Below are 142,214 nucleotides of genomic sequence, written 5' to 3' on the forward strand. Positions count from 1 at the left end.
TTCACGGAAGGACCCTAAAGGCAGGCCGTGCTCGCTACCACCCGGAGCGAGCAGCCAGGCGCACGGTGCAGACCTGTAACGGCGCACAACGGCCGGCAGAGGGCGCGCGCCCACCCCGAACGACCGCGGCCTGCGGGAGCCTCGCCAGGCACCTGCGGGTTGGGGGGGCGCCCCACATCCAGGGCCAAGCAGAGGTTACCGCCTGTCCTGGACCCCAGGCGGCGCGCCGCACACGAACAGTGAGTAAAGAGTCCCGACACTCGCATTTCCAACATCGCCAGTCAGTCTGAGGGAGTATCTGAATCTGACTTCAGTCCCAGGCTCATGCCACGCGGAAGGCCTGGGCCTCGGATTCTTCCTCTTCCGCGTCACCAGTTTTGGAGCAGTAGCCCGGTGATTCGCGCAGCCGGTCTGCACGCTCACCCAGAACTGAAGGTCATGCTTGCTCCACGTTTTGAAATAGGGCTTGGCGGCAGGCCATTCCTGGAGCACCTTTTCTGGGCAGCAACGGTGCTCAGGGCCTTGTAGGCACGTGGTTACAGACGCCATGGCCTGCGCACCGGAAAAGAAAATCTCCCCACTTTCCTCGGTCCGTGGAGAGGACGCCAGGTAGAGGCTCAGCAGTGCCCGGTGGGAGCCTGGGACACAGGGATCCGTCCCAGCCCTCTGGGGCTGTGTTGACAAGAGGGTTCTGGGACATTCAGTTTCATAAAGGCTTTGCAGAGAGTGGGGGAATGTATCCAACTTGACTTACCAACCACATCCTGAAACCCTCAGAGAACTGAAATGACTGAGGATCACAGGGTAAACTCTTCATACTGTATGTGTGCACACGTGTGTACTGCTGGGTACTGTGTCTAGAGCTCAGGCCTGCCACTCTTGGGGCAGCTTTCTTGCTCAAAAGTGGTGCTCCACCCCTTGGGCCACAGATCTGGCTCTAGTGTTTTGCTGACTACATGTGGAGAAGAGTCTCCTGGATTTGTCTGCCCAAGCTGGCTGAAAACTTCCATTCTCAGCTCTCAGCCTACGGAGTAGCTAGGATTCCAGGTATGAGCCTCTTGGGCCATCCCATATTTTGATACGTTTCTCACTGTGCAATACCGAGGAGTCCTTTGGATCTCCAGTTTTACTTATCTTTATTAACACATTGATTGCACCAAGGTGTTTCATTGTGGTGTTTACATCATGGTACAATGAACATTGATCAGATGCAGCTCCTCTACCTTACTCTGTCTTCATCTCTCAGTCTCCATCTGTGTTTTAGAGTTTTCAAGGATTCTTGGTGGCCTAGGATTTCATGTTTCCCAGAGAGTGAGCATGATGTGTGCAGAACATGGGGAAGAAGCGCTTTCCACAACTCCGGGGCATGTGCCAGGACTGTGCCAGGGGAGCATGCAGGGGAAAGTGAGCTCCCCCCCTGCAGGGCACAAGCCCAGCGGGGCACTGAAGTGCTTTGTGAGGAGCGCCCACTGCGGAATCTGGGGACTGATGTAAATAATGATGGGAACAGATTGAAAGAAAGCCCATGCCATGGGTCCCATTTGAATCCTTCCTTCCTGTCTATCTTTCTAGACATGAATCTACCATCTACCTACCTATATACCTACCTTTTCTCCTATCATCTTCTATTGATAGATATCAATATGTACATCTATCATCTGTTCATTCCATAGTCTCCCTCTATCCAGTATGTCAGCCAATAGACCTATAATTGATATATTTCCTCCCTCTCTTTCTTTCTCTTTCTTCTTTCTCTCCTTCCTTTCATCCACTGTCCAGTCTGCCTTGTCTGTCTTCCTCCGTGGGAACACAGAATAGAACAATTTGCTTCTTCTTCTGAGTAGTAGGGAGAACGAGGAGCTGAGAAGTCAGCAGTGGCCAGGCTTCTGAGGGGGCCCCTCTGTCCCCGCTACCTCAAGCCTAGACACAGTGGTCGGTGTGGAGACACAGGGGCTCCGTGTTCAGTGTGTGCTGATCAGGGTCACCGCGGGACCGGTGGGCCTCCTTTAGCTGCCGCATTTGATCCTGGCTCTTCTCTCCACCAGGTCATGTTGCATTGTGGACCAGGCTGGACTGGAGGACGTCTGTATTCAGAGATGAGAAACTGCTGAGACTCCTTGGCAGAGTGCCGGATGCTGGATGGGCAGTGCCTCCCTGTTCTTCCATGAGAAGTTCTGCATGTGGTCTGAGAGCCCAGAGTGCAGGAAGGGACCTGCCTTCCCTCCCCACCCCCACCCCCGCCCCCACCCCATGTGGCTGTGCTGAGCCACAGAAGACGCGGGGGGGGGGGGGGGGGGGGGGTCTTGTCCATGCCGAAGGCCAGCTGTGGGTGGAGGACAAGAGCCTATGCCCCTTGTGAAGAAGGGCAGGAGGAGGGAGGGGGATTTCCTGCCCCAGAAGGAAATCTGGGCTGGCACCCCTCCCGTCGGCTGGGTGGTGTTGATGCCCGAAGAGAAGGTGCACAGGCCTGTCATCCGGGAGAATCTCTGCAGTCCACGGTGCCGTGGGCTGCACCAAGAGGCGGCAGCTGAGGGAAGCCTGTGGGCTCAGGCGCGCTGCTGAACGGGAAGAATCTGGTACAGGGCTGCTTCACGGCTGCATCGGGAAGCCTCGTCCTCATGGCCTGTGCGGAATGGCCCAGAAAGGAGCTGCCAGCGGCTGCTCCAGAGGCTCAGGCAGCGGAGCCTTGCTGCCATATGCAAGGGTCTACCACAGACAGGACACAGGCCTAGCAGGGAGCGGGTGCCCACACCCCGCAGCTCAGCCAAGGATGCACATGGCCACCACCTTGTGCCTGTCCACTGCGCCTTGTGGGCAGAGCAGCTGAATGTCCGGACTCCTGCCGAGCCCTGTGGTCAGGATGCTGGGCTGGTCAGGGTGAGGCGTGACAAAGGTGTGAATCTGAGCTGCTGGCTCAGAGTTGGGCCTCCATGGGGGGTGTGGGAAGGGCCAGTCAGCACAGTCAGTGCCATGCTGAGGTGACTGTCTGGGCCCGGGGGTGGCCTTTGCTGGTCTTCTCCCTCATGTGCAGGGTGACAGGACCACCCACGAGGCCCACCTGCAGCCATGTGACCTGTATGACGAACATCTGTGTGTGGAGTTCACGCGTGGAGGCCTGGGAGGTGGCACTGGAGCTCAGCAGGTGACCCAGCCCCGTCTGGGGTTGGGAAGCGTGGAAGTGTGGGCACCTTGCAGGCCCCGTGGATCGCCAGGTCTGCTCCAGCGAGCCAGCTGGGCTTGAAGAGGGGCTGAGCCTTCACGGCTGGTCCCATCCATGCACAAGTCACAGAGCCCGGCTGTTCTGTGGGGACCCAGGGAACAGGCAGGGGAACCGAGGGACTGACTTCCAGGTTGTATCAATGCCCAGAAGTTCTGCCCAGGACTCCTGGGAGTTAGCTGGCCAATGTCCGCCCCAAAGGAAGTGTTTTGTCCTCCACTGGAGGCAGGGCCTCTGGCTAGGCTTCCCCTGCAGGTCCAGGAAGTGGGGAGCTGCAGCCCTCTCCATCCTGGGGTGGAATGCGCAGCATTTCCCCCCTTCACTACCCCAAGCCCATCAGGCCAGAGGGAGTCTCCTCACCCTAGGCTGCCACAGAGCAGGGTCAGAGGCCACGGTGTCCTGGATGAGCAGAGGCTTGGTCTGTGCCTCTGGTTAGAGTGTTCTGTGTGCCCCAGGGTGGGAAGTTCCTGAGTATTCTCTAGTCCTCCTGGCATTGCTCTATGAAGCTTAAGGAGATGTTTTAGCAACTGGATGCCTGAGCCGATGGCTGCATGCAGCATGGCAGTGGCTGGCACAAGGGACCGGCTGGAGCAGGCCTCGGCCTCGGCTAAGATGCTTCATGCTGGTCTTGCAGAGTGTGCTGGCCACAGCTGGTCATGGCTCTGAAGGTCAGAGCAGCAGAGAAGCTTGTGCTGCTGACCTGAAGGGCCGCCTGGCAGCTGGGCTGGTAAGGATCGGCTGGAGATGGGGCTGGTGTGGGCGCAGGCCTCTGCCTGGGCACCGGGGGCGAGGAATCCTGGGGACTGGTGGAAGGCCTGTGTCCACAGGAGCAAGGCCAGTGGCTACTGGGTGCCCTCACACATGCTGGGCAACGGGCAGCCTGGCACTCTGGTTCTCAGCCCTGAGCCTGCCAGCTGTGCAGCCCCAGAGCTCGCTCTTCGCTGTGCTCCGGCCTGGAGCAGCTTTCTACATGAGGTTTCTGCTGACTGTGGGTATGGTCATGGACACCCTTCCCGCTGAGCAGGGCCTGGCAGCTGGCCCAGCGCCTGGCTCAAGGTTGCTGGTGATGGTGGGTGGCCTAGCTGTCCTGGCATTTGTGACCCTCGTGAGCGTCCGTGGTGCTGGTGACACAAGCGAGGGGCCATGGGTAGAAGCTGCCTGAGTCAGCAGAATGTGAGTTCATCTTTCTGTTGACAGCTGGGAGAATGGTGGGACCCACAGTATCGGGGTTCAGGGCTCCATCCCACATAGGGGGGTAGTCCTTGGTTCCTGGGCTGGCTCCTCCCCCACAGGTGGCAGGATCTGTAGCAAGGTCAGGCCCGCCTTGCTCTTCAGAGTGTCAATATCCCTCTTGTCCATAGCAATGGCTCTGTGGGGGAGGCCTCGGGCTTTGCCCCCTGCATCCTGGGCTTCTCCTGTCCCTTGTTCCTGACCAAGCCGCTGAGCGCAAGGCCATGTTGGATTGGCTGGCAAGCTCCTCTGCTCCTAGCCCTGGTGTGGTGGGTGGGCAGCCCTGCCCTACAGAGCGGTCCCCATTGCTGCCTCCCATTGAAGCTCTTGCTGAGTCTCTTGGGGGTCTCTGCAGCTGGCTGGTACCCTTCTCCTCCTCAGTCTTGCCCACCCTGAGGGTCTTCTAGTTTCTGAGCAGAAGGGAGGAAGCCATCCACTGGCCTAGTCTTGCTTACCCCAGTGCCATGGGGAATGGGTGTGATGAGGAATTATTTATGAGGAGAGGGCGTGGTGTGTTCTGGGACAGGTTCTTCTAGTCCGTGCCTCGGGGCTGGTGCCCTTAGAGCGCGTGGACTGCGCACACGAAGCACAGACATTGATTGCTCACAGTTCTGGAGCTTGGAAGGTCCAAGTGGAAGGACGCACGGAGACCCAGTGGAGACCCGGGTGAGGCCTGTGCATGCCGGCCTCCTCTCTCCTGCTCAGTTCTAAGGCGGAAAGGGTGAGGGGCGCCCAGCACAGCTCCTTGCTGTCATGTCAGGTAGTGTTTCTTCTCCTGATGAGGGCTGCCCTGACAAACCATTTCCCAAGACACCCCGCTGCAGCTCATGTGGAAATGGCCTTCCGACACAGGAATTTTGAAGGAATACCACGAGGTCAGAGCGGGCCCCAGGGCCTGGTGTGGTGTGGCAGGGACAGAGGTGCACGCACTGTGGTGTGGGGCATGCTGGAGGTGGGGTGGGGTGGGTGGGAAGGGGAGGCCAGAGGCCCCTGTGAGGTCCGCCTTCCTAGGACACTGGGACTCGCCTGCCAGCAGCCTCGCCCCTGCAGGCCAGACCTTCACCTGGCCCAGAACTCAGCCGAGTTTAATTTGGGTAAACTCTGTAAACGTGGCTGCCGTCTCCTGTGGAGGAGGCTGTGTGGCAGACACCTCCCCACAGGGCTGCAGGAGCTCAGCGTTCCCGTGGGTGTGGAGGTCTCGGGGGGCCTGGGAATGGGGAACCGCCTCCGGTTTTGTGTGGAGGCAGCAGGCTGCGATCCTGATTCCTGCCATGGCCTCTTTCTCTGGTGGAAGGTCCCGCTGTCCTGGATCTGCGTGGGGGGTGGCGGGAAGAGGGGCTCTGAGGGGCTGTGTCCTGCTCTCAGGACAGCTCTCCGGCCTGGCCCAGGCCCACGTATGCTGGGCGTGTGAGCAGCAGCAGAGCAGAGTCTCCCAGTCTGCAGAGGGACTGAGGACCTGAGCAGGGTCCCCGTTTGTTCTTGCTTTGTGCCACTCAGTCTCTGTGGTGAGCCTCCTCTTCACTGGAGTTCTATCATGGCTTCTTTTGGCCAGAGCAGAGGGGAGAAGCTGGCTGTCGCCGGCTTCCTGGCTGGGCCTGGGTTCTCTTCCCTACTCTTGTTGGTTTTCCTCATGGCTGGCAAATTGGACGCCGAGGACTTCTACCATGACAGGGAGCAGATCCCAGGCCTGTCACCCCCTCCAAACCAGGGACTGGAATCATGGTCCGGCCAAGCCCACGGCCACACTCCTCACCCCGTCCTCGCAGGTCTGTCCCTTTCCTTGGGGGCTAGGACCTGGGGACTTGTGATGGGACTTCCAGTCCCCAGGCCCTGCCATGTGTTAATCACTATGGGTCTCCAGCATCTGGAAGGGACACAGCTCACCTGTGGCCCCTGTGTGGTCACTCGGGGGCCACTCTGCTCAGCTGAGTTCCCCCTCCTCCACCAGGTCACCGTGATCGCCGTGTCCCTCCTCTCTTCACCTTCTGGTTGTGTTGTAAGTCCAGCCTCGCATGGCTTCCCTGTCATCCTGACACAAATACTAGAAGAACGCCACTCACCTCACAAGAGGACCAACCACGTCCCAGGGGCTCTTCTACTTTTCCAGTACTATTTCAGAATATCAAAGAATGTTTTGTTGTACCACAGTAACCTAGCACTGGGCAGAAAGTGGGGACGTCCTGGGCTTCCCCCGAGACCCGGGGGCCTCCTCCCCCACCGAGTTCCGCAGAGATGCAGATGTGCAGGCACCAGCGGTGCTCCTTTCTGGGGGTCCTTAGGCTGGGGCCTCTCCTGTCCTTCACTCTTAGGACCTTCCTTTGTCCTGTCCTTCATACTGTTTGATGCTCACAAGCACCTCTCTTGGGGACAGCACCTCTACTGATGATTCCGGGTTTCCAGAGGAGGCCTTAGGACCCAAAGGTGGGCCTGACCCAGGCTCCACTGCAAGTAGAGGGCAGGGCCTGGGGTCCAGCAGGAGATCCAGTGAGCACTTAGGACGCGAGCTCTGCCTTGGCCTGAGACAATCTCAGGGCAGTGTGGCCCACAGGCCAGCCGCGCAGAGCAAGGATGAGCGCTGGTGACCCGCAGAGCCTGGGTGGCTGACGTGCAGGCTCAGTGGGGCCCTGGTACTTGTGTTCTCCCTCTGGAACCTGGACCCATGAGGAAGGAGGATGCTCAGTGTGGAGCAGAACCTCAGCAGTAGGCTGCTTAGTGGCAGAGTCAGGCTTGAGCCCAGGAGAGAAATGGACCATCCTCTTGCCCATTGCACAGTGGAGAATTACAGTTTGAAGGTCTGTTAGTGCAGAAATGTGCTCCAGACTTCATCTCTAGAATAAGCAGCAAAAAGCAGGGCTTGGGCATGGTTCAACTAGTAAAGTGCCAGCTCTGTAGGCTGGAAGCTCTGATTTCAAAAGTATCAAAGCAGGGAGGACAGGAAGAAGTAGACTCCAAGTAGTGTCCCTCGCTTGTAGTCTCCTGGCTCCAGTGGGTCCAGATCTGCAATGTGTGTGTCTGAGCTTGAACCTGCAGCAAAGAGAAGCCCTCTGACCCCTTCCCCTGGTCTTTGTCCCTGCATGCACGTGACCCTGTGCCTCCTGGCCTTGTTTGCCATTTATATTGTTCTATATGTAATTAATGCATGTGTCCAATGTGAAACATGTTCCATGCTCATGTCTAGTCTGAAAAACTTTCAATAAATATTTTCTCTTTATTTCAGTCATTGGGCCTGAACTGTTGGCCTGGGCCACTGTCCCTCAGGTCTTCTGCTCAAGGCTAGTGCTCTACCCCTTGAGCCATAGCGCTACTTCTGGGTTTTTCTGCTTATGTGGAGCTAAGGAATCGAGCCCAGGGCTTCATGCATGCAAGGCAATCACTCTACCTCCAATCCTCCTTCCCAGGCATCTTTGTGTTACTTACAAAGGAAAACCTGTTTGTTCCACTTTGTGCTTAAATGAGAACTAAAATGTGGATGAGACATATTTTATCCAAATGAGTGTGTCCTGAGTTCAAGCCCCAAGACTAATACGTTAACACATTAAATAAAAAGTACACTTAATATGTGGGCCATATTTAACTGTCTAATGCCCATAGAAAGTAAAAAGAAAAAGGCTAAACTTTTTGATAATGACAGTGCTCAACATACCTATCTTGTGACCTTGTTCCAATTTAGATGAGTATTTTTCTATATATGGCATCCCCTGAGATGTTCACCTTGAGATGTCCTTCAGTGCTCTTCAAGGCTTGGCTTTGTGCTTCCCTTATATGCTTGGATTCCTATATCCTTCATTGTGTATCTTCTTTCCTAGTTTCCCATTTTAAGGAAGCTCATCCTGAAGAGAACTTCTTGGGTAAGAGAGCATGCTATTTTAGATTTTGTAGTTGTAAAAGAATTTGTTATATTTGGCTTTAAAATTTGCCTGAATCTGGACATCTACTCAGAACATTACAAGTAATGTATTGGTAAAGACACTTGCACAATCCATGTTCATTTCTGCATAACAATAGGCAAGTTATAGAAACAGCCCAGGTGCCAACAACAGATGAATGGATCCAAAAATGTGGTTCCAATGCATGATAGAATTTTACTCATTGAGTGGAAAGAAGCATATGTCATTTGCAGGGAAATGGATGGACCTAGGACAAGTCATGTTAAATCAGGTAAGCCAAGCTTAGAGAGACCAATGGCACATTGCTTTCCCTTTTATTGTGAAAGCTAGCTCTAAAATACTACTTGTCATGATAACTTATATGGGGCTCTATGAACTTACAAACTAAAGGAGAGGGTAAGTAGGAGAGGAATCCAAAGGCATAATTCCTTACATCTAAAGTACGATTTATTAAATTCCAGTTAGTGGAAACATGTTTTTGGACAGGGGGATAAAAAGCGGCACAGCAATGGAAGGAAGAGTGAGAAAATGGGGGGCTGGGAAGGTGGCTCAGTGGTAGAGCGCTTGCCTTGCATGCATGAGGCCCTGTGTTCGATTCCTCAGTACCACATAAGCAAAAAGAAAAAAGCCAGAAGTGGCGCTGTGGTTCAAGTAGTAGAGCGCTAGCCTTGAGCTGAAGAGCTGAGGGACAGTGCCCAGGCCCAGAGTTCAGGCCCCACGACCGGACCCCCCAAAAAAGAGTGAGAAAATGTGTCATTGTACTCAATATATACTACATAAAAAAATGAACTATGTAACTTGTAGGTGGGACCAGAGGGGAAAATAGGGGAAAGAAGGGGTGAAGTTATTCAAGAAGTGTTGTACTCATTACCTGACTTACGGAATTGTAACCCCTTTGTATAACTCAATAACAAAAAAAAATTGGCTAGCTATAAGTACTCAACTGAATGGCATTTCCCCTTAGATTTTGGAAGGCATTTTTTTCTTTTTCCTTTTTTTTCTGTGTTTATAGTGTTACTATTGAAAATTCCAAAATCCTGATTCCAAATCCCTTTTGTGGGATTTTTATTCTGGAAGACTGAAGAATTTTACTTTCTCTCCTACATTCTGAAATTCTAATACATTTTATTATTGTCTTGATTTCCTCATTCTCTTCATTGTGCTCTTCTCTGGGTAGTTCCATTTTAGTATGAAATTTATGAACTTTTGTGCTAGACAATTCTCTAGAATCGTTTTGATTATTTATCTCTGTCTGGAACTCAGATTCTAAGAATTCTTTTCTTTCCTCCCTTCCTTCTTCCCCCTCCCTCTTATCCATGTTCTCTGTCTTGCTTCTCATTTCCCTTCACTACTCTCAGAGATCCGCCCAGGCCATTTCCTGAGCACCTTGTGGACTTGCTTTCTTGTGGGTATCTAAGTGAAATGAATCCCAAGATAGGGATTTTTCTTTGTCGCTGTTTTAATGTACTATGTGATTTTGTTTCTTTTGCATGTTATTCCCCCATGGTATAACCCCTGTTGTCACTATATCTGATTCCCGTGCCCTGAATCTTGTATACACATTTTACTAATTTGGAAAGGGAAAGGGAAATAACAGAATGCTGAAATGAGGATACAGGTTGACGCATTGTAACAATGAGATGCACAAGACACTATGTTGAAAACGAACTTTGCAACTTGGGAGGAGGAAAGAGGAGATAGGGAGGCGGGGAGGGAAGGGATAGTAGGGAAAAAACAAAGGAGGGCGTACCAGGCACCGGTGGCTCACGCCTGTAATCCTAGCTACCCAGAAGGCTGAGATCGGAGGATCGTGGTTCAAAGCCAACATGAGGCAGGAAAGTCCATGAGACTCTTATCTCCAATAAACTACTAGGAAACTGGATGTGGCACTGTGGCTGAAGTGGTAGAGTGCTCGCTTTGAGCTAAAGAGCTGAGGGCAGCACCCAAGCCTAGAATTCAAGCCCCATGACTGACAAAAAAAAAAAAAAGGAGGGGGTAACAGTGCTCAATAGGAAATGTATTCATTACCTTACTCATGTAAATGCAACTCCTTTGTACAGTATATTTACAATAAAAAATAAAAAAAGATGGATTGCCCATTTATCTTGTAGCTTTCGTGCCCCAGAGTTGTTTCTCAGGGACTTTCTGATAGCCAGCAGGTGAACTTCCACCCATTTCTCCTTTCCTCCTTTTTCTGAATTGCCACTTATAGACTCACAGGCTTGTACATGATCACACATGATTCCAACACTTAACTATATCCTATATCCTAAGCACACAAACAGCTCACATAAACCCAGAATCAGTACCTACTGTGACAAGAATAGAATCATGAGTCCACTACACACTTGCATATACTTGTGTCACACACATCCTTACTTGCATGTCTGCCGTCATTGTGCACGCATAAATACACACACCACTTTGTTAAACTAGCTCTCTCTCTCTCTCTCTCTCTCTCTGCCAATCTCCAAAGGGGCAATTCAGGATTCAGGCATCTTTAGGAGAAGTACAAACTCTCTGTATACATTCTCTGTATGCACACACAAAAAAGTCTCCAAGAACTCTCAACTTCCAGGAGGTTCTCTGACCTACCATCCCTGGGACCTAAACAGAGCAAGGTGTTTGTTGAGTGAATGAATAAAACATTAACTAGTTATAATCTGATTCTTCATGTTTGCCTTAGAACCACCATTATGGTGTGATATCTGTGAGTTAACTTCAATGATTTGCTCCTATCTTTTGTTCAACAGAACAAGTATTCCTAAATACTAATGCCTTCTTAAAGCTTACCTGTTGAGTGTCTCAACCAAAAAGCAAAAGGTAGAAAAGGCACCAACTGTCCAACCTCTCTCCTCACCCAAGTCCTGATGAGGAGTGTAGTTGATGGGTAGGCTACATCTTAAGTAGTATGTTGCTCAAAACAGACAAGATATAGATGAGTTCTTTGGGCCACTGTATAGTGACAGGAGTCCCTCTTCCCTATTCAGAGAGAACTGCAGGTAGGGCAGTGTATCAAAAGTATTTTCCTCATGGTTGCACAGCATGCTAAACACCATATCATTCTTAGACTGTGGCCAGACCTAAGGCTCTTTCCAGTGCCTGCCCAACTCGATACTGCAAAACAACCTCTGCTATTGGAGCAGAACCAGTTTCTCCCCACCTGGCTTCTCCAAGGCGAGTGCATTAGAGCCAGGTGGTTTGTTTCTCATTGGCTTTCTTCTTCCTCAGATGGAGGGAAGAGGGTCCATTTCTGACAGAGGATAGGTTATCTACCTACAGTTGCCTTAGCTAGTACTGGAACTATATGAAATTGTCATCTCTGCAGGTTAAAAATGTCCTTTGTCAGTCGTTTCAACAGGCTCAAAGCTCTACTACACTTTCAGAGATAAGGTAGATAAGAATATTTTCCCAGCTTGATCCTTCCTCCAGTAACAATAGATCGGTTGGATTGGAACCAAAATATACCTAAGAAATCAACAAAAGGATTTGATTAGTGAAGATTATTATCAGCATAATATATTAGTAAAATGATCCCATTGGACCTTTGATGGGGAGTTGGTAGGCGGGGAAATTAGTTTAGTTCTTATTAACAGGAGAAAAGGCTGCTGTGGAGGAAAAATTCCACTCATCTGACCTTCGGTCATTTCTGTGTTGGACCTTTCCCTAAGAAAATAATGTCCAGTCAGGATCAGGATCAGAGTCTCTCAGATTATTCTGCCCAGGCTGGCTTCAAACCACAATCCTCAGATCTCAGCATCCTGAGTAGCTAGGATTACAGGCACCAGCCACCAGTGCCCAAGCTGCGATGGTATTTTTAAAAAAGCATTTGTGGATTGGTATTGGTGGCTCATACCAATAATCCTAGCTACTCAAGAGGCTGAGATCTGGGGATCATGATCCAAAGCCAGCCTGGGCAGGAAAGTTTGAGAGATGCTGAACTCCAATTAACCAGCAAAAAGCCAGAAGTGGAGCTGTAGCTCAAGTGGTAGAGCACCAACTTTAAATGAGAAAACTAAGGGACAATGCCTGAGCTCTGAGTTCAAGCCCCAATATCAGTACACACCCACACGTACCCCCTCACCCCCACATAGAGATTTGTGAGCTGCTATCATTAGCTGACTAGGATATGAGCACTTTTGCCCAACTGAGCCTCAGACCGCAATCCTCCTACTTACACCTCCCAAGTACCTAGAATGAAAGACACCAAGCTCCACAGCCAGCCTGTTTGTGGAGATGGTATCTCACCTTTTTTCCTAGACTAGCCTTGAATCTCAATGTTCCTGATCTCTGCCTTCCTAATAATTAGGAGAGATTACAGTTTTAAATAAGGTGGTTAGGCTGGCATCACTAAAAGAGTAGTGATATTTGGGAAAGAAAAGATATAGGTAGTAAAATATACATGTAAAAACTCTTTAGGTCTTGTGGAAGAATCCAGGAGGTTACCTGGCTGGAAGGCATGCAGAAATCTTGCCATAAGTTTCCAACTCCACTTGCCAGATGATTATCAGTGCAGATCATCAGCATTTGAAAGGTGCAGGTATGGGCAGTCATTCCAGCTCTTACTGTACAGATAGGGAAACCAGTGCCCAGAAAAGGGGCAATGGCATCCTTGGGATACACAGCTTCATCTGCACTTAAAGATTAGATGAGCTGGGCACCATTGGTTCATGCCTACTTAGGAGGCTACTCATAGCTACTCAGGAGGCTGAGATCTGAGGATCATGGTTCAAAGCCAGCCTGGGCAGAAAAGTCTGTGAGACTTTTTTTTTTTTTTTTTGGTCCGGTCATGGGGCCAGAACTCTGGGCCTGGGTGCTGTCCCTCAGCTCTTCAGCTCAAGGCTAGCGCTCTACCACTTGAGCCACACGCCACTTCTGGCTTTTTTCTTTTTTCTTATGTGGTGCTGAGGAATTGAACCCAGGGCCTCAGGCATGCATGGCAAGCGCTCTACCATTGAGCCACCTTCCCAGGACCCTGTGAGACTTTTATCTCCAATTAACCACCAGACAACTGGAAGTGGTGCTGTGGCTCAAGTGGTAGAGCACTCACCTTGAGCTGAAGAGTGCAGGGATAGCTCCCAAGCCCAGAGTTCAAGCCCCATGACCGACCAAAAAAAAAAAAGTAGATGATCTTTCCCTAAGACCTCAACTTCCTCCTTGGAAGGAGAAATGTCAGGTCGGCTTTTCCCTCTCCTGATAGACTGTACAAGCTTCATGTCCAGATTGCGCCCTTCCCCCATGATCTCTGCCACATTTTAGGTAGCACAGTCTGATTGGAGATTTTTTCCAGGCAGGCTCCAGGTGTATGCTAAGAAGATAGCAACAGACTGTTGTTCCTGGACAGGAAGGAGTTCCACAGGCCATCAAAACAGAATCACAAAAGAATCTTTCCACTTGGCTTGGATGACTCATATGGTCTTGTGAGCTAAGATTCTGTGCCTTCCACTCAGTTCCTCTTCCTTGAGGGCCCAAGGAGGGGAAATATCTGGTGGCTCAAAAGAAACTTGGGACTTAAGGGGTCAAGCATTGTAACCCATGAGGAAGTTAGAGCTGTGAAAGGTCATGAGATTGTGACAAAGCCAAGCACAACAGTCAAATGAACGCAGTCCTTCCGTGGGCGAGGAGATTGGGGTATTCAGGAGCCCATTTTTGCAAAGGTCAGACCTTTTGACTCCTGATTCTCAGGTGAGCCCCATAGAGTTGAAGAATGCCTAGATCTCTCCCCAGTTCTTGGGTTCTAAAAGCTTCAAAGATTCCCCATGGCTTAGCACAGCCCCAGCAGTGGTGGGCCTTATCTGGCCTCCTCCAAGTGCCCACCCCTCTTGCACCCACCCATGTGTTTTGCCCCCAATCAGGAGTCAGCCTGGTCCTTGGCTATTCCCACACCCTCTTCTGTTTTCATCTTGAGGCTCACAGAAGCTGTGACTTTGAGCAAGTGGCTTGGCCTTTTGCAGATAGCTTTCTCTCTAGGGCAGAACTGCTAATGATGACAGTAGTCACCATTTATTAAGCAAGCTCCCAGTGCCAGGTTTTAGGCTGAGAATTTAACGTATTTTCATTTTAGTCAACAGCTCCATAATATAGTTCTATTATTTTTATCTTACTAGAATACTGTACAACGTTTGTTTTGTTTTGTTGAGATACCATAGCTCATACTCATGGGCTCAGGATTGAACTGAGGTCAGATTCTAAACTGCTAATCCAAGCCCAGGTCTCTTGAAGGAGCTCCTTTACAGAGGTTGATTGATAAAGGATTTTCAACATATCTGAGAATTAAAATATAGTTTAAAAGTCTCTTACCACCCGACCTGGGGGAGGGGAGAAAACTCCAAGTCAGGCAATCCACAAAAATGGAAATACCAATAAGGGAAAAAGCTAACCACCCTAGTAAAATGAAACAAGTCGAAAGTACTGCCTTGTGAGGAGGTAATGCGAAGTCACCCTCTGTAACCAAGAGAACCATCAGGGAAGAGGGAACCTGGCACCCCGAGCTTGGATTCCCAGCCTGCAGACCTGCGAGAAATAAATTTCTGTTGTTTGTAAGCTCTCTGTCAAAGATAGTACCATGTATTGCCTCTAGGGAAAACCCAGAATTTTTGCAATAAAGGAAATGTAATCAACAGCCGGTAAACGCTTTTTTGCTCGTTAGATTGGAAATGATCGCTTAGAAACCAAATAGCTACACAAAGGTCCAGAGTGTCATTGACAGCATGCCCTCTCTAAATTTGTTTCCCCTCTCTGCATTTTTAATTCATCACAGGCGAAGCCTCACACAGACTATAACAAGGAACAATAAAAACATTTTATGGTAATTGCCAAACGATTTTATGACAAGCAGTTACAGGACCAGAACACCTGGGGCTCGGACAGCTTAGCGTCGCGGTGGGCGGGTGGATCCCGGTGGGTCCTGCGCAGTGGGGTTAGGGGAGTCCAGTGGTGGGCGTGGCCGCAGGCGGGGACGCGCAGAGGGACTACAACTCCCAGGTACCCTCGCGCTGCTTTCCTGGGACCACATGACTGGCGCGGTCCGGGGCGCCGTCGCTGCGGCTGCTAGCGAAGTTGGATCCGAGACCCGGGCCGTGCACCCTTCAAGAGCGCTCACCATGGCGGTGAGTCCCAGGCGCCTCGCAGAATGGACGCGGGTGGGGGAATCCCTCGGAGCAGCAGCCTCCGCACCCCGAGATCCTCCCAGCCCCGAGTCCCGGGCTGGTGAGGGGGTGTGTTGGTGGCATCGTCGCCGCTGGATCGGGGCTGGGGGACGCGGCAGGTGCGGCTGTCAGGGGCTCCCGGAGGTTCTGTCTGTCGGTCCCCGCTGCTGGGAGTCCTTCCAGCCGGACGCACGCGCGAAGGCGGGCTGGGGCGCGGCCCGGGCGGATCGGCGAGTCGCGGGGGGTCCCAGCTCCGGGCGGTGGCCGGAGTCGGGGTGAGTGGGGTGCGGTGGGGTGGGAGCAGACGCGGTGGCTGGGGTTCTAGGGAGGCTTTCCTCAGCCGAGCCCGGCGCCGTCCGCGCACCCCACCACCCCCAGCCTGCCTGGGACAAGTGCCTGTTCCGATCGGAGCTCAGCAAGAGCTTTTTCTTTTCTTTTATCCTGGTTAGGGCTCACCTGGGCTGGAGAGGAGGACAGCTTCTAACAGACTTTGGGAGTTTGGAGAAATCATGTCCCTTCCCTCACCTCATGAAACAAGTCCCAGAAGCTACAGGCTGTGCAGACTCTTTAGCGCCCACCCCGCCCCCTTGCTGTTCTTGAAAAAGAGGCGAGAGCCTTTGCTACACAGCTTCCCCGCCGGCCAGCCTCCCTGCGGGACCCTCAGCCCCTAGTTCTTTTTTTTCAATCGAAGTGTCGGTGACCCCAAAGGAAGAAATTAAAACAAATCTTGTGGATTGTTTACTCCATAATCGGCCACAGCTCCTCCCTGTCCAGGGTGGGGCCCTGACTGAAGCACCGATAAATTACACTGCCAGAGACTGAGATTCCTCCCCAGTGAGAAAACAAGATTGGGGGCCTGCCTTATGCATAAAACTCTGGACCTGAAAATTGCAGATGGAAGTCTCTTAAGTTAGGATGTGCTGATTTGAATTCTTTTCACGAGCAACAGGACAAGAGTGCGGAAGGCCTAGCAACCTGTGGGTCTTTGCCCCTCCCCCAGCTTCCTACTCCCTGGGGAATGGGAACTGATGCTGTCTGGGTTCCTCTAGTTCTGAACGCTCTGCAGACTGTCTTCCCAGTAGTCTCCTGCTCCCTGTACTTCAGAGCTGCTCTACCCACCTGCCCTACCCAAAGGTGTCACCCAGATGGTTTTGTCCCCACACCTCCAGGTTCCCGACACCGTGCCTTGTCACTGGCTTTTTTGAAGTTCTGGATATGGGACATATTGTGACATATGGACCTATGGACTTATGCATCATTGAACTACATCTCCATCCTGCCTTCTGTTTCTGATACCATACAACCTGTTGTAATTATCTGTCTACTTCTCTATCACTAGATAGTGGGCTCCAGGAAGGTTTTTTTTGCAGTCATCTCTGTGTCTCCAGGGTCTGGCACAACAAAAGGAAATGTTGGTCGAGTGAATTTTGCTGTCTGTGGGTGTTCAGGTGTGTGGCAAAAGGTGTTACCTGTTTTGAGCTACTGAGGTAGTTGGCACTGTCTCAAGGATGATAGAGGAAGCCAGTTATGGAAACTCCCTGTGTGAGTAATTAGGGATTGGGGACATTCCATTCATGCCAATGGCTTTATCAGCTGGACTCAAAGAAGTGTTGGGGGTAGGGGGGTGGGCACAGCCCCCCACTTGGCAACGATGGTACTGGAGGCTTCCACTGAAGTTGAAAGAATTCAACTCCAATATAAATGGAATTCACAGAATTGTTTATACTTGCTTATTTTTGCATATTCTTTAGTGAACATTCTGTCATGTTCCAACTCCTAACTGGATAGAACTCAGTCATTTTTCTATTTGGTACTGTTTCAGCTTTTTATATTCAGCAAGTACCACCATTTTCATATTAGGTGGATAGAAATCTGGTTTTAACTTCTTCAACATGGGTGTGTGTGTGTGTGTGTGTGTGTGTGTGTGTGTGTGTGTGTGTGTGTGTGTGTGTGTGTGTGTGTGTGTGTGTGTGTATGGAGTACTGGGGGCCTGAACTCAGGGCCTCTTACTTGGCTTATTTGCTGTCACATGGCACTGTGCCACTTGAGCCAGGCCTCCAACCCAGCATTTGACAGGTTAGTTGGGATGGAGCCTTACAGACTTTTCTTCCCTGGCTGGCTTTGAACCTCCATCCTCAAGGTCTTAGCCTCCTGAGAAGTGAGGGTTACAGGCATGAGCCAGTGGTGCCCAGCTCAAAGTAACTTTTTAAAGCAATTACTTCAGTTTCCGTTGAGGTAATCGTGTAAGCTATCTAACCAGCCCTCATTAGGTAGATTATTTTTCCAAGCATGGTTTCAGTCACCTATTTCAAAACTACCCAGAGTGCTTGTGGAGCATGCTGAAGTGTGAAAAACACACAGTCTTTCCAGAAAAATCTATGGCCCTGGGTACCTGATTCCTGAGTATCTTTGGGCAGCTAAATAGGCCTTTAATGTCAGTGCAAAGGAGTTGAAAATAGGAGGGGACTGCAGAGATGTCAGAGGGAGATAAAAGGATGAAAGGCAGGAAACTGTGCAAGTTCATGCAGGTCCTCAGAAGATGCACCGCTGCATGGCTGTCCTGTTCACTCCTCCCTTTCCATTCCCTGTCCATAGATGCAGGACCTCCAGGGAGCTTGGCCTCTGTGAGGCAAAGGCAAGGCCAGGAGAAAGGGTTTCTAAAGTCCAGTCCCATTTTTCAGGCCATGGAATTGCACTGCCTGCTTGAGGTCATGCAGTTTGTTACTAGCAGAGCTGGGAGACAGAACCCCTTTAGCATCTGAGTCACGAGGCTTTGCTACCTCTGTTCCAGCTGCTACTTAAAGTGAGCCATCAGTGTCCATGAGAAGTGTTTATATATCCTCAGCTCCTGTAGATTTGCTCCTGAATTCTGACTGAAGACCCAGGGAGGCCCAGGCATCTGCATATCAAGTATTCAGAAAGCACATGGCCAATGTTATGCTGGTAGCTTTTTCCTAACTAGTGGAGGATCACTTACCTGGCTTAAAAATTAACCCTGTAGAACCTACCACCCTGGTGGCCAACCCAAAGGGACCTGAGCCGCCTGAGGCTTTGATGGATATGAGTAGTGGCCCTAAATCACAGAAGAAGCCCACAGCCACTCATCCCTGTGGCCAGGGCAGCTCTCAGTGGTACTCACAAAGGAGGGGGTGGGGGAGGTACCAATGGATGGTCTTTGAACAGTCTTGACATGTGTTACAGCTTCCTGTCTTTGATGGGGGGCTCTCATGGCTACTCTTCTATCTCCGTGTGTTTGCCATTTTATATTGTTCTCTCCACAGCAGCACTCAGTGTCTGTAGTCATGGCCAGCTATGCCCTTCTGTTCCAAGATGGCCCTACCTCTTTGCTCTTCATCCTGTTTTTCAACTGTGTCTTGGCCATTCTTTCCAGTCCTGATTGGCCATCCTTTACTTCCTTTATTTTTTGAACAGCTTAACTCCTGCTGTACTAATTGCACAGAGGTGTTTTCTCATCCATTCCTTCCGCTTCCCTGATTCCTTTCCTTCTTTTCTCTCAACGTGGCCATGTCTTCTTTCCACAATGTTAAAACTAACAAAGCAGCCCACTCTCAGTTGGTTTGTTTTCATATCTTAGCTCTATTTTCCTCTGCGTCAAATAAGGGACAAGTGGAAGGATCTGAATTTTAACCATGAAATGGCTTCTACCTTGCAGTATGCCCTGGGAAATCTCACCACTACCTATAGGGATTCCTTTGCTGTTCTGATAGGTGTTGGGGACACAGACTCTGAATCTAATCTACCAGGGCACAACCTAGCTGTACATCTTGGCAAGTGACTGAAACTGAGCCTTGGTATTTTTACCTGTCAAATGGAACTACAAAGAATAATTCCCTCTTAAATGAAGATATAATATTTTTAGAATAGTGCTAGGCACAAAATAGTAACTCACCCCCCCCCAAATAGGGCTGTTTCTAGACTTAGCACTTCTGCAGTTATGTTCTATGGGGTGCTCTCCTACAAAATACTCAGCAATGAGACAGGGAGGGACAGGGCTCTTCGTCCTTCTGGCAGCAAGCAAGGAAAGTGTTAAAAAAAATTTGCTCAGTTCCTGTTTCCCTCAAACTTACATGATCACAGAATCCACTTTTCAGAGACCCTCTCAATAGCCTGTGAGAAAGGCTGGATATTGGTGGCTCATGCCTGTAATCCTAGTTACTCAGGAGGCTGAGATCTGAGGAATGTGGTTTGAAGTAGATAGACTCTTATCTTCAATAAACTAGCAAAGCAAGAAGTAGAGGTATGGCTCAAGTGGCAGAACTCCAGCCTTGATCAGAGAAAGCCAAGGGAGTGTTTGATTCCTGAGTTCAAGCCCCAGGACTGGCACTAAAAAAGAAAAGTGAAAAAGCATTTGACTGTATCAGCTTCAGATTATTTTTGTCCACCTTCCCTTCCCTAGGAAATGCTAAGGCCTGAGAAGGACCCTAACTGGTATGATGTGTCAAATTCTAGACTCAGATTTTTCTTTTTCTTTTTTGGTGCTGGTCCTGGGGCTTGAACTCATGGCCTAGGCACTGGGCTTTTGGGGAACTTAATTGGAGATAAGAGTCTTACAGGCTTTTCTGGCTCTGCTGCTTCAAATCTCAGCCTCCTGAGTAGCTAAGACTACAGGCATGGGCCATCAGCACCTCATTCAGCTATTATTTACTATTGCCTCTGGCCCTACACTTTGAGAGGGGAAGATGGGAAGAAGGTTGGACATGTTGGTCTGTGGCTTAGGGCTGACATTTGCAAACAGAAACGTGCACATCTGGTTTCTGGGAAGATACAGAATACTCACATGACACATTAAGCAAAGTGGTAGCTAACCTAATCTGCCTGTCCCTTTACTCCAGCTCACAGATGCTTGTCTCAGCCTGAAAACCCACAACCGTCCCAGGAACCCATCCTCTGTCTCTCCTGGGCCTCTCCACTAGAACTTAGTCAAAGGCCACAAAAGGATGGGCTTATCTCCACTTGAATGTGAACTGACAGTAATTGTAAACCTTCTTCCGGTGAAGCCTTGGGCAAATCCCTTTCTCTCTTGGAACACACTTTCTCCTCCATCTGGTTTTAGGAGAGGGAGAGAGAGTGGATTGGACCAGATCAGTGAACCAAACTGAGCAGTGAAGCCTGGACCTCCCTTTTTTTTTTAATGCAAACTTTATTTTTTTATTTTTTGCCAGTCCCGGGGCTTGAACTCTGGGCATGGTCCCTGAGCTTCTTTTGCTCAAGGTTAGAACTCTACCACTTGAGCCACAGCACCACTTCTGGATTTTTCTGCGTATGTGGTACTGAGGCATCAAACCCAGGGCTTCATGTATGCAAGGCAAGCACTCTACCACGGAGCCACATTCCTCACCTGATCTCCCTTTCTTAATCCTAGCTACTCAGGAGGCTGAGATCTGAGGATTGCAGTTCAAAGCCAGTCTGGGCAGGAAATTTCATGAGATTCTTACCTCCAATTAACTACTAGAAAACCAGAAGTGGAGCTGTAGCTCAAAGTGGTAGAGCACCAGCCTTGAGCAGAAAATCTCAGGAACAGTGCCCAGTCCTGAGTTCTAGCTCCAAGAATGAAAAAAAAAAAAAGAGTGAAGCCAGAGGACCGAAAATTCTATGTGACATTCAAAGACTCTAGTATTTGGCCATTGTCAAAGGCTGCCATTAAGTGGTCCTATTTATTGCAACCAGGATCTTATTGGCTAGATGAAACTGACAGGTATCTGCAGAGCAACTTGCCTACCCCAGGAGGGTGACCCCTCAGGCCTTAGACTTGGCAAATACCATTCAGCTGGCTAGGCATGCAGAATCACCATTGACTCCTTCTCATCTCTCCCCACCCTTCCCTGGACCACTGGGGTTTTAACTCCCGGCCTTGCACTTGCTAGACAGGTGCCCTTGCTTGCATTAGTTATTTTTAGGACAGCTGTCATTTCTTGCCTGGTCCACACTTGGACACGATCCTCCTGCTGTAGCTGGGCTGACAGGTGTGTACCACCACACCCAGCTGCTTCTGTGGAAAGGGAGTCTCTCAAACTTTTCTGCCAGAGCTAGCCTGGTATTGTGATTTTCTTGGTCTCTGCTTTCTGCTAGCTGAAATGATAAGACACTACCAAACCCAGTTTATTGGTTGATAAATGGACTCAAGACCTTTCTGCCCTGGCTGGCCTCAAACCATGATCCTTCTAGCTTTCTCCTCCCAAGTAGCTACGACTATAGGCTTGGGCCACTGGCTCCTGGTACCACTTCTCTCTTAAAATTTTCTCTTGGAGACTGAGATGCTATGTTCTGGAGTACATGGGATTACCTTAGCTCCCTAGAGTCAGGAACATGACTGAACTTTCTGGGCCTATCCCTCCCAGTTTTTCTTCCTGTAAAATGGGCATAATTGTCCCTGTTACATAGAAGACTATTATGACATCACGCTAAGTTCATGGTCAAATGCCTTGGTGCCACCCCGAACCCGAGGTGGGCAGGCAGTGTCCTGACAGACACTGCATGGCCACGAGCACATCTGGGGCAGAACCATTAACCCTTCTCCTTAGTGCTGGGCATAGAACTGCACCCAGCAAATAGTTTAATCAGTGTGGGGACATTGGAGCCAGCCGCCTCTGGGCCCCCTCTGTGACAATCACTGTCCATCCTGCCCCATCTGCCAGATTTACCAGGACTTCCTGCTTGCTTGGGGAAGCCCAGAGGAAGGTAAGAGGAGCCAGGTACTCCAGGGTCTAGTGCTTCCCTTGGTCTGGAAGGCACCAAGGGGCCATTCTTGAGAGGCCTGAGGGCACTGTCATCTGGTGGCTGGGAAAGCCCTGCTCCATATGGTCTCCACTGGCCCTGATAACCTCTAATGGCCCTTGCAATGTGTGTGGTCCTGCGGTCTCATGTTCTGGGCCCCCAAAGGAGGCTGCTGGGGAGTTTGGAAGCAGGACTTCCATGCCCCCAAGCTCCCTGTGATGTATACTCCCTTTCTCTTTCAGATGCACTTCATCTTCTCAGACAAGGCCGTGCTTCTGTTTGATTTCTGGAGTGTCCACAGTCCTGCAGGTAAGAATCAGGAAGCTCAGACTTGTAACTTAGGAAGCCTTAAAGTGCCAGGCAGTGGAGAGCCTGGGTTCTCTTAATTTCTGAAGGCATTTAATGAGCCTGCTTTTCCAGGTAAACACTGTGCTGGAACTTTGCATTTATAAATCCATTTGCACCAGGGTCCTTCCTATCACAAAGGATCCCAATCCTCAAGGATCCTCAGAAGGTGGCGGGAGGGGGAGAGAGAGGAGGAAGGAGGAAGAAGGGGGAGAGAGAGAGAGAGAGAGAGAGAGAGAGAGAGAGAGAGAGAGAGAGAGAGAGAGAGAGAGAGAGAGCATGCAAGCTGGGCTATGTATTCCAAGGGAAGTAACTGAAGTCCAAACACTGAGACTGCGGGGGGAGGGGGGCGGGGGGGGGGGGTCACAAAAAAACAAGGAAGCATTGACCAGAACTTGATGAAGGCCTCCTGTTGCTTCCTGGCCTGTCTTTCATATTGGCAGCTGCTGCTACAGACTTAGACTTGGGAGGAGATACCAGTCTGCAAGGGAAGAATATTCCTTGATTTCTAACTCATGACTATTGTTTTTGAACCTAAATTAGGTAACTTAAAAATAGACTAACAGCCCCAAAGCCCCCCAGTGGCAGATGTGATCATCCCTACAATGTATTAGTGGTCCCGTTAATTCTTCCTCAGTAAGCAATGGATTAGAATAGTCAGGTAATTATTCTCTCTCAAAGGTTTAGTGAATGGCCTACATTCAGCCAAGTGGCCTTTACTCAAGACTATTTATGCACAGAATCAGACAGTGGCTGGAACCACAGCCATCTGCAAGACTGCCTCCTAGGGCTAGTGGTTGTTCTTGGGCCCCATTTGGGCTCTTGGCTGAATGCCTACATGAAGTGTTCTTGGCCTGAGCTTCCTTGTGGGTGGCAAGTTCAAAGAGCAAGTGCCCGACCACAAAAGAGACAGATATATGAGGTTTTTACAATCTAGTTTTGGAAGTTGAATTACATTTAATTGGCAAAGATTTATGAGGTTCCATAGGACATTTCAAGACACATATACATTGTAAACTGCTCAGGTCAAGGTAAACATTTCTACTTAAACATTTATCATTTACTTTGTGGTTAACACATTTAAAATTCTTGCCTCTAGCGTGTGTGTGTGTGTGTGTGTGTGTGTGTGTGTGTGTGTGTGTGTGTGTGTGTGTGTGTGTGTGTGTGTGTGTGTGTGTGTGTGTGTGTGTGTGTGTGTGTGTGTGTGTGTGTGTGTGTGTGTTGGTCTTGGGGCTTTAACTCAGGGACTGGGTGCTGTCCCTGAGCTTTTTTGTTCAAGGCTAGGGCTTTACCACTTTTGAGCCACAGCTCCAACTCTGGCTTTCTAATGGTTAATTGGAGATCAGTGTCTCATGGATTTTCCTACCCAAGCAGGCTTTGAAGCACAATCCTGATTTCAGCCTCATGAGTAGCTAGGATTACAGGTGTGAGCCACTGGCACCTGGTGCCTCTAGCTTTTTTTTTTTTTTTTTTCTTTCCAAGTATGTAGTGTACCTGGTAATTCTCTGTAGTTTCCATAGGGTCATGTGGGACACCAGAAGCTATTCTGTACTCGGCTTCTTTTGGCAGGCATGGCCCTCTCAGTATTGGTGGTTCTGCTCCTGGCTGTACTATATGAAGGCATCAAGGTTGGCAAAGCCAAGCTGCTTCACCGGACTCTGGAGAGCCTGCCTGTCTCCAGCAGCCAGCAAGTTATCCTGGATACAGATCGGGATTCTGCAAGTTTGGACTCACCCCGGGCTAACAGAAGGCCCTTCAGGTGCAAGCACTGGGTAGGGGAAGGAACAGAGCCCTCACATCACTCTGGGATGTAGGCTGAGCCCAGAGGGTGTCGGCCCAATACACAGAAAGGAGATTGAGGCCCACTGAAGGACCAGGACTAGCCAAGCAAGGTGGTTAGTTAGTAGTAAGGTTAACTATACCATGTGGAGTTCCTGGTACTTTGGCCATAGCCTCATTGCAGGGCACAGAATTTCTTCAGGGAGCTGCAATATTTAGAACTTTGCCACTGTGCACCCCACAATTTCACCAGGCTTCCAAACCTAGGAAGGAGCCGGGTCCTAGTGCTATCCTAGTTAGAAGCTGAAATCTGATGATCATGATTTGAAGTAAGCTCAGGCAGATAAATCTAGAGAAAAAAAGTTGGAAGTGGAGATGTGGTTCAAATGGTAAGAGTGCTAGACTTGAAAGAGCTAAACGAGAACACAAGACCACCACACATACACACATGCAAATTGCAACCAAACCCAGGAGGGGAAGCGGGTATATCCTGAAGCAAGAATGGCTGTCATCAGTGTACCTGAGTTGGTGGAAGAAAGCATCCTTTTATCTCCTCCCATCCCCCACTCTGATCTGGTAACCATTTAAGGTCCCTAGACTGCCCTCTTCAGCCCCATCTGAGCTTACTGAGCCTACCTGCTCTATCAGCAGCACTTACCTGGGAACTTCACACCTTCACAAGCACTGAGCAAGAGAAAGCTCCTGTTCCCCGTTCTTATTTTACCAATGGGGAAATTAACATCCAGATAGGTCAAGAAGTTTTTACTAGGCCAGATTTGGTAAGTGGCTGAACTAGGAACTAATCTGTCATTGAAGTCTCTCATTTTCTATTGCCATTCTGCCTCCCACAGTAAATTTGGGAGAAGAAAAAAAAATCTGTCTTACTAATAATCTACATAAACTGTATATACCATCATTTTCTCTTTGCCTAGGAGGCTAGGAAGCTCAGGGCTAAATAGTGGGCAAGCTTCTTTGTAATCTCAGCCCGGCACAGTGGCTCATGCCTGAAATCCTTGCTATTCAGGAGGCTGAGCTTGGGAGGATTGCAGTTCAAAGCTAGCCAGGCAAAATGTTAGTGCAACTCCATGTCAACCAAGAAAAACCTGGATATAGCGGTAGCTGCAGCTCAGATACTCTCTATTCTTGGTTCATTAGCAGCATTAACTTGTTTCTCTTTTATATCTAGGTGGTTTCTGTGCTACTTTGGCCAGTCTTTGGTTCATGTTGCTCAGGTGGTCATTGGCTACTTTGTGATGCTGACTGTTATGTCCTACAACACTTGGATTTTCCTGGGTGTGGTCCTAGGCTCAGCTGTGGGTTACTACCTTACCTACCCACTTCTCAACACGATGTAGCTGGCAAGGGATGCACAGGTGCTGATGGCTGGAAGGGCCACTCTGCCAGACCGTACTTCCACTCACAGCCACTTCTGATGGCAACTACTCACCGTCTTTTCCAGTTCCTGACAACTTTGAGCTGAAGCCAGCAGGTCCTCTCTGGAGCTCTGAGGCCACTGCATCCACCTCCCATCTCCACCAACCTACTCAGGGCCAAGCCTTGTCTGCTGCCTCAAGAAGGCAGCTGTGACCAATGGGAGAATGGAGAGAATCGAGGCTTGTAGGGGAGAGCAGCTGAGCCTAGCAAGCTGCATGTCTGAGTCAGAACGTGAGCATTTCCAAAGACCTCCGGGACAAAGAGGGTTCTGGGTGATGAAGGCCATGGAACCCACATGGCCTCTCTTCTACTTTGTGCCTTTTCTACAGAAGCATTTTCCATTGGACAAACTGACCTCTTTTGTGCTTAGAAGGACAAAATCCGGGCTCTTTTGTCTCACCTTTAAGCCCTGGGAACACATGAAGATCGACTCTTCCATGAATCATGTTGACAAACTAAGATTTCTCGTTTTTCCCACTCAACTCCTGGTTGGCAATTTTGCACATTCAGTCAAAATAAAAATTTTAATGGTTTCATTCTGTCCATGACAGACGGCAGTGTCTGCCGAGGTCCATCTCCCATTCTTAGGGAAAGATTGGCAGCTGAGAGGCAAAGACCGCAGTCTGTTCCCAAGGCTGCTGGCTTGTCCTTTGGGCACAGTGAGCTCCCACCTCAGCCTGATGGCCAGGGTACTGAGGGGCTCTTTATGGCCTTAATCCTTTTATCCACAATAGAGAACTACTTTTAATACTATTCAGTTATTAATGTTCTTTATTTATTACTGCTCGCTCATAATGATCCAGTGAAGAAACATGATTCAGTCCTTGAAGATAATAATTAAGCCACATTGGGTGGGTGGATGGGTAGACTGTTGATTGAGGGTGCAGTAAACAGACAAACCAAAGTGAGTATATTTTTCGAGTTGGAAAATATACTGCTATATAATACTGTAATGTCTATGCTTAGGCACCTCATGGGCTTGGTGGAAAGATGCTTTTAAGCTTTGGGAATGAAAAACAAATACATTTTAATAAATATATATTTTTAAACAATCTGTCTTCATTCTAATATCAAGAATGCAAAGGCCTTGTACCAACTAATCTTAGGAGCTGAGGGAGGGTATTGCAGGGGAAGTGTGTAAAACTGAAGACAACTGTGTGGCCTTATAGGCTGTGCTACAGGTAGACACCCCACAATGCCTACTTGGTCAGCAACCTTTTGCTGCTGTAGCAAGCAGTAATGGGGTGCCCACTGAAAGAGAATAAAAGTCCCACGGATTCTGCCTCTCCCTGGAGGCAGAAGCAGAAATCTAATGGCCCAGTAAGAAATGTATCCTAAATGCAATCATGTTATTCAGTAATGACTGGATGGGAAATGACCTATGCAATTTGTAGGCAGGGATGTGTTATAAATATGCTCTCCAAGAACCACTGGAGTCACAATGACAGACACAAAAACCTTATATTTCAAAAACGTCCTCATCCCAAAGCAGTTGCTCTTCTAAGACAGCCAAGCCACCAGGTGAAAGCAAGAACTTCAAGCAATACATTTTGATAGCAAAGACAGTCTTTCTCTCAGATGGGAAAGTAAAGGGTAACATTGTCCAAAAAAAAATATGTATTCTGCCTTATGAAATGGTAACCCCTCTGTACAACATCTTAATAATAATAAAATTATATTAAAAAAAAATAACCCTGAAGGAGAAAAGACATCTGGCCCCAAATAGATGTCCAGAAGAGAATAAAAATTCAATGGATAAAAATTCCTTTCTTAGGAAGCTTAAAAAAAAATCCTAGAATTATGTCACACCTCTAGAATTGCTTCATACACTCCCATGCACCAAGGGAACTGAGAACCAACTGTCTGTTACCGTCACAGGTGTAAGATTCCCAGTGTCCAGTGTAGTTGTATTAAAGGAGCCTTCCCCATCTAACAAAAAGCCCTGACCAGCAATGGTCCCCTGCCCTGGGACACTGCTGGGATGAGCATTTTCCTGGAAGATCAGTGAACTACTCAGCTTCAGTCCCTAAATGTACTTAGATATTTGAGGCTTTTACAGAGGAAGAGTTTGAAAAGTTAGGTTTTGTGTTTAATTGTGATTATATGCTTAGACTCAGTAGATGATCCACTGCTCTCATGTCAACATTCTTCAGAGCCAAGTCACAAAAAATAATTTTGATTCAGCAACACCTGTGTGTTTATGATGAGCCAGACACCAATCTAAGCACTCTATACAAACATTAACGTATACAAACATTAAGCTGACTTCATCTTAGAGATAAGGACGCTGAGGTATAGAGAAACAACTCACCTAGCTCATGAGTCGCAGAACTCATCCTGGCTGTTTTTCCTCACCAGCTCACATGGGCTGAAGTGTGAGAGAAAAGGTCACTTGGCTGAAGCCATACAGTACCCCTGAACAAAGAACTGCATTGTGACTGAAGACAAGGCTGTGCTCTACATTTTACCATAAAGGATGGAAATTCTATCTCAACAGATCTGGATTGGAGCTCAGAAGCTTTTTCTTCTCTTTTTCTTTCCTTCCTTTCTGTTTCCTCTCTATTTCTCTTTTCTGTCTTTTTCTGTCTCTGTCTCTGTCTCTGTCAGTGTGTGTGTGTGTGTGTGTGTGTGTGTGTGTGTGTGTGTGTGTGTGTGTGTGTGTGTGTGTGTGTGTGTGTGTGTGTGTGTGTGTGTGTGTGTGTGTATCTGTCTGTCTCCTAATTTCTTTTATATACTGGGGATTCAATCTAGGGTCTGAAAGTGTTAAAGTACTGAATATGTCCAGGTGTCTTTGTGCACATTTACCAACCCAGGTGTAGCTCCTGCCCTTTAGATTCCCAAAGAGCAGCACAGCCATACCTGAAATCAAACTCAGCTTCCTCCCAAGGGCCCAAGTCCAGTTTCATTACAGATGTTTATTTTAGCTTTGTAATTCTTATACCTGTTGACCTCTTGGATAAGATTTAAGGCAGAGAAAAAAAGACACATGTTCTAGGACCACAGCAGGCTACTAATTGAACCGGACTGAGATGGTGTAGTTGCCGTTCTCCAGGGAGCCCTTCCCCCAGGGGACAGGTTTTGTGTGCTAGGCTACAGCTGAGGCCTGAGAGACAGATGGAGGGGAGGCTCACAGGTCCATCTAAGAGTGAAGGGAAAGAAGGAAAAGCTTGGAAGAAAGGGAAGAGTTCTTATAGGTGACCAAATAGAGGGAATCTACCAGCCCTTTCTCCAACTGGGACTCAGGCAGGACCACATGGGCTTCTGACAACACCAGTTCAAAAGGCAGGGTCATGATCCTCTTCCAGGTCACGGGGTCTCAGATATCTGTCCTTAGAGCGCTCACCTGGCCCTCACCCCGTGGCTTGCCTAGACCCAGGGCTGGCTGTGCAAAATCATGCTTAGAGGAGGGTTGGTAGAGAAACCTGTGCACCAGTTTCCTGTCTTCATCCCAGCCAGTCAATGTCATCGTCATCATCATCATCTCCAAAAAGGGGTGTTGGGGGCGGGCGTCCCTTCATGCTCTGACAAAACAGGAAAGAGTGGTCAGTCCTCATCTGTCCCCACCCCAGGTAGCCTTCCTGCCTGTGAGAGGAAGTGGTCCAACGTCTGTTCTGGGCTCTTGGTTGGAAAGGAAGTGCATTGGATGGACCAGCGCAGTAGCCAGAGAGCCTGGGCTTCCAGATGAAGCTAAGACAACAGAGACAGAAGACCAACTTTGTTTGGCTAACTTTGTCATTTATTTGTGCACAGGTATTGATTTAACAGGTTTTCCTCTTATGTAATTTGCACAATTTATGTAGAGAAAGGAGGATCAGAAGAGACAGGAGCAGGAGACAGACAGAGAAGCCAGTAGCCTGAGAGATGAGAGGGGTACAGGCAGATGATGGACCAATCACATTCAAAACACAGTTGTCATGGCCTGAGGTAGCCTGACTGGCTCTGGATGCGACCTCATCATGTGAGAGAAAGACGCGTCTACCCTCCCAGGAGGAAAAATCCTACGTGACAAAGACTAGGAACACAGGGTCCAGCTCCTTCTTCCTGTTCTTTTGGGCTTCTTGGCCATGAGATGAATAATTTTATGTTATCCACATGTGCCTGCCACAATGATAGGTCCAAAGCAAGGGGCCTGATTGAAACTCTGAAACTGGGGAAGGTGCTGTAGCTCAAATGGGAGAGTACTAGTCTTGAGCAAAAGAGCTCAGGGATAGCACCCAGGGTCTGAGTTCAAGCCCCATGACCAACTAAATAAATAAACTTAAATTAAAAAAATAAACCCTGAAACTGGGAGCCAAAATAAATTCCCCTTCTCTCTTTAATGACTCAAGCTTCTGGTCTTTTTCCTCTGGACTAGCAGGGAACTAGTCCCACAGAGGCCATGGAGCCAATGCTAGAGACAGGCACAGACTGAACTGCCTCCTCTAAGGTACTTCATGCTCCGTGAGCTACTGGCTTCTCCAAGATCAATGCTCACAGGAGCCAGGCCAAGGTAAGGGAGCATGGCAAACATCCACTAACAGATCTTGTATGAAGACTCAGTTACTAAATGATGTCTAAACTGATAAAAGTGGGCTTTCAAGTGTAACTGACAATCTGTTCTGTTCTGGAGATGGTTCTGGTTCTGTTTACCAGCCACATACCCTGAGATACGCTTTGCTGAGTCTCAGTCATACGATCTATACAGGATTAAGAGTACCTACTTCAATGGATTAGTAGATGATTAAATGAGAATATGAAGTGATTTCAGAGTACCTGAGAAACAGATGTTCATTTGGTGGTACTGGCAGTCATGCTACTTATATATGGCTAATTAAATTTTTTACCTATAGGCTGTGTACTGGTGGCTCATATCTGGAATCCTAGCTACTCAGGAGGCTAAGATCTGAGGATCTTCTGTGTGAAGTCAGCTTGGGCAGACAAATCCAAGAGACTCTTATATCCAATTAACCAGCAAGAGGCCAGAAGTAGAACTGTGGCTCAAGTGGTAAAGCATGAGCCTTGAGTGAAAGTGCTAAGCGAGAGCATGAGGTCCTGAGTTCAAGCCCCAGGACTGGCACAAAAAGGTAAAATAAGTAAAATTTTCAACTGTACTTAGGGATAGATTTTTTTCCATCTTTTTTTTTTTTTTTTATAAAGTATAGAATTTACATTCAGTATTCTAAATGGAACTATTTTAGGAAGAAAGGCCAATAGGTGGAACTATCATACTTCCCTCAAAGGCAGGCAGGAAGGAGGGAAGGGCTTTGGGATGTAACAAACGATCCCAGATCTGTCATGGCTTTTGGCAAAAGACAAAACCCACTTGGGTGACATAAGAGGAGACAGAAGTTGCCCCTATTTCTGTCCCTGGGATAGCCTGAGGCTGAAGCTCCTCTGCAGACACGCAACTCTTGCCTGAATAATTCCCACCAAGTAATCACAATGGTCTGGTGACAGTCAGCAGGGTTGTAACCTAGTACAATGGGGACAGCAGATGCATGAACTGTCAGCACTTGCTTTGCTGCTTGTCACTCACTAGCAAGGCTATGCTGTCAGCGCTGAAGCTGCCGCCTGGAGGCTTTGTGATGACCAAAGAGGGCAGCAGGTTAGAAAGCAGGAGGAGCCAGCAAAAGTGCAGCTGGAGCCTTGCTCTACCGTCACCTGGCTCTGTGGCTCAGGCAAATTATCCTCTGAGCCTCAGTTTCTCTGTTAAGGAAGAAGGATGCCTCTCAGGTTATCTTCAAGTCCTTCCCACCTTTCCTCCATGGATGGAGAGGGTGACTGCCTCTCAGGAGTGAAGTGGCAGCTGACCATCCCCACTCTGAGAACACAGTGGCCCCCTCACAGCCCCAAAACTACTCCCACATGGCCCGGTACACAGAGTCCAGGGAGCAGGCCACCAGCAGGCTCCTGTTCTCGTCTCCCAGCCAGTGGGGAAGAGACCCCAGGCAGTGGGGTGTGGCCGTGGCAGGCCCTGGGATTTCCTTACCACCTCATCTTCATCCTCATCCTCCGGCTGAGCTTTGGGCCTTGGAACTTTCAGAGTTGCCCCTGGAAACAGTTCATCCTCTTTGTCCCCAGAGAGACTGAAGAAAAATCAAGTCATAGAACATGTTGCTGTTTCTGCTCCCCACCACAGTGTCCTCCAGCCATGAGGCTCACAGGACCTGGCTGAGGCTCCTTAGAAGGCCTCCCACCTCCATTCTATCCCTTCCACATCCTGCATGGCCGATAGCCAAAGTAGTCTTCTAAAGCTAATTAACTGAACTATGTCACTCTTCTGCTTAAATGCCCGTAATAGCTTCTCAGGGTACTTACATGAAGTCCAATTTTAACAGTGATATAAAAAATCTGTGTCTTGGTCCCTCCTAGTTTCCCAATCTCAGCATCATTTGCAACTTACTTACTGTGTCTGCTTTCAGTTTCTTAACTAGGATCTGTCCCCTCCCACTACAGGACCTTTGCATATGCTGTTCTCTCTTTCTGCAATCTCTTCTTCCTGCTCTTGGTATGGATGGCTTCTTTCTATCCTGGATTTCAGTTTAAATGTTACTTTCTAAGACTTTTTCCTTAACGACTCAGTTAATATAGAATATTCCTTTATTCTCTACCATAGCATCCTGTTTGTTTTGTTTTCTTTTTTTTATGTAGGTCACTTTTTTTGTAATTTATAATTTCATTTCTGTGCTCAGGAACCACATTACTGCCACGTTGAACAAATGCATGGGTGAAGGAGTGAGCCAGTATCAGTTACCAGCCCTGGAACAAACATAGCAGCTCTACGCCCAGCCATCCTGTCGCTGCCCCTATGCCAGAGGGACATACCTGGAGTGCGGAGAGCCATGACTGGGTCTGAGGGCAGCTCCGGCAGGACTGGCTTCTGTGCCTGATGGTGCCTTGTGGGGAGCAGCAGGGCGGGGGGCCCTGGCGTCGTCACTGAGCTCTGGAGGCTCAGGCTCTCCTCCTGGGCTTTCAGGCCCCAAGGCCGGTGGCTCCCCCTTCTCAGGGTCTGGAGTCAGTGTCTGTCTCCTGGAGCTTCCCCATGGCGGGCCGTCTGGAGCTACTTCCCCAACGTCCACCTTGTCCAGTGGGTTATCAGGGCTTGCTGCCACCAGGCCAGCAGCAGGTGACTCCTCGAACTCAGAGTCCACAGCTGCAGGACTGGAAGGCTCAGGGGGAATCAAAGCCAGGGGCCCCAGAGCTCTGGGGGGTGGGAGGGAGCCATCTTGGACCTCAGAGAGTGTCTCTGCCTCTGAGGGCTCCCCTTCCCTTGTCTGTGTGCTACCCCGTGGAGCAGGGAGCAGGTCAGCCTCCTCTGCTACCTGCTCCAGTGGCACCTCAGGGGCTTCCTCTCTCTCCCCGCCTGTGGGCACTGGACACGGCTCAGCAGTGGCTGGGCCTGTCTGCTCCTGTTCTTGCTCCTGGATAGGGGGGTGGAGCCGCTCTTCTTCTTCCTCACTGCTGCTTGCTCCCTGCTCTCGCTCCTGCTGGTTCAGTAGCTGCAGAGTCACCATCTGATCAAAACCAAGAAGAGGGACATGAGCACTGAAAGGAAGCCAGGAGGCTCTGCTAGCAGCCCAGCCTCAGCTGGCTGTACCAAGTCCACACCACTGTGCTTCTCCCTAAGAAGCACCTGTCCCCATCAGTGCAGAACACGTCATGTCAGGCATCCCAACCACAAAGAATGATTCTGAAACTGTTCTGTTTTATTCATTCATTCATTTTTGTGTGTGTTTGTTTTGGGACAAGTTCTCACTGTATAGCCCAGGTTGACCTGAACTTGTGATCTTCCTTCCTTCCTCAGCAGTGCTGGGATTACAGGCATGTGCCACCATGATTAGCTTTGAGTCTCTTCTTACTCACAATCCCTTAGAAGGCACTTAGGCAATGAAATACTCAGTCCAATGAAACAACTGACAACTGGCTGGCTGTACCTTGATGGTACTCATGATGGTCCCCAGAACGGTCCTGCCATCATAAGATTCCTCCAGCTCAAATTCTCCCCGCAATGAATGGAACACCTGGTTCATGATCTTCTTGACCTATGTGAAGATCAAAATGCGTGTTACCAAAATGAAGTTATTAGTAGATACACAGAAATCCCAGAGAGGGGCTATAATGAAGGCAACTTGGTACTAGACAGAGGGGCATAGCTAATCATGTCTGCAGATACTGAGTGTACTGTGCAGTGGACAACATTGAGTGACAAGCACACTGTGACAGAAGTTAGCCCTGACAGCCCCCTATTAAGAGCAGGCAAGCTCTGCCAATATGCCAAGACTGTTCTAAGACCATCCATTGGTGCCTCCCTCCCTCCATGAGCACCGCCGAGAGTCCCCTAGCCACAGAGATGAGTGGCTCTGGGCTTCCTCTCCATTAAAGCCTCTGAAGCATCAGACGCCTGAATTAGCCACTATGATGGTAGGTTCTAAAGGATCAATTTTTAAGCCGGACAACTGGTGCATCAGAATTTAGGAAGAAAAACTACCAGCATAACAAGTTGGCCACATGCTTTCTGAATGCTTGATAGACACATTCAATACCTCAGTGGTTTGCCATTTCTTTCAAATACCAGCTCACCTTCTCTGAGGGGTCAGCAGCAGTTTTGACGCCAGACACCTGGGATTTGGTCTTCTCCAGTTCCTTGATATGTCGGTCATTTTGCTCTGTGAGGGCTGTGACTTGGGTCTGGAGAGCTGAGCACTGCAAAATGAACAGACTGTAGCTGTGGCATCAGGAACCTGGACTAGTACACAGAGGTCTGGAAACCCAGGTGGAGAAGATCTATCCCAAGTATCAAGTCCTAACCTCTGAAGGGCTGCTGGGCCCCACCTGTTGGCGTCTACCTGCTAATGTAGAGTATTCACCTCCTCAGAACTTAAGGTTGCTTAAATCTTTAATCAGGTCAAGAATATAATACAGGGGCTGGGAAGGTGGCTCAGTGGCAGAGCGCTTGCCTTGCATGCCTGAGGCCCTGGGTTCGATTCCTCAGCACCACATAAGCAAAAAGAAAAAAGCTGGAAGTGGCGCTGTGGCTCAAGTGGTAGAGTGCTAGCCTTGAGCTGAAGAGCTGAGGGACAGCGCCCGCCCAGAGTTCAGGCCCCACGACCGGACCCAAAAAAAAAAAAAAAAAAGAATATAATACAAAAGCCATGTACCAGTGGCTCACACCTGTAATTCTGGCTACTCAGGAGGCTGAGATCTAAGGATCACAGTTTGAAGCCATTCTAGGCAGGAAAAGTCTGTGAGACTCTTATTTCAATTAAGTAGCAAAAAAAAGTTGGAAGTAGAGTTGTGGCTTAAGTGGTAGAGCACCAGTCTTGAGAAAAAAAAAAAGCAGTACTGCACACACACAAAAAGGAATGTAATAAAGCCAAGCATGGTGGTATATGTCTATAGTTCTAGCTACTTGGAAGGCACAGGTAGAAGAATGAGGTTGCAGACCACCCTGGACAAAAGCACAAGGCTCCATCTAAAGGCAAAACAAAACAACAACAACAAAAACTAAAGCAAAAGGGGCCAGAATTATGGTTCATGCAGTAGAGTGCTTTCCTAGCATGTGCAAGCCCTGAGTTCAACCTCTCATACTGAAAATAAATGATGCAATATAATGAAAATATGGGGGTTGGGTAAGAACACCAGTCATATGCACATAAACTGCCTCATGATCTCTGTGTACTAAAAGGACAGGAACTGGTCTCTACATAGGGCACTTTGGTAGGACCATCTCCCACCTTTCGCCTTTTCACAACTAACAATCCCACCATACCCCCAGCTATACCCCAATCTCAGTGCCTTGACCCAGATGTCCTTCCTCCTACCTTAACACAGCTACCTGGTCTTGGCTCAGTTTGAAGGTCACCTCCTTTGGAACGCTGTCCCAGCTCTCCAAGGCACTTCCTGTTCTAAGCCCTACAGTGCTTAATTGTGTATCTTTGTTTTTCTTTCTGGACTGTGAGGCTCCTGCAAGGCTGAGTTCTTTGTAGGCACCCTTCTCTTACACAGTGGCTCCACCACAACTGACACACAGTAAATATTTTCTTACTAAAGGAGGGATCAAATAATATTAGGAAACATGTTCCAGAACACTGATCCTGCTTTTTCTTTTTCCAGGTCACTGACCCAACACTCTATGTAAGTTGGGAAAGATAACTGATGGACTAAAATGACACAAGCATGTGTTTCCTACCTATGAGGCTCAAAAGGATCCAAAGGACTCAAGCACCTGCTGGCTGGGCCGCTTAAGAGGCATGACCCATGACAGAGCTACCTTTTCCTGAAGCCGGGTGAGCTCCTGCAGGTATGCATCCCTTTGTGCGCACGCCTCCTGGTATTGCTGCAGATGCTCATCCTTGGCAGAGGCCAACAGATGCTCACATTTTGCTTCCCACTGGTTTTGTAGTTCAGCCTGTGCCACAGACAACTGCCAAGACAAAGTAATGACCACATCCTGTAAGTCCTGTTGTACCTTTGAAAGCCCATCCTCTAGAATGCAGAAGAAGCTAACTGCCCAGGTTCTTCATATGTGGGCAAGTAGCTGTTTGAAAGACTTCAATCACTGTGAAAGAAAATGTGTTTTTGAAATGGAGGGAGGAAGATGTCATGACTCTAAAAGGTTTTACTAGACAAAGGTTCCTGGAGGTCAAGACCACAGTGTGATCATCATTTTTCAGGGCTAAGACCCTAAACTTCAGAGGTGCAGAAATGTAAATTGCCACAGGTGACTAAACGGAGGGCACCAATGCACTCTAAAGGGAATGTATGCACAGATATTTTAAATTATTAATTTATGTATTTATTTATTTACTGATTTATGTGTTGCTACTGGGACCTGCGACCTGGGAACTCAGGACCTGGTTTTCATTCTTGATTAGCCTTTTCTTTTTGTTGGTTAATTAGAGGTAAGAGTCTCTTGAATTTGGGGCTGGGAAGATGGCTCAGTGGTAGAATGCTTGCCTTGCATGCCTGAGGCCCTGGGTTCAATTCCTCAGCACCACATAAGCAAAAAGAAAAAAGCTGGAAGTGGTGCTGTGGCTCAAGTGGTAGAGCGCTAGCCTTGAGCTGAAGAGCTGAGGGACAGCGCCCAGGCCCAGAGTTCAGGACCCACGACCGGACCAAAAAAAAAAAAAAAAAGAGTCTCTTGAATTTATCTACAGGGACTGCCATTGAATCGTGATCCTCAGATCTCAGCCTCCTGAGTAACTAGGATTACAAGCATGCCCCTATAGCATCTAGTTCAGGTTTTAAATTTACAATGACAAAGGTTTTCATCAGCTGTGTCCTGCCACTGTCCCTGACCTGCTTTTCTGATGACCTTTAAATAAATCTCTTCTTGTCAAGTATGTTGATGTGTCTGGAGGATGCCTTCAGCAGGCTATGTTTGACTGTATGTTTTTTTTGTAAAGCCATTGGACATTAACTAAGGTCTTAAGAAGAAGAGTCTCCATTTGATTCCTGTTTGCATTTGGATTGCATCTTTCCACCTTTTTGTGAGATGAGAGCTTAAATGTAAGAAATAGGATAGGTAAGGCAGAAGCTATAAGCTCCTTTCTAAGTCATCCACACCCCCTGTAATTCCAGAGTGCTCCAGTGCCACTTACCTGCACGGCAGCTGCCTGGTCTGTAGATACGCGAGCTTTTTTCAAGAGCTGACGGAGTTTGACCAATTCCTCCTGGTGTGACTTGCGAATTTCCTCCATTTCCTCCTCGGCCTGGCAGCGCTCTTGAGCGGATTTCTTCTTCCTTTCTGAGAGGTTCTTAGGCACAAGAGAAGAACCTTGAGCTCTCTCTGGCTAACAGAGGGTGGGTAGGGACGGGGTGCTCCGGTGGTTACTGGCATCAATGTGCCCTTGCTCAGTTCCTGGAAATGGTTCTTACTTTGGCTTCATTCCCCACCCCACCCCCTTTTTGTGTGTGCCAGCACTGGGGTGTAAACTCAGGGCCTCCTGCTCTTGCTTGGCTTTTTCACTTAAGGCTGATGTTCTACCACTCCAGCCACACCTCCACTTCTGGCTTTTCGCTGGTTAACTGGTGATAAGAGTCTCTCTAAGGGCTAGGAATGTGGCCTAGAGGTAGAGTGCTTGCCTAGCTAGCATGCATGAAGCCCTGGGTTTGATTCCTCATTACTATCTAAACAGAAAAAGCCTGAAGTGGTGCTGTGGCTCAAGTGGTAAAGCACAGGCCTTGAGCAAAAGAAGCTCAGGGATAGAGCCCAAGTTCAAGCCCCAGGAATGGAAAAAAAAAAATCGTCTCCCTGACTTTCCTGCTTGGGGCTAGCTTTGAACCTCACTTCTCAGACCTCAGCCTTCTGAGTAGTTAGGATTATAGGTGTGAGCCACTAGTGCCCAGAAAAATCTCATTTTTATGTAATACAATGACCATGTACCTTTTTTGAAGGGTCGGTTGTGGGGCCTGAACTCTAGGCCTAGGCGCTGTCCCCAAGCTCTTCAGCTCAAGGTGAGCACTCTACCACTTGAGCCACGGCACCACTTCTGACTTTTTCTGCTTATGTGGTGCTGAGGACTCGAACCCAGGGCCTCATGCATTACAAGGCAAGCACTCTACCACTGAGCCAACTTCCCAGCACAACAATGTACTTTTTGAAAGTATTAAACATAAGCTTATTTTGGTTTAAAAAATGTTACCAAAGACATTTATGTATAAGTTAATATGTATCCTTTTATGAGTATAGAAAACCATCTGGAAAGATCATGTACTGTTTATCTTGAATGAGAGGAGATAAAGACAATTTTTAAACATTACACTTTTCTGTATTAGCTGTTCTTTTTCTAGTGGATTGATACATATGCATATATATAAGTATGCATATTATATATATATGGATTTGGATTTGAACTTAGGGTCGTGAGCTTGCTAGGCAGGTGTCCTACCACTTGAGCCATGCCCCAGTCTTTCCTGCTTTAATTATTTTTCAAATAGAGTTTCATTTTTTTTTTTGGGTCCGTTCATGGGGTCTGAACTCTGGACCTGGGCGCTGTCCCTCAGCTCTTCAGCTCAAGGCTAGCGCTCTACCACTTGAGCCACAGCGCCACTTCTGGCTTTTTTCTTTTTGCTTATGTGGTGCTGAGGAATCGAACCCAGGGCCTCTGGCATGCAAGGCATGTGCTCTACCACTGAGCCACCTTCCCAGCCCCTAGAGTTTCATTTTTATCTACTAGACAGCTTCCCACATAGCTGGAGCTGGGATGACAAGCACACCACCAGACCTAGCTTTTTATCAGTTGAGATGGGGTCTTGTGAACTTTTTGCCTGGGCTAGCAACTCTCCCAATTTCTGCATAAAATTACAGGCATGAGTCAATAAAAGTTACAACTACAATTGTAATGTTTAAAGGACAAATGAAAAAAAAAAATTTAAGCAACCAATCCAGGCCACGTGTGTGGCTTACAGACTTACCTTTTCCAGGGATTCCTTCTCAGTTCGAAGGTCTGTCAGCTCCTCCTCCAGGGATGTCACCTTAAGTTCCAGCTGTTTCCGGCTCTGCTTTTCACTTTTGAATTTGGACTGTGACTGCTCGAAGGTTTTTTGAAACTCTGGGAGAGAAGCACGGAGAGACCTGGCTGCAGAAGCAGAGCTGCCTTGGCGGGGTGGCCCCTCAGAGGCGCTTTCGGAGCAGCACGCCACAGTCTCCCGATTCTACCATGCAGGCATCCTCCTCTCACCTGTGTGTTATCACCTTACTGACCTGAAATGAGGGCTTCTCAAGCCATCAGCCGACCCTACCACCAACCTGCATTCACCTGTAGGAAGTCATCTCCACATGTGTGGATGTCACCCTGCTCACATGCAAAACAGAAAAGCGACATTCCCAGCAGAGAGACCCACTTGGGAAATGGTCCCAAGGTTGGTTGGGTTCTTTTTTTTTTTTTTTGAACTCAGGGCCCCTCACTAGGCAGGCTTCTATTAGTTGTACCATTTTGGCATTGGTTATTTACGAGGGAAGATCTTGCTTTATGCCCAGGCCAGGCTGGGGCTGCCATCTTCCTACTTGTTCTTCCCTGGGCCACTGGGGATGACAGGCATATGCCATTGTGTGAGATGGAGTTTTACAAATTTCTTTTTGCACAGACTGTCCTCCAACCATGATTCCCGATCTCCACCTCTCATCAGCTAGGACGCTAGGCCTCACCACCAAACTCACCGGGATTTACATTTTTAATTTAGTGCACTAAAATATGCTTATTTGAAAAGTTGCTGAGACTCTTTAGGTAACTCATAGGGCACCACAAAGGCAGAAATGAGAGATCTACACCATATTCAAATTGAAAATGACCTAACTACAAATTGTCTAACATATGTCTGCCTCACTTTGGCACAAGTGAAGCTCCACAGAGAAGGAACATATCTCCAGGAATCACTTCAAAGCTTTTTACCCTTCATTAAGCAGAGAACTGTACTTTGACCCAACTCTGCTGCAGCTCCAGCTGCCCCCACCCAATGCCTCACCGAGGCCACTGCTCCCATCTGCCTTCCACTTGGATCTCTCTATACTGAGATACATTGTGTCCCATTATCAAGACTACCTTGTGCTAGGTACTGAACTAATAACCCTTATGTGGAGGAAGGGACTTGTAGAGATCAAGTCATTTAGGGAATTTGCATTCTGGAAGGGAAAACAGACATTTAAATGTTACTTATTAAAGGCTGTGACAATGATTACCATGTTGCATGAAGAGGCATGGTACCATGGCACATGCCACTTAGGAGATATAGTATAGGACAATGTGGTTTGAGGCTGGCCTGGGCAAAAAGCTAGCAAGACTCCCATCTCAATAAACAAGTGCAGTGTGGTTGTTCATGACTGTCATTCAGATATTGGGGAGGCACAGACAGGAGGATCATAGTCCAAGGTCAGCCTTGGAAAAAAGTGAGAACCAATCTGAAAAATTACCTAAAAAGCAAAAAGAACTAGAAGCATTGTCAAGAGCAACTGCAAGGCACTGAGTGCCCAAAATGATGGCACTAGTGGCTCACGCCTCTTATCCTAGCTTCTCACAATCCTGAGGATTGCGGTTCAAAGCCAGTCCAGGCAAGGAAAGTCCGTGACACTCTTATCTCCAATACAACCACCAGAAAAGCCAGAAGTGGCGCTGTGGCTCAAGTGGTAGAGTGCTCGCCTTGAGCTAAAGAGCTCAGAGGCAGCACCCAGGCCCAGAGTTCAAGCCCCACAACTGACCAAAAAAAAAAAAAAAGATGATGATAGTGATGATAATGAGAATATACGGATTTCAAAGGAGAAAAAAATAGCCTAGAAAAAAAACAGGGAAAGCTTCTGAAAGAATTTTAGAAAGTACTAGAGATTTGGGAGAGGACTAGAAACAAATACCAGTGATGGTAGGCATCCCAAGCCCAAAGAATAGCATTGATAAGAAGCAAAATGGCAGGAGCTGAAGAGTAGCCAGTAAAGGCTCAGATGGGTGGGTAGTATAACAGGTTGGTGAGCCAAGCAGAGGTGCCTGAATGCAGGCCTCAAAATTGGAGTTCAGCATTAAGACAGATGAAAACAGAATAAGAAACACTTCTTTTCTTTTTTTAAGTCCATGAGTCATGAGTTAAAAGAACATGAAGTTAACTGGGTACTAGTGGCTCATGCCTATAATCTACCAACTTAAAAGGTTGAGACTAAAAGATCACAGTTCAAAGCCAGCTCAGGCAGACAAATCTGAGATTCTTATATCCAATAAACCAGCAAGGAAAAAAAAGGTAGAAATATGGCTTAAGTGGTAGAGTGCCAGCCTTAAACAGAAAAAGCTAAGCAAAAGCACAAGGCCCTGATTTCAAACTCCAGTACTATTACAAAAAAACAAGAACATAAAGATAATCATAAGTGCCAAAGACATTGAAGTAACATTTGTCCAAACACAGGAGAATGGTGACAACTGATCAATTCCAAATGAATGGTCAGTTCTCTCTGTTTTTTATCAGCCCACTCTGATGCTCACTCAGGCCTGCACAAATCTCAAGGACATTCTGCCAAAGGGACTGACGGGGAGGAAGCAGTTTTAGTTCTTAAGTTAAAAAGACAGTAACCAGCATCCTCCCCCAAGGACATACCTGAGAGCTCTGCCTGCAGTTTGGTGAGCTGGCCCCTGAGCAAATCTGTCTCCTTTAAGCTTTCTGTCAGTTGCATCTGCAGCTCTGTTTCCTTCTTCTGATGAGCAGTCATTTTCAGCTGTAAGTGAGAGACCTGTGCGGTGGCTGCTGCTAGCTCTTCTGTCACCTTGGCCTGAATAGTGACAAAGAACAATGTCCAAAAGCATAGATGCTGGTTATCTCTAAGTGCTGACCCAACCAACGCTATACCTGAGTTAAGCAAACTGAATTGGTGGATAGGAAGGGAGCTAAAGCCACCTTCAACTTGTACCAACCAAAACCAAGCCTTGAAAATTTGCAATCTCAAATTCAGCTTTTTTACAGAATTTGTCCTTAAGAAATACTATTCATCTTATATACAAGATTATAAAAAATTTGTTACCAGCATGTCAATGCAGCATTGCTTAAGGTTGTTAAGAGAATGGAAAACTCACAAAAAGCTGAGAACAGGCTCACTTAAGCAAATTATGACACATTCATCCTATTTGTAGCTATGAAAAATGGTGTTTGAAAAGAATATTTAATTAAAGCCAGTACCAGTGGCTCACTCCCACAATCCTAGCTACTCAAGAGCCTGAGATCTAAGAATGTCAGTTTGAAGTCAGCTTGGGCAGACAAACTCAAAAGACTCTTATCTTCAATTAACCAGCAAAATACTAGAAGAAAAGGCATGGCTCAAGTGGTAAAGCCCTGGCTTTGAGTGTAATAAAAGCCGAGGAAAAGCTCCAGGACCTGGTTCGAGCTCCAAGACTAGCACATATTCCCCCACCCCCCGCAGCTTCCCCCCCACCCCCCGCACACGCCACACACACACACACACACACACACACACACACAAAAACTCTACCCTTAATGTTATGAAATACAGTCACAAACCTAATATTAAATAAGGAACTTAAGTAGATTATAAAATACATATCAGATATAATTCTATTTTGACAGAATGAACACTTACGTAAAGGAGAGCTTGAATGACCTTTTAAAGCCATAGTTAATCTAGGTAGAATTATGGGTCCTTTGTATTTTCTTTTTGCTTATTAGATTTCTATTTTATTTATTTATTTTTTGTCGGTCATGGGGCCTGAACTCTGGGCCTGGGCACTGTCCCTCAGCTCTTCAGCTCAAGGCTAGTGCTCTACCAGTTGAGCCACAGCACCACTTCTGGCTTTTTCTGCTTATGTGATGCTGAGGAATCAAACCCAGGGCCTCATGCATGCAAGGCAAGCACTCTACCACTAAGTCACCTTCCCAGCCCATAGATTTCTATATTTTATAAATGAGTCTCTTCAAAAAGATGTTTCATAAGTTGTTCTCCTGAAAAAAGTGTTTCTCCTGCTCAGTAGTTAAAAAAAAAATCAATAATGACAATCTTTTCTCATTCCTGTCCACTTCCCATCCCTCAAGCCTGCGAGAGATGCACTCTCACACTGGATGGCATTTATATAAATACTAATATAATTATTTCCCCATTTTCATATAAACTGGGACAATGAAAAAATAAAAAAAATTCAGATACTAACTCCTAAGTCTACAATTTCTCCTAGGAGTACAATACTAACTTCCTTCTACATATACTTAGCCAAACATGGACCATCTTTACTCTGAAGAACCTAAAAATTCTCAAGTAACATTGGACAAAACTGAAATGACTACTCTGGAAAACTATCAGATAATATCTGAATATTAAGGATGACCACAGCAATGATGGTCAATGAATGGCAAACGAAGAACAGATACCATGAAAATGGAACTAGCACAGAGCTCCGAGAACTTTGCATCCATTTATGGCTTAGAGGGTTCATGAATCCCAGAATAAGTACCACCCACACAAGACCTTGCAGCAGCTAAGAACCCCAGGAGGGACATACCTCAAAGGAGAGGCAATGGAATGGAAGGTCACTGTCTCACTGAAGGAAACAGAGTGGAAGGTCACTCCAAAACTCTTTTTACCCATGCCTTCAGCTAGAAAGGCCCGCTTAGAAGCCTAAAATTACAATCACCCAAATACATGTCCATGTGTAAGGAGAATGGTAACATATTAAAAATGATTCTCCTTGACCAGAAAAGCTCTGGATGATTGATATCTTATATTTACCTGCACTTTCTAGAATACAACCTGTATCATTAGGAAAAAGTAGTGTATATATGTATGTGGGTGCATGTACATAGATATATGTATGTACGTATATACACACACATAATTACAATGTTTTTAAAAGGTTAGGATAAATATCATCAAGTAACAAAGGAAATGGCAGCAACCTACACAGCAGATGGGACTAGGATGGCTTCCCAATTCCCACCCCAGATCAAACTCCACTGCACATGTAGAGAGCTGGGAAAGGAAAATCCTGACAGAAGAGCCAGGGGTTCCGAATAACAGAAAAATAGCATTCAAGTTAGAAGCAGGAAAACAGAACCAAAGAAGTAGCAATCTGATATAAGAAACAGACTGATGGGAAGTGAGATTTGGAACAAGTCTTTTACCCCACTCTGGGCCTCAGTCTGTCCCTTTATAAAATAAGTGCATTAAAGTATATGACCTCTAATAGTTCTTCAAGTTTTATTCTTTATCCCATATGAAAATATTGATTCTATCATAGAGAATAGTAATTTCATTTTTTCATTTGTTTAAGGCAGTATCTTGCTATATAACCCAGGCTTTAAGCAAAAAAAAAAAAAAAAAAAAGCCAAGCAAGGCCTCGAGTTCAAGTCCTAGTACTAGCACATACACATGAAAGAAATCCTCATTACTTATTACCAGAATAGGAGAAAGTGAGAGAATGCCACAAGTTATAGAGTATATCCTATTTAACTTTTCAAGTTTTCAAGGAGAAATCAAATGTATATTATATATTATATATAAATTTATACATATATTTATATAAATATAAAATAATAAGAACTCTTGAGGAAATAGCAGATATAAGGATGTTCATCTCCCAGCAGAGAAGTGATGGGCTAAATCAGAAGCAGGACTGGTACCAGAGTCAGCCAACTCAACCCCAGCTCCATTAGCGTTCTCCTCATTGCTACTCTAGGAACTGGTCACAATTCTGAATTTTGAACAGACAGAAGCCATAAAAGTACTATAAGATGCTTGGCAGACTCAGATGAAGGAGCAAACTAGACAATTTTAAATTCCAATTAAAAACCACATACAGATTTACTATGTAGCACTACAGAAATTTTCTGTTGATTTTGTCAACAGAATAAATTTAATTTTTAGTAAATTGTGTAATTCTTACCTTTAGCAAACTATTAGGACTGTGATTGGTTTTTTGTTTTTTGCCAGTCTTAGGGGTTTGAACTTGGCCTGGGCACTGTCCCTGAACTTTTGTGCTCAAGGCTACCTGTTCTACCACTTGAGCCACAGCTCCAATTCAGTTTCCGGCAGTTAAGTACAAATAAAAGTCTCACAGGATTTCTGCCTGGGATGGCTTCAAACTGCAAACCTCAGATCACAGCCTCCTAAGTAGCTAGAATTACAGGCATGAGCCATTGGCGACTGGCTTGGTGACTGTTATTGAGTCAACTTGTTACAAAGTATATTATAAGACAGAAGCATGAATGATAATATATGAAAATCTGGTGAAAGATTTCTCCTTCTCTTCTCAATGATGACAAAAACTGCTGAAAAGACACTTAGGAAGTTCATATGCAGGACCACACCTTAGCACAGTATATTCCCACCTGGGCTTTCCTCTGCCCAGTTACTTTACCTTCTCTTGTTCAGCATGCAATACTCTTGCCTGTGTGTTTTCTGTGGCTGTTAGAAGTGAGTTGTTCCTCTTCTCCATCATCAGGTTACTCTGCTCAACATACCTGAGTCAGAAATGAGGACAAAGAACATTTATTGACCATCACATGTATATATGTCAGGTACAATCTGATGCACACTCAGTCCTCAAAACTTTGTTAATTAAACTAATCTGAAAGCATTTTGTTTTCCTTACACTTGCACTAATCAAGTTTGGAGGCAGTAAACAGGGTGCATGGTAAAAGAGAATTAGGAAAGAAACAGGAGAGAAGAAAAGAAAGCCACTCTTCCAGTGCTACTACCTGGGAGATAAGAGATACACACTGAAGAAAAGAAATATGGGAGAACTTTTTTTCCTTTTTTTTGGTGGTGATATATGGTTTGGTTTTTTTTTTTTATTTCCTTTTTATTTTGAGGCAAGTATAGACATGGTCCTGAGTTCTGGCCCAGCTTTCTTATTCATGGCTCAAGCTCAACCACTTGAGCCATGCCTCAATTTTGGACTTTAATGGTTAGTTCAAGATAAAAAGTTTTTTGTTGTTGTTGGTGGTGGTGGTTGTGGGGCTTGAACTCTGGGCCTAGGAGCTGTCCCTCAGCTCTTCAGCTCAAGGCGAGCACTCTACAGTGCCACTTGTGCCACAGTGCCACTTCCGGTTTTCTGGTGTTTAACTGGAGATAAGAGTCTCATGGACTTTCCTTGCCTGGGCTGGCTTTGAACCACGATCCTCAGATCTCAGCTTCCTAAGTGGCTAGGATTGCAGGCCACCAGTGCCCGGCAAGGTAAGAGTTTTGAAGACTTTTCTACCTGGCTTCAAACCTCGATCCTCCAGGTCTTGGCTTCCTAAGTAGTTAGGATTATAAGTGCAAACCATTGGGCACCTGTCTGGCTCTGGGCTTTGAACTCAGGTCCTTTTGCCTAGTATTTGGCAAGCACTCTACCACTGAGACTTGTCTCCAGTGAGAATGATTTATTTTTAATGAAATACTGTTATATAGCATACTCTCCTGACCTCCCAAATCTTCAGAAGGATCCATAAAAACTATAAAATGCCTGAGTGTCATATAAAAATCAATGTGACTCTGGTTGATTTCCAGTTGATAAAATGGCATACAGAGAAGCAAGAAGAGTTGACATTAGAGCTTTCTAAGTATTAACACCATTTAGAGATGAAAAAACTAGGGCCTGTGACTAACAATAAATGAAGGGTAGAATTGGGAGTCAAATAGAGGTCTGTCTTATGTCAGAGCCAGTGAGTTCTTCCTCCTACCAAACCAGAACATAAGCAGTAATTCCCATGACAGGCAGGAAACAAAAATGACAGAAATAGAGTTGGAAGTTAGCTTAGACGTGCTTAGTATGTTCAATTCCCAGCATTGCAGGAAAGGAAAGAAAAAGAGGAGGAGAAGGAAGGGGCAGAAATAAGTATACACACACACTCCTATCCAGGCCCCGTACCTGTCATTACCTCTGATTTCGTTCAATTAATTCACTAATCTTGTCATTCTGTTCTTCTATCCGACTGCTCTTCTCAAGGATCTCTTGCTTCAATCTTTCATTCTCCTAAATTCCAAATATATGACATACAAGGTGTTTTAATAAGTACTGAATAAAAGGAAACAGCTTGAACTCAGGACCTTGCACATGCTATGCAGGTGCTTCACCATTTGACCCATACCTCCAGCCCATGTTAATGTACTTTGAGACAAAAACCTAGAACTTAACATTCATATGCATATAATAATTTTAAAAAACATATATCTGATGGATACAAATCACTAAGCCAAATGGGCTGTGTGTTTAAATGTCTGTACAATGAAACAAGATTCTGAAATAGGGCCCAAAAGCAATGTTTCCTTTTGACTAATTACTAATATAATGATTAGTATATTATATCACATTAATATGGTATACACCATATAATATGCTAAGCTGTATAGTATATAGTATTAGTATAGTATATAAGAGATACACTAGTCCCTGGGACTAACTGAAGCCCTAATGAATTTTCCTGATTTTCTAACCCAAATGTTAAAGTGCAGCACGTGTGGAGTGAGAGCGTGGTTAGGACCTCGAGGCCAAGTACTGTGCTGGCAACCACTCTCACCTGGATGATCCGCTGGATGTTGCTCATAATCATGCTTGTTTCCAATGTGACGGACATGCCAGGAATAAGCATGGAGCTGCCAGCACTCTGCTTCTGTAACTCTTCAACCTACAGAAGGGATGCCAGAAAGCAGACAATGTAAAAAAAAAATGTAACTTAGATATCCAGTAACTACTATGAATATAAGAAACCAAAGAAGAGCTTGTTTAGAGCTTTGGCTGTTTTGTTTATACCCTACTTTTATACTCCCAACCCCAATATGGCCCCAACCCGGACCCAGTCACCTTAGCCATAAGATGATCCATTTTATCAGCCACTTTACTGACTGCCATTCGAATTTCAGTGTTAGACTGCCGGGCTTCAGTCATCAGAAATGAAGCCATGTCACCTGATCCTAAAGAGATAGAAACCAAAAAGAAACTTACAAAACTAGAGCACGAGGAAGTGAATGGCTCTTTTAGCAGAAGAAAGAAAGGCATGACTGCTTCCTTGACATAGGAAATATAATGAGTATTTTCACACTTTCAGGAAGAAAGGGGATCAAAGGGTCCAAAACTATTAATAACTAAGTAAAGTTCTTCCAAATGTATTAAGGGTTACACTGTGATTCAAGGGCACAAGAATGCCAAGTTTGGGCTGCCATAATAGTCCTGGCAGTTCATATTGCTTCCCATTCATTCCACTGTCCAGGTACCAAGGACACAGTAGTGAGTAAAACAAGTGCTAGGCCTTGTTGAGTTCTCAGTCTGATGGGAATATGGACATGTAAATAAATCATTACAACAGAATATTTTAAGTGCAAAAAATGAACCATGTACAAGGTCCATCACACAATGTGTCCTGGGGAGGAGAAGAGGGAGGGAAGGGGAGAATCAGGGAGGGAAGAAGATGTCAGTTTTGAAGGATGTAAAACTAGTTTTCCAGATGGAAAAACAGGGTTCCAGACAAAGGCTAGATCCAATTCACAGCTGTTGTAAGATATACTTTTTCCTCCTACCACTGTCAAGGCAGAATACCAATACACCTGATGACATTTCATTTTGTTTGGTATGTTTACATGAAACTGGTACAAATATACAAAATACCTGAACTGTTACCTAAGTAACTGCTAACAATGGTTATTCATGGTTGGGGCATGGCGGGGGGGGGGGGGGGCTGGGGGGAGAGGGGACGCTTAATAAGGAAGGACAGTAGTTTTTCCTTTTATATTCATTATAAAAGTGTGTTATTTTCATAACATGCTGAATACCCACAAGTTTGCTCTTTTACTATTTTCCATAAACTCTAGCCACTCTGACAGAAGAAACTGAAAGAACTGGTAGGAGAAAATTCATGAAACACAATCCAGAAAGTGGGAATGGGGATCTTGGGGATGATTGAAATGTTCTAAAATTGGATTGTGGTGACAGATGCAAAACTCTGAAATTTTCCTTAAAACAAAGAATCTTTGAGTTGTACAATTAAAACAAGTGATTTATAAATCATACCTTAGCCAAGCTGTTAGGAAGAAGGGAAAGAAGGAAAGAAGGAAGGAAGGAAAGAAGGAAAGAAGGAAAGGGAAAATGAAAAGGAGAGGAAAATGGAGAAGAGGAAGGAGAGACAAAAGGGAGAAGGGAGAGAGAAAAGGAAGGAGGGAGGAAGGGAAGAGAGCTAGCTGTTGAAGTGCGAACGAAAAAAGGATTAGAGGAAAGTGGAAGATGAGAGATGGAGGAAATCACTTCTTACCTTGAAAATGGGGAGCCTGGGATAGTGGTACTGGATACAAGGGCCGAACAGGCTGCAGTTGCGAGGTGACCGCAGATGCCTGGGGATAGGCATAGGCTTGCATACCTGCATAGGGCTGAGAAAAGACCGAGTTATCGCTGCTTTTGAAGACATTCGTCTTTTTTTTTTTTCTCTTAGTTTCTCTGGTGGAATAAGATGGATAATCAGAGAGGAGATTCAAACTTATTGAAGCTTAAGATAGATGAGATCGGGACTAGGCAGCAGATGAGGACTGTAGCAGTTTTCTAAGGTGTCCTGTCACTGAAGTATTACCTAGAAACACAGGGATGGATATGTTGGATCACTACCCAGTCCACTGGTGATATGACTTAGTGCCGTGTGAATTCATTCCCCTCAATCAGGCCTTCTTTTAAGGGCATTTTAAATACTTGTAAAGTCATTTTTAAATAAGCAAACTCTGATTAGTTTCCCTTGAGGTAAAATGGAGAAGTGTTCAGAGATTTTAAACAAAGTTAGTTAGTTTCTGAGATGAAAGTACCACTCCATCTAGATTTGGAGGTTGATGACATGAAGTGACAGAGGTAAAGTTAAAATTAAGTGTCTGGCAGAAAGTACATGCTCAATAAGCAGCACCTATCATTTTAGTGTAGACAATTATTTTCCCTGAAATTAGGAAATGTGGCTTATTTCTAGAGGCACTGTAACTAGTTGACCATTATTTAAGCAACAAAAAAAATATTAGTCTATGACAGAATAATTTTCTTTTGGTGGGAGGGCTTCTTTTAGTTTGTTTGGCAGTACCAGGCTTGGTTTAGGCCATCAAATTTGCTAGGCAGCCCTCTATCTGAGCCCTGCCCCCAAGTTATATGGTCATACTTCCTGCCCAGGAAGATCTCAATTCACATATTTATAGGTCCTGCAAAGCAGGACAACACGTGCACACCACAATATCCAGCTATTGGATAAGAAGGAAATCTCATGAGTTATTACCATTTGTTTATTGGACTGGACTGGCCTCAAGTCACAAATATCTCAGTCTCCCATATAGCTAGGATTATAGGTGTGGGCCACCAGTACCAGCTTCAGTTTTGATACTTCCCATACTAGTGAGGCATAGTGCCCACCATTGTTCCTCCCCCTTCACTAAGAATCACCGCGAAGTAAGCCTCTGATGTCAATGAGAGTGGATCTTATTCAAGTGTGTTCAGGCAGAAAGAAGAATCATTGCCCTGGCAAAGAGTGAGCAGAGGGCGATAGACTGCTGCCACCACCTTCCATAATAACAGAAAAAGCCTACTTTAAGAGAATACTTTGGGAGGATAACTAGACAGCAGAATTCAGCTGTATTTTCCATAGTTTCCATCCTTAACCTGCAGGTACTCTGCTGATTCTGGTGCCAAATGCTAACCTACTAGAAGGCATGACTATGTGCCCATCAAGTAGGTATGTATGAAAGGAAAGGAAGCACATGTTCACTGCAGACACTGCCTGGATCCTGGCAATGTGCCATACAAAGGTCTTATACAAGGGACTTGGCTTGCTCTTGCATCTCATCTTCACAACTTGGAAGTAGGTAACCCACTGTGTATTAGAGCTGGGAAGGTAGCAACTTGGAAAGGGGAATGATCAACTCCAACTTTGGGGAAGTGATACTATCCAAAGAGGAAGGAAGGAATCTTCTTCCTGTATGCTTACAAGAAAAAAGACTAACCAGAACCATAATAAAGTATAGTTTATAATGAGTATGGTTTGAAAATGTTGTTACCTGAAAGGACTGGGCATTTCCAGATACAGCTGAGTGGGAATCGAGAGATGTAACTTGCATTAAGGCAGGAGAGGGTGCTTGGAGCCCAGAAACAGAAGGCTGAGCTGCTACAATAAAGCAAGATGTTTCCACTGTTATCCACCCTTGCTTACTGGCACAGATCTGGACGAGTACCTTACATACCCCACACATCAGACTCAGCCACTTTCTTCATCTAGTTTCCTACACCTGTTCCACTGACACCCAGCCATAAGCCAGTGGAAGGAAACTGGATGTTCTCATGTGCCTCTGACTTAGACCTCTATGATTCTATCAGCTGATGGGATATGCAAAATAACACACAGAGATGTGTCAGTAGCTGAGTGCAGGTTTCCCAAATGGACAACACAACACAGCAAAAGTCACAATGAGCAGGCCAAATATGTCTCCAAGTCTAAGATGCTCTGACCCAGGGATAAACTGATAAGTTTTACATTCCAGTCCAATAGCCTTACAGTTTAGAATAGTGATGCTAATTTTGGTGCTGACCCGATTCAAGGACATGGAGCCTCAGAGAGGTTCCCTTCTTACCCTGTGAAGCCATCTGTGGTAACACTGGATGAACTGGCTGAAGAGGAGGCTGGCTGGAAGGTGTCACCAGGGGCTGCTCAGCTCCTCGCAAAGCAGTAATTTCCTGGAACAGACACAAGGATTTGGTCACTTATTTGAGAGTCCTTTACTGAAGACTGAGCAAAGAAGAGGAAGGAAACATAAGCAGAAAGCCAAGTTGAGAGACTGAGTCACCGGGGAAGAAGCAACCAATTGTGCAATAAAGAGTCCTTCTAGAAAATCCTATCAAATAGTTTCATATCGTTACTTTCCTCCAACTTTCTACAAAGCTGATGTTTTAATTGTCTGTAGCAACCAAAATGACAGCCCTTTAGGATGTGTCATTTCCCAAACCTTGAGACTGATTTTGAAAAAAAAAAATCTCCATAGACCTCAAGGTGTTCAGTGAAAAATGGGACAGAGTAGGAGTCATCACGCTTCATTAACATGCTGGTTTTGGAAAATAGAGTTTTAGAGTGCTTGCCCATGCTTTCTTTTCATAAAACCAGAGCTGTAATTCTAAAGGAAGTAAGTCTACGTCTTCTTGTTTTATGCAAAGATCAGAAAATGTTACGGCACTGTATAAAGTGACTATAATCTGCTATGCTATAGTACTAGGGCTTGAAGACTGTTGGCTATTCTTTCATTTTAAAACTTCCGAGTGGGGGCTGGGGAAGGTGGCTCAGTGGTAGAGCACTTGCCTTGCATGCCTGAGGCCCTGGGTTTGATTCCTCAGCACCACATAAGCAAAAAGAAAAAAGCCGGAAGTGGTGCCGTGGATCAAGTGGTAGAGCGCTAGCCTTGAGCTGAAGAGCTGAGGGACAGTGCCCAGGCCCAGAGTTCAGGCCCCACGACCGGACCCCAAAAAAAAAAAAAGAAAAAAAAAAGAGCTGAGGGATAGCGCCTAGGCCCAGAGTTCAGGACCCAGGACTGGACCCAAAAAAAATAAAATAAAACTTCCGAGTGTTGGTAGTTTATGTCTGCAATCCTAGCTACTCAGGAGGCTGAGATCTGAGGATTGTGGTTTAAAGCCAGCCTGGGCAGGAAAGTCTGTGAGACTCTTATCTCCAATTAATCACTAAAAAAAAGCCATAAGTTGAGCTATGGCTCAAGTAGTGGAGCATTAGCTTTGAGCAAAAAAGCTGAGACAGTGCCCAGACTCTGAGTTCAAACCTATGGACCAGCATAAAATTAAAAAAAAAAAAATTAAAAAGACTTCTCATCCTCTGAAAAAAAGTAGAAAAAAATTCTACTTTTAAATTATTACAGCTCTAAATCAACCTAAATGTCTAACACTAGAACAAAAGGATTTATGAAGATTGGGGACATGGCTTAAATGGTATAATGCTCACCTAGCATGGGGGATCCCCTGGGTTCAAACCTTAAACCTTAGGAAGGAAGGGAGGAAGGGAGGGAGGGGGGGAGGGAGATACATTGATATAGAATATTGAATTACCTTTAGAAGTAATGATGCCTTGCTTTATTTATTTACATTAGTCAAATTAACAAATATTTATGATATAACATTAAGTGCAAAAAAATCAATTTACAAAGCCAGACATGGTGATATATGCCTATAATCCCAGCATCTGAAAGGCTGAGGCAGGAGGATCATGAGTTTAAGGCAAGCTAGGGCTACATAGTAAATTCTGGATTAGTTTAGACTACACAGCAAGACAAAACAAACAAAAACCTCCACAAGTTTAGAAAACAATATAGGAAGAACACCTGGGTGCCAGTGGCTCACACTTGTAATCTCAGCTACTCAGGAGGCAGAGATCTGAGGATTAAGGTTGGAAGCCGAAGCCAGCACAGGCAGAAAAGTCTGTGAGACTCCCATCTCCAACAAACTACTCAAAAAAAGCCAGAAGCCGGGGCCAGTGGCTCACGCCTGTAATCCTAGCTACTCAGGAGGCTGAGATCTGAGGACCAGGGTTCAAAGCCAGCCCAGGCAGAAAAGTCCGTGAGACTCTTATCTCCAATAAACCACTAGAAAACCAGAAGTGGTGTTGTGGCTCAAGTGGTAGAGCGCTCATCTTGTGCTGAAGAGCTGAGGGACAGTGTTCAGGCCCAGAGTTCAAGCCCCATGACCAACAAAAAACAACAACAACAAAAAGCCAGAAGTAGCACTGTGGCTCAAGTGTTAGAGCAACATCCTTGAGCACAAAGAGGCTCAGGGACAGCACCCAGGCCCTGAGTTCAAGCCCCATGACCAACAAAAAATAAAAAGATAAAAAAATAGCCTATTTCAGGATTTTTTTTTTTAAATCAAGAATATCCATCTTGCCAGGTGCCTGTGGCTTATGACTATAATCTTAGCTAGGGCTAAGATCTGAAGATTGAGGCTCAGAGCCAGCCCAGGTAGACAAATCTAAGAGACTCTTAAATCCAATTAACTAGCAAAAGGCCAGAAGGTGTGGCTAAGAGGCAGAGTGCTAGCAGAGAGTAAAAAGCCAAGGGAAAATGCAAGACCCAGAATTCAAGCCCTAGTACCAAGAAAGAACATCCTTCTTTTCTTCACTTTATATCAAAATGAAAAAGGACATTAAAAGTCAGTCACATATATTTCAACTCAAGAAAGGATGGTTTTAGTTAATATAGTTACTTCATACTGCCAAATTCTATGTGGATTTAGATCTAATGACAAAATAATAAATATTTCTAAAAAAATACATGTGACATTTCTTTTTTTTTTTTTTTTTGCCAGTCATGGGGCTTGAATGCTGGGGCTGGGCGCTATCCCTCAGGTCTTTTGAGCTGAAGGCTAGTACCCTACCACTTGAGCCACAGTACCACTTTCAGCCTTTTCCGTTTATGTGATGTTGAGGAATCAAACCCAGGGCCTCATGCATGGGAGGCATGCACTCTACCACTGAGCCACCTTCCAAGGTCCCACATGTGACATTTCTAATATCTGAAAGTGGGATTTGGAGGGGAGAGGGGAAAGGTCTTACTACATAGTCTAGGTTGGCTTTGAACTCTCAGTCCTCTTGCCTCAGTCTCCCAAGTGCTAGGATTACAGTGTGTACCACCATGCCTGGCTAAAATAGAAATACTAAGCACACACCAAAGCAAAAACAACAAAGAGAAGAAAATTGGCACATTTGATTTCAATAAAATTCCTGAACTTACAAATTTAAACAACAAACAAAAGTACCAAATACAAAGTCAAAACCCAACAGTTTGATTTTTAAGTAATAGGCAACAGTTTTAACTTTAGTAATAGGCAATAAGGAAACATTAAGACCAGCATTTCCCAAAAGGATCTCAACATTTAATCAACAAATATGAATTGGAGCTGGGTGTAATGGTGCATGGTGTAATGGTGCATGCCTGAGTCTCAGCTATCCCAGAAGCTGAGGTAGGAGAATCACCTGAGCTCAGGAGTTCACAGCTTGAGCAATACAGTGGGACTTCATCTCAACAGTGCGTGTGTGCGTGTGCGCGTGCGTGCATGCGTGTGTGTGTGCGTGTGTGTGTGTGTGTGTGTCTCACCTGCTATGGTTTGGGCATTCTGCTGCCTAAAGACTGAACTTATGGGGCTGGGAATGTGGCTCAGTGGTAGAGTGCTTGCCTTGTATGCATGAGGTCCTGGGTTCAATTCCCCAGCACCACATAAGCAAAAAGAAAAAAAGCTGGAAGTGGCGCTGTGGCTCAAGTGGTAGAGCGCTAGCCTTGAGCTGAAGAGCTGAGGGACAGCGCCCAGGCCCAGAGTTCAGGCCCCACGATTGATCTTATGGGGCTGGGAATGTCGGCTTAGAAGTAGAGTGCTTGGCTAGCATGCATGAAGCCCTGGGTTCAATTCCTCAGTACGACATAAACAGAAAAAGCCAAAAGAGAGGCGGTGTGGCTCAAATGCTAGCCTTGAGCAAAAGAAGCTCAGGGACAGTGCCTAGGCCCTAAGTTCAAGCCCTATGACTGGCCAAAAAGAAAAAAAAAAAAGATTGATCTTATGGGCAATGGAGATTCAGGTAAATGATGGCTGATTTAATTATAACACTTAGTTCTTATGGCAGATACATAGATTTTAGTTCCATTTCTACTATTAACCACAGTAGAAAGACATGTGCTAATGCAAACTTATATCATTGTGCATATAAGCTCTTGAGATAATAATTCTGGGTTAGTGGCAGAAAAAGCAATTCTTTTAGCCAAAGCACATCTGTATTACTCATTCAAATACAACAAAGGGACATACTTCAACTTCTGAGTCATTGGACTCCAGCTGTGGTGGAAGGATAGGTAGCATGGGCTGGCCCATTTTAGCCATCCGGGAGATCAGCTTGGCCTTGACTGTATCAGGATTCTAAAAAGAAAGCCACAAAAATCTCTGTGATTAAGGTTCATTATCTTTAGGCAGCTACAACTTTGGCTCTTGTATTAAATCACTAAACAAGTAATCCTACTGTATCCATCTGAAACCATTTCCTCTAGAAAATGAGAATTAATTATACCAGTAAAAATAATTCCTTTCATGTTTGGAATAGATAGAGTGGTTTCATATATATATTACCTCCACACTGGGAATTAATTATTTCTATTTTTCAGATTAAAAGCTAAGGCAGAAATGTTAAGAAAAAGAGGCATTTTAGCTGACAGGACCCCTTCCAAGCATGAATCGAGTCAATAGAAAAATACTTAGAAGAAATTTGTAAAGGGAAGAAAGAGGAGCTCTTTGTGCTAAATTCAAGTTCATTTAGCTTTGATTTGGCTGTATTTTACATCCTGTGTTAGTAGCTCATGTGTCCACTAGGTGGCTCAACATGTAGTCTTCAAAATGAAGTTACATAAAATGTACCTGAAGGGACATAAAATGATTTCCTAGATGTATGAAGAAATGATTATAACCTTCATTGTTACTATTTTTTCAGGTAAAAACATAAAACATTAAACTTGTTTACATGGATTAACAGTCCATTGTGTATATAATTTGTCACAATTCAGGATTGTGTGCCCATTTTTTTTTCCTTAACGGGTACAAATAATCTAAAAAAAAAGGATACATCAAAAGAAGAAAGAGAATTAGACATATAAACCATATCCACACCATGGAACATCACAATCTACAGATTAAAAGAAGAATGAGGAAGGGCTCTACACACTAACATGGAAAGATACCTTATATACTACATATAAAATGCAAGGTGCTCTACTCAGGAGGCTGAGAACTGAGGATTATGGTTCGAAGCCAGCCCAGGCAGGAAAGTCTGTGGGACTCTTATCTCCAATTAATCACAGAAAAAACTGGAAGTGGCTCGTGGCTCAGTTGGTAGAGTTCTAGCCTTGAGCAAAAAGGAGCTTAGAGACAGAGCCCAAGCCCAGAGTTTGAGCTCCAGGACCAGCAAAAAAAAAAAAAAAGCAAAGTACTATCTATCTATCTATCTTACTCTTTTTTATGTGTGAAAGAAGGATGAAAAAATGAAACATACATTCCAGTTTGCCTGCACCAGTATAATGAAACACTGGAAGAATATGCAAGGACACAGTAAAAGTAGTTACCTAAGGAATGAGATGGAGTAGGGCAGACCAGAACATCTATCTACTCCTTACAAGGCCTGAGTAACCACTATATTATCCTGTTATATTATTATGATAACTGTACCATATGATTGCAATTAACTACTCAAAACAAAAAAGGCTTAAATGTAAAAAATGGTTAATTTTATGTTATATGTCTTTTCTTTTCTTTTTTTTGTAAGTCGTGGGGTTTGAACTCTGTACCTGGCACTGTCCCTCAGCTCTTCAGCTCAAGATTAGTGCTCTACCACTTGAGCCAAAACACCACTTCCGGTTTTCTGGTGGTTAATTGGAGATCAGAGTCACATGGACTTTCCTTGCCCGGGCTGGCTTTGAATGCTCAGATCTCAGCCTCCTGAGTAGCTAGGATTAGAGACATGAGCCATGGGTACCTGGCATGATATGTATTTTCTTTTTTAAAATAAGCTAAACTACAAAAAAAAATTTTAATGGTTGGACATCACTGGTCTGACAGAAGCTGCTAAAGTTCAGAAACAGGCGACAAGTACAATGGAGCCCATACTAGGCAACTTTTGCAGCTGTTCAAAGCCTTGAGATTATCACTATTTATGCATTTCTTTTCTGATTCATAGCTTAACCTTCTGGGTTTAGGTGACCATTTTTTATACATATCATACCCATTGTTTGCTTAATAATCCTGCTTTGGGCTGAATATAAACAAGTAAATTAGAGCTGGACAGAAATGAAGCACATCTCTCCAGGTATCTGTGGTTCCTGACATGACAGGTGAAGGCTTCCAGCACTTGACAAGCTTTAGCCACCACATGGCCCACTTGAGGCATGTGTAAAGCCTGCATAATCAGGTAGGGCAGCAGCAGTGTGTTCTTCCTAAAGGTGCGTCCTAATTTTACTAGAACAGAAGGTTGGGGAAACAGAGGCCCAGAGACCTGCTCAAAGTCAATCAGTTGGTGACTAAACCCAAAACTCCCGAGAGAAATAAGTATAAAGATACGTATTATTAGCATTAACTAAGCTAATGTTTATTAAACTCTTACAATATGCCAGACATAATACTAAAAACCACAAGTTCTACTTTGTAGATGAGGAAGTAAATCTGAGGATTTGAAAGCTAGGTTGCTCAAGATCACAGTGAGAAAATAGCAGAGAAGCCTACCACTAACCATTAATATCTCCAATAAATGATGTCTCTACAAGGGAAGTGCATTTTAAGTAAGGTGCTCTTTGCCCAATATAACACAATTCTAATAATAATCACAGATACTATTTACTAAAGACATACTTCACAAAGGTTCTGAGCTCAGAGCTTTGTAAGTATCTCTAATCCTTACAAGAACTGTATTAGGGACTGTGAAAATGGCTTCCATTCTTACAACGAAGCTGAGGAAAAGCAAAGTTAAGATCCTTTCTCAAGGCCTCATACTACTAAGAATCAAGACTGTAGATGCAAGCCAGGCAACTGTGGCTATGCTTGTAATCCTAGATGCTCAAGAGGCTGAGGTCTGAGGATCAAGGTTTGAAGCTAGCCTAGACAGAAAGGTCCATGAGATTCTTATCTCCAATTAACCAGCAAAAAGCCAGAAGTGGAGGTGTGGCACAAGTGGTAGAGTGCAACCTTGAAAAACAAAACGAACCCAAGTAAGATGGCCTTGAGTTCATGCCCCAGTATTGGCACGGGCACACACACACACACACACACACACACACACACACACACACACACACACACACACACACAAAGCTATAGATTCAAAAACCCAGGATAATTTATACTGACTCCAAGTAGAAGAAAATGAATAAATGACCCATGATTTTTAGCCTAAATCAATGGCTAGGCACAGGACACTCTAGCAACCTGAAAGTAAGGGGAACAAACTCATACTTACTGTATTTACCATAAGTTGTTCATTGAGAGAGTTGGATTTGCTACGAAGAACAGGCTCCCTGAAAACAAACAAGACATAACCTGAGATTAAGCAAACTCACAATCACAAACCTAGATTCTGCTATTAAACAAATTGTTTTTTCAAAATGTCCACCAACTGAGAAGCTCTAAAAAGAATTTGAATGTTTTAGCTTACAAAATCTTTGAATGCAAGTGAAAATGAACAACTTTCCACATGAATGCTTGTTTACTTTTTTTCCCATGGTATATATTTTATATTAATGTCCTTCTCCACTTCCTTCCAGGGTTTTTCAAGTACTCTTATTTGAATTAATAGTTTTATAAACTACGAATATTAATCTTTGGTCGGGAAAATCATGTGCAAGTTCTATCTCACTGGTTCCATTTTTTCCCATATATTTCACATTATTGTATTTTAAACTTATGTCCATATTTCTGAAGCCTTCCAAGAGTTGTTTCTACTACATTGGAAGAGCTTGCTACAACCCCAGCACCTCACCCTGATTTAGAAGGCACTGATGTAGGTGACGACACAACAGGATCAGCAGAGAGGCTGTCAGCACCAGGAATGGGAGAGGGAGCTACCGAACCCCGGGAACTGACACTGTGTCCATCAGCACCAGAATCTCGAGCAAACTTCACCTAGGGAAAAAGCCAGCACAGGTGGAATGGGCTACAAGCATCCTCTTCCCTGCCCAGCATGTATTTCTCATGTTTCTACTCCTCAAAACACAATCTATCATCTCTCCATTGTAGATATATCAGAAACTGCTAAAAAAAAATGATTAATTACAACTCAACTATCTTATGTTAGCTAGTGTGTGTGTGTGTGTGTGTGTGTGTGTGTGTGTGCATGTATTTTTTTAATCAAAAATGAAATCATACTGTTTTATAACTGGCACTGTTCACTCACTAGTATGTTAACATGTTCCAGTACTGGGGCTTGAACTCAGGGCCTCAGGCTCTTGCTCAGCTTTTTTGCTCACTGCTGGTACTCTACCACTTGAGCCACCCCTCCAGTTCCAGCTTTTTGTTGGTTAATTAGAAGCAAGAATCTCCTGAACATTGCTGCCCAAGCTGGCTTTGGACCATGATTCCTAGATCTCAGTGCCCTGAGTAGCTAAGATTGTAGGCATGAGCCACCAGCACCTGGCCCGTTTTTAATATTCAAAGAAATCTGTCTGCAGAATCTGGTTCTCAAACACATGCATTTAACACACACTTTAATTTGCAAAGAGGTAGCTCATTACACACAACACAGCCCAGGTCACTCACCCGTCTAACCTCCACCTCGAACACCAGGATTGAGTCTGCTGATTGAGTCCAGCCTATTACCCCTTCAGAGCCAGTGGCACAGGCTGGAGGGACAATTAGCAACCGCTTTCCTCCCTTCTTCATGCCCAGCATTCCATCCTCCCAGCCCTATGGAATCAGAGATGAGGAAAAAGCTCGTCAGAAAGGAAGGCCTCATAAGGCAAAACTAACTGCAGGAGCATTGGATTTCACTTATTCATATACAACCTTAGATAATGCCTCTGGCGGTCAAGATCAACTATTACCAAATTGGTTGTAAGAAAATCTACAATATAGCTTCTAAACCTACTAGTAAAAGCTGTAATCTGGTGTAGGATGAAGTACATGTAACTTAGATAGTAATAGAAAACAAGAGTGATTTAATAGAAGCCCAGAACCAACGGCTCATACCTATAATCCTAGCTACTCTGGAGACTGAGATCTAAGGACTATGATTCAAAGCCAGTCAGGAAGACAAATACTAGAGACTCTTATCTCCAATTAGCCAGCAAAAAGTCAGAACTGGAGATATGACTCAAGTGGCAGAGCACCAGACTTGATCAAAAACCTAAGTGAGAACTTGAGGTCTTGAGTTCAAGCCCCAGTACCAGCATATGCAAGCACATGTGCACGCATACATGCACATACACACACATACAAGTTATCACTTAATATGTTTTTTCTACACAGTGGCTTTTTTTTTTGGGGGGGGGGTCCGGTCATGGGGTCTGAACTCTGGGCCTGGGCGCTGTCCCTGAGCTCTTCAGCTCAAGGCTAGCGCTCTACCACTTGAGCCACAGCGCCATTTCCGACTTTTTTTTCTTTTTGCTTATGTGGTGCTGAGGAATCGAACCCAGGGCCTCATGCATGCAAGGCAAGCGCTCTACCACTGAGCCACCTTCCCAGCCCCACGCAGTGTGTTTTATGTGCTTGTTTAATCCCCAAGATAATCTCCTAACATTGAGACCATTTTTACAGATATGAAAACTGAGGCCTTTGGGGGTGAAGTAACTAAGTAAGTTAAGATTCAAATAAGACCTATCTAGCTCCAAGGATCATGAATGGATGGACACAGCACCATGCACCCATATGTGCTAATATAATACTTCATGTATATAAAATATTCTTTTTTTATTTTGGTTGGTCATGGGGATTGAACTCTGGACTTAGGCATTGTCCCTCAGATCTTCAGCTCAAGGCAAGCACTCTACACTTGAGCCACAGTGCCACTTCCAGTTTTCTGGTAGTTTATTGAAGATAGTCTTGTGGGCTTTCCTGCCCGGGCTGGCTTTGAACCGCGATCCCAGCCTCCTGAGTAGCTAGGATTACAGGTGTGAGCCACCAGTGCCCAGCTAAAATATTCTTTAGTTCATAAAACATTTGCACTTGAATTCAGATCTGCAGATTCCAATCCCCTCCTGTTGTATTGTAGTTGCAAAGTGAGCCAGAGAGATGAGGATCAAACTACTATGACACAATTTTGGAAAAAATAGTTTCACCTCTTTCTCTGTGAAGCTATGGGAAGGGTAGAGTAATTTTGTCAGTCACAGGATGAAAAAGGGTAGGAATTACAGAAAATAAATATACCTGTTTTCAGCACAGTGTCTCATAAAAAAATCTCCCCAAAGTGGACAATGCAACACCTTTGACCATCCTAATTTCTATCCAGGTATTTCTAGACTCTTGGAAGATACATCCAGGTTAGAAATGCCACAATCAAAATATAGTAGATCATTACCTTGATGACTTTTCCTGATCCTAATTTCAGGCGAAGCAGCTTATCTTTGTTTGCGGTGGAGTCAAAAACCTTCAATTTGAACAAAGTAAAGGAGGTCACACAATTTCAAATACAATAATAACTATTCAACTAACCATACTGGTACATTTTTTTTCTTTGTCAGTCAAGGGCCTTGAACTCAGGATCTAGGTGGTGTCCCTGCTTTTTTGCTCAAGGCTAGCACTCTATTACTCTGAGCCACAGCTCCACTTTCAGTTTTTAGATGGTTAATTGGAGATAAAAGTCTCATGGCTTTCCTGTCCCAGGTGGCTTTGAATTGTGATCCCCCGATCTCAGTCTCCTGAGCAGCTAGGATTACAAGGTGGGAGCCATCAGCCCTTGGCCATAGAGATTCTTCTTAAAGAGGAAATATTAGATAAAACAGGAAGACAGTTCTAAAAACAAAAAACTTGAAAAATATAACATTTTGGCTAAGGGGTTATTGATAGTGAAAATCTCTGGAACAATAAATTCCCACACAAGAAAAAAAAACTTTCTTTACCACTAGGAATTTGAACATTTTCTCAAATAATTTGGCTCATTTGATGCTGATACTAACCCTACCAAGTAATTAGTATAAGGATCATTAACTTTTATTCATAAATGGAAAAAAAAAAAGCTTATATGACTTGATTAAGGTCAACGGGTAAAATTGAGACTTTCACCCACATTTTTTTAAGTCATAAAGATCTTCCAGCCAGGCACCTGTGATCCTAGCTACTCAGGAGGCTAAAATCACAGTTTGAAGCCAGTCTGGGCAGAAATGTCCATGAGACTCTAAATCTTCAATTATCAGCAAAAACCTGAAAATGGAGGTATGGCTCCACTAGTAGAGCACCTGCCTTGAACAAAAAAGCCAAGTCCCAGTACCAGAACAACCAAAAACAAGCAACAACAACAAAAAGAAAACCTCAGATCTTTCTGTCCTATTGCATTCGAGGGCTTAATATTAAAAACACAACAAGCCCAATGTGTTTACAGTATCCAATATGAGAAAACACAGGAGGGTGTAAAAAGTACATCCAGGGCTAGGAATGTGGCCTAGTGGTAGAGTGCCTGAGAACATGGGTTTGATTCCTCAGTACTATATAAACAAACAACAACAAAAAAAGTACATCCATCTTTAAGACTGGCATGGGAGAACAACAAACACATGAATATTTGAAAAACTGGTTTCCACTTGTTCAAGTGGAAGAGAGAGAGTAAGGCACTGAACAGACTTTATGCTTCATTTTATTGCTCATGTGGTAGTGCCTAAAAGTTTCCATCTGCCAACAGCCGCAATTCACAGTAATGTGCACAGCCTTCATGGTACCTAAACTACAGAACAACTTGCAAGGCCAGTTTTTTTTTGTTGTTTTTTTTTTTTTGTCGGTCATGAGGCCTGAATTCTGGGCCTGAGCATTGTCCCTCAGCTCTTCAGCTAGCGCTCTACCACTTGAGTCACTGCACCACTTCCCAAGGACAGTTTCTTACCTGACCCAGAACATGATTCTGAAAGAGCCACCCTGTATACGCCACTTCTAAAGAATCTCCATTTTCCACAGCAGGACCCTCTGTCACAACGAGGTCCTGAGACACTACTGCATCAAAGGAAGGGGTGCTGTTGCACTTGGCAATGCACACCTGAAAAAAAAAAATCAGAGCAGCATACATTTGATTTAACCTTCTAAGAACTCATCCCATTATCACAACTGTTCTTTCTCAAACTGCTACACCCACGAACAAACAGATTATAAAGTTTAAAGTGAACAAACAGATTATAAAGTTTAAAAGTAAATCATTCCAAAGCCTGTGATGCTGCCAAGAACCATGAGGCCTAAAAGCATGGCTTTGGAGGCAGAATATCTGAGTATATGTCTGGTACATGCACTGCCAGTTCTTGCTCTGACTGTGGTCAGATAACTTAATCTCCATGTACCCAACATTCCTCATTTGTAAAAATGAAGGAAAAAAACCAACTCTGCATATCTTATATAGGGTGTTGATGAAAATTACAAGGCATTAACACAAGAATAATTAGCAATGCATCTGGGAACTACCCAACAGTATTTGTAACTGTAATTGTATAGTAACTACCAAATAAGCATTTGTTAATGAACTGATTTACTGTCTCAGTATTTGAGACTTTATGGAAAAAAAGGGGAATCTCTAAAAAATTTAAAAGGAGGCAAGTATTGTGGTTTATACCTGTAATCTAACTACTTTGGAGACCAAGATTAGGAGAATCAAGGCTCAAGGCTAGCCCAGGCAAAAAATTTATATCTTATCTCAATAATAAGCTAGATGTGGTGGTATGCACCTGACATTCCAATTAACCAACAGAAAGCCGCAAGTGGTGCTGTGGCTCAAGTGGAAGAGTAATAGCCTTGAGCTGAAGAGCTGAGGCACAGCACCCAGGGCTAGAGTTCAAGCTCCACAACCAGCCAAAAAAATAGGTAAAAGTAGAGCTGTGGCTCAAGTGATAGAGCACCAGGCTTGAATAGAAAAGCTAAGGAACAGTGCCCAGGCCCTGAATTCAAGTCCCAGTATGGGCACTAAAAAAAATTAAAAATAATAAAAGCTTTTCAAAGGACTGGAGAAAAAAAGAGTGGGTTAAGTGGTAGAGTATTTGTCTATCAAGTGAAAGGTCCTGAGTTAAAATCCCAATACTACAAAAATAAATAAGTAAATAAAGGAACTTCTAAAGATAATACTAAGATATAGCCTCATAACTCAATTCATTACCAACTACAGATACAACCATATTAACACAAATCTTATGCTTGTCACTAACAAAGTATAGCAGGTATGGGTTTGCCATATATTTCCTAAAATTGAGACCCTAAACAAGTGATCTAGCTTTGTACAGGAAAGAGAAAGTATCACCTGCTTATTGAACTCCACAGCAGCCTTTTCAGACTCAAACATGATGGACCAGTTTTGTCTCTGGTCATCATAAAAGGTGCTATAGTTATTGGGCCGAACCTGGAGAAGAGAGAAATTCTGGGGTAATTCAAGCACAAGCATCACTGTGGGCTAATCTGTCCAAACTCACAGAAAAGGACTTGGCTCAACTGCACCTAAGGAGAGGTATCAGGGATTCTTCTTCTTCCCTCCCACCATCCACACACCACCCTGAAGTCCCTTCCCCTGAAGGCAACCAAGAGACCTTTCTGAAAGGCTCTGTTTGCTGATACCTAGGCCAAAGTAGTGGACCTAATTTCTACCAGCTATGTTCAGACCCCTCTCTCTTGCAAGCCTATCCCAAAGGTGCAATTGATTTGATCATGGGGAAATCTTACCACCAGCTCAAAGTTCAGATGAATCCTTGCAACAGTAACCGGCTGTTGCTGACTGATATAAAGGAGAATCCTGTACTGTATTCAAACAAAATGGGCAGAAAAGGAAGAAAACAGAAGTTAAAAGGCAATATAAAATCAGCAGTACGATTTAGGCTCCTGCTTCATACAGCTATAAATCCTAAAATTCTGTTCTAACCTTCTAAGTTTAGATTTTAAAACTTCTCTTAAATTTTTAGATTTTGGCCAAGCACTGGTCGCTCATGACTGTAATCCTAGCTACTTAGGTGGCTGAGTTCTGAGGATAAAGGTTCCAAGCCAGTCCAGGCAGACAAATCCATCAGACCTTATCTCCAACTAACCAACAAAATGCCAGAAGCAGAGGTGTGGCTCACATGGTAGAGCACCAGCTTAGAGCAGAAAAAGCCTTGTGACAGTGCCCACACCATGAGTTCAAGCTCCAATACTGTCACCATTAAAAGAAAAAAAGTTTAGATTTTAAATTATAACTTCCCAGTCTTCATTTAATTTTTTTCTTGCTTTGGACTTACTCTTCAAATGTAATTAGCAATGTCTTTATTAGTATTTCTTTCAAGGGTTGAGAACTTTTTTCTTGCTAAAGGACATTTGGATATTTATAATATCACTAAAAAGTTTAGATTTAGAGGGAAGGACAGAGGAACAGAAGGATACCAAGGAAGAAGGGCGGGGGAGGAAAGCGGGAAATTTATTTGAACACTAGTAGTAAGTGAGAATACGTATTATTGTTTACTTTTATTAGGTATGGTAGTTTTGTTCTTAGCTATCTTATTTTCTAGAGTTACATACTAAAGAATTTATAGCTGAAATTGTGTTGGAAATTTGTTCAAATTAATATAACTTTCAGTTTAATAATGAAAATCTGTGCCTTCAATATGCAAGTTCTACAGTTCTATATGTGCTGCAAATTTTCCATAATTAAGGGTTTTCCTTTTTGTTTTTAAGACAATGCGTACTATGTGTCAGTTACTCTAGACAAGTAATTTTATCTCTCTGCCTAAGCATCTCTGAGGAACATGGACTCCATGTGCTCTGGACCTCTGAAATACCAGAAGTTCTTATGCTTATCTCAACAGTATTCAAAATCCTCCAGAGCAGTATTTGAAGCCAGATAGATCTATCTACTCAAGGATGTCCATCTTGGGGCTTTCAGCCATATCTATTTTATCCCTATTACTTTACTATAATCAACTGCCCATTCTTACTTTCAAACTTTCCAAGAATAAAAAGATAATGTTCAAGGTAGGACAATGAATATTCATTAACTACCAAACCAAAAAATATCCTTGATAACTCATTTAAAGCTCTCCAACTTCTTAAACTAGGACCATATCACAAAAGAGATGTCTAAAGAAATCATTTTAAGTGATTAGATTTGTTTTAATACACAATCGTAGCAAACACTATTTACAATATCTTAATATTATATATTAACATTCAAGGCTAACCATCATTTTAATCCTGACAACTGAGACACTGAGCCAGCCCAGATAAATAATCAGCTCACTGGTTATGTTTAGGACAAGGGAACAGGCATAAAATGTGGGATACTCACATCTCTGGCTGTGTGGTTGCCCAGAACAGCAGCACCAAATTTTCCCTGCTTTAGGTACTGACCATTTATGCTATTGAAAAGGAAAAAGAAAGCAGCATTAATACTCCTCTAAATTATGCAGAACCAGCTCTCTTTTCAGGAACACAGAAGTCAAGATCTAGTCATTGGGCCTCTAGAAAAAGAACCAAGATGAGCAGTTTATAACTTAAAGCTCATATACTTTCTTGCCTCTTTAAATATCTAACAATCATAGTTCTTAGGGAAGTAGCTGTCTTTGAGAACTTAAAAAGGTAGTTGTGAGAGAACAGCACTTAAAGAGTAGACAAAACAACCACTGTGCAAGTTTGATCTGGTGAAATCTCCAACCAAAATGTGCGGAGGGTCAAGGGTGCTTTGTCTGTAGAAGGACTAAGAAACCAAACCAGTTAGCCATGAATAGTGACTTCAGGAGAAAAGAGAAGCTAAACTACAGTCTCCTTCCCTCCCTCCTCCAGCTTCCCAGAGCTTTCTTTCTTAATCAGCTACTTACTACCGGTAAGCATGAACTGCTGTTGCAACCAGAACTGCTGCAGTGCCTGTGGGAGCAGGGGCTGGTTTTGGTGGTGTCTGATTTCCTAAATATGAAGAAAACAGAAGTGTAAATCTTTTCTTGCTTGAAATTGATTTTAAATGTTTAGCTTCAAAAATTATGTATATGTTGCAGTTACAATGTTTTCATGATCATTATTCTCACTTGATCTATAAAACAGTGCTTGATCTTGTCTGCTGGTGAAGTAACAATACAAGTGCCCTAGTACTGTACACAATGATAGCAACAAACCCAGGACTAGAACTCAGGACTCAAAACTTTTGAGCAATATAGTACAAATAGAAGTTTTGGGTCTGGACAAGAAGCACTATATAGTAATATGGTCATATTCCATCTGCTTTTTATTTTCCGTCCAATATTATGGCAGCTTTGATACATATAATAATTTCCCTTTCTTGTACTACTGGCATTAGAAATTTAGGGTGATATCTAAATCATGTCCACTACTTAAAGTCACAAAGTGCTAGAGTAATGCTAAAGTTCTGAAATAGCATACTAAGGGTAATTTTTTAAGTTATTTTTTTAAAAATAGGGCCTCGCTATGTAGCCCAGGTTGGCCTTAAATACAAAATCTTCCTGAGTGCTGGGATTAGCATGAATCACTGTGGTTCCTGGTAAACTACGAATTTATGCTCAATAGGCAAAATGTGTAAATGGAAGCGAAGTAAGATAATATTAACACAAATTGCAAGTACTTCTTTTCAAAAACTCTCCTTATTCTACCTTTTTTTTATATTGGATTTTTTTTTATTTTTGAATATAAGTATATTGTAGAAAACTTAGAAAATACAAAAAAAGCCCAAAGAAAATCAAAATGATCGATACTCCATCACCCCAAGTAAACAATGTTAATAATTTCATACATTTATTCCTAGTCCTTTATACACATCAACTCTGAGGCTATTTTCCTGCTCGTTAAGCAAAATTAATGATATGGCTAGGTATCAGTGGCTCACATCTGTAATCTCAACTACTCAAGAAGCTGAGATCTTAGGATCACAATTCAAAGCCATCCCAGGCAGACAAATCTGAGGCTTATTTCCAATTAACCAGCAAAAACTAAATATGGAGCTGTGACTCAAGAGGTAGAACACCAGCCCTAAGTAAAAAAGCCAAGCAAGAGCTCAAAGTGCTACATTTAAGCCCCAGCACTGGCATACATACACAAAATTAATGGTAAAATCTGACATCTTCCTGTTCTCATGCACTATATTATAAGTATTTCTCCATAATGTTCGAAGGTACATAAAATACTAGGACTATCACAATTTACCTAGGTCCTTGTTACTTGACATTTCTTAAGGCTGTTTCCGGTATTTTTCTCTATTGCATATTATAATTCCTTAGAGGACATTCTTTTGTATGAACCCTTTCCATTTTATTAAAATAAATCCCTAAAATAGAGAATTATGAGATGAAAGAATATAAGAGTTTTTAAGGTTTGGTTCCATCCTGCCCCAGTGTCTTCAGAAAGGCCCCATTTTACACTCCATCAGGAGAATGGGTGGGCTTTATCTTTGTTAACAGCAAAATTTTCTTTTTGCAGCTTTACCAACATTGAGGTTGTTTTCATTTGTATTTATTACTTATAGGGAAGCAGAAATTTCAGACTATTAGATTTGCTTTAAAAACAAACAAAAAAAAACACTGACCAAGAGCTGATAGCTCAAGAGTAGAGCACTTGTCTGGCATGGGTGAGTCCTGGGTTCAACGCCAGTGTGCATGTCCACATGTGTGCATACAGTTGCAAAAATAAATTGTCCACTTCTGTTATTTACTTTTTTTCTAGTGACCTTTGCTATATTTCTTTGTTTTATAAATACCTATAACAAGCCAGGCGCTTGTTACACCTGTAATCCTAGCTACTCAATAGGCTTAGATCTGAGGATCATGGTTCAAAGTCATCCTAGGCAGAAAAGTCTGTAAGACTCTTTTGGGGGGAAGGGGAGGGAGTAGGGGAGTCAGTCATGGGGCTTGAATTCTGGGCCTGAGTGCTTTCCCTCAGCTCTTCAGCTCAAGGTGAGCACTCTACCACTTGAGCCACAGCACCACTTCTGGTTTTCTGGTGGTTTATTGGAGATGAGAGTCTCATGGGCTTTCCTGCCTGGGCAGGAACCATGACCCTCAGATCTCAGCCTCCTGAGTAGCTAGGATTATAGGCATGAGCCACCAGTGCCTGGCTCTGTGAGACTCTTAACCCTAATAAACTACTCAGAAAAGGCCGGAAGTGGCAATATGACTTAAGTGATGAGTGGTAGCTTTGAGCCTAAAAAACTCAGAGACAGCACTCAGGTCTTGAGTTCAAGTCCCAGGACTGGCACTTAACAATAAATAAATAAATATTCATGATATAGTTCAGTTCACTTAATACTTTTCAGGTATTGTGTGTATGTGCACACATGTTGTATGTATGTGCATGTGTGTGTTGGTAGTGGAACTTGAACTCAAGGCCTTGAGCTCTAACCTGGCTTTTTCACTCAAGGCTGGTGCTCTATCACTAAAGCCACACTTCAACTTCTGGCTTTTTGCTGGTTAACTGGAGTTAAGAGTCTTGCCAGATGCCAATGGCTCATGCCTATAACCCTAGCTAGTCAGGTGGCTGAGATTTGAGGATCATAGTTTGAAGCTAGCTGAGACAGGAAAAGTCTGACACTTTTATTTCAAACAAACTACTCAGAAAAAGCCAGTAGTGCTGTGGCTCAACTAGTAGAGCACTAGCCTACTCAGAGATAGCACCCAGGCCCTGAGTTCAAATCCCAGGACAGTCAAAAAAAAGTCTCCTGGGATTTGTCTTTGTCTGTTCTGGCTGTTTACAGAGCAAGATTCTCACATCTCAGCCTTCTGAGTAAGTAGGATTATACAGGCAGGAACCACTGGAGCCCAGCATGCATTCTCCAGTTATATGTAACATTACAATAAACCTTTTCTCCTGATAAGCACACTATGGCAGAAAAAACAGTAACTAATGCCAAAATTCGATTATCTGGACAAGCATGGGGCACTGCGTAAAGTTACTGTCTTCCAAGGGCTGACAGCAATTCTTGTTTAGTAGTTCAGCTTCTTCCAGAACTCAAGTCAACATGACCCTATCGGGTCGCTTGGAGAGGGAAGGCTGTTTGCGTGGTTGCCAGATGGATACATGGGCCAGATGCAACAAGTGCGTGGGCTTCTCCTAAGCTTAGCATTCCTTCCTCTAAAATCAGATTTACACAGATTGTGGACTTCCTTCTGAGAAGGAAATCATTGGTTTTTTTTTCCTAAGTATTTTTTTTTTTTTTGGTCCAGTCATGGGGCCTGAACTCTGGGCCTGGGCGCTGTCCCTCAGCTCTTCAGCTCAAGGCTAGTGCTCTACCACTTGAGCCACACGCCACTTCTGGCTTTTTTCTTTTTGCTTATGTGGTGCTGAGGAATCGAACCCAGGGCCTCGAGCATGCAAGGCAAGCGCTCTACCACTGAGCCACCTTCCCAGCCCCTATTCTAAAATTTTTGTTATGTTCTTTTTTTTTCGTTTTTGGTCGGTCGCGGGGCTTGAACTCTGGGCTTGGGTGCTGTCCCTGAGCCCTTCAGCTCAAGGCAAGCACTCTAAGCTTGAGCTACAGCGCCACTTCCTGAGTAAAGTATTTTTTAATTATAGTTTCCTTCTTCAGGGTATACAAATGTATATATATAACATATGTGTATACATATATGTGTGTGTTCACATGTGTATGTGCACATATACGTGCCTATGTATATATACACATATATACATATTCCATAATTGAATCTTCACTATCTTCAACATGTATCACTTTCTCTTGAATCTATTATTACCCCCTTGTATCTCTCTTCTCTCCTCTCTCATCTCTCTCCCTCCTTCTCCTTCTCTCTCTCTCTCTCTCTCTTTCTCTCTGGCAGTATTATAAGGGACTTCCACCTGCTAGGCATGTACTCTACCACTTAAGCCATGCACCCAACTCTTTTTGTTTTAGTTATTTCTGATATAGGATCTTATGTTTATGCTTGAGCCAGACTATTCCTTGATCTTCCTATTTACACTTCCCGACCAGCTGGGATGACAAGCATGCACCAGTCTTCTACACTAGGTTCAAGAGACCAAAATAGAATTACTCATACTTAAGTTCCACATCTCCAAGAAAAAACTGGTTGTCTACTTGACCTTCTCAAATCAAGAGAGAAAATAAGAATAGCCAAATTCCCAATCTAGCATATGTCTACTATGTGTCTGACTTTATGCTGTGCCTTAAGCCATTTTTTGCAGGTAAGATAGTCCCCTAGTCAACCCCCACCCCACCTCAACACACACACACTTTCGCAAAAAAGAAACACTATAGTGACCACTCAGCTTTTTGTTCTTTGCTCTTTTCAGTCCAATCGGCTTTTTGTTCTTTGCTTTCTTCAGCCCTTTTATGCCTATAAGGCCAAGTTCTTCTGCTCAATGAATCAGAATATTCCATTGTATAGAATGAGGTACTGCTCAGTTCTAGAATAGCAGATAAAACCCCACTAAGCGAGGTTGTAAAATTAAATCTGTTATAATTTTGTCTTTTGACAATGCTATTGAGATGACTTAGGCTCAGGCTCTAAAATGGAGCTAGTCATCAGAAAAATGGAAGCTTGTAACTTTCAGCTCTACTCACCAATCTCTAGAAAAAGTAGGCTGGAGATCAAGCTCTAGAAAGTGTCCTGAGAGCAAAAGCTGAAGAGCTTCCAGATTACAGAATATCTAGCTAGCTAGCTAGCTATAAAACTTGGAGGAACAATGTACTGAGAGAGGGCCTAGGAGATATGCACTCTACTACCACACTATACCTCCTTACCTGGCATTCGTCTGAATCTTTACAATATCTTTTTTTTTTTTTTTTTGTCAGTCGTGGGGCTTGAACTCTGGGCCTGGGCACTGTCCCTCAGCTCTTCAGCTCAAGGCTAGTGCTCTCTTGAGCCACAGCGCCACTTACAGTTTTCTGGTGGTTTATGGGAAATAAGAGTTTCATGGACTTTTCTGCCCAGGTTGGCTTTGAATCATGATCCTCAGATCTCAGCCTCCTGAGCAGCTAGTATTACAGGCATGAGCCACCAATGCCCAGCTACAATATCTTTTACAATCAGCTATCAAACATAAGAAAATGTTTCCCTGAGTTCTGTGAGCAATTCTAGCCAATTAATCAAAAATAAGGAAGGGGATCATGGGAACACTGGTTTGTAGCTGTGGTCAGTCAGAATCTTGATTTGTGACTGACATCTGACTAGGAGTTTTATGGAACGAAATCCTCAGTCTGATACTATTTTCAGGGAGATCATCTAAGCACTGAATTAGTTATACTCACTTCATGTTAGCTGGAGAATTACTCTGTATGTGAGCGAAACTCCTACACAGTAAAGCAAAAGGAGGGGCTTTTAACATAGGCCAAATATAAAGGATCTGCTGCAAACACTCAACTCTGAGATGGTTATCCTCAGTGCCAGCACTGTGTCTAACATGTAAAAGACACTCAATATTTCAATATTCATTTGACAATTACTAATTTAATGTCCCTTATAACCTGCTTTCCTTGGGCCTTCATTCCTCATCAGATTCTTACACAAAAACAACCATGTGGAAGAAAGAATAAAAACTGCAGAGTCTGTCAGATCAGAGTTCAACTTTCAACTCTGTCACTTATTAGAGGGTTTTTGTTTGTTTGCTTGTTTGTTTTGGTAATGGAGATTGAACCCTGGCCTTGCTCATGTAAACCACGTATCCTACCACTAGAGTCATGTCCCTAGTCTCTTATTAATATTAACCTTAGAAATCCCTAATCCTTTCTGGGCCTCAAAAATCAGTAGCTCATGACTATAATCCTAGCTTCTCAGAAAGCACAAATCTGAGGACTGAAGATTGAAGCCAGCCCCAGCAAAAAAAATGTAAGACTCTTATCTCTAATCACCAAAAAGCCAGAAGTAGATCTGTGGCTCAATGTTGAACATCAGCTTTGAGCAAAAAAAAACTAAGGAATAAGGAATGACCCATGTGGGGGTGTGGCCATTGGACAGTGTTTATTTTGAGTGCCTTGGACAGTTTTAGAGAGTGGTGGCCACATGAGACAAAAGAACATCCTTGTAACCTTCCCCATCAAAAATTTCCTCCAAGCTGCTAGAGCTCAGGACCACAGAATAGAGAAAGATATCCATTAGTGATGGTGGGCTTAGCCAGGCTGGTCAAGGATGCATGATATAGCACATCAGAAGGAAGGACCGTTTATCATTCCAACTAGCCTGTTAAAGCCCAATCGAATGCTTTACAACTTACCTGTTGCTGCTGTTCCTTGGCCTTTCTTAGGCTGCTTTGGGGCTGTGTACTGAAAGAATTCATTTCCTTGGCCAGAAGTTGCATCATCCAATCCAAAAAGAGAGGCCAATCTGGCACTGTTAATAGAAAATGAAAATAAATTTTCATTGAACATATCTCAAGCCTAGAATCATAACAAAAGCTTCTAATAAATGAATAAATGAATGACTGTAAATCCCATCAACACAACACTGGAAGTGACAGCTAAGGGTCTCTGAAATCAAGATTATATTTTGTGATCTGAAATTATCAGCTGACCTAATCTCTAAACCCATCTGATATTATTTCCAAAATATTTCTCAAACTCATTCCCTGTTCTTTCTCCCCTAGGTCAGGCCTCCATTACCTTTATCTAAGTTCAATGATCACAACAACTTCCTGATCCCCCAGCCTTAGTCTTGTCTGCTTCTTATCTCTTCCCCTAATTGTACCCACAGCAATCTTTCTTAATGATATCTCACTATTACCAAGATGAAATCCAAACTCCACAAGACAGCTTTACAAGGTCCTTCAAGTTTTTACCTCCCCTCCTTTCTCCATCTTCATATTTGGCCATTTCTCATCTTCAACTGAGTGCTACAACTACTCTGAGAAACTCTGTATTTCTCACACAAGCCTTTTTTTTCCATACCCAGGGCGTCATATATGGACTTCATATATGCTAGGCAAGTTCCTTTAACCACATGCTCTGCCCAAGACAAGATCTTTCAAATTCCAGTTTTGTTTTTTGTTTTTTTGTTAGTCATGGGGCTTTAACTCAGCTTGGGCACTATCCCCGTGTCCCCGTGCTCTTCGGCACGGGGTGAGCGCTCTACCGCTTAAGCCACAGCACCACTTCTGATTTTCTAGTGGTTTACTGGAGGTAAGAGTCTCACGGACTTTGCTGCCCAGGCTGGCTTTGAACCTCGATTCTCAGATCTCAGCCTCCTGAGTAGCTAGAATTACAGGCGTGAGCCACCGGCACCTGGCTTCAAATTCCAGCTTTTAAATACTCTACTACCTCTACCTGAAACAGTCCCTGTGTTCCTCCTCTCCCCAGAAGTTACTTGTAATTTAGATTACATGATTGTCCTAAGGCTCCTGAAGGTTTCCATATTTCATTCCTTCAACGTATATCAGACACCATTCTAAATATTAGGTGTACACTGATGAGCACAACAGGATTCTATTTTCAAGGAGTAGTAATCTAATGAGGGGATCAGATATTAATATATGATTGTAAATTATGAATTATGTAGCAAGGACAATGGTTATATGGCACTGTGGTCTGTAAGATCAGTAGAAGTTATGTAATCATTTATCAAATAACATATACTTGATCATTTATTAAAATCACCACTCGATTGCATGTTTTGCTCACAATCTGGCATATAATATACTTCAAAAGTGTCAATGAGGGCTGGGAAGGTGGCTCAGTGGTAGAGTGCTTGCCTTGCATGCATGAGGCCCTGGGTTTAATTCCTTATCACCACATAAGCAGAAAAACCCGGAAGTGGAATTATGGATCAAGTGGTAGAGCGCTAGCTTTGAGCTAAAGAGCTGAGGGAAAGTGCCCAGGCCCAGAATTCAGGCCCCGTGACAGACCAAAAACAAAAACAAAAAGTGTCAATGAATATGTATGTCTCCTCCAACCCAGCAGTGTTGGTAGGTGGGGTCCAATGGGAGGTAGTAAGGTCATGGAGTGATTAACGTTGAATTATAAAATGTCTTGATTTGCAACAAAACAGCTTCTCCCAGATACTAGATACCTTGATACTAGAGGGCTTTCCTGTCTCCAGAACTGTGAAAAATACAGTTCTTTTCCTTATAAATTACCTACTCTGTGGTACTCTGTTATAAAACAAAATGGGTTAATATAATAATTAACTCAAAGTCTAGTCCAGCTTGAGCTCATCTTCTCTAAAGGCATTCTTATGTTGACTGTGTAAATATTCCAACTTCTGTACACATTTTTGGCCACTTTTTAAACAACATTTACATTGATATGTATATCAGCATTTTGTAAAATAAATTCAATATGATTGAAAACGATTGCCTTGTTTTCTCAAAGAACCTAGGATAAGTTTCCTATAAATGGGGCCAAAATGTTTATTGTAAGGTCCAAGAAATTTAAATGAGATAGCAAATATAATACTTGAAGGGAGTAGAGCTGACTTAAATAAGACATTGACAAATGCTAATGGAATTTAGAAAAAAAAAAACAAGATTTCTCCTTAGCCAGTGCAATCTAGGCAGATTCCCTAGAAGTAAAATTTTAGGAGAATTTGGCAATGCCTTTTTTTTTTTTTTTTTTTTTGCTGGTTCTGGGTGCTGTCCTTGAGCTTATTCTGCTCTACTACTTGAGCCACAGCTCCACTTCTAACATTTTTTGACAGTTAATTGGAAATAAGAGTTGCATGGACTTTCCTACCTGGACTGGCTTCGAACTATGATCCTCAGATCTGACTCCTGAGTAGATAGGATTGCCCAGTTATTAATGCCTTTTTTTTTTTATCTGTTGTGGGGCTTGAACTCTGGGCCTGGGCGCTCAAGGTGAGCGCCCTACCACTTGAGCCATAGCGCCACTTCCAGCTTTTTCTGATTATGTGATACTGAGGAATCAAACCCAGGGCCTCATGCATGCAAGGCAAGTGCTCCACCACTGGGCCATCTTCCCAGCCCCTAGTAATGCCTTCTTACAGGGAAAATTTTTTATGAAACTTACAATCTAGTTAAGATTTGCTTATAAATGAATAATTGATTTTTAAAAAGAATGTCAAATGGGGATTATACATGGTTTTAGGTTCAATTCCAGCACAACAACAAAAAATAAACCATCCAGGGCAAATCACATCATTTAATAGATAAGTTATGGAAATATAAGTAGGGGTGCTGACTTGTTCCACCTAATGTTTAACACTCCTAACAGTAGGCATAATCAACATTAGAATTTAGGCTTTATACATAGACTTTATACATAACTGCTGCTTTTAAAAATGCTTGTAGATGGGTGCCAGTGGCTTACGCCTATAATCCTAGCTACTCAGGAGGCTGAGATCTGAGGATCACAGTTCAAAGCAACCCTCGCAGGAATGAGGCTCTTATTTCCAGTTAACCACCAAAAAACCAGAAGTGGAGCTGTGGTGCAAGTAGTAGAGTGCTTTTCTTGAGCTGAAGAGCTCAGGGATAGAGCCCAGGCCCAGAGTTCAAGCTCCACAACCAAATCCCCCCCCACCCCGCAAAAAAAATGCTTTGTAAACTAAGTGCTAATGGATCACACCAGTAATCCTAGCTACTGGGTAGAAAAGTCCATGCAACTCAAACTGGAGGTGTGGTTCCAGTGGCAGAGCATGTCTTGAGCAAAAAAAGCAAAAAACAAAAACAATATAAACAAGAGCTCAAGGTCTTGAGTTCAAATCCCAGTACCATCACCAAAGAGTTGGAGATTCAGAGGATTGTGGTTCAAAGATAGCCCAGGCAGCAAAATTTGTGATAAGTCGTCTCCAAAATAGTCAGCAAAAAGCAGATCTGGAGTGGTAGAGAACCAGCTGAGCAAGCACAAGACCCTGAGATTAACTTAGTACTACAAAAAAAAAGCTTTGTTTAAAAAAAAAGTGGGCATGAGTTGGACATTGGTGGCTCATACCTGTAATCTGAGTCACTATTCAGGAGGCTGAAATCTGAGGATTGTGGTTAGAAGCCAGCCTGGGCAGGAAAATCTGTGGGACTCTTATCTCTTATCTCCAAAAAGAATAAAAAAGATAGAAGTGAAATTATGGCTCAAGTAGTAGAGCACTAGCCCTGAGCAAAAAAAAGCTCAGAAATAATGTTCAAGCCCTGAGTTCAAGTTTCAGGACTGGAACAACAACAACAAAAAAAAGTAGGCATGAAGTTGGGCACCAGTGACTCATGCCAGTAATCCTATCGACTCAGGAGGGTGAGCTTTAAGGATAAAAGTTCAAAGTCAGCCTGAGCAGGAAAGTTATGAAACTCTTATCTCCAATTAACCACCAAAAAGCCAGAAGTGGAGCTGGGGCTCTTAGTAGTAGAGCATCAGCCGTGAGCAAAAGCTCAGGAACAGCTCTCAGACCCTGAGTTCATGCCCCAGGACCAGTTTTTAAAAAATGGGCGCCACTGGGCGCCCGTGGCTCACACCTGTAATCCTAGATACTCAGGAGACTGAGATTTGAGGATCTCGGTTCAAAGCCAGTCTGGGCAGGAAAGTCAGTGAAACTCATCTCCAAAAAACCACCAGAAAACCAAAAGTGGCCCTGTAGCTCAAGTGGTAGAGTGCTAGCCTTAAGCTAAAGAGCTGAGGCACAGCGCTCAGGCCCAGAGTTGAAGCCCTGCGACCCACAGGAAAAAAAAATAGTATAATCTCAGTTATACAAGCAGCTGAAGCAAAAGGATCATTTAAGCCCAGGAGTTCTAGGCTAGCCTGAATAACACAGTGAAAACCTGTCTCAAAACAAAACAAAGGGGTGACACTGATCAAGATTCATTGTATCCACACACTACACATACTGTTGAATGCCAACTCTTTTGTACAGCTACTTAAAGATAAAACAAAAATTATAAAAGAACAAACAAAAAGAATGCTTTGGGATTATTTTGCTGGATTGACTTTCTAACTCCAAAAGTAATTTCTTGGGGGTAAGAACTGTATCTGTGCCTATCTGCATTGAAGCTGAATAGCGTGCCCTTAACAGTCATTCACACATTTCCTTATTTCTATGTCACAATGGTAGGGAAAGAACTAAGGCAGGAAAAAAGGAAAAACAAAAATAAACAACCATCATGCCTCCTAATTACTAGTCTGTAGGTTAAACAGGGACTTTCAGAGGCCCAGAAACATGAAACGGTAGACTCAGTCATTAGCCATGCTAGGCACTGATGCTCTGTTTCTCTTAGGCTTAATATCCTATATAGGATCAAGTAAATCATATAGTTAATTCAAGAGACTTGAAGCTTAAGCAAGTTCATTTGTAGCAAATTGCAGTTGTAAGAGAGGAACTGAGAGCTGCTTGTTCAGTGTCATATGATTTACTTCCTCAGAGAAACCAAAGGAAGAACATCAAACCATAGAATGTTAATGAAATGTTTCCCACTCTTGTTTTAAATTTCATCCGGTTTTCCTGGTTACTGTTGGGGAACAAATATTATCTGTATAGCTTCTTTTCTTTTTTGTTATCAAATCAGCTATTGTCTATGTCTAGACACAGTCACATGCTTAGAATTCAAGTGTCTTGGATCCTAGATAAGCCTACGCATGCTCAGGAAAGCCGACTAGTTAAGCCAGAAAGAATTTATCTTGGACTAGGAATCTAGAAGGAACAGCTGACTGTCATTGTCTCCTTTGTAACTTTTAGTCAGCAGTAAACTGGGTGATCATGAAAGTCAGGAGTGTTCCTTTACAGACTCTCCCAAATACTTTCACATGACAATTGATGTGCCCTGCGCTTGTGGCTCACACTTGTCATCCTAGCTATGCAGGAGGCGGAGATTTGAGGATCACGGTTCAAAGCCAGCCCAGGCAGCAAAGTCTGTGAGACTCTTATCTCCAATTAACCACTAGAAAACCGGAAGTGGTGCTGTGGCTCAAGCGGTAGAGTGTTCGCCTTGAGCTGAAGAGTGCAGGGACAGCTCCCAGGCCCAGAATTCAAGCCCTAGGACTGACCAAAAAAAAAAAAGAACAATTAATGTGAATTTAAGGCTGTAGATGTGGCTTAGTTGTAGAGTACCTTCCTAGCAGGCATAAGGCCCTAGTTCAAACCTCAGTACCGACAAAAAAAAAAAAAAGTACACATAAAATAGATTGGGATAAAAAAAAACAAACATTAATTCAAAAGATTCACAATACAGCAGCAGGGGGGGTGGAACTATGTGGAATTTGTAGTGAAGGTTTAGGGTGAAACAGGAAAGAAAGTAAACAATGAATACCCCAACACTAAAATAATTACAACTCAAAGTGGAACTAAATGGATACAAACAGTCTAAAGTAAAGGCAGGGGTGGAATAAGGTGGTGAGAGAGAAAATAATACTTAGGAGCTAGTCAGTGAGGGCCAAAAGATCCTTTTTGACACCAGGTGAAGGTTGGTTCATTTATTTTATGGTCTTTCATGTCCTGATTCTCCATAGGGCTGAAAGCAACTTGAGGGTGAACACTCTTGGCACTTGTAGAATGATAGATTTATGTCGATAGATCCATCACTCTTCAGTACAGTGTTCATGATGCAGAAAATTTGTAATGCAGATGTTCAAAGAAAGGCTCTGCAAAGATCAGAGTGTGGCAGCTAACAGATGTTGTGTAGACAGAACACAAGGGAGTATAATTACTGGAAGAGAAAAACAAAACGCCTTACCTCTCTTTAAAGACTTCCCAGGTGAGTATACATAATCTTTGAGGGCAGAAAATAAGAGCCTACAGTGTCTCGTATTGGTTTTAAACCTTAGGGTTTACAAAATGCAATTTCATAGCTATTATCAAGGCACTTCCTGGGCACTCAATACAAGCCAGGTACCAGTACCAAGCAAAATGATCAACATAAGCAGTGCCTGTTGTGTCGGGGCTTACAAACACACACTGATGGGAATAAAGAAGAGGAAGAGTCTATCCTGCGTGGGGCTGCGGAAGGGAAAGCACACGCACGCGTACACACAGAGAAGTGACATCTGAGGTAGACTCTGAAGGATGCTTGGAGCTGACACAACCAGGACTTGCTTCTGAAGTGCCATCGCCTTGTTCACAGAAAAGAGAAAGTCTCGTGTAGTTTCAGCTCACAGATTAATGGGCGCTGACTCCCATTCGAAACTCTCTACGGTAGAGTTGCAAACTGTCCCCGGGTTCTAAGACGCCCCAGCACCAGAATGGGGCAAGACCCGGAAGTGGAGAGGAGGCCAGGGAAGAGACGACCCCCCCTCTCCGCTCCAACCATCCTCCGGCCGCTCTCGGCCGGGCCTTCCGGCTCCCGCTTCTCAGTCACTCACCCGCCGTTAGGCGAGAGGAAGTCTGTGTAGTCCTCGTCCTCAGCACCGAACATCGCGTCGGCGTTCGTCCTGTTGCACCTAGGAAGCCGGATGTTCCCAGGACCTGTCACCACCACGGTCGTAAAATGCCGCGGCGGCGCGCTGCTTTCCGGCAGGACAAACTGGCACCGTGGCTTCTACCGAAAGGAGAAACGGGACTCTGGAAGGAAGGTGGAGCAAAGGCAAATGAGAAGGCGAGCGCCCCGTGACGTCAGGTCTCTCCAGGCCGTGGCGGGAGGGGTTGGAGTTCCGAGGCGCTGCGTGTGATTGGCCAGACGGTCCAGGGGGCGGGAAGAGGCGGAGCGAAGGCGGGAATCCTTCGGTGGCCTCTGTGGCGGTTGTGGACACGTCGTGCCGGACAGAACTCAAAGGGGCTTCTGAGAAGTCCTGCGCGGGGACGGGTGGAGGTTCCGAGAGGGCGGCGTTGGTGGCGGGACTCGACCTGGGAAGAAGGTAAGGCCTGCCCGCCCTCTCCTCCAATCCTGGCGTGTGCACCGTCCTTTCCCCTCCGTGGGACCGGGACCCTCCGCCTCTCTTCTCTGCCGGGCGGAAGGAGAAAGAATCCGGGACTACACATTCGGAGCCCCGAGCTCTGGCCTTGGCTTGCGATTGATAGAGTCGGCGTGACCTTAGACACGTTGTTTGCTGCCTCGGCTTCCTCGTCTCTGCAGCGGGTGGTGTTGCCCAGTACCTTCATGTGCCAGGCTTGTCGTGCTTTTCAACTTCGGGAGATCTTCTCCAAGTCCGGTCTCCTCATAATCCCAGAATTTGCACGTAAGGAGACGTAAGAACTCAAGTACCGGAGTGGCCAGCCCGAGGTCACACAGAGTAAAGGGCACACTGCGTCCTCTGAGTCGGGAGTCAGCGCGCCGGCGTCCCGGTCCTTCAAGCGCTGTGCACCCGTACCGAGGTGGCTATGTATTGCTAGACTGTGTGGCAAAAGCCCGGGGAGAGTCACGGTTCTAGAATCCATGCAGGTGAGATACAGAAGAGCTGGGATGTTCTGGAGGTGGATGATGGGAAAGAGGAAACTTCGAACGCGAGACACTGTCTTCTTGCTTGATCTGGATTTGACTCTTGTCTCTCTGCCCCAGGCTCATGGTGGCGATTTTTTCTGCCCACTGTCTGTATGTCTTGCGTCTTTTGTGATTCGGGTGCCATCCTTGGGACTAATCTTGGGGTTCACCTGGCTTAGCTAAGGATAAAAAGATGGGGTGCCAGTGTAGGGACCATTTTCACAGACCTCTCTGGACTTCTTCTACTCCAGATTGTCCCTGATCTTCAGGTGTCCCCAACCTACATGTTTTTCATCTTTTGGCCTGATATTGAAGTGATTGGAAGCTCCCTTCCCAAAGAACTTTGTACCTCTTGGCATTTCTCCTGTTGAACTTTTTATTATAGTTTGTGTACTACTGAACTGTGAGTCTTCTTGCCCACAAGAGGTTCTCATTAATTTTTTATTAGATTGAATAATGGAATTTATTCTTGTTCCCTATTTCTTAATTTGCTCTCAGATTCTTTGGGGTTTTTTGTTGTTGTTTGTTTGTTTTGTTTTTGTTTTTGTTGTTCCCGTGTGTCCCAGAGAGCCCTGCCATGGCTCTTGCCTTTTATAGCCAGCTTCCAGAAAGATAAAAATGCTGTACTGGCTGTGAACTGTCTGGGTTGCTTAGTCTCTTTTGTTAATTGAAGTCGATTGTACTGTTGTCTAAAACTCTAGGGGAGGAGCATGAAGGGAATAGGAGAGTTAGAAATATTACCTGTAACTATAAGTTTGATTTTAAGTAAATTATTCCTTCCTATAACTGAGGATAGGGCTTCTGGTTTGCTTCTTGTATTTATTTTACAGATTAAGATGGCTAAAGCAGTGAAAGGTGAATGTTAAAGGAATAATGCAACTGAAATATAAGTACTAGAACTTGTACCTGTTATAGGAGCTCTGTTTAGATTTGTACTTGGCTTGCTACTTCTGGGGTGGAGGGAGATTGAACAAGATAGGTACCATAATCCTTTCCAACTCTTCTCCCCAGTACTGATGCTCCCTTAAAATGCCAAAGGACCATTTGAGCTCTTATCTTGCATTTTGGGGTAGAATTGTTTTTCTCCAAGGTGTTCTTTAGGTTCTGGAATCCTAAAGTCTGCCTTTTTGGTGACAGGGACACCACCACCAGCCATACCCATATTACCATGGCGGTAATCACACTAATGTGATTTTCATTGGCAGTATGAGGAAGAGAAAGATGGAGTATCTCTCCCAGATTTTCAAACTTGGCAGTGCAGGATTGGGTGCACCTGAAAAAAACATTGTGTTCTAAATTAGAGTATCCCCAGATTGGCAGTAATGAAGTAGGAATTCCGGATACCTGAATTTTTGTCCTGGCCCTTCTGATTCACTCTGTGCCTGAGCCAGCTCCCTCAGCACTGTGTACAAGAAAGTGACTACACATTTAGCCACATCTACTTTGTGTCTATAAGTAAGGCATAACCTTGGTGTCAAGTTTGAATTAAGTATTTTGGTTCATTTGTTTTGCTTAAATATGTACAGTGTATTGATAGATTCATAAAAGATGGCTAGGATTGACTAGAAAGCAGAAATTGTACTTTTAATAATGCCTACATTATTAAATAATTTAAAAATTATTGCTTGAATAATTCCTTTCAAATCATCAGAAAATTTGTGAGATATTTCCATTTAATATACAAGTGTATCCATACTAATCATACTAGTGAGTGCATGCATTTTATGATTAGTGAGGTTATAACCAAATTGTATCATAGAAACGTGAATTGGATATGTGCTTACTAGATTTGTATATTATTCAATCACTAAAAGCAGAAGACTATCTGAACTGAATTCAAGAAAGCCTACTCTGTACAAGGTTCTATGGTGAGTGTTATGTAGGATAGGAAATGAGTAGTCCCAAAACAAAACAAAAAAAAGTAATAATTGCAGAATTTCAGAGGAGGAAGAGATCATATCTAGTTTGGAGGAGATTATAGGGTTAGGTAATAGATTTGGAAGAGAAATGGGACTCCAAGAGGAAGTAAGAAACTAGATTAAGGAGGCAACTTTGGCAAATATACAAAGGCAGGAAAGATGGTACAGACTAATAAGATGGAAGTTGCCCCTCTAATCTGATGTACTTAGGGCCATTTGTTGTTAACTAAAAAATAAAAATGTTAAAACAGGGAATCATATAAGTTTTTGTTACACATATATTTTACATATCTAATTCTAACTTAAAATATAAATATCCTTTGCCATTTTTCAACCTATAGCTATAGCTATGTTTTTGGAATATGGGTTTCTGGATTTAACAAACTATAGGCAAATCTTATCCCAGGCCTCTGTCTATTTTTATAATAGTTTTATTGCAGCACAGCCATCCTGGTTTATTTACATATTATTTATGGCTATTCTCATCCTTGAAAGCAGTTGAAGAGTTTCAGCAGAAGCCATAGGGCCTATACAGTCTTAAAATGTTTGCAGTTGGCCCTTTACAGAAATGTTTGCTATTTGGCCCTTTACAGAAAGTTTACCAACCCCTGGTTTTCTTTAACATACAATGAATAATTAACTTAAAGCTATTTGCAAAGCAGCCTGAGTACAGCATCACTCAGAATCACTAGGTATTCATGAAATTTCTTCCAAAACTCTCACCCCTCTGACAGCAGATCATGTGTATTTGTATGACTCATCTTTATCTAGTCATTTGAAAACATTGAACTCCAATGTGTATAGAAGCACACAGCCAGAGAGTCTGTGTAAGATGATAATAATTGTATTTTAAAGCTCTGGAATCAAATTTCTTTGCTACTTAATACATAGACCTTCGGCAAGTTGCTTATCCTTTGTAAATAGGGGCAATGATAATATCCATTTTCTAGAATTTCTGTGATGATTGTATGAGTTAATTCATATAAAACACATAATGCCAGGAAGGTAATATCTATTCAGTTAATTTCTGCTGTCATTTTTCTTATTCACACTTAATTGTTTTGCATAATAATAAATCAAACTATAGATTGATAACAATAAGCACAACTGGCATAAATTGATCTGTGAGTAAACACAACTGACACCCTTGATAAGCACACACTTCACTAAGGGGAAGAACAGAAGTGTTGATCCTGTCATCTTAGAGAATTGCCTAACCAGTGTGTTCTCCATGCTAAGAAAGTTTTTCAGGATGGTTTCTAAGAGTGTAAGACGATAATGCAGAGTAGAAATAGATCAAAGTTGAAAAGGAATCAAAACCATACTTGCCAGTTACTTTGAAGCCCAAAAAGACAAGTTTGTACTTAGCTTGAGGCCAGACCCTATGTAAGACCTTTCTCCAGGGGTAGTATACACTTGTAATGCTAAATGGGAGGTATAAATAGGAGAACCATATTTGAGGCTGGCCCCAGGCAAAAACACAAGACCCAGTCTCAAAAATAACTAAAGCATAAAGGGCTAGAAGTATAGCTCAAGTGGTAGAGTAACTATCTAACTAGTACAAGTCCCTGAGTTTAAATTTCAGTACCACTAAATTAAAATTAAACAAATGACATGATTATATTAAAAAAAACATTCAAGTGGTTTAGGAATATATGAAAAGACAAAAACTTCATCTAGCTCCACTCCATGTGAGTAGTCCCTAGCACGAAGGGGCTGTGAGGACTGACTGCAACAAGGGAAGCATGGTAATCACGACTAAGCACTAGAATGAATGTTAAGATAAATCAATCAATCAATCAACCTCGATCTACTCTCTCTTTGGATTATAATCTCAATTTTGAGTTGAGAAATAAATTGGTTGCTCAGAAAGTACAAATTTATATTCTAAGTCCCTGACCCTTAACTCTGTACTTTCTGTATAACAGGGAAAAGATGGCAATTATCACTACAAAGCAAATGTTTACAGTGACATGACATCAACTAGTAGAAGTCAGGTGAGTGAGTGTCCTGGGCAGCCAGCACCCAGATAACTCCACCATTTAAATTGGCCAGGCTGCCATGGCTAGGGGAAGGGGAGTGGCAGCTGGAGGAAGTTGCTGATGCCTGTACTCCCACATGGAGCTCTTGGCATAACAAAGCCATTTTAAAAACTCACAGGTGTCCTGTAGTTTGTGACTAAGTGTATAACAAGCCATCAAAAGTCTTAATACTTGATACATTACAATGACCCGTTTATGCCAAAATAAACCTTAGAGTAGGTACTAGGAAGGAAATGCTTTTGAAGTTCCATTGCTTTGAGTAATAGCATTTCATAATTTAGGTAATTTCTCTAAGCAGAGGAGGGGCCCATCCTTAGGAATACAGAGCCCTGCCGAGAAGGAAGGGGTTGAGAAGGATCCACCCTACCTCTTTTTCTTTATACAATGACCCTTGGGTTTTGTATACAAACTGCTTTTGTAGGCTGACATGATGCAATACAGCAAAATGAGATGGAAAATGGCCTCTCTAAAGTAAATATGAGAAATGGCTTGGAAGGAACACATAAAGAGCACAACTCCAGTGATTGCATATTAAAGGACCTTCTTTAGCCAGGTCCAGTGACTGTTGTTTTCAACCTGTGATCTTATATAACTGACAAAAGGTTTAAATATGACCTTAGTCTGCCTTTGATTATAGCAAGAATATAGTTAAAGAAATTGTTTGAGCCACGCAGCTAGCTACTGAGGATCTGAGGATTGTGGTTCAAAGCCAGCCTAGGCAGAAAAGTCTGTGAGACTCTTAAAGCTGGAAGTGCTGCTGTGGCTCAAGAGGTAGAGCCACTATCCTTGAGCACAAAAAGGCTCAGGGACAGTGCCCAGGCCCTAAGTTAAAGCCCCGGGACTGGCAAAAAGAGAGAAATGGTGTGTGTGTGTGTGTGTGTGTGTGTGTGTGTGTGTGTGTGTGTGTGTGTGTGTGTGTGTGTGTGTGTGTGTGTGTGTGTGTGTGTGTGTGTGTGCGCACGTGCATGTGTGTGTGTGTTTATAGATCTGGCTACCCAATATTCTTTTATTCTTTATATTAGACTATGGAAAGCTTTATACTTTAAATGATATGAAAATGAGAAGTAGGGGTGATTTTGATGTTTCCTTTTTATACTTTAGAATTAGAAAGTGTTTGGAATATATTATTCTATTTGATCCTTGCAAACACTGTGAGGTTGGCAGGGTAAATTTTTATTTCTGTTTTGCAATTGAAATGTGGGTGATGTACTTAATGGCATGTGATTATTATGTGGCACACTTTGATACGTACTCTGATGCTGCTCTACTTCCATACTTGGTATGGAACACTGTGAAATCTCACCTAAATCATACTAGAGCTGTTACAGTTAGTGGACTGCAAATGCATGTGGACTACAAAAGGTCCAATAAGAGAAAGAAAGGGTGCATCTCATGACTGCCTTATTCCAGGATGTGGCTTAGCCAGCAACAAAAGGCAGCAGAATGTGGAATATAGTACTGGGAGATCCACTCCCTATTGGACTTAGGCCCTTGTATCATTGCATAACTAACAGACCTTTTCAGTTTGTTTATTTGACATATCAAATTGAGTTGTGCTTTTCGGACCAGACAAATAAAAGCTTTGAAAAGCCTTTGTGAAGACCGTAGTTGTATACTTAATCTTCTTTAAACAGAGGGGTGAGAGAGGGCAAGAGAAATAAGAGCTTCTATGTTACTTGCCACCAGAACAAGATATATAAAGCTCAGAAACCCCTCCTATTTAGCTTCCCAGCAAAACATCTGAGGCAATGAGAACAGAGCCTCATTTCAGCAGCAGATGCTCACTCCACTAGAGCGTATATTAGTGTCATCTTCACGTGATTTGGTTTTCTCATCTTTAAAATAAAGGGATTGGACTTGATAACAACTTTATTTTATTGTATTTTTTATTGTGAAAATATTGTACAGAGGGGTTACAATTACATGGGCAAGATAATGAGTACATTTCTTTTTTTGGGGGGGGGGCTGAACTCTGGGCCTGGGCGCTGTCCCTCATCTCTTCAGCTCAAGGCTAGCGCTCTACCACTTGAGCCACAGCTCCACTTCCAGCTTTTTTCTTTCTGCTTATGTGGTGCTGAGGAATCGAACCCAGGGCCTCAGGCATGCAAGGCAAGCGCTCTACCACTGAGCCACCTTCCCAGCCCATGAGTACATTTCTTATCAAGCATTTGTAGCCTTCTCCTTTGTTTCCCCTCCCTTCCCATCTTCCCCCCCGCCCCCCCCCAACAATTTTATTTTTAAACAGAAATAGCGTATGTGCTTTCCCTCCCTTTTTAAGTTTTTTTAAATAAACTTACTGTTTTCATTTCATAATGTATCTTAGAGATTATTCTATATCAGTGAATAGGTCTTCATCATACTTGTTTATGGCTACAAAGTATTCCCTTTTACAGAAATAGGCTAGCTTGTTTAATCAGTGTCCTACGGATAAGCATTTTGGTTGAATTTTCAGTGTTTTGCTATTACAGACAATCTGTACTGAGTCACTTTGTATATTTAAGAATTCACAGCAGTGCTGGTGCCTCATGCCTATAATCCTCAGTACTCCTGAGGCAGAGATCTGAGGGTCACAGTTTGCAGCCAGCATGGACAGAAAAGTCTGTGGGACTCTTACCCCCAATAGACTATTAAGAAAAAGCCATAAGTAGTGCTGTTGCTCAAGTGGTAGAGTGCTAGTCTTGAACACAAAGAGACTCAGAAACAGTGCCCAGGCCCTGAGTTCAAGCCACAGGACCAGCAAAAAAGAAAAGAAAAAGATTTCACTGTGTGTCAGTATATCTGTACAATAAATACTTAGAAGCTTGGGTCAAGGATGATATGCATCAGATTGGTAACTAAAGAATTTTAATTTTTATCTGTAAAATTGTAATTGCCATTGAGCAATGAAAGAGATGGAGAATATCGTTTATTGATATTATCTCTTAGTTTTTAATCTTATTATTCAGAGACTAAGTCTGAAGAAAAGGCTGGACAGATAACTTTATCAAAATTATGTTGCTTTAAAAGAAATTATGTTGCTTTGCAAACTGCACTAAAGTCATCTACACCATAAGTCCTATAGACTTTTCTTGTGCTTTTCAGTATGACCTTCCTCAAGAGCTCATTTGTAAGATAATTATTATAAACTAAGAGCAAATTGATCTCTCAAAGATTCACTTTTGATTATAGCCCATGTAAGGAATGAAAACTTTAAAAAGCCTCATATCTGTTTGTTCAGTGATTTTTACTACCTTCCCAGATGCTTTAATGATGAGGTGAGAACTCTGTGAACTGTGATACCATCACCAACTCTTGCCTTTGCGGGGTCAATAAAACAAGTTAGACTTGAGTCCCACGTGCCTTCTAACCAACCTACCAACTTTCCCTCCTCCTTTCACCACCTTAATCCTCTTAAGTGCCATTAAGTCATTTATGATACTTGTTCTGTTCAATGACGTGTTCAGTCCCTATTCTTTTTGTCTCTCAGTTTCCTGTAGCCCCTGGGACACAAGGTCTTTCTGCTTTGCTATGGCTCTAAGGTGCCATATCCTTCCTTTCCCCATCACTGCTTGACTGACACACCTTTCAGCCCCACCCCCATGTGTGTAGAGTATGTTTCTGTAAAGGAAGGTAGACCCAGGTAACTCATAAAAGGGAGTGAATGTCTCTTTAATTAAATGCACACACACACACACACACACACACACACACACACACACACACACACACACACACACACACACACACACACACACACACACAGAGTTCAGGCTCCCACTGGCATTCTTGGAGCTGCAGTTAAAATTTTAGAAAATTGCTGGGTGCCAGTGGTTCACGCCTGTAATGCTAACTACTCAAGAGGCTGAGATCTGAGGATCACGGTTCAAAGCCAGCCTAGGCAGGAAAGTCTGTGAGACTCTTATCTCCAATTAACTACCAGAAAACTAGAAGTGACACTGTGGCTCAAGCAGTAGAGAGCTTGCCTTGAGAGCTAAAGAGCGCAGGATCAGCACCCAAGCCCAGAATTCAAGCCCCACAACTGACAAAAAAAAAAACAAAAAGGAAAATTGTCAGGCACCAGTAGGCCCACACCTGTAACCCTAACTACTCAGGAGGTGGAAATCTGTGAGCTGCAGTTCAAAACCAACCCTGGCAAGAAAGACTGACAGACTCTTATCTCTAATTCACCACCAAAAACAAAAACAAAAAAAACAAGTGGAGCTGTGGCTCGAGTGGTGGAGCATCAGCCTTGAGTGATACAACTAAGGAACAGTGCCTAGACCTTGAGTTCAAGTCCCAGTACAAGCAAGAAAAAAATTTTTTTTTAATTACTTGCTTTTTCTGGATATGAAGGTAGTGATACTGAGTTATAACATCAATTCAAACATAGGAACCCAATTCCAACATGTGCCCTTATTTTATATATATATATATATACACACACACACACATATACATATGAAATCTTAAAGATTTAGGTGAATATTAGATGCATAAAGAGCTCCCTTTATAACTGAATGCAGCTATATATTTAGAAGATACACTGCCTAATGTTCTTTTCTGATTTTTGAATAATTTTGTCAATGGACTGTTTTATATGTTCATAGTCTGTGGAATAGCCCTGACAAACTCCAAAACAGTCGCTAAACAGAAGTACATTTCCTATAAGTTATAGAGGACTGAGTTGTAGACCCTAACATGCAGAAAACAGCCATGAAAAAGTTTCTTTCCTTCATTATGTATATGGTTTCTGCAACATTACAGGTATGTTGTGCTTTGTTATAGGGTACAATTATTACTACTACTATTTTTTTTTGAGACAAGGTCTCACTGTGTAGCCCAGGCCAGCCTTAAAGTAATAATCCTCCTGCCTTACCCTCAAAAGTGCTGGCATTATAAGCTTGATCAACCATGCTGGGCTTATTATTATTAAGAAACTAGAATGTAGAAAAGAAAAGATGGACAGACTACAGACTAATGTATCGTATTTCTGTTTCGGAATGGAATTTTGAACTCATCCCTTTTCCTTCCCCAAATCCTAGTGAGATTGCCATAGAAATATAATAAGAAAAGGTGCTGGTGGCTCATGACCATAATCCTAGTTACTCAGGAGGCTGATATCTGAGGATCATGGTTCGAAGCCAACCTGGGCAGGAAAGTCCCTGAAACATTTATCTCCAGTAAATTACCCCCCAAAAGCTTTAGGTAGTGCTTTGGCTCAAGTGGTAGAGTGCTAACCTTGAAGCTCTAGGATAGCACCCAGGCCCTGAGTTCAAGCCCCAGGGGTAGTTTAAAAAAAAAAAAAAAGCATCTTCCCCAATCAGAAAATAGTTAGAAGCTTAGAGAAGCTTAAGCATTTATTTATTTATTTTTTGGGTCCGGTCATGGGGCCTGAACTCTGGGCCTGGGTGCTGTCCCTCAGCTCTTCAGCTCAAGGCTAGTGCTCTACCACTTGAGCCACAGCACCACTTCTGGCTTTTTTTCTTTTTGCTTATGTGGTGCTGGGGAATTGAACCCAGGGCCTCATGCATGCAAGGCAAGCACTCTACCACTGAGCCACCTTCCCAGCCCCTTAAGCATTTATTCTATCAGAATTAATTTGAAGAAAGTGGCTGAGAATATGATCCACTTAGGTGAAATAAAGTTAAGTGGCTAGAATTCACCAGTACACCCTAAAAACCCCCCAACTGAAAATAGTGATTAGAGATAAAGAGTTGGCTATGTGGGCAACAAATCAAAAGATTTGGGAAATTCTGCCTATGTTGAGTTTAGAGAGAACAGTCAGTTAAGAAGTAATAACAGAGCCGGGCATCGGTGACTCAAGCCTGTAAATCCTATTCAGGAGGCTGAGATCTGAGGATCACGGTTCAAAGCTAGCCCGGGCAGGAAAGTCCGTGAAACTCTTATCTCCAATAAACCACCAGAAAACCGCAAGTGGTGGTGTAGCTCAAGTGGTAGAGCGCTAGCCTTGAGTTGAAGAGCGCAGGGACAGTGCTCAAGCCCAGAGTTCAAGCCCCACAACCGACAAAAAGAAAAAAAAAAAAAGAAGTAAGAACACTGAACTTCGTGGGAGAATTTACTGTTTGTGGAGGCTGGGCTTAAGTGAAGGCTGAAATGAACATTGTCCTGGTGTAGGTGATATTGCACCCCTCCTCCCAGGAAACTGCAACTCAGTGAACTCCTAATTATAACTTTAAAAAAATCCTATGAGATAGGTTAGTTTTATTATCCTTATTTTAGAGCTGAAGCACAGAGGTATTAAGTCATTTGCCCAGAGGCTCACAACCGTTTAAGTATAGTTTTACTAGTTAGAGGGAGGGTATGGATCCCTATCTATTTGGAGAGTGGCTAAACCAACAAAAGGGAAAATGCCATCTCTGCCATAGCTTCCTTTTCCTATTTTTTTTGTTTTGTTTTGTTTTCAGGTTTTTTGTTTGTTGTTGTTTATGGTGGGCTATTCAGGATTTCAAACCAAATCCATCTTAAAAATGGAGTTGTTGGTTAGGGACAGTTTGATGAGCTGGGAGCAAATTAATTTCATTAATTAAGTTAAGAATTATACCAGTTTCTTCATGTAGAAGGAATTAAAAGTCTCAGCATGTTTGTAATTGTGAGGGTGTTTTAGGGGATTAGAGGTGGGGAGTGGCATTGAAGTGAGAAGAGATGGTTAGAGGGTGAACCAGACCAAATACATTGCATCAATGAATAAAGATGGCAGAAGGAAGCTCACCGAGAACTGTGGAATAATTGGGGGTGGCGAGAATGGGGAAAGAGGGTCTGATTAATGCACTGTAGATGCCTAGGTGTAATACCATGGTGAAACTCTCTCAGTGGACATGAACTTTTTAAAAAAGTGAATGGCAGGAATGTAAAACAGGTCCTAGCTGAGGTGTGGCTACTAGCAGAAGTGGGAGAGTGAATGGAGAGGCTAAATATGGACAAAATACTTTATGGACATGTGTGAGAAATGGAGCAGTGAGGCTTGCTGAGAATGGTTTGTGAAGCAAGGACGGGGAATGAGGACAGTGATGGGGTGAGAGACACCTTATTACAACTATTTGATGTTAATAAAATGTGGAGAGCTGGGCACTGATGGCTCACTGCTATAATCCTTGCTACTCGGGAGGCTGAGCTCTGAGGATCACGTTCGAAAGGAGCCCCAGCAAGAAAGTCCATGAGACTCTGATTATCTTCAATTAACCACCAGAAAACGGAAGTGGCACTGTGGCACAGAGTGATAGAAAGCTAGCCTTGAGCAGAGAAGCTCAGGGCCAGTGCTCAAGTCCCCCAACTGACACACACAAAAAAGTGGAAACAGTGCACTTATTATTTTAATTCTGTCTATTCAATCCTTGACTTTCAAAACTAATGTAGAAAAGTAAAACGTTAATTTCCCCCTTCATGTGGGACTTAAAGATTTTACTCAAATTGGTTTAAAAATGTCTTTGAAATCCTAAAACTATCCAGTATTAAATGCAGTGCTAGCCCAGAAGGTTATTAAGTGGTAGTGTGTATGAATTGTTTTAGCCCTGTGTCCTTGCCCTGTGACATCTCAAAATAAGCACATGCTTTCAGTTCTTGGTTAATCTTGGCTCCCTTTTTTTTTTTTTTTTTTCCATTTTTGTTTGTTTTGCTTTTAAGCTCTCACTTGTAAAACATCCACATCCCAGATCCTGTATGTAACATTCCCCCCTTACCCAGTAGATGACTGAAACTGAAATCTCAAGTAGTACCAGCCCTATACATGGTTTTATACCTTCTCACCTGTGGTAACATTGAATTTATAGATACAGGAAGAGGGAAATGGCAGCAATAATAAAACTGAACAATTACAGCAATATGGGAAATCAAAGTTAGTTGATTATAGCCTGACTCCCACTTCTCTTTTTCTCCAAGAATGTCTTTTAGTGTGTTGTACTCACCCCTCAAACCACAGAAAGTATAATTATGACTAAAGAAGCATTGTCTGTATTGTACATCTGTGTAATTCAGAACTATGGTTCTCAAACAATGGCTTAAAATTTTTTGTATTGCTTGATAAGCATCTAAGTATCTAATTTTGAGGTTCTACTCATGATAGAGTGGGATCCATTATTCTCCTCCCTTCCTCCTTCCCTCTCCCCTTTTTTCCCCTCCTTCCTTCTTTCCTTCCTTCCTTCCTTTTCTCCCTCCCTTCTTCCCTCTCTTCTTCCTTCCTTCCTTCCTTCTTTCCTATCTCTGTCTGTCTTTTTTTTCCTTTCTTCCTGCCTTTCTTTTTTAATACAGCCTTGCTATATAGCAAGACTGGCCTCAAATTCTTGCTCCTCCAACCCTTGAATCCCTAGTGCTAGAATTACGACATGCACCACCACACCTGCCCCATAATTTTATTTTTAGTCAAACATTCTTGATGATTCTGATCTAGGCTGTTCTTGGGCTATACTTTGAAAATCACCTGAGTTAGAAGGAGAGTAATTAGCTTTCTTTTTTTTTTGGAGGGGGGGGCAGAGAAGGGGGTTCAGTCGTGGGGCTTGAACTCTGGGCCTGGGTGCTGTCCCTGCGCTCTTCAGCTCAAGGCTAGGCTTCAGCTAGGCTAACGCTCTACCACTTGAGCCACAGCACCACTTCTGGTTTTCTGGTAGTTAATTGGAGATAAGAGTCTCACAGACTTTCATGCCCGATCTTGCTTTGAACCGTGATCCTCAAATATCAGCCTCCTGAGTAGCTAGGATTGCAGGTGTGAGCCACCAGTGCCTGGCAGTAATTAACATTTATTTTTTGCTATAAGTTATTAACATGTCAGTTGCTTTCATATGTATATTTACATTTCATATTTATAATATTGTGAGGTTTTATTATCCCAGTTTTATGTCTTCATATTGTTCCCACAAACTTTTAATAACTTGTACTGAGTTCCAAAGATGGCCTACAAAAGACTCCAGAACAGGGAGGGCATTTGCTATTTCTCCTTGGCAAAGTGCCTCTCAGAGGAAATGATTGTTGAAAGGTGATAAATCGGAAATACTAGCTGTATGAAATGTGTTTGGTAAGTAAATCTTAAGTCCCATGAAATGTTAAGAGTGCCATAAAGTATATCAGGTCATTCAGACTGCATTTAGAGCCAGGCACCAGTGGCTCACGCCTGTAATCCTAGTTACTCAGGAGGCTGAGTTGTGGTTCAAAGTCAGCCCGGGCAGGAAAGTAAGTGAGACTCTTGAACACAGGGCTTTAGGCTCCCTAGGCAGGCACTCTACCCATTGAGCCCTTTTTGCTATTGTTATTTTTTAGGTAGTTTCTTGTAATTTTACCTGGGCCAGCCTGGGACAATGATCCTCTTCTGATTGCCTTCTACACAGCTTAGATTACAGGCATGGACCACCATGCCTGGTATATTTGTGGAGATGGAGGTCTTACTAACTTTGTTTCCCAGGCTGGCCTTAAACTAATTCCTCCTGATAACAGCCTCCTGGAATTATGTATGAGAGAGCCCCCATGATCTCTTTTGTCACTTTTATGGTCAGAGGTAATGTAGGATTAAGTATCTTACAATACAGCAAAGTTACCCAATTCAAAACATCAAAAATGCTCAGATTGAGAAAGTGTTTTACTCAAAGAATTCTGCATGATGAAAATGCACTAGAATCCAGACTGGACTCAGCCCTGGTATGTTTTCCCCTGTCTTTGAAGCAGAGCATTCACATCTGGAGTTAACGTAAATCTTACCCTAGTCACGATGGTATAAGGGAGGGATAAGTAAGAGTAGAGTTTATTTTTTATCTGTTGAAGGGTCCAAGTCTGATACACATTGTGTGGTGTAGTACAAGTGTGTTAAACACTTGATGTGTGTCATATACGCTGCTGTTCATGCTCCTGATACTCAGCCTACCTTCTCATTTATTTACTTAGCTAGCAAGTACCAGATTTGAGTTATTTATATAAGTGCTGTTGAAATCAGTTTAACCTCCCACTGCCATCCTTATGAACCACGGGACATTTATAAGAAATGTCAGTGGAAGACTGAGTTAGAATTCTGCAGAGCAGGACTTGAATACGATCTGACTGCAAACTAACAGTTGTCTGGAAGTTTACCTCACCTGCAAAGAGTGACGTATGACTTTAGTGGCCCTTACTGTCAAGGAATACCTCTTACTAGTGCTTGTATAGCATTCTTTGGTTTTGTCTTTGACTCCATATTATAACCCAGATATTATATTGCTTTTATTCCCCTGTTTTTAAAAATGACATTAGCGCATGGCTGTGTAAGGGTTTGCTTTTTCCTTCTACATATCAGCCTCACAGAAGAACATATACAGGAAATACTATGAAGGAAAAACAACTAAAGACTGAGCCAATGTTTAAATACCTCATTTAAAACAAAGTTGCTAAAAATAAAAAATAAAATAAATAAAATAAAACAAAGCTGTTAGATGCCAGTGGCTCATACTGTAATGCCAGTTCCTTGGAGGGCTGAGGATTATTGCCATTCTTGGCCAACCTGGAAGAAAAGTTTGTATGACCTCTTCTCAACTGATAGCTGACTGGAGTCACACACACACACACACACACACACACACACACACACACACACACACACACACACACACACACACACACACACACACACACACACACACACACACACACACACACACACACACACACACACACACCCTCAACTGATAGCTGACTGGGGTCTCACACACACGCACACACATCCTAGCTACATGGGAGGTTAATGGCAGGCTGGAATGATTGCAGTTCCAGGACTGGGGACACACACACACACACACACACACACACACACACACACACACATCCTAGCTACATGGGAGGTTAATGGCAGGCTGGAATGATTGCAGTTCCAGGAAAGAAAAGCCCTTGAAACTCCAACTCATTGGAAGAAACTGGGCATGGCGACATATGCCTGTCACTCCAGTTAGGACAGGATGCCTAAAATAGGCAGATCACAATCCAGGTGCACATCTGGGCAGGAAGTGAGATCTTATCTCAAAAACAACCAATATAAAAAGGGCTGCAGGTGTGACTCTGTAGTACAGAGCCTGCCCAACAAGTACAGTGCTGTGAGTTGAAACCTTAATACTGCCAAAAAAAATAAAAAGCTCAAGGCATATTGTAAAACTCTCTGCTATTGCCCTTGAAATAAAATTTAGACCTATTACAAATGTCCTACAAGGTCTTCTTAATTGATATTCCCCTTGTCTGTCTTCAAATCTCTCAGGTCTTTCCAATTCTTAGTGAGATTCTGTAACCACAAACTAAGAGACAGGCACTCCGGTTTTTTCAAGCAATCGACATATAGATGAAAAAATGACTTATCCATCTCTTTCCAGGTCTACTTAAATAGACTTTACTTCTTAGCTTGGTCAAAAAGAATCCAAGAGTGTTCAGGAAATGTCTGTAGTTGATGAGGAGAAATGCCTTCATTCAGCGGTTTCTTTTACCTTTCTTGTCTCTGTACCATTCTATCAGCATGATGACAGAAACAGGTATAGATTTATTTTTAGTCCTAAAATCATTTTAGGACAGTTGATAAGATCTGGTCCCCAGTTAGAATAATTAGAAAAGGCATAACATGTTAATAGATATTTAGAGATCTTAGAACTGGCCTTGGATGATGTGGAGGACTTGTTGCATCAGAGGTTGGAAAGATGGACATTCCAGGCTGAAGAAACAATGTGAGGAGAAGAAACAAGCGTGGGATATGTCTGAGGAGTCTAGAAACCTTCCTTGTCAGGCTGGTGTGGCTGGAGCACAATGTTCATGTAGGCAGAAAGGTAGATTGGGTTCTTTGTTTTAAAGATTTGTGATTTCATGCTGGGCCCATCAGGAAAACAGGGTCCATCAGGAAAAATCATATTATAGTAACAGAGCTGCTGATGGTGAAAAGCAAAGGTCAGCTGAATAAATCTCCTGTTACTGGGGATTTGAAAAAGTGGCAAAGTTGTGACATTTATGATACTGAGTAGAAAGGAAGACAAGTTTAATGGAGAATAAAGTCTAGACAAGAAGTGAGGAATCCCAGGTTCTGGCTGAGTTTTCTCCATGGCTCTCCAAATTCAGGATTGAACAGGTTGTTTGAGCTCTCTGTTTCTTCCATCTTAGAAGGAAAATATGTTGTGAAGATAAAAATAAAATAATGTAATAGAGTTGGATTTATAGGAAGGATGTAGCATTGTTTCTTTTTATGTTTTATTTGTTCAGGTTCTGTGCAATTTAGTAAATGTACAGAGTAAACTATTTTTTAACTTCATTTTATCTTACACTTTGCCTCATGAGTAGCTAAAATTAACAAGCGTGAATACTGGTACAGGCTACTAACTTACATTTTGCTACTCTTTATGTAGAGCTATTGAATAGTTTCAAGCCCATCAGATATAATTAGGTAACACTGCAAACACATTAAGGTGGTAGAGGAAATTGAGGTTTGCCTGGTATGTCATTAAAACATTAAAGAATTTGTCTGTCTTATACCTAAGTTTTCAAGGGAAACATGCAGAAAAAAATTCATTTCTGGAAACACTGTAATCTACCTACTGTTTGTAGAGTATGAGGAAGTGTGGAAGATCTAGAAATAAATTAGACAGGTTCTGCTTGGAGCTTACCATATAATCTAATAGGAAGGACAGGGAGAAAGAAGCATTCTGTTCTGAAATCGAACTGGAAAATGTAGGATTAAGTTTCAGCTCTGGGTAGAACTCAATTAATCACATAATCTCTGTTGTTTTTACAGCTAAGGAAAATGAAGCCCAATTAAATGTTTGCCATCCATGTCTCTTTTATGTTGAAACTCATTTGTTTCCTTTATTTTGTTGATTACTTGGTAGTAGTGTAATTCATTCATGTTTGTCCAGTAGACTTAAGTGACCTAGGGGTTGGACAATGGGCATTTTACAAATGAAACTTGACATTGGCATTGAAAATGATAGCCCTTGATGGCTTTGGAATTCATCGTGTACTCAGCAACTCTAGGATCTGTCTTGCCCCAACAGGTTTCTCACCTCTTTGGCTCAGTCTAAGTAGCTTAATAAGGTGCAATAATGTGGACAGATGACATTTAAGATAGAAAGAGGGCGACTTCAAACCAGTATCTAGAAATGGAGTAGTTGAGGGTTTTTTGGGCCATCTTTTTAAAAAATACTGTTATTATCTTTTAAGTAGTTGTACAAAGGAGTTGCCATTCAGAACCAAATCCCAGGATTGCTTTCTCTTTTCATAGACGCAGAGAACCATTTTTGGAGCAGGTCCTGAGTTCCTGTCCTTCTTGCTTAATCAAGAGCTTCCAAGTGAAAGAGCTACTCCCACTAATTTATAGCTGCTCTTTCCTTCTTTTAAAAACTTGTCAATCTATGCAGCATTTCTTGTTTGCCTAGATCATTGGCGAATCATAAATGAAGGTCCTTGAAGTTTTAAGTGATTGTTTGATGTAGTTTTGCCCTTTATGTGTCTGGCCGGTTAGTTACCTTTGATGCAGCCCAGGAGTCTGAGACACATTATGAGTAATTCAGTCACATAAATTCTGTGTGAAAAGCACCAATCTGCACCTCTATACAAATTATTTGAAGTAATGCTCACTTTGGTAGATGTTGAAGAAAGAAAATAACATCATAATTATTAAAACTCTGTAAATCACTAAATTCTTAGCCAGTTCTATCAACATCTTAGTCCAATTAGTGCTATGAAGAAAAGTGAAAATTTGTAGTATTATCAACAGGAGCAAAAAAAAAAATTTTGTACCATTATCAACAGAAGCAAAAAGCCAGAAGTTAAATGGTGGTCATTGTTTTATTGGGGAATTTCATAATTTTTTTGTAAGTATCTTGTGTTTTTGTGTGGTAGAGATAATGTGGTGATGAAGAGTTTCTGGAGAAAAAAAAATTGTTTTTGAAACAGCATCTCCCTATGTAGCCCAAGCTGGCCTGGAACTCATGCTTCTCCTGCCTTAGCCTCCTTGAAGAGCTAGGATTACAGGAGAGTCTACCATGCCTGGCTCTAGTTTTAGGAAATTATTCTCAGTTATGACTGAGGAGTCATACTGCCTACTATATCCATTTCTATCACTTGCCAAATTTACTCTGAGAGATATGTATATGTTAGAATATCTATCTTTTTTTCTATTGTTGACCTGACCTATTTTCTCACCTTCACTAATCATTTTACTTCTTTTTCTTTTTTTTTTTTGCCAGTCCTAGAGCTTGAACTCAGAGCCTGGGTGCTGTCCCTGAGCTTCAGGTTCACTTGTGGCTTTTTTTTGGTGCTTAAGTGGAGATAAAACGTCTCATGGACTTTTCTGCCCGGGCTAGCTTCAAATCACAATCCTCAGGTCTCAGCCTCTTGAATAATTAGAATTGTAGGCATAAGCCACCAGCATTGAGCACTATTTTTAATACATTTATGAGGCAGAAATTCTAGAGTCATACATTTCTGCCATTTCTAGCTGAGATCTATGATTTATTCAATCCCAATTCCTTTTATAAAATGAATCAATAAAATTGTCTATTTAGGACTTCTGTACCCCAAGAAAGGCACAGATGAAGGGAAAGCAGCTAAAATATCCAAAGGGAGGTTATGCAGTTGTGGGCCTACAATTACGTTACTATTTCTGGAAGTCCGTTTAGAAGTGTGAGGCCAAGACCTAGGTAACAGATACACTATTGTAGCCTTCAAAGAGGAGGGTTTTCTCCCTATACATACATTGTGTTGTCTTTCTCTCTCCCACTTACTGGAAATTTTTACATTTTTCCCCAAGCAGTTCCAGCACACTGACCTGGAATACCAGACATAGACAGATTTCTTTCTTTCTTTCTTTCTTCCTTTCTTTCTTTCTTCCTTTTTTCTTTCTTTCTTCCTTTCCTTCTTTCTTTCCTTCTTCCTTCCTTCCTTTCTTTCTTTCTTTCCTCCTTCCTTCCTTCCTTCCTTTCTTTTTTTTTGTCATTTGTGGCTTGAACTCAGGACCTGTGTGCTGTCCCTGAGCCTCTGTGCTCAAGACTAGCACTATACCATTTGAGCTACAGTGCTGCTTCCATTTTTTGAGTAGTTAATTGGACGTACAAGTCTCACAGGGCCTTCTCAAGCTGGCTTTGAATCATGATCCTCAGATCTCAGCCTTCTGAATAGCTAGGATTACAGGCATGAACCACTAGTGCCCAGCTCATAAGACAGATTTCTATGCCCTATTTATTACTGTATTAAATCAGAGCCCCGTCCTGATTTCTATATCTTTCACTGCTCTCCACCAAAGAACAATTTAGATGTGGAATTCATAATGCCATCAAGAGAATGTTAAAGTTCACCAGTAGTCTATAGTCTACTCTCAGAAGAGACTGTGAAAGAATTAGACCTTTGATACAAGGAAATTTGAACACTATATGAAGCCAAGCCAGGCTATTTCTCAGACTGTCTACTGACTCCCATACAGGTCATAAAAGGCAGGGTTAACTCTGTTAAACTGGTTACCTGTTGATGAGGATATAGTCCATAGAATGAATCCTTATTTATGGTGGTGTATTGTCTTTTACTTTGAATTTCCCTTATCCATGCTTGCCAAAAGCTTATAAGCCACCACTCATAAGTAATCATTAGAAAAATCAGGCAATCAGCTAGATAGGTTTCTCTTTTTATATTTTTACAAATATAAAAAGGAACATGAACCTAATTGTTTTAAGAATAAAAACTTTCCCTTATAGAAGTCAGGGAAGGCTGTCTCTAGAATGTCTGAAATTCCAGATTACATCTCTCTGAGCCAGGGAAGAGGCCATGTGGCAGATGTGGGAGTCTAATCTGTATGGTCTCTCTGCTTTGTTTCTCATCCACCATTATGCAAAACCAGGAAAAGAAAAGAGAATTTGAATTTTAGACTAAACCTATTATAGATAAATGTCAGTGCTAAAACCAAGAGTAAGTGTCAGATTTTAGCCATCTTGCTAATTTTCTAACTTTTGTCCTCATTCATGTTTATTTTTCTAAAGAGGCTAGATTTTGCATCTGGTTGACAAATTAATCTTTTTGATGAGGGGAGATAGGGAAGGAATAGGGGAAACTTTTTTATAGTGCTCAGAGTTAAATTTGGAAAGAATTATTTCACTGAATACAAGGACTTTGTGTGTGTGTGTGTGTTTTGTGTTGTGTGTTGTGTATGTGTGAGTATTAGGGCTTGAACACAAAGTCTTATGCTCTTGCTTGGATATTTCTGCCTAGGCTGGCTATGAACATGGATCTTCAGATGTCAGCCTCCTGAATAACTAGGTTTACAAGCATGAGCCACCAGTACCTAGCTACAAGGACACTTTGAAAGCTATTTGGGTAATAGTGCACCATACTTGAAAAATAACGGAAAGGGAGAAACACGAAGAAATATAAAACTGTCTTACACTCAGTGTACACTGTGCCATTTCCCATATCTAACAGTACCCAGGATAACAGAAACAAATTGGTATATGGCCAACTTCAAGGCTCCAACTAAAGATAAGATAAATACACTTTAGAAAGCAAATAGTTTAAAGCCTTCCTAGGACAAAGACTTAGTATTTTTTAAGTTTCTTAAAATGTTTATTTCTGTGAGAACAGAACAATTTTCTATTAAGTATTTTGGAATGTTACTATACTAAGCATTCCCCCTTTTAAAAATCCTTTCAAGATATTCTTAACTAGTGAGAGAGAGACAGAGAGATCCTGATTTTTTTTTTTTTTTTTTTTTTTTGCTGGTTGTGGGGCCTGAACTCTGGGCCTGGGCGCTGTCCCTCAGCTCTTCAGCTCAAGGCTAGCAAGCCACAGCACCACTTCTGGCTTTTTCTGCTTATGTTGTGCTGAGGTATCAAACCCAGGGCCTCATGCATGCAAGGCAAGTACTCTACCACTGAGCTACCTTCCCAGCCCAGAGATCCTGATTTTTTTATTTTTTTTGGGGGGGGTCCGGTCATGGGGCCTGAACTCTGGGCCTGGGTACTGTCCCTCAGCTCTTCAGCTCAAGGCGAGCCCTCTACCACTTGAGCCACAGCTCCACTTCCGGCCTTTTTCTTTTTGCTTATGTGGTGCTGAGGAATTGAACCCAGGGCCTCAGGCATGCAAGGCAAGCGCTCTACCACTAAGCCACCTTCCCAGCTCCAAGATCCTGATTTTTTAAAGCAAAATATTCTTAAAATTCCTTTCACTTGACAAATAGAAATAATCTCTTCTTGTTCTTCTCTGGTGAATATAGATATATTTTACACAGCAAAGTATCCCATCACTTATTTTTTTTATTGTGATTAAGTGATTACATAATTTCCCAAATTTCACAGTCTTGTGGGATAGTGATGCTCAGTTAAAGTCACAAACACATTCTAACTTTCCTAGATCAAATTATCTATCACCATCTATAACATACAACGGTGTACACATATACACCATACATGTGATCAGCAGCATGGGGTTATTTAGTAGTGGTTCGACCAGATGAGTGGAAGTTCTTTGTTTCTTAAGTCCTGTTAATTTTGTCATATCACCTAACATTTTGGATTTAGCATCCACTTATCAGGGAGACCATGCACTGTTTGTCTCTTTGCTCTTGGCTTACCTCGCTCAACATGATTTCTTCTAGCTCCATCCATTTCCCTGCAAATGTCATTAGTTTGTCATTTCTGATGGCTGCATAATATTCCACTGTGTATAGATACCATAATTTTTTGATCCATTCATCTGCCCATCACTTATTGACAGAACAAAGGTAAGACATTTGTTTATACATCCTACTCACAGTGCAAACTGCCATGTTCATTTAGACATTTTTTATAGTTACATATACTCTTCTGTCAAAAACAAAGTTTAGGAATGGCAAAAGCAAAAGAAGTTCTAGATAGCAAAGCTCCAGAATGGAATTAATCTGAGTCTTCATCATCAAGATAGTCCTCGCTATTTCTTAATGTTAGAACTGTATCTGTTCCCTGATTCTTTTTCAGGAAAGATGCACAGTCAGCATTCATGGCCATGTCCAAAGCCAGCTTCTTCTCATTGTTTCTTAAGTCTGTTCTCGCACCTTTTGCCAGAAGTAACTGGACAATGTCAGCATAGCCCTTCCAGGCAGCAGTATGCAAAGTTGTGTCCCCCAACTTCTCTGGTTCAGTTCAATATGGGGCTGAATAAATAGAGCTTCCAGCACGTCTTCGTGACCCCGTGGCAGTACAAGACTGTGCTTCCAGCTGTGTCTAAGCCGTTCACGCCCACTCAGTTGTCCAAGCACTCTCTCAGCCAGCTCAGGTTGCCTCTTTCTGCAGTTTCAGGCAATGGATTGTCAATGGATTCTGCCCGCTCAGCCATGTAATTGCTCGGAATGAGCCTCGTCTTGCATTTGCAGGTCCTTTTCCATCAATTGGTATCACTCATGTCAGTCATATAGATAATATCACCTTCTTCAAAGTACAGTTCATCTGGAGTTCTGGATTCAAAAGTATATAGAGCCCTGAAGACTTTAACTTGTCGTGGTTAGACTCGTTTGGGAAGCAGCCTCGACATCTCGCTTCCTTGAGCAGCTGCTTGAGACCATGCACATATAAAGCAACAATTGTTCCTTTCAGCTAAAGCCCCTCAAATCACTTTTTATCCAGTGCTCAGTGGTGTGCCTCCCAGGACCCATGCCCACCCTCACTAGAGAGAACTTATTGACTATTTGCTATGAACTCAGTTCCATATAAATCTGTCCTTGATCTTTTTTTTTCTTTTTGTGCCAGTTCTGGGGCTTGAACTCAAAGCCTGGGCACTAAGCTGCTAGAGGCTAGTGCTCTACTACTTGAGCCACAGCTCCACTTGTGCCTTTTTTCTGGTTAACTGGAGATAAGAATCGCTCAGATGTCAGCCTCCTGAGCAGCTAGGATTACAGGCATGAGCCACGTCTGCCAAATTTGTGCTTGGTTTTCTTTGAAAGGAAATTTTGTAGGCTATTTCTTATTATGCTAAAGATCTAGGAAGTTTTCTGTGCTAGCAGGAGGAATTATTACATCCCTGCTGATAGCCATCTTCTGGTATGAGACAAATCAAGACAGGCAAAAGAAGAACTTGAAAGTGGCCTTAGTTAGGAGACAAAAAGCTGTTGATTAATGCCATCTCCTACAGAGTTCACTCACTGGACTTTCCTTATTCAAGATCTTTTTTACTATAATAATCCACAAAATAATAATAGCTTCCATTTTGTTATATACTTCACTAGATGCTTTATGTATATTACCTCATCTAATGCTCCCAGCAGCCCTTCTCCATGTTCAAAAGACTGGAAGTCAGTTCTAGAAAAGCTCAGTAACTTTTCCTGGGTCAATCATAGCATCTTCCAAATTCTTTGATGGATGTTTTCCTGTTAAATTAGTTCTTCATTACTCCATTATCTAATGTAAAAGTGACTGGATCCCTCTTGGATTCTATTCAAACTAGTTTATTTCACTTGGCAAAGATGTAAATGAAAGTACAGTATTTCTATCTTACCTAGTTATGAACTCAATCTGGTAATACAATAGTATAGGTAAACTTTATCAGAAAGTCAAGAATACTAAGAATTTTTCTTTTGTTTTTCAATTCAATCCATGAGTTATTTATTCAAGGTTTTTTTGTGTTGTTTTTAAATGTCTTCTTTACAAATGGTCTGTAAACTTCATGAAGCAATAGAATAGTGGAGGTTTAGCCTGGTATTAGCATATGTCTATAGATTGTACTTAAGGAGGAAACCCAGTGAATATCACTTGTCATTACTTTTCTTCAAGTTCTTTTTTTTTGGGGGGGGGTCCAGTTGTGGGCCTGAACTCTGGGCCTGGGCGCTGTCCCTCAGCTCTTCAGCTCAAGGCTAGCGCTCTACTACTTGAGCCACAGTGCCACTTCCGGCTTTTTTCTTTTTGCTTATGTGGTGCTGAGGAATCGAATCCAGGGCCTCATGCATGCAAGGCAAGCACTCTACCACTGAGCCACCTTCCCAGCCCTCTTCAAGTTCTTTTAATGATCAGTGCTTTACTTGGTTTAATAAAGATACAGTCCAGCCACTTTGTGGACCTTGAGCCCAGTTCTCAGAAAGAGGTGAAGGTGGAGCTTAAATCAGAGAAAACAGTTCTTAGAGAGCAAGTCAGATTGACTCTAAAGTTCAGAGAAAGTTGAATAAGCCAAAGATAGAGCCCATAATTTCTCTGAAGTCAAACCAATTCAGATTACAGTATTGCTATGATCCTGGCCTTTGACCTATTTATATCAGTATTTATTTATTTTTTTCTGAGCTTGGGTCATTGTAGATTAGAGCCATTGAAGTAAATGTGAAAAACAACAATGCTAGTTTACATCCTGTAAATAGAATTTCTGTTCTACAGGGAATGGTAGGTGTGTTTGCTTGTTTTAGAAGTTGGGTTATTCACATCCATACAATGAGACAAAGGAGGATATTCTTAGGAGAGGATCACAAAGGCTCAATAACTATGTGCATATGATCATATAAAATGATGTTTTTTTAAATGAACTCCAAGAAATGGAAATGAGGTTTGTTGTTACTTTGCTTTTTTTTTCTCCTTTGTTGCTGTTTTTTAATTTTTTGTACCTTTTGTCTGGTAAGTTAATCTGCTTTGGGGAGAGTAAGGGAGAACACAGAAAAACTGGGAGAAAACAAGGGAAAAGGTGGCACTGTCCAAAAAGAAATGTACTCATTACCTGAATTATGTAACTGTAACTACTATGTCACCTCTACAATAACAATTTTAAAAAGGAGAAAATAAAGAAGTTAGGTGATTCAAATACATGTCTCTGAGCATCCAAGTAATCAGAGAAAAAAATTTAGTCATTATTTGTTCTCGTGTGTGTGTGTGTGTGTGTGTGTGTGTGTGTGTGTGTGTGTGTGTGTGTGTGTGTGTGTGTGTGTGTGTGTGTGTTACTTGGGCTCAAACCCAGGGTTTTGTGTAAACCATGCAAGCATTTTACCTTATTACACTAAGGTACATTACCACCTCTTACAATACTTAAACAATTTTTCTCCATTGTAATATCACTTAGGTTTGACATAGTCTGTAGAATTTTTCTTAGAAGGGCTTTCCTCACCTTCCCCTCCAGTACTCAGGATGAAATCCAGAGCCTTACATAAGCTAAGCAAATGCTCTATTGCTGAATTACAATCCCAGTCCAGATGAGGCTTTGAGTGAACATAAGGATTTATTAGGATTGATTTAAGTTTAAGCTACAGTGTATGTGTGTATGTTAATTTCCACCAGATTTATTCCTTCCTATTCAGATACCATTGTAAGCCTTGCATAAGATTCTATTACTGAAGTCCATTGTCTCTTGACAAGGAAAGCAAGTAGATTCTCTTCCTGATCTATTTCCTAGGATGTTTGGATGTGAAATGTATCCTGTACAGGTGACACTTCAAAACAGGTGCATAGTTTGAAAGTATTCAAGTTTGAATATATGAATTCTTGAGTTATTGATATGTCTGAAGAGCTTTTATAATGTATTGTCATTGAACAGCTTCCTCTAATTAGTAGTACAAAGACTGAACAAATAGAAACCTCTGAGTCTTTGAAAATTGTGAATAGGAAGAATGTTGAAGTTAACAGAAATCAAAGACACAATTCAAATAATTTGTGGTGCTGTGTTTTTACTTTTGAAATGAAAATTATGACTGTTGCATTTCTCCTAGCTTTTAGCCTTGAAGCTCTTAAAAGATAATGTCTGGCCATTTCTGTGTCTTTCTCAGTCTCTTACAACAGAAGGCATTTAGTAAATATTCACTGCCTCTATGGAATAAGATTATCCTTTATTGTTTTCTAATGTTATTATTATCATCCAACCTTGCATTGGAAGAGAAACATAATCTGTAACTTGTATTTCAGTCTCTTTATGCAGATGTGTTAGTTGTTGATTTCACTTTGCTTGCTTGCCTCAAAAACATAGTTTGTGATTGCTAAGATATCAATAACCTCTCCACACCACTAATTTCCTCTTTGAAAACTGCTGCCCATTTACCCATTGGTCACTGTGTCGCCTAAGCTGGTCTTTTAACTCCTGCCCTCCTCTCAAACTCTAATTTGCAAGCTTTCTAATTTCATTTATTCTATTATTTAATGTTTACAGCAAAACCTTTTTTTTCTTTTTTTAAATTTTTATTTTTTTATTGTGAAAATACTGTACAGAGGGGTTACAATTACATGGGCAAGATAATGAGTACATTTCTTATCAAGCATTGTAGCCTCCTCCTTTATTTTCCCTTCCCATCCCTTCCTATCCTTCCTCCTCCACCCCCCTACCCATACAGTGAAACCTTTTGTGGACAAAAATATTTATAGTACCAGATTGGCTAGTTGTATAATTTTCAAATAGTATAGTATCTGGCACAAAAGTTATTTGAAATTAAAAGAGGAACTTTGATTATGTCTAACTGATGTTTTGCTGGAAATAAGCATCTTTGATAAGCCATAGCATCTGGAGTAGTTTAAGAAGAAAAAAATAGATTGCTGAATATTTGTATTCGTGAGTTAGACTCATGGCTCCCTCACCCTGGAAGCTTCCTGTCTAACGTGACTTTAGCCAAAAGCAGTGGCTCAGGCCTATAATTCTAGCTGCTAGAGATCAGAAGGATTGCATCTAGAGGCAGCTGGGCAAAAAGTTCACAAGACTTCCTTCTCAACCAATAGCTGACTATGGTGGTGCATTGCTGTCATCCCAGTTACATTGGAGCCTCAGGTCAAGTGGCTTGTAGTTTCATATCAGCCCGGGCAAAAATGTTTGAGAGATTCCCTATAATAGAAGAAGCTGGGTGTGGTGGTGTTCACCTCAATCCAGCTATGGTGGGATGCATGAAATAGGATTATGGTGTAGGCAAGGGCCTAGATAGAAGCAGAACCCTGTCTCAAAAAGTAAACATTGTGAAAAAGTGCTAGTAGCATGGCTAAGCAGTATAGTGTCTGCCTAGCAAATATAAGGCCCTGAGTTCAAATCTCTGTTCCAAATAAATAAATAAATGTTTTCCTACCTCATAGTAATACTTCCACATTACCCTGTTTATTTCACTTCATAGCACTAATCACAATATGAAGTTGTTCTGTTTACTTCATAGTTTCTCTTATCAGGCACTTTGTCTTCACTGTTAAATTACTGGTTTTTAGATCAATGTTTGACTCATAATAATAACTGCATTGAATAAAAAATTCTTCATTGAATAAATGATGAGAAATATACTTAGACTCATGAACAGGAATACCTATTTTTTGTTCTTTCTTTTGAAACAGGGTCTTGTTATATAGCCCAAACTGACCTTGAACTCACAATGTAATCTAAGATGGCCTCTTAACTCTTCATCCTTCTGCCTGAGCCTTCCAAATGAATGGGATTACCAGTATGCACCACTACACCCAGATCCTAGTTAACATTCACAGCTACTTTTTCTTCCACAAATTAAGAGTTGAGAAATGTATAAGCAGATTCTGTGAATACCTCCCTCTCTATCCACACCTCAACTTCCCACTCTCCTGCTCCCAACTCCAGTTATTGCTCTAAGGTTTATGTCCCAGGCTGACTTCTACAATAAAGTATTAATGTGCTAGTAAAGACACAAGGCAGAATACGCACTGTCTAGACTTAATTTAATAAAGAATATCTAATTTATATGTTGCTTTTCACGTTCTTGACTCAAATGTCCTGGTAGGATTGAAATTATACCTAAAGTCTGAGCACATTACTTGCCCAGGGCAACAATAGACCTTTTTTCAAATTTCAATTAGCTGAAGCTAGTTGTCCTATAAGTTACAATGTAATCTGAAAATCCTGATTAAATACAGGCCATCCCAATTAGGTGAATTATCTGAAGTACTGGCTTTTTATCTACTGACATTTATGATTAGAAAGCCTTAGAGAAATTAGATTTCCTTAATGGTATCCATTGGTACATTATTACAAATGATCTTTTTCCTACAACCCATTCTCCTTATCTCATATTCAAATCTGAATGTATCTTACAGGAGCAGTTTGGCAGAATGAGTGTGGGTTGGTTATCTAAAGTCCTGCTATAAATCCTCTGTCCTCATTTCCCAACATGATCCCTATTGGCCCACATTACTTCTCTTTCCATCTATAGATCACAAACAAACAAAATAAATCTAAGTGAAGATTCTAGCAGATCATTCATTTGTTGGGTAAAATTCTGTATTGAAAAAGTATTTAACTGTTTTTACTATTTCCATATACTTATTTATATCATTTCTTTTCTTCAGAGACTCTCCAGCTTATTCTCATCTTTTCCTGGCAAAATGGATCATTCCCACCATATGGGGATGAACAGTATGGACCACAATAGTACCATGCCCCCATCTCACCATCACCCGACCACTTCAGCCTCACACTCCCATGGTGGAGGAGAGCACAACATGATGGTGAGTGTTGGGGGAGGATAAGCAAAGGCCCTTTCCCGTTCACGTAGACAATAGAAGTAATGGAATTGTAGCACTAGAATGTTATTGTCATTAAAGGTCAGCTTTCCAATGAAGTAAAAACCAAAGTATATTAAGGATAGACAGCTAGACAGACAGATCAATCAATCAATATATAGATAGTGTATCTCCAGACAAGTCAAGCAATTTACTTATGTTCATATGGTGAGTCTGCTATAGAGTCACACCAGAACCATGGTTTCTAGGGTTCTTTGTTCTCTAGTTTGCTTCTTTGGAGTTTGCCCTTTCCTGAATGAAGTGTTCAGGTCTTTACACTTCATTTGGGAAGAGAAAAAAGACGTAAGGTGCTCTTAGGGGCCAAGAGAGTAGTATTCTTACTCAGTGCCCATGGTAGAAATGCTGATATGAAGAAGAAAGTCTCCCCTTAACATCTTAGATAAACCTATTTTGCCTTTAAATGTGCCAAAGCTTTTTGCTTGAAATTCTCATTTAGAATATGCAGCCATCTCTAACTGACTTACTTTGGTGTTCTGGCAGCGTATGACCTTCAACTTTGACTTAAAGAATGTGGAACTATTGTTTTCCGGTTTGGTGATCAATACACCTGGAGGTGAGTAATCCATAAATGGTGACAAAAAATTTAGCAAGCCATATCTATCTCTTCCTGTCATAATTATTGAATCATTATGGTCTTGATATATCACCATCATGGATTCTATTCCTTAAATGGAAGGCAGGATATCTAATACTTACTTTGGTCCTCTGCTAAATCTCCCTTAATTAGTATGTATATATTCTAGAACTCTGAAAAGCCATTTAAATACCAGATAGAAATCTTTTGCAATCCATTTTCTTTCATTCTTTTCCAGAGTGTTTCCTTGTTCAGAACATAAGGTGTTGGTCCTGGACCTAATACTACAGTCACATTCATATACTACAAAGTACATATACATATACATATACACACACATATACTACAAAGTAACTACAGGTTAAAAAGCACTCATCTAAGCAAGGTAAGGGGTGGCATTGTCCAAAAAGAAATGTACTCTTTACCTGACTTATAACCATTATAATAACAATAAACAATTTTTTAAAAGATATAATCCAACTAGTGCCCAGCATAAAAAAAAAGCACTGATTCTAATATAATCCTATTGTATAAATAAAGTTTCAAGTGTTGAAATGACTTGTCCTGAATTACACAGAGCTAGGACAATGGTCTGCATCTTATGACCTTATCTAGACCATTGCTATTGGTGTATGTAAATTATGATACACGAAGTTCTTGGTTCTTGGCATTGAATTCTTTAAATTCAAATTGCCAGGCTCAGTAGTCAAGTGGGCCACCTTTGGAACCAGACATATAGTATTTTGTCTTGAGAAAGGGGGAGCATTTAGCTCAAACAGCTTGTTAAATTAACACCATGAATATGTTCTTATTATGAACACTTCACATTGTGAAAGACTTAGCATGGAAATGCCTGTTCATGATATGTAGCCTGAGCCAGGCAAAGATGTCTCAAGCTTGTTCCTACTTTGGAGGCAGAGCCTGGGGGACCATACTTCGAGGCCAGCCCAGACAAAGAGAAATTTACAAGATTTTACCTCAGCCAATGTATGGGTTCAGTGCTGCATGCCTGCCATGTTGTCACCAGCAACCTGGGGAAGAACAAAGAATACAGTCTAGGCATGAAGTGAAACCTTACCTCAAAAATGACCAAGGTTAAAAAAGGGACTGGAGACATGGCTCAAGATGGAGAGCTCCTTCCTTCTATGCACAGGCCCTGAGTTCAGTCCCTAGTATTGAACTTAAAAGTAGTTACTCTTCTTTTCCATATTCTACATTGTGTATTTGAATGGAGCAGAGCTAATTTAATGAAATTAGGCAACAAGATGAAAAGGTTATTTGAGATAAGTTCTTATATCTTAATCAGAAAGTAAATGGATTCTTCAACAGAAGCTATGGTAACTAAAAACATCTCACTTGTTCTAACCAGGCAGGTAAAGAGGTAACAATACAAAAGCATTTTTTTTTTTAATAATGGCTGGAGGTGTGACTAAAGTGGCAAACCACTTACTTGCCTTAACAAAAACCCTAGTACCACCAAAAACAAAACAAAACACACCTGAAAGCAGAACTTTATCTGTATCGTCTTTCTTTCTGAATTATATACTGGCTAATGATCTTGACAGTGCTACTATCTTTTCCTCCCCTCCTTAGAAATGGCTGGAGCTTTTGTGGCTGTGTTTTTACTAGCAATGTTCTATGAAGGACTCAAGATAGCCCGAGAGAGTCTACTGCGAAAGTCACAAGTCAGCATTCGCTACAATTCTATGCCTGTCCCTGGACCAAATGGAACCATCCTTATGGAGACGCACAAAACTGTTGGGTAAGAAGCTTGAACAGATCCAGAGAAAATTTCTAGAGCCTTGGCTTTGTTATTCAGGAAAGATCTGTTTTATTAGTAGGCCTCTTCCTGAATTCTATGCAGCCTCCAGCAAAACTGTCTGGAGATTTGGGATTGTGGGTTATTTTTTTGTGTGTGTGGTTTTTTTTTTTGTGGGTTTATTTGTTTGTCAGTCACGGGACTTGAACTCTGGGCCTGGGCACTGTCCCTCAGTTCTTCAGCTGAAGGTTAGCACTCTACCACTTGAGTCACAGTGCCACTTCCAGTTTTCTGAGCCATTTATTGGGGATAAGAGTCTCACAGACTTTCCTGCCCAGGCTGGCTTTGAACCACGATCCTCAGATCTCAACCTCCTGAATATATAGGATTACAGTCGTGAGCCACTACCACCTGACTGTGGGTTATATTTATTCTGGGTGTATTTGGCACTTGGAAAGAAGATAAGGAGTCCATATTTTAAAACATTTGCCTATAGGTAAAGTTAAGAATTTTCAGATCAAGGTATAAAAGAATGGTATAATACAATTGGTCCTTTCTGTAAAAAGTTTGATCCAGCCAAATCTAACCTCATTTTATAGTTTGCAACTATGCTAGTGTCAGTGTTCTAAGAAAATATTTGAATGATTATTACTTTACCTACACATCAACAATTTTTTTTGAAATTTGGGATTTATAGAAATGTAAGTCTTTAAGGCTGGGACTATGGCTCTGTGGTAGGGTGCTTACCTAGCATGCATGAAGCCCTGGGTTCAATTCCTCTATACCACATACATAGAAAAAGCTGGAAGTGATGCTGTGGCTCAAGTGGTAGAGCACTGCCTTGAGCACTGCTGAAGGACAGTGCCCAAGCCCTGAGTTCAAGCCCCAGGACTGTTAAAAAATAAAAATAAAAAAGTAAATCTTTAATAGAAGTGTAGGTCTTGAGCCTTAAGAAACCATATAGGCCAACATCCTGCTTTCAGGCAAACAGTATTACTTATTCTTAGTGAGGCCAAAATACTTGTTGAGTTTCTCAAGAGTGACACAAGCGATGAGTAGTTGGGTCTCCTGATCACTAGTTAAGTCATTTCTTCTACAGCACCTAACTCTCAGACTGAATTCCATTCTATAGAATGTGAGCTTTGAAAGTGTTCAGGCAAATCAGTGTGGGAAGATTTAGGGTTTCCCTTTCACAGCCAAAGTAGAGATAAGTCAAGATTACTTCACATTTTCCTCTTCTCCCCAGAAGGGCACCTGCCTCCACCTGATATAGGACCAAATAGGGCCAATGCTTATAAACCTCACAGCCCCATGGTGCCTCATTTCAGGAGCTGCTAATCATTCATACAAATGCAGTGAGTTGCCGGGTAGCTGTGAGGAAGTACAGTTGAGGCTGTGCTTATGGCTGCAGCTGCTCACCACTTCTGATCTGCACATGCTCAGAACCCTGTTTACTCCTCAGGCAACAGATGCTGAGCTTCCCTCACCTCCTGCAAACTGTGCTGCATATCATCCAGGTGGTCATCAGCTACTTCCTCATGCTCATCTTCATGACCTACAATGGCTACCTCTGCATCGCAGTAGCAGCAGGGGCTGGAACAGGATACTTTCTCTTCAGCTGGAAGAAAGCAGTGGTAGTGGACATCACAGAGCATTGCCATTAATGCCAGACTCCATGGTGTGGCCTTACCAATTGCAGTGGGAAGCAGCTTGAGTTGGGAAGACATGATTCCTGCTCCAGTCATCCCTTCTCACTCCTCTCTCTTTACACACACATCTGCTGAGTAGAGGTTTAGTTTACAGTCTCCAAGGTAAAGTGATGTTTTTCAGTAAGCTGAGATTCCCATTTCTCTCATAGTGAAGCCACCCATGAGATGTCATCTCCTCCCTCATCATCCTAGATTGTTGGCTAATCCAAGTAGCTTTCTAGTCAGTGACTTGATTATCTGCTGCTTTTTAATCTTCTGGGTTTTCTTTAACACAATATGTGAATTTGATGGGGGTTGTTTTGTTTTTTGTTTCCTGGGTCAGTAATGAAAAGGGATTAACTTCAACCAGGATTGATGATAGTGAGAGACATTCTTGCCCAACTCAACCCAGGACTCAAATGTCACATTAGAACACAAGTTCCAAGTGGTAAAGTGTCTGTCTAGCAAGCCCAAGGCCCTGCATTCAAGCCCTAGTACTGCCAAGGAAGAAAGGAAGGTCCAGTCATTGTACTCAGTGAGTGAAAAATACATTGTGCCTTTCACTAGGCGTGATGTGTTACACCAGAACCTTTGCAGTGTGTGGAGGGGTGATTGGAGACTAAATGTAGGCCTAGAGCTTGTTGGGTTCTGTATTTTTGGGTTGCTCATCAACTTGTTTTCCCACCTGATATTTTGACATTTTGATTAGGATAAGCTTTCCAATCAGAAAGAAAAAGACAGTCCATTTGAGAAAATAGAAATAGGTTTTTAAAAATAAAACTATTGTCATTTTACTTTGATGTCATTTTACCTTGATTTGACCCTGCTGAATGAAGCAGAAGAGTTTGAATTATCTTTTTCCTATTATTATTTTATATCTGCCTGGAAACCACCAGTGGTTTTTCAGACTTTAGTTGCATCAAAATCATCTGGAAGGCTTGTTAAAACACTAGTTTCTAGGCCTCAAACCCAGAACCCCAAAATTGACATTTCTAAGTTCCCAGGTATGCACTTCGAGAATATCTAATATCTGAGGAGGGAGGTACTTAGTATTGGGCATAAGAATTAGAATGTTCAAGCTGGGCACTGGTGGCTCATTCCTGTAATCCTAGCAACTCAGGAGGCTGAGAGCTAAGAATCACGGTTCAGAGCCAGCCCAGGCATGAAAATCCATGAGACTCTTATCTCCAATTAGCCACCAGAAAACCAGAAGTGGTGCTGTGGCTCAAAGTGATGGAGCACTAGCCTTGAGCTGAAGAGCTGAGGGACAGCGCCCAGGCCCAGAGTTCAAGCCCCACAACCAACACACACACACACACAAATTACAAAGTTCAGGATGGGAATGTGGCTTAGTGGTAGAGTGCTTGCCTAGCATGCATGAAGTCCTGGGTTCGATTCCTCAGTACCACATAAACAGAAAAGGCTGGAAGTGGCACGGCTCAAGTGGGAGAGTGCTAGCCTTGAGCAAAGAAGCTCAGGCACAGTGCCCAGGCCCTGAGTTCAAGCCCCATAACTGGCCAAAAAAAAAAAAAAATTAGAATGTTCATTGTAGGTTGTGTGTCTGGGCGGGTGTATTTCCTGTGATGCTGCTCATCAATACTTTATCATTCCATAAACATTTATTCAGCTTCAGCTGCATACACACACGCCCCCACACACAAATACACAAGTGACAGCTATAGTAGCATTTATGAAGCCACTGGTTTTTAAAAATGGTTTCTTGGAAGTGATTTGTAGGCTGCAAGGAACAAAGGCAAAAGCCAGGCATTGTCTTGGAGAGACTTAAGAGTGTGGTTTGCTGATGGGCAGATTTTCCTCTGCCCTCAAATCCCATGCCTCATACCCTAGGTAGAACCTTGTCCACCTTCATTACTCTTGGGAACTTAATCAGATTACGAGTGGCCAAAACCTCTTTGCTCAATGAAGAATCACATTGGATTTTTATTCTGTTCAGTCTTTAGTCTATACTGCAGTCTTATTCCCCAAACTACCTCTTTAAAGTGATTCTTCCAGTCTGTTAATCCTGCCCTTCTTGGTGCTAGATCCAATTGTGCCTCTGGGCAGAGAAGACAAGACAGCTATCCTGTTGGCCTGTGTTGTGGATTTGAAGTTTGTACTTCCTCTGTAGGTGCCAATTCAATACTGGAAAACAAGTAATATGTACTTTGGTGGTCTTGAACCGAGAGGCTTTGAGGCTCTTGGATCAAGGTTAAAATCCAAGAACCAACATTTAGAGCTTTGCTTTTCTCTCAGTTCAGCCCCCTGTAGTGCTGATACTCAGCATGAGAAAAGTGAGTAACAGGTACTGACAGAGCCCAACATTACAGTGTAAATAGTCTGTTGTTTTCTCCAAAGCCAAGGAATAATAAATAAGAAACAATGCTAAGTGGTGACTGGTGCTCTCTAGAAATCTCCATGTGAGCTGCTATCAAGTATCTTCCAGGAGCTAGGAATGTAGCTCAGAGGTAGAGCACTTGGGTACCATGTACAAGGCCCTGGATTCAATCCCCAGCACTGTAAAAATAAAATGAAACACCTTCCAGTACTTAATCAATGAGGTAAGAAAAACCAAGCCCAGTTTAGCCAAAGTACTATGAATTTGCAACTTACAGACAGACCTAGAATGAGTCTTTAGGTATTTAGGGTAGAAATAATCTGAAGCCGGGCGCTGGTGGCTCATGCCTGTAATCCTAGCTACTCAGGAGGCTGAGATCTGAGGATCGAGGTTCAAAGCCGGCCCGGGCAGGAGAGACCGTGAGACTCCTATCTCCAATAAACCACCAGAAAAACCGGAAGTGGCGCTGTAGCTCAAGTGGTAGAGCGCTCGCCTTGAGCTGAAGAGCTGAGGGACAGCGCCCAGGCCCAGAGTTCAAGCCCCACGACCGACAAAAAAAAAAAAGAAATAATCTGAAAATCCTGAATTTTATAAGTCTTTATACTAGGTGGCCAAAGGATGAGGCCAGTGAAAGAGAAAAATCTTAAAGCTTAAATTCTGACTTTCTTGAGCTCTTGGGTTTTTAATAATACAGCAATCTCACTGACTAATTTTTGTCTCATTTCTTATCCCTGTTCATTTGGAATTTGATGCCTATTCTCTGGGTTTTGTTTTTTTTTTAATCTGAAATTCTTCTTGCTCCTTGTTCATGTCTGTTAGAAGACTGTATCTCCATTTTATTTTTTTTAGTTCCCTCCTTTTCTCTCCTTTTTCAGTCTTTTGTCTCTGGTAATCCAGTGCATTGTCTCCCTGGCCCTTCTGATGCAGTGGGCACTGCTGGACTGTGGATTTAGATACCAGCCAGAACTTGATTTCCAAGCCTGCTAGACCTTCCAGAAGCAATGCCACTGAAATTTGTGTAATGCTGGGCAAGGGGGCTACCTAGTACCCTCCCTAGAGATGCAGAATCTCAGGTGCTGACACCACTCCACTCACCACCAGTGCCCACAAACAGAAGGTTAGAAATGAAGTCTCTTCACTTGTCCTATGGTAGGGTTGTCCAGAATTAGTTTTTAGGCCACAGATACTGGGTTTGGGTTCCAGTCTCAAGGAATTCCTTATAAAGATCTGTGGGGTGGGGCATGGGAATACACAGTCTATGTCATTTGATTTTGACCCTGCCCACTCTAGCCACTTCTTCAGAAAATACATCTAAAGATACAAAGTCCGGGTTTGCTATAATGCCTTAATCACTGGTCTACAATTCATGTTGACTGTTTTAGATTGTAAGCTCCTGGAGAGCAGTATTGCTGTCGTAGGAATGTTTTAACAGTGTCATGTGCAAAGGAACAAAATAAATATTTTGATTTTGTGATTGTATGCATGTCTTTCTATCCAGAATGAAATCAGAATAAGCTGGTTTCTTTATAATGTGCAAAGGCTGGTTGTTGCCATTGGTTTTAAGGTGTCAATAATTTTCAGATGTCATGATTCCATTGTCTTCATTTCTCTCTCCTTAAAATGCCAGCCTAGAGTCAGGGTGCCATTGGCTCACACCTGTAATCCTAGCTACTCAGGAAGCTGAGATCTGAGGATCACAGTTCAAAGCCAGCCCAGATGAGAAAGTCTGTGAGACTCTCATCTCTGGTAAACTACACAGGGCTCAAGTGGTAGAGTGCTAGTCTTGAACAAAAGGAGCTTAGAGACATCTCTGAGGCCCAGAGTTCAAGCCCAGGACTGGCAAAAAAAAAAAGCTAGTAACATATGAAGATCTATGTGACTCCTGGGGTTTAAACTCAGGATCTTATGCTTGCTGGGCAGTCTTATCACTGGAGCCACATCTCTTAATCCCCTACATGACCTTTTTCATTCCAGAGACAGAGTTTTCATGAGCCTTTTCATGAATATTTTGAAATAGCAAGGATTCCTGAATTTTTTAAAATTGAGGACGAGGCAGGGTGGCATATTACCTGTCATCCCAACTATGGCAGAGATAGTTGTTGATTGGCATGCGGTAGGCACTCGGTACTTGCTGAATAAATGAGTCAATTAAATGTGACAGGAATCAACCCAAGGCATTTTATGCTTAGAGTCTTTTACTAAATACAGGTAGAATGAGGTTACCTCTTAAAGCCTGGAGCTTAACAATATTATTTACTTCACCAAGGATGTCTCACACTTTTCCAAAAATACATTTATTTTTAAAAACAAAGTCAGATAAGCTTTACACAGTCAAATTTTCCAGACAAACCAGAATTTGGGTTCCAGCTTGTGTGTGTTACACATCAGTAATTTCATGCAAAAATGATTTCTCTCTGCAGGAGGTAAAACATTCTGCTTCACTACAAGCATTCAATGCTCTAAACCTGATTTGTACTTCTGCCATCATTTTATTCCATGCCAGGGTTCTGGCATTCAAGAAAATCCATCTAAAATTCAAAATTTCCAAACTGAGATGCGCGATTGTTGGGCTTGGGCTGGGGTTTATAGCCAATTCGATCATTAATCATTTGTTCCCGGCTTTTGGGGTCACTGTTGAGCCCAATGGCTCCTTCGCCATCACTGCTTCCCACAACATCCACATCTTCTTTCTGTTTCTTACGGGTCTGAAAATACAAAATTATAGGATTAAGGCAACTTTTTTTCAAAATTAGCAAATGTTTGTTTAGCACCTACCATGTTCTCAGTATGGCATGATAAGACAGAATTAGGCTCTAATAAACAATAAATGGAAATCTTGGTTTAAGATAACTAGGGTACCAGTGGCTCACACCTGTAATCTTAGCCACTCAGGAGGCTCAAGGTTCAAAGCGAGGCTGGACAGATAATTCTGAAAGACTCTTACCTCCAATTAACCAACAAAAAAGCCAGAAGTGAAGATGTGGCTCAAGTGGTAGAGTACCAGCCTTAAGTGAAAAAGTGCTCTTAGCTTTGAGTTCAAGCCCCTGTTCCAGCCCAAAATAATAAAATAGTTACAAGAAGGATACAGCATGCAGCAATAAGCTATGTAGCCCCAATATTCCATGGCATTATAGTCTAAGGGACCCACTAAATAGCATAGGGCTGTCAGGGCTATGACAGAAGAGTGCCCACACTGCCAGGGATGCAAAGAAAAGGAGTTGTGCTGTGTGAAGACCCAGCAGGATGCTGCACCAGAGAGACACATAAGAGGTGGCAGGCTAAGGGCATGGAAAGGAATAAGCAAGTTGTATTATTCAAGAGAATGAATGGAAAAGAACATGACTTGTAAAATAACCACCAAAAATTTACAGCCAAACTGACTCACAGACACTGCAAGTACCACCAGAAAGGTCTATACTAGCTCATCAAGAGGTCTCTGTTGAAGGGCTTCATTTTGATTATTTTTTGAAAAGTTAAAATTTCCTTCTACTATCACAAGTGTACAGGGTAATCCTAATTGAATGAAAAGAAGCTACAGAAGATACAGGACCTTAGAGTCATCTAGCGTCACCGTATTCCTCACTAGCCGTGCTTGTTGCAAGCTGTGCTGGGACTATCCAGAACATCCCATTCTAGTACTTGCCGTCATATGGTTATACCACTACCACAACTGCCTCCATCACAAGCATGTCCTCTGGCACCACCACCATATCTGCTACGTTGGTTTCAATATCCTGGGCCGCTCTCCCCACGAAAAATTAATGGAGTAGGTCAGGCTTCTTGCCTATAAGCTTGGAAATCTTTGTGCCTTCACAACCCAAGGACTGGGATGTAGGTGGTTCAACAGGTCCATATAACCTGGAGTCCTGCATGCATGTGCTACCTTAGGTAACCCTGAATATGGCCTTGAGATGAGGTGCATGCATGCACAGCCTTACGTGGTCATCCGTGGGTGGATGCCACTTTTTTGTAAGGGAGTAGAGCCAGCACCATTGGAGGCCAAGGTGTGATGAGGTGCTGCTGGGGGAGAAATGTGAATCTGAACAGAATGAAGCTGTGACACAGTGAGCCTGTGAGTAACAGTGCACTGGTTGGCTACAGGCTGCTGCTGTTACTGCTAGTGACCAATCTATGGACAGAGAACTTTGAGTAAACACAGCCTCCATCCCTGCCTTGCCAGACATCTTTCTATGGTCTGAATCAAAGGAGAACCCGAGGACCACTAGCAACATGCAGCACATTCCCCTCTATTCCTCTAACCAGATCCATTATGGCCACATTGCCACCTCCATGACTTCCTTTGCTGCCACCACCTCCAACACCACAGCTTTATCTTCCACCAATGTTCACCAAGACCAAAATCACTTCCCCCACTTCATAAAGTTGCCAGATCCACGTTCAGGGCATCTTGATCCAGCAGACTGAAGCTCTGGCTTAGAGCTTTTTCCACTTCATGATTATTCCTATTAGTACTGAGAATAGAATTTTATCCATTATGTTGTTTCAAAAGCAAATTCTTTTTTTCCACTCTGCCTGTCTTCTATCACTTCAGTTTTCAATCTAGCCATACTTTTCATAGTAGTCACTCAAATGATATTCTTCTGCATCTTTAATACTACCAACAAAAATCTGTTAAATGTACAGCAGGCTTCTACAGAATTATTTTTATTATTATTATTTGCCAGTCCTAGGTTCCTTTTGCTCAAGGCTAGCATTCTACCTCTTGAGCCACAGCACCACTTCTGGCTTTTTCTGAGTAGTTTATTGGAGGTAAGAATTTTCTGCCTGAGCTGGCTTCCAACCTCCTGAGAGCTAGGATTATAGGTGTGAGCCACCAGCACCTGGCTTCTTTGTAGAATTTTTTCTTGAAACAATTCTTTGGTTCTACCCCACACTCTCACCACTGTAGGCCAAACATGCACTGCTGTATGAACTCATTTAATACCAGACTGAGTCACAAAGTCAAAGCCCCTGATACAGACAATCTGTGAGTACCTATCGTCTGTACTTTCAAAGGCCAGACCAATAAAACACTATAAATGTTTTCTTAAGTTCTCTGGTTGATTCATAAGCCCCATCCCCTTCTCCTCTTGTGACAGTAGTGACGGCTGGAGTCAGGCTGAGTGTGATCTGAGAGTAGTTTTATCACCATTTTGAAACTGTACTCTCCAAATTCAATACAGGATTGGGGTGGAAAAATGGAAAGCCTTACTTAGTTTCAAATAAAAAGGTTGGCTCTTAAATCACAAATGACTTTAGAAAATAAGTCACAAAATAAGTCTTAGTTTGTTCATTTTTAAGAAGAGACTAAGCCCATAACTGCCACTATTGACTATAAAGATGCTATAAAAGAATAAGTAAATCGGATACTGGTGGTATATGCCTATAATCCTAGATACCTGGGAGACTTGAGATTGGGAGGATCAAAGTTCCAGGCCAGTCCAGACAGAAAAGTGTACAAGACCACTTCTCAACTGAAAGCTGTGTGAGGTGGCACACACCTGTAATCCTTGTTATGACAGGAAGCCTAAGAAGGTGGGTCTTGATCCAGGCTTTCACCCAGAAGGAAGTGAGATCCTAACTCAAAAATAACCAGTTGGGGGGGGAAGCGGGGGAGAAGGGAAGGGATGGTAAGAGGAAACAAAGGAAGAGGCAATGCTGGATGAGAAATGTAATCATTACCTTGCTCATGTAATTATAACCCCTCTGTACAGTAGTATTTTTACACACACAAAAAAAATAACCCGTTCAGGAAAGGGCTGGAAGCATGGATCAGTGGTAAGCACCTGCTTAGCAAATACAGAGCTCTGAGTTCAAACCCCAGTACAGAGAGAGAATGACCAAAATTTAATCTAGAGTTCCATACTAGGAGAATAGCTCAACTAACCCCTGCCATCATTCTATACCACTTAATACCGAACCAGCACCCAACATTACAGAGAATTAAATAAGGTACAGATTATCCCCCATCTGAAGTGCCAAAACACCAGAAGTGTTTCAAGCGTTAGAGTTTTCAGATTTGGAAATATCTGCGTTGACTTCAGAGACACAGCATCCCTAATCCAAAAAAAACAAACTCTGAAATGCTCCAAAACCTTAGTCTCTCAGCAGTGACCTCTTATTTGACAAATATAATGACCTTCCTGATTACAATGCAAATAAGTGATATCTGAAGTACTTCCCAAACATTTTCATGAGAACAAGTTCTAAAAAAGCAAAGGGCCCTCTCATTCTGAGAACACTCAATTGGAATGAAATCATTTCAAACACTTCAAAGGCTTCAAACTTTGAACAGCTGTTGGCTCTTTGAGAATCTAGAGTTACATACGTGTAATCAAACTAACATCCATAAAAAAAATTAAATATTAGAGCTATGCATGGTGAGATACAATTGTGCTAGGTTCAGCACTTGGGAGGCTGTGGTGGTAGGATCTTTTTTGTTGCTGTTGTTGGTCATGGGGCTTGAACTCTGGGCCTGGACACTGTTCCTCAGCTCTTCAGCTCAAGGCAAGCACTCTACCACTTGAGCCACAGCACTACTTCCGGTTTTCTGGTGGTTAATTGGAGATAAGAGTCTCACAGACTTTCCTTGCCTAGGCTGGCTTTGAACTGTGATCCTCAGATCTCAGCCTCCTGAGTAGCTAGGATTACAGGCGTGAGCCACTGGTGCCCAGCTGGTGGTAGAATCTTGAGTTTGAGGGCCAGCCTGAACTAAAGACCTTGTCTACAAAACAAAATAAAGCCAGTTGTCTAGCCAGGCACCAGTGGCTCATGCATGTAACCCTAATTACTCAGTAGGCTGAATCTGGGTGATTAAGGGAGTAACTTGAGACTCTTACCTCCAAATAACCAGCAAAAAGCCACATGAGGATATGTAGCTAAAGTGGTACCCATGAGCAAAAGAGCTAATGGGGAGCATCAGATAAGATCCTGAGTTCAAGCCTCAGGACCAGCACAAAACAATAAATTATAAATAACAAAAAAGATTTATTGGTTTTATTTTGGGGTTAAGACTTTCCCTCCCTAAATTGCTCTAAAACAGGTCAAACCCACAAGGTAATTGTCTTTAGTCCAATTATTAACTCAACAGTGAGCTGACTCTGCAGAGTCAAAGTGCAATATGCTAGTATTTTATCAGACTCATTAAACTGAAGCTTTAACCACAGTTAAAACTCATATTTAGCTGGCACTTGTGGATCACACTTGTAATCCTAGTTACTGAGGAGGCTGAGATCCAGAGGATCAAGGTTTAAAGCCAACCTGGAAAGAAAAGTAATTTAGACTTCATCTCTAAAAAAAAAAAAAAAAAAATAGCAAAAACCTGAGCTAGAGAAGTAGCTCAAGTGGTAGAAAATCAGCTGACCAAGCAAAGCTGAATAAGTATGAGGTCCTAAGTTCAAACACCCATACCAGAAAAAAATATATATACTTAATAACATAGAAACTAATACAAGTTCTTAAAAGGTACAAAATGATGATGCTTGCAAAACACTACAGTTGGGTGGGATGAAGAAGAGGGAATAGACATCTAAGGTTACTATGAAGCATATAATATACCTAGAAAAGCCAGTCATGTTTGTGAGTATATGTAAGATGGAATGTCCCGTCTCACAAATAAGAAGTATCCACCAGGGAAGCAAATGAAAATGATTATAGTAAGCCCACCTTTGGGAGTAGATTACAGAGATGAACACATAATCCTTGCCCTACAAGGAACTGAAGGCCTAGTGGAAGAAAAGAGAAAAATAAAGTCTCAGAGAGTGGCAGCCATGGGTCAACACAGGAAGGAGGGAGAACTTAACACAGCAGGGGGCTGGGAGGAGCTGAGTTCAAAGATGAGGAATCAGCCGGACAAAGGAAAGGGCTTTCAGGCCCGGGGAACACAGCCTGCACAGGCACTGAGATCAGGTAAAGATAACTTGGCAGGGGAGATGAAGTGGAGAGATGAGCAAGGTCAGGTCACACAGGGCCTTGTACAGCAGACTGAGGAACTTGAACTTCATCTGAAGACCACTGGAGTATTTAACTATTATTAATGGACCTCTATTACTACGTAGCCAGACCACATTTAAAAATACTGCATGCTAGGTTCTGGGAACTCAGTGGTAAAGAAGGTGGAAACTTTGTCCTAATGAAAGTGATTTTACAAGAAATGTAATTACAAGTTATAATGAATGCTATGAAAAAAATGTGGTTCCTATGCCTAATGAAGGTAAGGCCTCATGGATAAGAATGACACATCTAACTTGTTAGTGTCAGGCAGGTGACATTTAAACTGAGAATGGATTACAGGCAGAGGGGAGCCATGTGTGCAATGGCCAATGATCAACAGTTTGGTATGTTCAAGGAAACATCAGAAGCCAGTGTGGTCAGGGTGTAAAGAACAAGACAAGTCGTATGAGGTGCCAGGTACTGGTCACTCATCCTTGTAATTCCAGCTACTTAAAGAGGCTGAGATTTGAGGATCACAGTTTAGAGCCAGCTCAGACAGAAAAGCCCATGAGATACCTATCTCCAATTAATCAGCAAAAAGCCAAAGTAGAGCTGTGGCTCAAGTGGTAGAATGCCAATCTAGAATGAGAAAAACAAGGGAGAGCATAAGACCATGATTTCAAGCCCCAGCACAGACACTAAATAAACAAATAGACAGTAACATGAGGTCAAATTGCACAAAAACCTCACAGGCCATGGTAAAGAATTCAGATTTTATTCCAGGAACAAGAAACTATTGAAGACTATTAAATAGGAGGATGGCATGTTCTGAATAGATAGAAAGAAGATGGAGAATGTACTTTACAGAGAAATGTGAAGATAGAAAGGCTAATAACAATGTAGTTAAAATCACACAGGGAGAGATGGTCACTTGAAATCTGGCTTCCATGGAGGAGATGTAAGGGTATGAGCAGACATCTGGAACTAGAGGATTGACAAGACACAGTAAAAAGAGAGGGGGAAAGAAAGATTCAAGTGCAACTGCTTGGTTTCTGGCCTAACCCATTAGATGAGCCCTAAAAGGGATGAGTAGTCTAAGGGGAAAAAAATCAAAGAGTTCATTTGTTGTTTTGATTTTTTTTACCCCCTTTGGTGATACTGTGGATTCAACCTTAGGGTCTCAACATGCAGCAAATGCTCTGAGCTACATCATCAGATTTTTATTGTTGGGCTGCTGGTCGTAAACTCAGGACCAGGGTGCTCGCCCTGAGCATTTCTGTTCAAGGTTCGTGCTCTACTTGAAACATTGCTCTACTTCCAGGTTTTTGGTGGTTAATTGAAGACAAGTGTCTCACAGACTTTCCTGCCTGAACTGGCTTCAGTGATCATCAGAGCTCAGCCTCCTGAGAAGCTAGGATAACAAGCATGAGCAACCAGGCCCAGAAACTTTTTTTTTTAATATATTAAATATAGTAAAGTGAATAATGGTCTCCAAAGCTATCAGATCCTAATTCCTAGAACTTATAAATATTACCTTAGGAGACAGGGACAATCTCTGCAGATAGGATTAAGGATCTTGAAATGGGCAAGGCACCAGTGGCTCATGCCTGTAATCCTAACTACTCAGGAGGCTGAGATATGAGCATCAAGGTTCAAAGCTAGGCCAGGCATCCATATCCAAAAAATTCTTACCTCCAATTAACCACTAAAAAGCCAGAAGTAGAAGTATAGCTGAAGTGGTAGAGTGCCAACACTGAGCAGAAAAGCTAAACAAGAGCAAAAGGCCCTCAGCCCAAACCTTAGTATTGGCACACACATTCGAAAAAAAAAAAAATGACTTTGAGATGAACTGATCTGAATTGCCCTGGATTATTGAGGTAAACCCTACAAGTATTTACATATTTTTTTTTTTGGGGGGGGGGGGGTCCGGTCGTGGGGCCTGAACTCTGGGCCTGGGTGCTGTCCCTCAGCTCTTCAGCTCAAGGCTAGTGCTCTACCACTTGAGCCACAGCACCACTTCCGGCTTTTTTCTTTTTGATTATGTTGTGCTGAGGAATCGAACCCAGGGCCTCAGGCATGCAAGGCAAGCGCTCTACCACTGAGCCACCTTCCCAGCCCCTTACATATATTTTTATAAGAAGGAGAGTCTGAGCAGAAGAGGAGGAAGCAATGGAACAAGCAAGCAAGATTGGAGTGATGTGACCTAAGCAGGGAATGCCAGCAGCTTTTTGGCTGAAAGGGCCAAGTCAGGGATTCTCCCTAGACTCTGCAGGAAACATCCTCTGCCTGCCAGTACCTTGACAGCCCAGTAACATCTTGACAGCCCTATAACAATGATTTCAGATTTGTGACCTAAAGATCTGTCAGAGAATAATTTAATTTAATTAATTAGTTAATTTACTTTTTTCTGCTGTAGACCTTGAACTCTGGGCTTGGGCACTGTCCACCAGCTCTTCAGCTCAAGGCTAATGCTCTACAAGTTTTAGCCACAGCACCACTTTCGGTTTTCCGGTGGAGATAAGAGTCTCACGGACTTGCCTGCCTGGGCTGGCTTTGAGCCACAATCCTTGAATCTCAGCCTCCTGACTAGCTAGGATTATAGGCATGAGCCACCGGCACCAGGCTCAAAGAATAAATTTCAATTGTCCACCAGCTTTGTAATATTTTGTTATGGCAATCTCAGGAAACATGCCTACAAAGCACCCAAAGAGAAATTTCAAATCAACTGTTGGTGACTGAGTCCAAGATCCTGAAGTTAAGATTATTGTCTTGAATATCTCCAAAGGGTTTGAAAGTGGTACTCTTACCTCCAGATCCTTTCGAATACTCTCAAACTCTTCAATGTCATCAAGCTTTAGCTCCAGGCGTGTTGGTTTTCGTCGCAGCATACTGAAATCAACACCAAGCCAGGCCCAGTGAACTCAGCTGTTCAAAATGGCAGAGAAGAAAAAAACTGCAGATGATAATGTTTAGCTACAAATGGAAGATCAATTTGTAAGCATGCACACTAAAGTGAATGAGGTATTCAAAACATTCATATACGGCAGGAGCTGTGTCCTAAGTGAAGAACTTGCCTGGCAAGATCAAAGGCTCTGGGTTTAATCCCTAGTACCAGAAAGCAAAAACAAACAAAAACACCCCACCTAATTTAAACTCACGTATAGACTTTCAAAGTCTTTGGGTATAGGATTATTATATTTTTATTACATTATGGAGATCTACAACTCTCTAATCTCCTTTCTAAAGAACTTAAAATAGGGCTGGCAAGGTGGCTCAGTGATAGAGTGCTTGCCTTGCATGCATGAAGCCCTGGGTTCGATTCCTGATCACCACATAAGCAGAAAAAGCTGGAAGTGGCACTATGGCTCAAGTGGTAGAGTGCTAGCCTTGAACTGAATTGCTCAGGGACAGTGCCCAGGCCCAGAGTTCAGGCCCCACGACCAACCAAAAAAAAAAAGAAAAGAAAAAAGAAAGAACTTAAAATAGAATATTGTCTATAAAAGAAAATTCTAGGCAGCTACACTTTAGTTTTGTGCTCAGTCATATTTATTCAAAGAAATATGCTGGGTAGTTGCATTGGCCCAAGCCTGTAATCCTAGCCATCTGAAAGTGAAGATTGGGGGGATTACAGTTCAAGGTATAAAAGTTCATGAGACTTCTTCTCAATCAGTGGCTGGGCACAGTGACACAAGCCTATCATACCAAGCCATGGGAGAAGTATAATAGGTGGGTACAATGGTGTACATCTGTCATCCCAGTGACAAAAAGGAAGCACAAATAAGAGGATCACAGTTCAGGGCGATCCAGGCATAAAAAAAGTGAAACTCTAACCAGGTGCTGGTAGTTCATACCTGTAATCCTAACTACTCAGGACGCTGAGATCTTAGGATCTTGGTTCAAAGCCAGCCCAGGCAGGAATGTCCATAAGACTCTTACCTCCAGTTAACCACCAGAAAACTACAAGTGGTGCTGTGGCTCAAGTGGTAGAGTGTTTGCCTTGAGCTGAAGAGCCGAGGGACAGAGCCCAGGCCCAGAGTTCAATCCACACACACAAAGTGAAACTCTACCTTGAAAATAACCAATTCAAAAAAGGATTGGCAAAGTGGTTCAGGTGATAGAGTACCTGCTTCACAAGCACAAGACCCTAGGTTCAAACCACAGCAATAACTAATTTTAAATAGAAAATGAAATGTGCTAGCTAAAAATAATAAAGTGGTCAGGTGCCAGTGGCTCATGCCTGTAATCCTAGCTACTCAGAAGGCTGAGATCTGAGGATCGTGATTCAAAGCCAGACTGGACAGAAATCTCCAACCAACCACTCAAATACCAGAAGTGGCACTGCAGCTCAAGTGGTAGAGCACTAGCCTTGAGCACTCAGGGACAGCACTCAGGCCCTGAGTTCAAGCCCCTCAACTGACAGAAACAAAAAAATAAAGTAAAATAAAAACAATAAAGTTAACTGGGCATGGTGATATGTGACTTTAGTACTTGAGGCTAGCAAACACAGTGAGAGGTCTGCCTCAAAAATAAATTAAGTTATGACATCGTACTTCAATTTACTTAAGAAGAAGCTAAACCAAGCATGAAATTTAGTCTATACCAGGGATTCTTGAGGCTAAAAACAGTTGCTAAATCACATGAAAACTCTGAATTTACTGACTCACTGGATTTTCCTCAGGATCTAACCAGGTCCTAAACAGATAATTCACTCATTAATGAACTCTTCCTGTGCTCCAGCTACAAAGTTAAAATGCACAATAGCAATCTGTAAAGGAAATAGATGTCTAAGTATGGAGAAGATTCCAATACAAAGTAGTAAGAACTCTAATGAGTGTAATTCAAAGACATCACATGGGCACCCAATTCAGTCTGGGCCGCACAAAGCCTCAATGTCTGGCAAAATTATCCCTATTTTGCAGATTAAAGACTTGAAGCAAGCTGTCCTATTTGGTTAACAATGTCAACCACCCATAAAAATTACACTTAGGTCAATATGATGATTAAAACGATAGTGATATAAATGAATGTTCTGTATATACTGCGAGAAGCATGATTGAAAGGAAATATTTCCTATTTTCATAAGGGTACGGGTGTTATGTAATGTGTCAATATAACCTTGACACATAAGATTTCATGTTGCTTGGTACTAATCAGAGAAATGGTACAGGAAGCCAAAGTTGAAGAAAAATAACAATTAGTTTAACTTTTCTGCCAACTGTGAATGCCTGCCACTGGGTGGCAATATAGAGTAATGGCTAAAAGCCCTGGCTCTGGCAAAATAAGAGGTTCTAATCCCACTCCCCTCTGAAATTTGAACTATTAGCATCCTCTCTCACCAGAATTTAGTTTCTGTGTTTGAACTTTTGTTGTATGACTTGAATGAAGTAACTCAGAGTTACATCCTGAAATATGATTTTCCATTTAGAAGTGTGCAAATAAGTATTATAATCGTTGAGGGGAAGGGGAAGGTTAGAGGGTTAGGGATTCTGTTCAGCCCAGCAAGCACATATATGCTTGTCGGTCGCGAGGCCTGAACTCTGGGCCTCTGAGCTGTCCCTCAGCTCAAGGCTAGAGCTCTACCACTTGAGCCCACAGCAGCTTTTTCGGCTTATGTGATGCTGAGGAATCGAACCCAGGGCCTCATGCATGCAAGGAAAGCGCTCTACTACTGAGCCACCTTCCCAGCCCGCAGCAAGCGTATTTTGAAAATCCCTTCCACATAGAAGGACAAAAACTTTGTCCTTGCTGTGCGTTGGTGGCTACTCAAAAGGCTGAGATTTGAGGATCAAAGCGAGCCTGGGCAGGAAAGTCCGTGAGACTCCAATTAACCACCAAAAAAAAGCTGGAAGTGTATTGTGGCTCAAGTGGTAGAGTGCCAGCCTGGAGCATAAAAGCTTGGGGCCAGCGCCCAGGCACTGAGTTAAAGCCCCAGGACCAGCACATAGGAAACAACAACTCTTGTCCTGCCCGTGACCAGCGAAGCACGGGGCCTGCAGCGGGGCCTGCAGCGCTGTTCGCAGGTCGTTTGCTTGACGCCTCCTACACAACGCCTTCTACCTGACACAAAGAACGGGCTAAAACAAAGAGGATCAACAACATCAGGCCCAGGCGCCTCTGCCAGCTCTTCCCCCCTCTTTCGGCGCTAGAGGGCCCCAGGGCCTAGAGCTTGGCCGCGGCCCACCTCCACCGCGACCCCACCCAGCTGACAGCAGGCCTCCTCCCGCCACTCGGGGGCTGCGCTCAAGATCTGGGGCAAAGGCTGCCATAGCAACGTGGCCCTGTGCTTTGGGAAGACTGAGGCCTCCAGTAGGCCCGGACCCTCGAATCACTCCGGAGCCGCGCGACCCCACAACACATACCTCCTTCCAAGCCTCAGTCCTTTCGCGGAACCTTAGCGCCACCGCCCACCAAAGAAGTGATGGCCAGGCTAGCTAAACTACAGTTCCCAGAATGCTCTGCACATCACTTCCCGCAAAATCTCATTTCCCGCGATACATTTTGGAAAGGGATTGGGGAGGTAGCTGTCCTACGAGCCACGCCCCTCGACGCCTGGCAGAATCTTGGCTACTACGACTCCCAACGTGCCCCGCGCCCGCTCGCGACCCACTTCCTGCCTGTGACGCATTTCCGCTTTGCTGGGCGCGCAGTGGACGGTCTGGATCCCAGAGCGCGGTTTTCAGCTGGGGCCTGGTGGCTCCGGAGCCCGGCATGGCCTCCTCACGGGCCTCCTCCACGGTACAGAGTCCAGGGTCTCAGCCTGCGCGGGCAGCAGCGCAGAGAGGGTTGGGGGCCCGAGTGGAGGGGCCGTTACCGCGGGCTAAGGCGGTGCGGGGCCGGGGAGGAAGTCGGCCGGACACGGGTGTCCTAGAAAGCCCCGCAGCACCCGCCTGTTCCCCGCGCGCCTCCGTGCTGCTGCCTTTTGCAGTTTCTCATTAAATGATTCTCCCGACTGCTCCAGAGTTACAGCGCTTTGGAATGGGGAGGGGTCTTAACCCAGATTCTCTCCCAACACATCTGCGACTCACCTCCGCAGTGGAGAGGCCTGTAACATTCGAACTTGTTCCAACCCTCCTCACCTCTCTTTGGTGTATTTCAATTGTCCTTAGTATTTCCCCACAGATGAGAAATAAAACCCTGAGTGTCACAAATCCCTTCGAAGATATGGCAGTTCCAGCAGAAGGAATTAATAAACATGTTCCAAACAAAATCCGTGATGGAAAAAAAAATCACTCAAGAGAATTTCACTAGTTTTATCAACCTCTCGTTTTCTGTTTGGCAAACACCCCACCCAGTGAGGACTAGTCTTAACTAGTGATCAGCTTGTCTTTGTTATTTTTATTTTTTAATGTGGAAGAGTGTGATTGAAACTCAGGATGAGCTCCAACCTTGGAAGCCCAGTAGATTACTAAAGTTGATTTTTAGGTTAATTTGGGTTCTTTGATTTAACAGGCAACCAAAACTAAAGCACCTGATGACTTAGTTGCTCCTGTTGTGAAGAAACCACATATCTATTATGGAAGTTTGGAAGAGAAGGAAAGGGAACGTCTGGCCAAAGGAGAGTCTGGGATTTTGGGGAAAGAAGGACTTAAAGCAGGAATTGAAGCAGGAAATATTAATATAACCTCTGGTAAGATGCAAATAACAAGTTTCTCTACCTTTTTTCTCTCTCTAGTGCTAAGGATAGAACCTAGGGCCTTGTTCATGCTAGGCAAGGTCTTTACCTTTGAACCACATCCCCAGCCCCTAGGGTTGTTTTTTGTTGTTTTGTTTTTTGTTTTGTTTTTAGCAGTATTGTACTATGTAATTCAGCCTGGCCTTGAACTTGAAATGTAGTCCCTCCTGATCTTAAATTAGCTATCCTCCTGGCTCCACCAGACAGACTGGTTACAGACAGCACCAATGTCACCAGTCCATCTTTTCTCACCTTTTATGCTCCAATTTGAACTTTGTATGCCCCTCTTAATATCTAGAATTCTCCCTCCCCCCCCCCCCTTTTTTTTTCTTCTAGGTCTTGAGGCTTGAACTCTGGGCCTGGACACTTTAGCTCAAGGCTAGCACTATACTACTTGAGCCACAGCACCACTTCCTGTTTTCTGATGGTTAACTGGAAATAAGAGTCTCATTGAATACCCAGGCTGACGTTGAACTGTGATCCTCAGATCTCAGCCTCCTGAGTAGCTAGGATTACAGGCCACCTGGCTCACATTCTGATTTTTTAACCCTTGATATTCATCCAAGTTTGGGTATATGGTGTGGAGTTTAAACCAGATTGCCGGATAATCCAAACAGCTTTCCAGTTGTGGAAATTACTTTTCCTGGTAACTACTCTGAGTTTACTAGTTAGTGTTTTTAACCATTCCTATTTATTTAACCATTGGGACTATTTTAGTAAGTAGCTTTGGAGATCATTAAAATGGTTTGTGGGCTTGGTACCATGGCATCTGTTAACCCCATTGACATATGAAAGCATAAGAAGAAGGATTGAAGTCTATGCATAAAGCAAGACCCTAACCATGAAATAACCAATGGAAAAGGGGGCTGGAAGTGTGGTTCAAGGGGTAGGGTGCCTAGTTAGTGAGCTTGAGGTCCTGAGTTACTTCCCTTGTACTGCCAAAGACTTTCTAAATAGAAAGGCTGGTCAACTGATGCTCTGTACTCTTACTTTCTGATCTCTTCTATAAGTTTAAGATTGCCAAATGAAGCAAATGATGACTTACTTATACCTTTTTCCTGCCTCTAACAGTCATTTAGGTTAAATGCATTTGGCATAATTTAATAAGTTGTAAAGAATGCACTATATCTTTAAAATGTGTAGTGGATTAGGCAATTACCTTGCTCTAAGCTCATATACAGGTTATTGTTAGAAATTATTTTGTTGCTCCTATTTGAAGATCTGGTAATGGTGCTGATGTTGCCTGTTCTTTTTATAGGAGAAGTATTTGAAATTGAAGAGCACATCAGTGAGCGGCAGGCGGAAGTATTGGCTGAGTTTGAGAGAAGGAAGCGTGCCCGGCAAATCAATGTGTCCACAGATGACTCGGAAGTCAAAGCTTGCCTTAGAGCCTTGGGGGAACCCATCACACTTTTTGGAGAGGGACCTGCTGAAAGGAGAGAGAGGTGCCCTTTCTAAATGTTTACTCTTTATTAACAGGATTCTAATCCCAAATCCAGTTGCTCTTGTAGCTGAAACTTTTAAATGTCTCAGAGAGTAGTAACAGTAATACAAATTTTATTGTTATAGTGTATGGTATGTGAAGAGGGTGCCAGCATATGCCTTCTCCACCCCAATGTGAACTTTGAGTTAGACGTTGAGTTTGAGAATGTAAACTTTAAGTACATTCCTTGTTAATGACTTAAAACATGTTAAGTAGGTTAGGCACAGTGGTGTATACCTGTAACTCCAGCTCCTTGGGAGGCAAAGTAGGATTGCAGTTGGAGTCCAGGTAGGCAAAAGTCAGCAAAACTATTTCAAATAAACTAAACAGCAATAGGACCAAGGGCATGATTCAAGTAGTAGAGCACTTGCTTAGTGCAAAACATTTGAGTTCAATGTCAAAAAAAAAAATCTATGATAGCCAGGTGCTAGTGGCTCCTGCCTGTAATCCTAGGTACTCAGGAGGCTGAGATCTGAGAATCATGGTTCAAACCCAGCCCGGGCAAGAAACTCTGTGAGACTCTTATCTCCAAGAAACCACTAGGAAAACTAGAAGTGGAACTGTGGCTCAAGTGGTAGAGTGCTCACCTTGAGCTGAAGAGTGCAGGGAAAGCGCCCAGGCCCACAGTTCAAGTCCCACGACCGACAGAAGAAGAAAAAAAAATATTTTGTAGCTATAAGTGAAGAGGGACACTGTCCTCAGTTGGTACTCCTGTGTTTTGCACAGTATCTTAGATGGGCAGGCTCAGTGTCTTTGGCAGTTATGAAGATTACCTCTTGTCTTTGTGTCCAGATCATACAGTCTCTCCCCTTCATTTTCTACCTTCTGGGAAAGATGGTTTATATTTACTCTCTTAAATTCCTTACTCTTTAGTCCTCAACCCATTGATTAACCCTCAACCACCTGGAACTTATTTTGTGTTAAGGTCTCCAGTCCATTTTAGCTAAGTCAGCCCTTGTCCCTGACCAGCCACTGCATCCTTGACCTCCTTCCTTTCCTTTACTCCCTCTCATAAGACCAAATCAATCTTCTTCCCTTAGTCTCCCCACTTCCCTGAAAGAGAACAACCCACATTCACACATGTTATTATAGATACTCTATTAAAAGTGTCTTGTTGTGCCTAATGTATAAAGTAAGCTTTATCATATGTATGTATGAATAGGAGGAAACCCTAGGGTTTCAGGGTCCCCTGAGCTCCAGGCCTTCACTGGGGATCTTGAAATGTAGCCCCTGAAGATGGCGGGATGTACTTGTCACAGTCTTACGTCATCCATGTCTTTTGTTACAGGTTAAGGAATATTCTCTCAGTAGTCGGTACTGACGCATTAAAAAAGACTAAAAAAGATGATGAGAAATCTAAGAAGTCCAAAGAAGAGGTAAAATACGCTTTTGGCTTCACAGTGTAACCATAAAAGAAGTGGTGAAATAGTTCTCCCACTTTGTTATCAGTTGTTTGCTCTGCTAGCATGGTGGTGGAGAGAATACCTTTGTGTTCTTTGCCATTCAGCAATGGTTGTTGGCAACAGATTGTCAGTAGTATTAGATTAGAATGTTAATGGAGCTCAGTGAATTTTCCATTCAGAAAAGAACAATAGCATTGTTAGAATAACTTAAGAAACAAAAAAAAGCCTAATAAAACATCATAGAAAAAAATACAATAGAAAGTACATACGCCTGACTTCACCCAAGTTACTTTAATTACCAGAGTTTCTTGTGGGTAATTACAGTAGAAAATGAAGGAACAGGCATGCTTCTAGCTTAAACAGTACTGTTGTTCATTTGCCTTTCAGTATCAGCAAACCTGGTACCATGAAGGACCAAACAGCCTGAAAGTAGCCAGACTCTGGATTGCTAACTATTCATTACCTAGGTAAGGGCATCCAGAAGAAGAAAGAATCCTGATTTTTATTGTTTCCTTTCCAGGATGGAGGATGGACTTTATGATGGTGGTGGTGGTGGTGGTTACATGGGATTGATTGGTAGAGACTTGTGCGGAAGCTTGTTGACAACTCCTTTACTCTTGTGATGATGCTCTTTCTGTGTCCCAGGGCAATGAAACGCTTGGAAGAAGCCCGGCTCCATAAAGAGATTCCAGAGACAACCAGGACCTCACAGATGCAGGAGCTGCATAAGTCTCTCCGGGTAAGATGCTCTTGGTGGTGGCTTAGTAGATGTGCTCTATTTCAGCCCAGCCAAAGGAAGGTTTGGCAGCCGCACTTAACTATCCCCACTGGACTATTGTAATAGGGGAGGCACCGTCTGTAACAGTGGCAGGAACCTCCTATGCTTTAGACTCGGCAGAGGCTTGACTTAGACTTTTAATAGAACTATGCAGTAGGTTTCTCTGGGGCTGTTTCCGTTTAGCTGATAAACTGGTAATAAGCTGGGTGTCGATGGCTCAGCCTGTAATCCTAGCTATTCATGAGGCTGAGATCTGAAGAGGGTTTGAAGCCAGCCCAGGCAGAAAAGTTTATGAGAGTCTTATCACAAGTAATCTAGCCAAAAGCTGGAAGTTAGAGGTGTGGTTCAGGTGGTAGTGCACATCTTGAGTGAAAAAGCCAAGCAAGAACACCAGGCCAAAAAAAAGCAGCAGCTAGTGATAAGAAGACTGTGGGAAGCAGCTAGAGTTCCAGATGAGCCCTGAATCCATTTTCCTACAGCTCCAGAAATATATATGAGTCTTGGAATGCATTCAAACTGAAGGATGCTTTTTTTTTCTTTCTAAAGACATTCTTGGATCCACCTACTAATGATCATATTTGTCTTTTTTTAAGTCTTTGAATAATTTCTGCAGTCAGATTGGGGATGATCGACCTATCTCCTACTGTCACTTTAGTCCCAATTCCAAAATGCTGGCCACCGCCTGTTGGTAAGTTCCATTTTATTCCCTAAATAGTGGATAGTTTGGGGGGGAAATTCAGCATTTGTCTTAGGTGTCTGTTTTTACTTCAGTCCTTCTGCTCACAAAGTAGATGGTAGGTTTCTGCCTGCTGTGTGATAGAGCACAACTTTTCTTAGCACTTTTCCTGCTCCCCAGAGCCCCCAGATCTGTTACACGTAACCCTCTGTCATGTTCTTCACATTGGTGCATTGGAGCCGGCCATACATCAAGTAGTGTCTGCACTTCAGAACAGCTTTTCTCGTTTTGTTCTGTTACCATACTTAAGATATATAACACTTCCATTCCTCAGTGCCGTTATGTGTAAACTGGGATATGGTAGCTTTGTGAAGTATTTTTGCCTTGGTGCCTGGTAGGTGGTCAGAACTTAGCATTAATAATTGGTTTTTATCTTGGTTTTCTGCTTAATATCACGTGTGCAGAAAACTCTTGGAACTCTCCTAAGTGCTTTTTGTGGAGCATGGCTGTCTAGTAATGCACAGAAACTGCTTGGCTAGGTGGAAACTAAGACTGTTTCAGGAGAAAGTGAGAGAATTAGAGTCCTCCACCTCGCCAAGCCTTAGTTTTCTTAGCTGCAACTCCTGTCTGTGAAGCAGCTTTGTTATAGTGGTCCTTTGAGACAATAGACATAAAGGAAATTTCATAGAAAAGTTCCAAAGTAAAATCTTTTAAAAAAAATAGCACATTGCTATTCAAATTTATGACAGTATCTTTTTTTTCATGTATTACTTGTTTTGGGTTTTGTTTGTTTGTTTTTGTTGATCGTGGGCCTGAACTCTGGGCGCTGTCCCTCAACTATTCAGCACAAGGCTAGTGTTTTACCACTTGAGCAGTAGGGCTTTTTCTGCTTATGTGGTGCTGAGGAATCAAACCCAGGGCCTCATGCATGCGAGGCAATCGCCCTACCACTGAGCCACCTTCCCAGCCCTACTTGTTTGTTTTTTTTGAGACAAGGTATCCACATTGTAGGTCAGGCTGGCCTAGAAACCTCTTGCCTCTGCCTCTCAAGTGCTGAGATTACAAAAGTGTGGCACTATGCCCATAGTGTGTGTGCGTGTGCGTGTGTGTGTACACTTATGTACTGAGACTTGAACTCAGGAGCTAGGTTCTGTCCCTGAGCTTTTGTCCCCATAGCTAGCACTGTACCATGTGAGCTATAGCTCCACTTGTAGCTTTTTGGTGGTTAATTAGAGATAGAATCCCACAGACTTTCCTGCCCAGTTCAAATCATGATTCTCAGATCGCAGCCTCCTGAGTAGCTTGCTAACAGTGCCCAGCTAATACTGTCATTATTAATAGAAAATAGTAGTTTGATTGGCCTGCCTTCCCTCACAAATTGATCCCAAAGTAAGGAGAGCAGCAGTTTTCCCTTTATTATAGTCCAGTAGAGGTCACTGGTTACTTAATACCTGGCTTGTGTATCTATTACTTCAAATGATCAGCTTTTTCTTTTTTCTATTTGCAACTATTAAATATTGGGGGTGAGAAGAGATTGTCCTTTAGTAATATTACCAAGGTACCTTTTCCTTCCCAGACCACCCCTGGCTGAGATGCTTTCCTTTGTATTTGATAGGAGTGGGCTTTGCAAGCTCTGGTCTGTTCCTGATTGCAACCTCCTTCATACTCTCCGAGGTGAGTTCAAATCTTATTTAGATCTCAGTCTTTTCCCCAGTATGAACTCTATTAAGTAGTAAAAGTGCCTGATATTCAGGACTCAGTTCATATAGCATTGATTCTTGACTTGATTTGATATGGATTGGTCTCTCTCACCATATAGTTAAATTAGATTTACTTCAATACCCATTCAGTTTTGTTCTAAGTTCCAGCCACATTCTGGCATTTCTTTTTGGTTCTGGGCTTGAAGTGGGGCTTGAACTCAGGGCCTGGATGCTGTCCCTGGGCTTTTTTTTTTTTCCTCAAGGCTAAAGTTTACCACATGAGCCATGGATACCTGGCTATTTTGTTTTAGTTTTTAAGGTTTTACTCTTTTCTAGGATGTCCTGAACTCTTCAACCTCCTGTCTTAGCCTCCCAAGTACTAAGATTGCATTCATACACCATTACACCCAGCTTATGATTTAAATATCCGTTCAGTTATTTTTTTACAATAGTTCTTTATACTTGAGTAGTCATTTTAATAATCTGCCCATACATGTTCCCTAATACATTTATCCATGTCATTCATAGTAGTCTGGATTTTGCAAATATGTTATAAAGAGGCAAGAACCCTTTTAACTTTCATGTCTTCATGTCTTGGAATTCTTCAGGCCATAATACAAATGTAGGAGCAATTGTATTCCATCCCAAGTCCACAGTCTCCTTGGACCAAAAGGATGTCAACCTGGCCTCTTGTGCTGCTGATGGTTCTGTGAAGCTTTGGAGCCTCGAGAGGTGAGTGTGGCCCTCAGGACCTCAAGGTGGAAAAAAAGCTGACCTGCTCTTAATATGAAAACAAAATGAAGGATTTCTTTCTTTGTTCTGTTCTTAACTAGGGGAGTGGAGGTGGGAAGCAGAGGAATTCACCAGATTTTTCTTGTTAACTTGGACCTCAGTTTTTGCCTCTGGCACCATTGTTAATATTTCCTGGCCCCAGTTGTTCTGTAAAGAGCCAACTTACCTCCTACAAAATAGATTAATGTTGGAGAGATGCTTGTTTGGAAGATGGACGAAAGATAATCCTCTCTCTGGAAGCCTGTTGAGTCTTAACACACCACCCCCGGAGAGAGAAGAGGTGATGTGGCAGCATTGCCCACAAAGTGGTGGCTCTTCACACCAGAGTCATCTTTTTACTCAGGGTGGATTTGCCAACTACAATAGGGTTTTGTTTCTTAATGTGGTTACTTTTTCTAGTCCCCCCAAAAAAAATTTGGAAATACCTTGTTAACCAAAAGACATCTGAATCCAACTGCTTAGTTTTCTTTCTTAGGAAAAGTACAGGAAGGTTTTTATTTCAGGATTTTTGGAAATACTAAATAGTGTCAACTCCACCAGAGAGGGTCTTGCTCCAAGCTTTATAATTGGCTTTGGTAATACTTAGCAGTGTTTATTTCCCCTGAGGCTTGAGTTGGTTCTGTGTGTGCACATTGACAAAGTTTCCTTCTTAATTGCCTCTTTAGGGCTCATGTTTACTTCCCGTTTGATGTTTTGAGATCTTTCCTGTTGTTGCTGGGGAGCAGAATTTAATGACCATCATAAGGAGACTAAGCTTCTCGGGAGTTCCTTTTCCCATTTGGAGTCTTAACGGGCTAAGATTTGAGGCTTACCTATAATCACTTGTATCAAAACTATTTGACTTCCTGTATCCTCACATGTTTACCAGAGTATGTTTTCTTTCTAGAACCTAAGCACTATTTGGATGCTATTTTTCTCTAATCCCATATGGTATATATCACTCAGATAATACTCAATCTTTTTAAAACTTGTAGAAGTGGCCTATTGTTAGCCCTAATATTTCAACAACTTATTTGTTCAATTACAATTTAGCTTCTCAAACTGTACAGAATAGGTGTATGTGCACAACAATGAATCCATGAATATTTATTTACATTTCTACTAAAATGTTTGAATCCTGTATATGTGTGCTTTCAGTGATGAACCTGTGGCAGATATTGAAGGGCATACAGTACGTGTGGCCCGGGTAATGTGGCATCCATCTGGACGTTTCCTGGGCACCACCTGGTAAGCCAAACTGTCCAGTTTCATCCAGGCTCCTGACATTTTGTTAACCCTTTCGGTTATGTACAAGGTAAATTTTAGAGCAGAGATCCTCGAGCAGGGTTTTCTTGGGCTTCAGTCAGTCAGAGTTAGAAGAGTATCTAATGTAGTCAGAGCTAGGTAGTTTGTTAAGTCTCAGTGAGTGATTTAGAAGTGATATGGTTTTGGTGTTGTTGCAGATGATGTTCAAATCTCTCAGGTACTTTGATGGTACATACCTCTAATGCCAGCACTCAGGAGACTGAGGCAAGGAGGATCACATGTTCAAGGCCAACCCAGGCTAAATATTGAGACTTTACCTCAATTAAACGAAAATAAAATCAACCTCTCCCTCCCCACTCCCATTCCCTCTCTGTGTGTCTGCCAACAAATTGCTTGCCTTTTCTGGTTCTGTAAGTTCAGCTAGGCAAGGATCTGCTAAAGAGCTTTTACTTTGAGGTACAATAGCATGGCTTTATTTTTTTGTTTGTTGGTCGTGGGGCCTGAACTCTGGGCCTGGGCGCTAGCGCTCTACCACTTGAGCCACAGGGCCACTTTGGTTTTCTGGTGGTTTACTAAAGATAAGAGTATCATGAAGGCTGGGAAGGTGGCTCAGAGGTAGAGCGCTTGCCTTGCATGCTCGAGGCCCTGGGTTCGATTCCTCAGCACCACATAAGCAAAAAGAAAAAAGCCAGAAGTGGCGCTGTGGCTCAAGTGGTAGAGTGCTAGCCTTGAGCTGAAGAGCTGAGGGACAGCGCCCAGGCCCAGAGTTCAGGACCCATGACTGGACCCAAAAAAAAAAAAAAAAAGAGTATCACTGACTTTCCTGCCGGGCTGGCTTTGAACCGTGATCCTCAGATCTTAGCTTCCTTAGTAACTAGGGTTACAGGCATGAGCCACCAGCACAGGGCCATGGGTTTATTTTTGAAGTGTACAATTCAGTCCTGACAAGTTCATACTCTATGTAAGCATATAGCTGTCAATATGAAACAAGGTCTGTCACTCAAGTAAGTTCTCAGGCCCTCCTAATTTAACTAAAGCAAACTTTGACCTGGTTTCTATCATTATAAATTCCATCCATTCATGCTTCATGATCTCATTTGTGTCTGGCTTCTTGCACTTAGTAGAACATTGCTAGCATTCATTTGTGGGCTTACACGTGTCAGTAGTCCCTTCTTACTCCTGAGAAATAGTCTGTGTCTGTGCCATGGTTCATCTGTTTTTCTGCTTCTATATTTATACTGGGCAGAATTAAGCTGCTATAAATACTCTTAACACAGGTTTTTTCAGACATACTTGTCTTTTCTGTCTCCTGAGTTCCTACAAATACAATTGCTAGTTGATAGGGCAGATGTATTTTTAACTTTTCTAGAACTTCCAGGCTAGACAGGCACGGTAGTACACCATCCCTGTTATCCAGCACTTGAGAATCAAGTGGAGGAGAATCAAGACCAGGAGGCCAGACTGAGTTGAGATTTTTTCTCAAAAAAACAAAAAACTTGCATGAAAATGGAATAATGAAATCTCTTAAAAATGGTTTTACATGGGAAATGGAAATGAGAATAATAGAAGGTATGAATTATCAAAGTAATTCCATTATATTCATGTTTGCAAACATCACAACAAAGCTTCTATATAAATAAAAATAAAATAGTCCTTTTTTTAAAGCACTTCCAAAGGGTTGGTACCAAATTACATCCCAAGAGTTCTGCT

General features: G+C 43.0%; 5 protein-coding genes and 1 pseudogene across 10 annotated transcripts in view; 3 read left to right on the plus strand and 3 right to left on the minus strand.

The window, feature by feature from the left end:
• The first annotated feature begins 15,337 nt into the window (after positions 1 to 15,337).
• On the plus strand, positions 15,338 to 26,827 carry Slc31a2 (solute carrier family 31 member 2). The gene is made up of 4 exons (XM_042695169.1): positions 15,338 to 15,443; positions 22,460 to 22,526; positions 24,132 to 24,321; positions 25,528 to 26,827. Exons 1-4 carry the CDS (start codon positions 15,348 to 15,350, stop codon positions 25,694 to 25,696), a joined length of 522 nt encoding a protein of 173 aa, XP_042551103.1. The 5' UTR covers positions 15,338 to 15,347; the 3' UTR covers positions 25,697 to 26,827.
• Positions 26,828 to 28,670: 1,843 nt separating this feature from the next.
• On the minus strand, positions 28,671 to 81,218 carry Fkbp15 (FKBP prolyl isomerase family member 15). 3 transcript variants are annotated; one of them, XM_042695160.1, is made up of 28 exons: positions 81,042 to 81,218; positions 74,036 to 74,151; positions 67,687 to 67,771; positions 67,158 to 67,227; positions 65,567 to 65,641; positions 65,151 to 65,249; positions 63,759 to 63,908; positions 62,244 to 62,312; positions 60,488 to 60,634; positions 59,712 to 59,854; positions 59,193 to 59,250; positions 56,009 to 56,116; positions 51,793 to 51,895; positions 51,223 to 51,326; positions 49,458 to 49,572; positions 48,017 to 48,126; positions 47,733 to 47,840; positions 47,094 to 47,188; positions 45,590 to 45,692; positions 41,829 to 42,000; positions 39,171 to 39,307; positions 37,355 to 37,510; positions 36,025 to 36,177; positions 34,335 to 34,457; positions 33,689 to 33,796; positions 32,580 to 33,268; positions 31,744 to 31,840; positions 28,671 to 29,296 (listed from the first exon to the last, which is right to left on the minus strand). In XM_042695160.1, the coding sequence occupies exons 1-28, from the start codon at positions 81,092 to 81,094 to the stop codon at positions 29,219 to 29,221; spliced, it is 3,624 nt and encodes a 1,207-aa protein (XP_042551094.1). In that variant the 5' UTR covers positions 81,095 to 81,218; the 3' UTR covers positions 28,671 to 29,218. The 3 variants fall into 3 exon arrangements, with proteins under 3 accessions (XP_042551094.1, XP_042551093.1, XP_042551096.1); XM_042695159.1 differs by having other exon boundaries at positions 51,223 to 51,329; XM_042695162.1 differs by lacking the exon at positions 56,009 to 56,116 and having other exon boundaries at positions 51,223 to 51,329.
• A 173-nt stretch (positions 81,219 to 81,391) lies between these two features.
• Slc31a1 (solute carrier family 31 member 1) lies at positions 81,392 to 115,282 on the plus strand. Of its 3 annotated transcripts, XM_042695631.1 has the most exons (6): positions 81,392 to 81,531; positions 82,392 to 82,397; positions 110,245 to 110,392; positions 110,948 to 111,020; positions 112,635 to 112,803; positions 114,263 to 115,282. In XM_042695631.1, the coding sequence occupies exons 3-6, from the start codon at positions 110,270 to 110,272 to the stop codon at positions 114,462 to 114,464; spliced, it is 567 nt and encodes a 188-aa protein (XP_042551565.1). In that variant the 5' UTR covers positions 81,392 to 81,531; positions 82,392 to 82,397; positions 110,245 to 110,269; the 3' UTR covers positions 114,465 to 115,282. The 3 variants fall into 3 exon arrangements, with proteins under 3 accessions (XP_042551565.1, XP_042551555.1, XP_042551552.1); XM_042695621.1 differs by lacking the exon at positions 82,392 to 82,397 and having other exon boundaries at positions 81,392 to 81,528; positions 110,232 to 110,392; XM_042695618.1 differs by lacking the exons at positions 81,392 to 81,531; positions 82,392 to 82,397 and adding an exon at positions 81,988 to 82,057 and having other exon boundaries at positions 110,234 to 110,392.
• Positions 103,839 to 104,551, minus strand: LOC122121386 (annotated as a pseudogene).
• Positions 115,283 to 119,098: 3,816 nt separating the features above from the next.
• Cdc26 (cell division cycle 26) lies at positions 119,099 to 131,210 on the minus strand. The gene is made up of 3 exons (XM_042696398.1): positions 131,115 to 131,210; positions 127,563 to 127,680; positions 119,099 to 119,528 (listed from the first exon to the last, which is right to left on the minus strand). Exons 2-3 carry the CDS (start codon positions 127,641 to 127,643, stop codon positions 119,352 to 119,354), a joined length of 258 nt encoding a protein of 85 aa, XP_042552332.1. The 5' UTR covers positions 127,644 to 127,680; positions 131,115 to 131,210; the 3' UTR covers positions 119,099 to 119,351.
• A 171-nt stretch (positions 131,211 to 131,381) lies between these two features.
• Prpf4 (pre-mRNA processing factor 4) overlaps positions 131,382 to 142,214 on the plus strand; it is a 13,322-nt gene continuing 2,489 nt past the window's right edge. The window contains exons 1-10 of one of the 2 annotated variants that reach the window (XM_042697006.1): positions 131,382 to 131,490; positions 132,205 to 132,382; positions 133,686 to 133,872; positions 135,199 to 135,286; positions 135,701 to 135,780; positions 135,959 to 136,052; positions 136,685 to 136,779; positions 138,383 to 138,441; positions 139,076 to 139,199; positions 140,397 to 140,486. In XM_042697006.1, coding sequence (XP_042552940.1) covers positions 131,464 to 131,490; positions 132,205 to 132,382; positions 133,686 to 133,872; positions 135,199 to 135,286; positions 135,701 to 135,780; positions 135,959 to 136,052; positions 136,685 to 136,779; positions 138,383 to 138,441; positions 139,076 to 139,199; positions 140,397 to 140,486 — 1,022 coding nt within the window. In that variant the 5' untranslated portion in view covers positions 131,382 to 131,463. Of the gene's footprint in view, positions 131,491 to 132,204; positions 132,383 to 133,685; positions 133,873 to 135,198; positions 135,287 to 135,700; positions 135,781 to 135,958; positions 136,053 to 136,684; positions 136,780 to 138,343; positions 138,442 to 139,075; positions 139,200 to 140,396; positions 140,487 to 142,214 lie in introns of those variants that run through there. The other variant, XM_042697012.1, reaches the window with a different exon arrangement.

The sequence above is a fragment of the Dipodomys spectabilis genome, unplaced genomic scaffold (assembly GCF_019054845.1).
Source record: "Dipodomys spectabilis isolate Male_0828 unplaced genomic scaffold, ASM1905484v1 ptg000006l, whole genome shotgun sequence".
Classification (NCBI taxonomy): domain Eukaryota; kingdom Metazoa; phylum Chordata; class Mammalia; order Rodentia; family Heteromyidae; genus Dipodomys; species Dipodomys spectabilis.

Bases quoted from the DNA above. Each gene is read 5' to 3' on its own strand.
- Slc31a2 (XM_042695169.1), top strand. From the start codon at position 15,348: ATGACTGGCGCGGTCCGGGGCGCCGTCGCTGCGGCTGCTAGCGAAGTT. The intron at 22,527-24,131 runs GTAAGAATCAGG...TTCTTTTGGCAG, and splicing joins GAGTGTCCACAGTCCTGCAG to GCATGGCCCTCTCAGTATTG. The intron at 24,322-25,527 runs GTGCAAGCACTG...TTTTATATCTAG, and splicing joins GCTAACAGAAGGCCCTTCAG to GTGGTTTCTGTGCTACTTTG.
- Fkbp15 (XM_042695159.1), bottom strand. From the start codon at position 81,094: ATGTTCGGTGCTGAGGACGAGGACTACACAGACTTCCTCTCGCCTAAC. The intron at 31,841-32,579 runs GTATGTCCCTCT...ATTTTTCTTCAG, and splicing joins CATGGCTCTCCGCACTCCAG to TCTCTCTGGGGACAAAGAGG. The intron at 29,297-31,743 runs GTAAGGAAATCC...CTGTTTTGTCAG, and splicing joins ATGAGGATGAAGATGAGGTG to AGCATGAAGGGACGCCCGCC.
- Slc31a1 (XM_042695618.1), top strand. The intron at 110,393-110,947 runs GTGAGTGTTGGG...GTGTTCTGGCAG, and splicing joins GAGGAGAGCACAACATGATG to CGTATGACCTTCAACTTTGA. The intron at 112,804-114,262 runs GTAAGAAGCTTG...TTTACTCCTCAG, and splicing joins GAGACGCACAAAACTGTTGG to GCAACAGATGCTGAGCTTCC.
- Cdc26 (XM_042696398.1), bottom strand. From the start codon at position 127,643: ATGCTGCGACGAAAACCAACACGCCTGGAGCTAAAGCTTGATGACATT. The intron at 119,529-127,562 runs GTAAGAGTACCA...TTGTATTTTCAG, and splicing joins GTATTCGAAAGGATCTGGAG to ACCCGTAAGAAACAGAAAGA.